The 141825-nt window shown below is 40.6% G+C and overlaps 13 protein-coding genes across 45 annotated transcripts; 5 read left to right on the plus strand and 8 right to left on the minus strand.

Annotated features, from left to right (window-relative positions):
- Positions 1–513: 513 nt before the first annotated feature.
- LOC103989926 (protein NRT1/ PTR FAMILY 6.3) lies at positions 514–4478 on the plus strand. Its single transcript, XM_009408885.3, has 4 exons — positions 514–746; positions 864–1081; positions 1169–1761; positions 3488–4478. Exons 1-4 carry the CDS (start codon positions 623–625, stop codon positions 4368–4370), a joined length of 1818 nt encoding a protein of 605 aa, XP_009407160.2. The 5' UTR covers positions 514–622; the 3' UTR covers positions 4371–4478.
- A 91-nt stretch (positions 4479–4569) lies between these two features.
- Positions 4570–9954, minus strand: LOC103989925 (vesicle-associated protein 1-3). The gene is made up of 8 exons (XM_009408884.3): positions 9649–9954; positions 9215–9285; positions 9040–9121; positions 8808–8923; positions 8545–8706; positions 8392–8433; positions 6035–6112; positions 4570–4922 (listed from the first exon to the last, which is right to left on the minus strand). The coding sequence occupies exons 1-8, from the start codon at positions 9698–9700 to the stop codon at positions 4812–4814; spliced, it is 714 nt and encodes a 237-aa protein (XP_009407159.1). The 5' UTR covers positions 9701–9954; the 3' UTR covers positions 4570–4811.
- A 660-nt stretch (positions 9955–10614) lies between these two features.
- On the minus strand, positions 10615–22249 carry LOC135581663 (oxysterol-binding protein-related protein 2A-like). 4 transcript variants are annotated; one of them, XM_065115173.1, is made up of 10 exons: positions 21740–22249; positions 17651–18013; positions 16936–17029; positions 13758–14206; positions 12930–13085; positions 12434–12601; positions 12198–12338; positions 11974–12121; positions 11672–11785; positions 10615–11323 (listed from the first exon to the last, which is right to left on the minus strand). In XM_065115173.1, exons 1-10 carry the CDS (start codon positions 22112–22114, stop codon positions 11268–11270), a joined length of 2064 nt encoding a protein of 687 aa, XP_064971245.1. In that variant the 5' UTR covers positions 22115–22249; the 3' UTR covers positions 10615–11267. The 4 variants fall into 4 exon arrangements, with proteins under 4 accessions (XP_064971245.1, XP_064971244.1, XP_064971246.1 ...); XM_065115172.1 differs by having other exon boundaries at positions 11894–12121; positions 21740–22247; XM_065115174.1 differs by lacking the exon at positions 21740–22249 and adding an exon at positions 21037–21267 and having other exon boundaries at positions 11155–11323; positions 11894–12121.
- Positions 22250–26935: 4686 nt separating this feature from the next.
- Positions 26936–35485, plus strand: LOC135616000 (uncharacterized). Its single transcript, XM_065115177.1, has 13 exons — positions 26936–27061; positions 27185–27296; positions 27398–27476; positions 27566–27641; positions 27743–27826; positions 27923–28027; positions 28871–28951; positions 29076–29140; positions 32977–33046; positions 33116–33193; positions 34075–34172; positions 34249–34384; positions 35159–35485. Exons 1-13 carry the CDS (start codon positions 26948–26950, stop codon positions 35303–35305), a joined length of 1245 nt encoding a protein of 414 aa, XP_064971249.1. The 5' UTR covers positions 26936–26947; the 3' UTR covers positions 35306–35485.
- Positions 35486–39017: 3532 nt separating this feature from the next.
- On the plus strand, positions 39018–45145 carry LOC103989921 (monocopper oxidase-like protein SKU5). The gene is made up of 9 exons (XM_009408876.3): positions 39018–39491; positions 39750–39859; positions 40254–40524; positions 40611–40749; positions 41578–41944; positions 42252–42617; positions 42713–42791; positions 44360–44562; positions 44666–45145. The coding sequence occupies exons 1-9, from the start codon at positions 39336–39338 to the stop codon at positions 44772–44774; spliced, it is 1800 nt and encodes a 599-aa protein (XP_009407151.2). The 5' UTR covers positions 39018–39335; the 3' UTR covers positions 44775–45145.
- A 6871-nt stretch (positions 45146–52016) lies between these two features.
- LOC135587044 (NAC domain-containing protein 7-like) lies at positions 52017–54669 on the minus strand. Of its 2 annotated transcripts, none has more exons than XM_065115180.1 (4): positions 54263–54669; positions 53909–54049; positions 52458–52634; positions 52017–52372 (listed from the first exon to the last, which is right to left on the minus strand). In XM_065115180.1, exons 1-4 carry the CDS (start codon positions 54417–54419, stop codon positions 52017–52019), a joined length of 831 nt encoding a protein of 276 aa, XP_064971252.1. In that variant the 5' UTR covers positions 54420–54669. The 2 variants fall into 2 exon arrangements, with proteins under 2 accessions (XP_064971252.1, XP_064971251.1); XM_065115179.1 differs by having other exon boundaries at positions 53909–54178.
- A 903-nt stretch (positions 54670–55572) lies between these two features.
- LOC135613764 (RING-H2 finger protein ATL79-like) lies at positions 55573–56357 on the minus strand. The gene has a single exon (XM_065110802.1). It carries the CDS (start codon positions 56219–56221, stop codon positions 55694–55696), a length of 528 nt encoding a protein of 175 aa, XP_064966874.1. The 5' UTR covers positions 56222–56357; the 3' UTR covers positions 55573–55693.
- Positions 56358–57954: 1597 nt separating this feature from the next.
- LOC135616001 (uncharacterized) lies at positions 57955–65362 on the plus strand. Of its 23 annotated transcripts, none has more exons than XM_065115185.1 (9): positions 57956–59064; positions 59160–59253; positions 60320–60408; positions 60486–60577; positions 61371–62185; positions 62360–62472; positions 62851–62903; positions 62990–63064; positions 63756–63895. In XM_065115185.1, coding segments are annotated over exons 5-9 (408 nt in total). In that variant the 5' UTR covers positions 57956–59064; positions 59160–59253; positions 60320–60408; positions 60486–60577; positions 61371–62019; the 3' UTR covers positions 63757–63895. The 23 variants fall into 23 exon arrangements, 5 of the variants coding, with proteins under 5 accessions (XP_064971257.1, XP_064971260.1, XP_064971256.1 ...); XM_065115188.1 differs by having other exon boundaries at positions 57957–59064; positions 61371–61988; XM_065115186.1 differs by lacking the exons at positions 62851–62903; positions 62990–63064 and adding an exon at positions 65054–65362 and having other exon boundaries at positions 57965–59064; positions 61371–61988; positions 62136–62185; positions 63756–63926.
- On the minus strand, positions 65267–91020 carry LOC103989917 (uncharacterized). Of its 6 annotated transcripts, XR_010488216.1 has the most exons (14): positions 90848–91020; positions 81875–82018; positions 74646–74903; positions 74133–74450; positions 73671–73940; positions 73244–73483; positions 72576–72637; positions 70700–71198; positions 70519–70592; positions 68524–69284; positions 68133–68451; positions 67507–68004; positions 67049–67175; positions 65267–65385 (listed from the first exon to the last, which is right to left on the minus strand). XR_010488216.1 is itself a non-coding variant. In XM_065115181.1 (9 exons), exons 1-8 carry the CDS (start codon positions 91002–91004, stop codon positions 70731–70733), a joined length of 1917 nt encoding a protein of 638 aa, XP_064971253.1. In that variant the 5' UTR covers positions 91005–91020; the 3' UTR covers positions 70351–70592; positions 70700–70730. The 6 variants fall into 6 exon arrangements, 2 of the variants coding, with proteins under 2 accessions (XP_064971253.1, XP_064971254.1); XR_010488214.1 differs by having other exon boundaries at positions 68133–69284; XR_010488215.1 differs by having other exon boundaries at positions 67507–68030; positions 68133–69284.
- Positions 91021–93207: 2187 nt separating this feature from the next.
- On the plus strand, positions 93208–95557 carry LOC103989914 (hexose carrier protein HEX6). 2 transcript variants are annotated; one of them, XM_009408864.3, is made up of 3 exons: positions 93209–93501; positions 93569–93891; positions 94299–95557. In XM_009408864.3, exons 1-3 carry the CDS (start codon positions 93369–93371, stop codon positions 95367–95369), a joined length of 1527 nt encoding a protein of 508 aa, XP_009407139.2. In that variant the 5' UTR covers positions 93209–93368; the 3' UTR covers positions 95370–95557. The 2 variants fall into 2 exon arrangements, with proteins under 2 accessions (XP_064971262.1, XP_009407139.2); XM_065115190.1 differs by having other exon boundaries at positions 93208–93891.
- Positions 95558–95621: 64 nt separating this feature from the next.
- On the minus strand, positions 95622–97357 carry LOC103989916 (transcription factor MYB14-like). Its single transcript, XM_009408865.3, has 3 exons — positions 97105–97357; positions 96888–97017; positions 95622–96752 (listed from the first exon to the last, which is right to left on the minus strand). The coding sequence occupies exons 1-3, from the start codon at positions 97235–97237 to the stop codon at positions 96080–96082; spliced, it is 936 nt and encodes a 311-aa protein (XP_009407140.2). The 5' UTR covers positions 97238–97357; the 3' UTR covers positions 95622–96079.
- Positions 97358–116932: 19575 nt separating this feature from the next.
- On the minus strand, positions 116933–118195 carry LOC103990227 (phospholipase A(1) DAD1, chloroplastic-like). The gene has a single exon (XM_018827378.2). It carries the CDS (start codon positions 118154–118156, stop codon positions 116933–116935), a length of 1224 nt encoding a protein of 407 aa, XP_018682923.1. The 5' UTR covers positions 118157–118195.
- A 16232-nt stretch (positions 118196–134427) lies between these two features.
- LOC135616002 (phospholipase A1-Ibeta2, chloroplastic-like) lies at positions 134428–136529 on the minus strand. The gene has a single exon (XM_065115191.1). It carries the CDS (start codon positions 136512–136514, stop codon positions 134619–134621), a length of 1896 nt encoding a protein of 631 aa, XP_064971263.1. The 5' UTR covers positions 136515–136529; the 3' UTR covers positions 134428–134618.
- Between the last annotated feature and the right edge of the window lie 5296 nt (positions 136530–141825).

Below are 141825 nucleotides of genomic sequence, written 5' to 3' on the forward strand. Positions count from 1 at the left end.
ATTCTTCGAGGCACGCAACTAAATGCTGCAAGTGGTATCCAAGATTGCTGAAGAAACATACGGTATCTACTGCTGTATAATTCTTCGATACATGAAACTGTATCAGCCAAGACAAGCATATTTAATGCGAATCTGCATGACCAGGGTGGAAATTTTATCATGGAAGATGGTGTCAACCCATCTATCTTGGTTGGGATAAGTTTGGCCATTAATTGTCTGCTGTGAGGTGGAAAGAAGATGGACATTTAGCTGCAGGGTATGTTACTGAACAAGCCCTTGTTATTGCAGATCATAATACAGCAATGGCTTCTGATATCTCTGCCAGAGAAGACCTCGAGATTTAGTTCAATGCAAATCATAATACAGATTTAAGAGAGAGAGAGAGAGAGAGAGAGAGAGAGAGATTCCCTGTAGACAGTGATCGATGATTAGGCCACCTCATTGTTTCATTAGATTCGCATGCAGGGAGACCTGAACCTGCCCTGCCTTTTGATCTATATATAGTCCCTAGGCTAACAGCGGCCTACACGCAACAAGAGAGAAGCTTCCTCTTCCTGGCCAACTCCTCCTCCGGCCTCCACATCGCGCAGTGTCTTTAGTTAGTTCTCTACTATTAGTGCGGATGAAGGCAAACATGGTGGGTTTGCCAGAGACCGATGATATCCTATCGGACGCCTGGGACTACAAGGGGCGCCCCGCCGTCCGCTCCCGGACCGGCGGCTGGAGCGGTGCTGCCATGATCCTAGGCATGTATCCCAATCTTAATCTGTGGCCTTTGGTAGTTAGTGTCAATCTACTGCAGGCGTTCGTCTTTCTAGCTCGTGTTTGACCTGAATTCATGGTTTTGGGGAAACCTTTTGAAGTGGTGGAGCTGAACGAGAGGTTGACGACGCTCGGCATCGCGGTTAACCTGGTGACGTACTTGACGGGCACCATGCACCTGGGCAATGCCGCCTCCGCCAACACCGTCACCAACTTCATGGGCACCTCCTTCATGCTCTGCCTCCTCGGTGGCTTCGTCGCCGACACCTTCCTCGGCCGCTACCTCACCATCGCCATCTTCGCGGCTGTGCAAGCTTCCGTAAGCACCACCGCCACCACCATCTCCACCCCCCTTTCCTCCTCAGCTACTGGCTTATCGAAAGTGTTCGATGGAATTGACATGCAGGGAGTGTCCATCCTGACCATCTCGACCGCCGTGCCGGGGCTGCGGCCGCCTGCATGCGCCGACCCGGCGTCCGGAGGCTGCGTCAAGGCCTCCGGGGCGCAGCTGGGGGTGCTCTACCTGGCGCTGTACCTGACGGCGCTCGGCACAGGGGGGCTCAAGTCGAGCGTGTCCGGTTTCGGGTCGGACCAGTTCGACGAGACCGACCGCGGGGAGAAGGCGCAGATGATGAAGTTCTTCAACTGGTTCTTCTTCTTCATCAGCCTGGGCTCGCTGCTCGCCGTGACGGTGCTGGTGTACATCCAGGACAACCTGGGGCGGCAGTGGGGGTACGGGGTGTGCGCCACGGCCATCGCCCTCGGCCTGGTGGTCTTCCTCTCCGGGACGCGGAGGTACAGGTTCAAGAAGCTGGTGGGGAGCCCTCTGACACAGATCGCGGCGGTGGTGGCGGCGGCGTGGAGGAAGCGAGGCCTCGAGCTGCCGTCGGACCCTTCGCTGCTGCATGACATCGACGAGAAGCAGGCGGACGCGGACGCGGAGAAGGGATCGAAGAGGAGCAAGGCAAAGCAAAGGGTGCCTCACACCAAGCAGTTCCGGTACGCACATCGTTCTTCTCTGCTCTCCTGTTGTCGTCGTTTAGATCCAACGTTTCCTCTCATCATGGTTTCTTACGATTAGAGTATATCGTCGTTAATTTAGAGAATATGTTTCTATAAAATTCAGAAACAAAAACAAGATAGGAAGAAACGCACAGAAGAGAGAAAAATAGTTCATAGAAGAAACCAGAAGAGAAACAATTCCCGGACATGTTGTTACCCTGCAAGCAAATACACGTAGCCATCCATGGCTGACACCGTTCTAAGAGTTCAATTATTGATGGGGTTGGGGTTCATGGAGGATTCAGCAAATCACCAAAGAAGGTAGATGAGTTCTCTGAAAGAAAAGATAATAATAATTATCCCAGAGCTGAGGTAGATGAAGTGAATTGAATTGAATTGAATTGAGTTCCATCATAGCGGATAGAAGAACATAAACTAATGTTGCTCCTGTGCACGCACTGCATGGCCCGACTCCCAACAGGAGGCCCGTGCTTTCCCCATGGCACACATATGACTAAATAATACCGCCATGAACTAATCATTCAGCAATCAAATGACGACGGCGTACCCAAAATAAGAATGAGATTCCGTGTGCTACTTATGCAACTCTGTGCTTCTCATTTGTTAAGCTTTGTAGCAGTGATGAATAATGATAGCATGTAGATTACTGTCGGACATTGTTTGATGACCGAGTGCCAAATAGTTGAGACCACCGACTGCAGGTTTCTCGTGTGGTCTCAGGGTATATACTGTCCTTGCTGTCCACATACACATTAGAATTATGATCCTTTCGCACTGCTACTCACATGAAGATAAACGTGGAGCAATGGATTCCGGGAACATCTCGCAAGATCCTGGCCATGGATCGACGCCGCTTTGTGTCGGTCGGTGCATTCCGCCGTCGTGCCTTTGGAAACCGTGCACCACGAACCGAGCTGGCTCGCGAGAAAGCTGCCGACACCAAGAAGAGGTTGATCGTCGATGGAAACCCCCGTTTACTACGGGCACTGCGTCGAACTCATCATGAAAGGACAAAGCTAGTCGACTTTTTAGAGTAGAAGCAATCTCTGAGCTAGGGAGGGAGAGTAGTCTTTGCAAGGATTCGGTGAGCCACTAAGGGCGCCATCGGCAGCGACATGCTTGTCGGGTGGTGCACGTCAAGGACCATGTGAAGGCACATTGTTCACCGTGTTTTCGGTGATTGATTGGCCGCCTGACCTGAGCCACAGACTGTGAGATGCTTTCGTTCGGATAAGGGTACTTGGTTGCCTGGTTTTGGTCTTCCTTCGTTAGCATCTCACATTATTCACCGTGTTTTCGGTGATTGATTTGGCCGCCTGACCTGAGGAGTCACAGACTGTGAGATGCAGTAGTTTTTTTTCGTCTTCCTTTCTTAGCTGTGCTCGGTTTTCTGCAGTAGTTTCTTCAAACTCACTTTTCTTTTTCCTATTTGCTGAACCCAAATATCCTTTTGTTCGATGTTAAGAATCACTAGGATTTCTTCATCTCTCCATGGATATAAAATATACTAAGAAAACTTCATAAAAAAAATTGTATGAATCAGCACCACCAAAATAAGTATTGTGCTCCCTCCATGTCTCTGAAATCATTCGATCTTTTGCCTCCACTTCGAGGATGTATGTTCTGATCTTTAATAAATACTTGTATGAATCTTCTCATCATCATCATCTTCATCATCGTGGTCTTCTGCTCTCGGGTGCAGTTTCTTGGACAGGGCTGCGATCGACGTCGACCCGGGCGCGAAGCAGGGGAAACGGCGGCTCCCAACGTTGACCGATGTGGAGGAGGTCAAAATCGTGATCCGGATGCTGCCCATATGGGCCACCACCATCATGTTCTGGACGGTGTACGCCCAGATGACCACCTTCTCGGTGTCGCAGGCCACCACCATGGACCGCCGCATCGGCCCCTCCTTCCGCATCCCACCCGGCTCACTCACCGTCTTCTTCGTCGGCTCCATCCTCCTCACCGTGCCCGTCTACGACCGCGTCGTCGTCCCCGTCTCCCGCCGCCTCACCGGCAACCCCCACGGCCTCACCCCGCTCCAGCGCATCGGCGCCGGCCTCGTGCTCTCCATCCTGGCCATGTCCGCCGCCGCCCTCACCGAGATCAAGCGCCTCGGGGTGGCCCGCTCCACCCCGGCCGCCCTCGAGAACGGCGCCACCGTGCCCATGAGTGTCTTCTGGCTGATCCCGCAGTTCTTCCTGGTGGGCGCCGGCGAGGCCTTCACCTACATCGGCCAGCTGGACTTCTTCCTCCGGGAGTGCCCCAAGGGGATGAAGACCATGAGCACGGGGCTGTTCCTGAGCACCCTGTCGCTGGGATTCTTCGTCAGCTCCGCCCTGGTGACGGTGGTGCACAAGGTCACGGGGGAGAGCGGCCACGGCGCGTGGCTGGCGGACAACCTCAACCGCGGCAAGCTCTACAACTTCTACTGGCTTCTGGCGGTGCTGTGCCTTGTGAACCTGGTGGCCTACCTGGTGGTGGCCAGGTGGTACGCGTACAAGGAGCAGCGCGCGGCGGTGGACGACGACAGCAATACCGGGGTAGAACTGACGGAGGAAGCGGCGTGTTGCCATGCATGACGACACGACGAAACTGCAGGTCTCGTGTTGCAGATCATCCAATGCCGCTCGCCCTTGTTGTTATTGTAGTCAAGTCAATATAAGTAATGAATGATACTAATCGATGCACTTCTTTGGGCTATCGGAAAAGGTGGTGGTTGGAACACTCAGGGTTTTAAGCCCCTCTAAAAGACGCTCGAAAGACACACACAGCATACGCTGCTGCAAAAAAACATTCATTACATGCCAGTAATCTAACAAGTCACAAGGTTACATGGATTTAGTGCCTCGAGGTCTTCAACCATCACTGGTACAGGAATTTGAATCCAAGAACAAAAACAGTCCGCATGGATTAGTGCCAGGTGACAAACACTGTGAATATTATAAGTCCATCGATGGAGAAAACGGAAAGAAACCATTTTGGTTGGTTGGATAGACTCTCTCATCATTTTGTGCTCACATCTATGACTTCTTGATGATGTACCCAATAAGAGCACCTAGGAGACCCACCAACACCACAAATGTGACGCTGAAGCCGCCGTGGTGCATGCCACGTTCTTTCCGCAGCAGATCCTGCAATTGAGATTAGGGCGAGGAATCAAATCAGCAGTATCATGACAAAAACCTACGAACCTCGAGCAGCAACATCCTTAAAATGTTAACCAAAGTAAAAAAAAAACTGTTACCAAAAGAGTCACATCCTGTTATCATCATGATTTTGGTCCAAGATAGGAGAAAGAAATGGAGGATTGAATGAACCATCCAAATTTGTTTTCCTTGTTCTTTTCATTTGACATACCCTTCTTCCCTATGGTGATTCACTTGTTCCCATTTGCTCACAGGCCAAACTTGTGACTGCACTTCCTAATTACTTTTGGGTTAAGGGTTCCCCCAACATAAGCCTACAAAACACCGGTTGCAGAGCCCTTTTCCTTGCAAAGCTGCTCTTTACTGACCATGATTATGGCTTATTAGACTTGTTCCAGTAAGAAATTATGGACTAAGTAATGAGAACAAAGAGTCCTCTCAATGTATAATATACTGAACGGAATCTTAGATACACTCCTTTTCGCATGCTGTGTTCTAATGGTTTTGTTGTTAGCACTCACAAAAAAGAAACAGAGCTCTTTGACAAAAGAAAGGGAACTAAAGTATTTACCTGGTTCATCCAACATCCATCTGATAATTATACAGATCCCAAACTTGAATAAACACCTTTGGATGACTACAGCTTTTGTTTCACGAGTGAAGATCTGCCCTAAAAGCTAAAAGAACACTGTTTCCTAGCTGCAAATGTTATCCTGGTAGTGTTATCAGTTTACCCTATATTTGGTCAGAGACAGGATTATGGCGTTCACACGCCCTTTATTTGTGAAACCCACAAAGACATGTTGGCCCTACACAAGGAATTGGCTACTTTCATTAAATGAAAGTATTATTTTCTTATACAAAAAGAATTGGGTAAACAGTTATTTTGAAATGAAAACATATAAATGAAGTAGACAAACAAAACATATTATAGAAATGAGGTGGCATTCACCATGACAAACTCCTATGCTTTTGTTACAACTTATTTACTGGCAAACATATGCTATGAATGGATAATTGCTCGCCAACTTACCAAAAAAAAATAATTGCTCGCCTTTAAGTGTACCATATATTTTTCATGAAAACAAAACACATACCAGTTCCTGTCGAAGCTTCTGGTTTAGCTGAATGGCAGAATTTTTCTCTTCAGTCAACTTTGAAATCATAGCCAATGCCTGCATATTATAAAAGATAATTGAACAATTGCCACTACAAAGCTTGTAGTGCATACAATCAAATTAAAGCTCATTCTTAAATTACATAATAAGAACAGCATGCCAGGTAAGAATGTCAGCTACAGTATAGCTGAATCTTACATAAGGGGGAAACTTATCAATATCATTTTGACAATAAACCAATTTACATATTGAGGTGCTTACTATTAATATACTGGAGCATTATAATTCATCCTAGCCCTTAGACACTCCACAAGAGGTAGAAAATCCAAGGAACAAAAAAAAAGCAAGCTAGGTCCGAAGATTTGCAATCTGCAACTGTTTTCCATTATCTGTTCTCATATCCATACTGCTTGTCAAGCTATCGGAATTCCTTGTCCGCAAAACCCAGCCAAGAACTCCTCTATAAAAACTTTCTAATGTATAGGAGTAGATTTTAAAAGAGTGTAAATGTCAGAAAACAACTAGACACAGCCAATGACAAATTCTCTTCTCTAGCTACAACAAGAATGCCCTCATGTTAGACTCTCAATCACCCTGATGATACAACGTTGGAAAATTAAACTTGCCCAAGTTTTAATGAACTTCTACAAACAGAAGAGTCAAAAGATAGCATGTACAAGAAACCAGAGTTCAAAGTTGCTGGTAAATGAAAGAGATCTATTTCAAGGCTTCGAATATCGGTAATGATATACCAACGCTGTATGCCTCAGTTAACAATGAAAGGAATACACAACATTTTGCTTGATACATAGTTGTATGGTTGCTACACTGATACAACAGTAGAGTATCAAATTATCATTCTACGATCAGTGTATACTGTGAAATTTGAGACCATGACATAATTAACTAAGAGGGCAACCATCATCCTAAAATCTTTAGGACTCCATGATCTTCATGGGTTGGTTTCCAAAATTCTTCTCATCTAATAACCTACAGCCTTCCAATTAGTTCTAAAAAATCTGAGAAGATTGCTCTGTCAGCATCTTTTTAAATCGGCTCTGGCAGATTGATACTGCCAAAATGACGACTAAAACAGATATCAAATTAATTTTATAAATTAAGGTGGAAGGGATTTTTTAATATACACAATACCTGGTCATAATATTATTTTGGTGTCAATAAAACATTAACACATATTGTACATGATCACATTTGACAATTTTGTTAGTATAAGGACCAACCATATCAAGTGTTCAATTTATTATCAAGATAACACATTTAAGTGCAAAAACTAGGGCGCTGTGTTAGAATTTTTTGAAACCCCGAAGGCCAAATTTCACGGGTCCGTCCCTTGAGCCCTCCAGTCATGGTCAAATACTATAATGAGTTCTCTTCTTCCTTTCTCATATCGTTTAGCAGACAACAAATTCAGAGATCAAAACAGTGAACATGGAAAGGAGCAATCTGATGAGATGTGGGGTATGGAAGGAATATCAAACTGGTCCTGATATTTAACTTACCGGGACAGAGTTGAGCAGATCAGTTAACCCAAATCAGATTTGGTCAAAATATATTAATTCAGATCTATCTTGGCCAAGATCAATTGCTTTTGGCTGATCAAGGCAAAGGCTGCATCAGATTGGCTTAAGTCAATTGAGAAACATTGGAGTAAATCTGGCTTAAACAACAAATTGACTAATTTTATTAGCTAACTAATATTGTCTATTTAATGGACCACAATGGTGCAATGATTCATCCGAGTCTAAGATGGCATAGGTTACATGACATCTAAGCAATTCAATGTGGTAGAATAAGATTGCCACCACCAGAGGAACAGAAGACTAGCCAAGTAAAGGAATATAAACAGATGGTTGTCTCATAAATGTTCAGAACTAGTTCTTTTAGTATTAAAGATTTCCATCTTTACAATTGCGAAAACATCAATGTGATGATTTCTGCAAAAGGAGAGAATTACAAACCAAGAAGATTGACATGGCTAGAGCAACTAATCGGCGTGCCATCCACAACTTTCAAGCCAATGGAACAAAATCAAAGAAAAATTTTGGTTGAGGAAACAAAAAAAAAAACTCATCCCATAGTGCTCTTTACGTGAAGTTCAACCTATGCACAGGATGCTTAAGATGAGAAGACCCAGGTTGCAGCTGACTGACTAAGATAATACTTCATCATTTAATATTTTTCCTTTCTGGATGATATCGTGCAGGTTCAATCTACGGGACTTCAAATGCCAAAAGCATATAAAATAGACTGCAAAAGCTTAAAAATATTTCTAAAATTTCTAGACCAATAATAGATAGAAAAGTTGAAGAAGGTACCTCTGGGGACTTCTCCTTCGAGGGTTCATTGGATCTTGATACCTAAATTTTTTATTGGGGTCAAATGACCCTTCATAAGATGACATAAATAAAAGAACAATAAAACATCAATTTTGGTTTACTAAGGGCTTTAGCCGATTGGAAACTACTTACAGAGTCAAGTGTTTGCAAACTTTGGGTCCCATTTTCAAACGTTGAGGACCTTGGTGAGGATCCTTCTTCTGATTCCTCATGAACAGGTGAGGGAGGACCAGCAGGCACATAAACAACCCGCAGCTTGAATTCATCAACAACCTTACCAGGTTCTTTATTGAACTGACAATTTAGCAGTAAGCTCGATATAAGTCAGAATCGTGCAAGAAAATCCAATAGAAGAGATATAAAGATATGCTAATGAAGCGAACACAGGTGGCAACCATTTCGGATGTTATGTCCTTGGTCGTCGCACCATGCTCCGCGATAACACTCTGAAGTAAGAATTTATCTTTGCATTGCATGTCGGGTGGAGCCTCCTTTTGTGCTTGCATTGTGACTAGAGAAGCAGAACGAGAGAACATATACATTAAGACAGAGAACTTACAGATAATTTGTTAACATCCCCAATCAAATCCAGGAAAAACCTTCAATGATTTGGAAAATGGGGCATACCAGTGACATCACAGGTCGACCTGGGCAAGACCATCCCAGTATTGGGGCGGACACAATATTTCTTTGGGTTGGTTGTTTTAACCTAAAATGTCAGAGACGTAAATTACTATAATTAAGACTATATATGAAGAAATGGCACCGAAGGAATAACCTGATAGAGAAGATAAAAATTTACCTTGAAGGCAACAAAATGATCTGTTTTGTTGATCAGCTGCATGGAACATGAGCTTTGCTTCTTCAACTCGACTTCTCACGCATGACCAATGGACAAAGCACATGTGTCGTCAGCAAATAATACTATTTGCGATCAAGGAGATGAAACCAGAGTCGGGAAAATAATCAAGGCTTAACGATGGAAACAACGAAGAACAGTTTACAAAAGGATAAGTAAATCACCCAGTCGCAAAAGTCTCGTCTTTGAGGAGATCGAAAGAACAATGCAAACCCATTTAAGGATAAAAACAGAAAGTGTGATCGAGTGAAAATATAAATCTTACTCAAATCTCGTACCAAAAAAGCCCGAAAAAGAAAACATTAATCGATCAAGAAAAAAAAAAGGAAAATGCAAAATCGGACAGACAAAGACCAAAAAGGTGAACGGGAGATTACAAGGGAATTTGAGCTCCGTAGGCTGGATTTCCAGAAAACCTCCGTCACTCATATCTCCTTACGCGTTCAGATCCACTCCTCCAAGAATTAATATACGAGAATGCGGGGAGAAAACAACGATCCAAGGTTTCTTTCACTCTTCGGCTTCCTTTCTTTTCTCCTCCCCCTCCACTTGGGATTTGGAAACGGGAGGCGCCAAAGATTGGAAGAGATCTCTTCTCTCGCGAGGGAGAACAGGGAGCGCGGCGAACGGGTAGGTTTGGGGGAGTGCAGATCTCTCTTCTCGGGTCCGTCTCCTGCTCTGTCGCATAGTTGGGTGTAATAACAATAGTATATTGTCGTTGTCCTCACAACTCTCATGGACGATAATACCCTTAGGGTTCGGATGCTTTCCCATTGAGTCGGATTCGTAGCCATAGTGTTGTCGAGAGACGGATCCGAAGTACTTAGGAGCAACCATGGCCCAAATGGGACCCATGCAACCTGGATTCGATCGTTGGGTCCCGGTCAACACGTGTACATTTTCTTGGGAACGATCAAACATTTTCTCCATAGATGATGAAACAGAGAATAAAGAGAAAAAACTTATTTCTTTTGATGTTTTGGAGCATCATAAAACGAACATACATGTGCTTGTTTTTATGAGATGAACGAAAACTCCCAAGGATAGATACTATATATACAACATACACACGATGATATATATATATATATATATATATATATATATATATATATATATATATATATATATATATATATATATATATATATATATATATATATATATATATATATATATAACAAAGAATAAATTGTGAAGACAAATTTCAATCCAAGCGATAAAGATTGGCAACTCATTGTAAGATCCTGAGCTTAAATCCCATCTTAACCAGCAAAAAAAAAAAAAAACAGATATATCTAAGCATCTATGTTTGTCAGATAAGATTGCGAACCGTTAGCAAATAAAATAATTTTCAAATCTCATTTGATGTTAAGCTTACATTTATTATAATGTCTTCCACTTCTGATTCTGATGTCAAGCTTACATTTATTGTATTGAACATAGAAGATATCAAACAACACAACATTTGGACAAAAGATGAATCAGGATGACCATCTTATTGTCATCATATTACATAGCTTAAATATCGCTCGTAATGCTCTCGCGGCAAAAATTACCGATTTTTGCTTCATCTATTGAAAAGATTACCTATTTTGACACTCATTTGTTGACTAAACTTCCCATAGGGGACTGAATCGGTATTGGCTACATAAACAAATTACTACTGTAACAAATGGATGGAAAAGAAGTATAAACCTATGAAGGAAAACTACTCTGATTCGAAGACAACTTTAGAGAGGCTTCCCTTCGTACTGCAAAATGCCACATAAGTGCTACATCAGACTGCCAGAATGCTGCCAATCTACAACCTGCTCAAGGATAACCTCCGGCAGCAGGGATGTCCGATGTTAAGCAGTACCCACCTGAAACAATGTTCAGCGTCGGGAGAGAAACCAGCATCATCTAAAATTCACCAAATATATCTGGACATCCATCCCACTTCTTCTGCTCTCTTGCTTCCCAATATCCACCAACGTAGTGATACGTGCCATCTTCACCCTCTTGTTGGAACCATCGCGGCTTCCAACCATTCTCTTGCAATTTCCTTGACTGTCAAAACAAGGCATGTGAATATCAGAGATGGAGATTAGTTTTGTAATATGGGTGTTTATATGCATGCATTTGATTTTGTCAGCACTAAAACAATCTTATGAAGCAAAAATAAATCTTGTTCAATAACAACGACAACGAAGAGAGTTGAAATAGAAGTGTATTTTGTCCAACTTCTATGTGCTTATTTCCCTGAACAACAAATCTTTTTTTGAAAATTACAACATTTAGCTACATTAGTGAATTAAGTGTGGCACTCGATTTTCTGTTGATAGTGTACACAGGTGGTAATCGCAGTAGGGATATGAAAAAAATACGAAAATTCAGTATGTCTAGAGGCATACATACCATTCGCTGCCTTTTCTCCAATCGCAACTTTTCTGCATTTGCCTTTTCGTATTCCCCATTTTCCAGATGCCTCTGGTCTGGACGAAGTCTTGAATCTGTAGGTGGAAGTTTCTCCTTGATTCACGATCAAATGTTTGGATCAGATGAGTAGAATACAACTGAAGTTGAATAGCAGTAAAATAAAAGCTATATGTTCATTACACTTTCATGTTTCATCTATACCTGCAGCTCGGAAGTTAGCTCATTTAGTGTAATGGCAAATGATGTTAAGTTGTATCGAGTTGGATTAGCAGGAGGCTTACTCCTTTCCCATAATAAACACATGTTTTGTGTTATATTACAAGTCTTGTTAGGAACATCATCTCCTTTGTTGCGGTACATGAGATCGTCCCATTTTCCCAGTAAGGAGGCAACTTTTGCCCCCGTGACATCCTCAACGTAGCCTTGAACCTGCAAAACAGTTAATACATATTTGGTACACTTTCAAAGTGTAAACTAAATGTAGAGTTAATATGTTGCTTCTTACTTGCCGAGGATTACGATCAAAAAGAGACTTTTCCTTGAACTTGAGTTGACATGAAAATTGCCTGTTGCCTCTTATGTTCATAGTTCCATGGTGTTCACAGTAAAGTCTGCCAAAGATGAGGTTGTATATAGTAGTAGTTACCTAAAATCGAGAAAGTTCTATTAGGCATGGCATAATGAAATCCAGTTAAAAACTTGAATTGGTAAACGTATCATGAGGATGTTAAGAAGACAAACCTTACTCCATTGGAATATCTCACCATCATCAAATTCCAGGGTCAAAACACCAACGGGATCAAGCTGGATGGATTGGCCCCAAAATTTAGAGGTGAGATTGCTGTCACCCCAAAACTTCCAACCTTTGCCTTCACAGTGGCAGGCAATGAGCATTGGGTGGTGGCTAACCTAGAAATTAAAATAATGAAGCTCATATGCAATTCAAAGTCCTCTCTTGTATCTGAATTATGAAAAGAATTTAATGTCTTTAGTTAAAAATAAAACTAGGCACTTATGTTAACTGATACTTCCAATAGTAATAGCCAGAAAAAGTCAGTTCATGTAAGTCACTGTCAACTACTAAATGAAAAGGTGTTTGGAGTCTCACTAGTGGAAATATAAACATCAGATTAATATTTCTAATTTAAAAAGGTAAGCACAAGATCTGAAAATGAATCATAAGCCAAAGATATGCGTATTGAACATGTTACTGGTTTTATTGGTTTTACAGAATTACCTTTTCTGAGATGAAGCGGATTCCCTTTTCGGGAAAGTCGGCTTCGTATGTCTCCCCTAACAAAGGATTGAATGGTTTGCAACTTCGACCAATGGAAGAAGCATAACCGGAGACTGCAAAGGCAGCTACTTTCAGAATTCTCATGAGACTGTTCCCCTACAACCAATAAAAAAAATTTCAAATACAGAGGAGTTTAACTAATATTCTTTTTCTCAAATCTCCTGAACAATAAATAACATCTTAGATAAAAAGTTCTAACAGTTATGAAGGCCTCAAATATCAGGCTTCATTGTGTCTAAATGGAGTTCTGCACCTTCTTGTAATGATTGTTTGTCCAGCTATTAGTATAAATCAAGTTTTCCAAGAAGTGATTGGAATCAGGATCAACACTAGTATAAGAGAAAAGACTGTTGAATCATCCAGATTAGTTATTTTAAAAAAATTATTGCTGGAAGTTACTGGTTATCGAACAAATGGGAGAGATTTAGTTGGAATCAGGATCAACACTAGAATATGCAATAGAATTGGGTCCGATCAACCATATTGGTTTCATAAGATGATAATTGCCAGATGTCAACTAGATTGGTCGTCAAAGAAACGGTCTGGATTCAGTGAAAGAAAATTATGTCTGGTCTGGGATGTTTCCATCCAAGTCCATGCCTTTTGCACCCGACTCCCTGATTTTACAGGGGTCTCAAGACCATCTGATGCAATGAATCATGGAATCATTAACAAAATATCATGCAGTCATTTGGTAATTATAGAAGAAGCAACGGTCGATAATGACATTGTATAAAGGATGTAATGCTAAATCAGAAAGTGAATCACCCTTTTGCCAAATTCATATGCTTGATCCAAGAGATACGAGTACTCAAGCTCCTCAAAGCACTTCTGAAGGGATGACAATGGTTCATTGAAGTAGACCGGTAGACAAACACGTGTCAAATCCTTTCCGACATTGTCTTTAATCAAAGACCAAAGGCTAATACTTTTCTCCTTCTCAAGTGGTGCTGGCAGATTCTTTCGCCTTTCAATATGGGGGAACATATGTTGACAATGAAGTTCTTCTTCGGTATACATTATCTCCACATCACCAGTCTTGCTCTCTCTTTTGGAAGTTGTAGTTTCATGATTTGCCACCCTTATATTAAAAGCACAGGAATCGGAAACATCATTAAAACTCTCTTTTGTATCGAAGAAATAAGACTCCTCTTCATCTGAAATATCATCAGTCTCTTGCTTCTCAACATCATCAGATGATTCTGTTGTGCTATATTCTAAACAAAAATAGAAGCTATGAGCAGCACAAAGAGAAAACACCATGAAAAGATCAGAAAAAAGTACTTAGAAATGATTGGCCAAGAGTGTAAAGTCAAGTGTGATATTTTTGTTGACCTACTTTGTGTAAATGGTTAATGAGAAAAGACTATGCCTTGAGGGGATATCAGAGGTGAAAAAATCAAGTGAAATATTATCATGTGCATGTACATGTCTGTTTTAAATAGCTTACATGTAATCAAATAATATATGTAACCCTCCAGCCTGAATTATAATGAATCTTAATGCTAAAAGAACAATAATAATGGTTACTAAACATTTGACAAGAGAAAAAATGTGAACTGCCACTGTGCCACATGAAACTCCCACCAATGCAAGGCCTAGGAAAGGACAATCTGTGCAGTCTTACCCCTGCAAGCAAATAGATTGTTTCCATGACTTTAATCTTAGTTACCCATGTTACAAAGGAGCAAACTTACCGTTATTGTTAAAGCTCATCCTCTAGGCATATCGATCAAAAAGCTGTTTAAACCTAAACCACAGTCAACTATGAAAATCTCTGTTTCGCATGATGTAGATTGATCTGATCACAGCAATCAGCAACCAGTGACTTCCATCAAATGTCAATTCGGGCATTTTCATTTCTTTTTTGTTTTTGAGAATGATGGTATAGCAACACCAGACATTGAAGAGAAACTATGGTGGAACAACTCATGACAAACATTCATGGATAACCGATATTTTTGTCACAGCACCTCTTCCAGGTGGAACAGGCATGCCAAATGCGAGGCAGTTCTTTTGCATAATTGATTGCTGATAAAATCAACTTTATAAGGCTGATAGTGTTAACTTCACACAGCTGAACTCAGTAAAATCTCTGACATCAATCCATAAAGTCATCAAGGAAATAACTATATTTAGCAGAAACCTTGGTACGAGTTCTACACATTTTCCATTATAATCAAGTCAGCAAGGCAAGCATCAACCAGATGAATTCAAGCCCAAGATGAACAAAATAATTCTATAATAGACAAAGAACAGATGATAAAGTAGACAAGACAATCAGTAAGCTATTGATACAATTGAATGATGAACCGCTCTACAATAAAAGGCCTAACATAAAACTGGATCACTGTAGTGGCATTTGAAGAGCAAATCCTATAAGCCTAAGAAACAACATCAAGTCAAAAATTACCAAAATGCTAAAATTACTTGGAAGCAACGATCTTGTCTTTCTCAAAAGATTTTAAGTTCAATTTGAGAACAACATAGGATAAGAATAGTGGAATACCAATAAAAGCTATGAGATCAGCGTTATGTAGAAGCAAATGGTTTGTCAAAACAGATATGCTAGAACAAGATAAACTTTGTCATACAAAGATGCAAGAAGCTAGAATCAATTTCTTTTCTTCTAAAATCAATTTAAATGAAAAGGTAATAACCAGAAAACAGCAACAAAGAGGTGATGTTATTCTTTTTTCAACAATAAAACAATAATTAGTTTCTTCAAAAACAAAGCAATTATTTGTGACCTATTTGCATAATATTAATAAGACAAGTCAGTTGTAATTTGTAACAATATAAAATGAGAGAAAAAGTAAACAATAAAAATTTAAAGCTGATTATTCTTAAAGAAAGGAGGACGTGCAAGGATAGGCTTTTCGATGGCTGTACTTTAGACAAAGAAAGATACTACTAAATAGCTTTCTGATGGAATATTAGAAGACAAGTGAAGAAAATAACTTCTGCACTGGGTTTAAATTATGAAAATTGGACACCTTCAATTAATTTGATATGCGAACAGCAAAATTGCATTATGTCACTTACCCATAGCTCAAAAGCACAATCGTATCTATGTTATTTTGGTCACATGAACCAAGTTCCAGTTACAAAAAGTCCAAGAATATCAGCAAATGAGTTCTCAGCCAATCTCTCTCTCTCTCTGAGTTGCTGTTAGATTGCAATAACAATACACCAAAACTAGAAGAAAACAAAGAGATGGAACACATAACACATAAATACCTAGATTATTTGTCATTTGGTTATACGTGGGGTTTGAAAGCTCTCCAAGTGAATCGATTTCACAGTTGCAAGATGCCACAAATATGTTTTACACATACAAGTATAATGACACTGCAGACAACTGTTTCACAAGTGGAGTGTTGGACCAATGAAAGGCATACAAAAAAAAATCAAGACTAAACGACAACAAGTGAACCAAATATCAAAGCTGGTTGGAGAATGCCAGGTAGTTTTTTTTCATTCCCTGAGCAGACACTGATTATACCATCTTGTAGCAGTGGATATACACAATGGCAGAGTTAGTAGAGACATGATGATATTAGCAAACATAAAAACAAAATGAAGATTCAGTAAGTGGACCAAATAAAAAACACTGGTAGGAGAATACTAGACTGTCTTTCTAGTTTCTTTGTTCAGATGCCAATTTATACCATCGTGGAGCATTACATATACACAATCGCAGAGAGTAAGCTGAGACATGCTAATATCAGCAGAAAACCAATAAATTAATCATTTTGATATTGACATTGTATATGAAGGAACTGAAATATATGGACAAGAACAAAGTGTCTATCACTTCACTCCACTATATTTAAATGGAATAAATGAGCAGTTTGTGCATAAAAGAATGCAAAATAGTATATGACAGCAGAATGAACACAATTCCTGACCCAAAAGGAAAAGAGAAAATGGAGATATGCTATACCACTGTACTTTCCATGTCCAGAACAAGAATATTCAGTTTTCATCAGCTGCAAGTGGCCTTCACAACTTGCTGCTTCATTTTTAATATTGACTTCCTGCACAAAGGCAAGCACAATGCCACATAGTACATATTCAATTCCAGTGAATACGATAACCGTCAACGAGAACTCATTTTTTCTTCGTAGGAAGTAATAACAAGACTCTAAAGCAGTTTTGGCCTTACATTTAGAATCATGGAGATCATTTAATTTATTAAATACTTTGATACTATTGATACTTGATACACATGAAATAATTTATCAGGTTAAGAGTCAGGAGACATTGAGGTTAGACAAGAAAGAAAATTTTGAAGGAATTATCTTCTTGATAGATATAAATGCTTAAAGAATGTTTTATGCAATAATAACAATAAAAATTCTTCTTGATAGATGGAAATGGTAAGTAAACTCTTAGAGAACATGTCAAAAACAGGTAATAGTAGATGAACACCTAGGAACAATAGCAAAAAGACATATTTATTAAATTTGAAAAGAAGTATGATAGTTGTTAAATTTCAACAAAATGGATTGTCAATATAAATCATCATTTCAAACTAACAATATTAGTGTAAAACCTCTCCAACTTTATTAAATTGTAAATTTATCACTAACTATCATTTACCAAAAAGAATAAGCCCATAGCAACAAGAGCATCAATGAGTGAAAAGTGCATGTTACCTCTAACTGTTGCTGAACTGTCCCAAGAAAGTTTAAACATTTTTCGTAGTGAATCTTTAGTCGTCTATGGTATTCTGAAAATTCTGATAACATAATCTGTTCACAGTCCTTTATTACATCCTCCCTAAGTCCCTCAACAAGCATGCGGTCTCTCAGTCTTTCAGTTGAGAAGGTTATATCATTTGGGATAAAGGAAATACGTTCACTCAATGTTCTTAAGGAATATACACTACTTGCCAAGACCAAAGCCTCGATCCATGCTACACGATCTTTCTTTGAATCAGTCCTCAGATGAAGTGTCTTTGTGCGAGAAAATATATAGAACCTTCTATCATCAGACCTGCTTTCCCGAAATGATGACACCTAGCAGTGCAGAGAAAAAACAAACACACAAGTCGGTCAGCTAATTGAGGCAATAAATTTCAAACAACTCATAATTTAATATAGATCAGTTCACATGAAGGCTGAAGATGTGGAGTAAAACATTGGACTATGTTCACAAAACATATTTGTATAATATGATCCAAGTATGTACCAAGATAAGGTAAGAACAGAATATGTGAGCCATGCTGTTTCCTGAGAACTATAAATTAAATGTTCAATAGCGAAGCCTATTATAATTCAAGGTTTTAAAGCTATGCTATAATAAGTATAAAGGATATCTTGAAACCATTATGACCTAATAGTCTAATACAACAATTGCAATGGATGATCTCCAGAACTTACCTATCACAAGCACATCCATTATAATGGGCAATCACAAGTTACAATCACTACAAGTATTTCTTGCTAACTTTCATGTATATAACATAATATGATAATAGTACCCCTCTAAAATCAATACAGCAGCCACTATAGCAGTTGTTGTGAACTTGTGATCATATTTTAAACATTGATCCTCACGTTGTGCCAGTACAGATCAAGTTTTGTACCTTTCTTGTAGAATATGCTGACATAATTCAGCATGGGAAACCTTAATTATAGGTATGACACACTAGTAAGTCACTGACATACACACATCTCATGCATCTTGGCCTGAACATCTCCATGTTCTTTTTTCTTGTTATTTACAGCGGATACAAGCAGCCAAAAGTAGAGAAAGCTTCATCTTTGATATGGTGAGCTCAATTGCTTCCATGCTCCTACCACAGGTTTCAGATTGTTTAAGCAATGTTTCAATGGGAATAAGCAGAGGTGGATGATATATTAATATATACTTGGAATGGAACATCTTTGGCGACAGCAAAATAACTTTTTCCTATGGAGACTAATTACATCAAGAAAATAGAGATTCATTAGACAAAAATCTTTTTTTCTTGTCGGTAAGTATTAGAGTGGCATGTTTGAACAATATTATCTAAATAATTTACTTTAGGTTCAAATACTAATGCCAGGATAAATAATGTGCCACGACCTGTAACATAACTAACCTTTTAACTTCAATGAATATAAACTACTAATCCAAAATATTATTGGATTGACAGTAGTATATCAAGCTCAAATACTATTGCCAAGAGAAATAATGTGCCATGACTTGTAACATAACTAGCCTATTAACTTCGTTGAACATAAACTACTAATCCAAAATATTGAAGTCAAAATTGACAATAGCATATCATCATATCCTTATAAACAAATCTATCTTTGCTCACTTCCGATGTGGCACTAATCAAGATGTTACAATATCTCCTACTTAAGGGCTAGACGTCATCCCCCTAGACCTAACCCTAGCATGGTGCATGTAAGGCATAACCCAATGGGTGCTCCAAGCTATGACGTGCCTTCTCTGACCCCTTCCACACTGCTCGAGCCTCTCACCATACCGCAATACAAATATGATATTATAAATTTGAATAATTTATTATAAATTAAATAATGATAGCCAATAATATACTCATCAAACTTTTATAAGCAAATTTATTTTTTTTCTTACTTCCGATATGGAATTAATCAGGGTGTTACATAACAGATATGCAATTATAAAAAAATATACATGCCAAACTTAAATAAGTTTGCAAACACAGACAATTGCAATCCCTGCAGTAGTTGATACCAGTCTAGTAAAGGACCCATCCTTAAATGCCAACAAACTGCACTATTAGCTATGTGGATAGCAGAGTGAAAAAGCAAAAGAAAAAATTATAAAATAATTTTTGATCGGAAAATTTGAAAGAAGAGTTAAAGTAACTATTACTTTTAGCCCAAGGCTCTATGTTAAAAGACAGCTACTATAGTTCCTCCTTTTCTTCTCCTCTTTTCTTTTCTTTTTTTTCTCTCACAGCAACATATTGAAGCTCGTGCCCTTGAAACTTTGAAGGTAAGCTGTTTTGCCACATGATTAAATCCAACCCAATGTGCTTTAGAGGGACTAAACACCTGAAACTTATTAAAATTTGGTGTGTTCCAATAACAATCATGTTGGAGCAAGATTCTCTGGTTTCGGCCTAAAATGAGTGGTTCATGTACCAATCTGAACTCGGATAGGTGTGTACTGCCCAATATGAGTAAAATTTGCGGAATTGATTTCCAAGAGCAGTTGAGCAAGCTTGTCATATATAGATTACTTTTACTTATTATTGATTATCGAATTAGTTAATGCAAACTGAAAATAACCTCATACTGACTTTCTTATCAGAATTGGCTTTTGCCAAAGATTTGACATAACTTGTTTAGGTGATGTCATGCTTCTAAGCCACTTATCACACAACCTGCTACATTTCACTTCTCTGTCAGTTATAACAAATCTGCATCTTAAGCAAATTGGTTTTTGCAGCATCCATTTGATAATTCTACAGTACCTAGGTGCTCTTATCTACAAATTAAACTTGAAAGTAAGAAATAATACTTGCACCATGTCATACAAGAGAGACTATCAACTAACACACAAGGCAACACCATGTCAAAATAGATGCTTTCCCATCTTCATGTTGGCAACCCACTGCTGGTCGAGTTGATAGATTACCCTGCTCAGCTTTCACCACCACACTTAAAAACTAATACTTGCACCATCAGATCAGAAGCATATGATAATTCTCCAGGCAGCTAAAGCAGAAGGATGATTAACAGCCGTTACTACTAAACCCTTCATATTAAAAACTATCGAGGACAATTAGACAAAATAGTGCAAAAGGCAATATTTTTTTTCTGTAAGCAAATTAAACGAATCTGAATGTCAAAAAGAAGAAACAGAACAGAATAAAAGCAAGCACAGAAAACGAAAAGAAGAAGCTATCTCAGTTTTGCAAGGAAAAACATCATAAAACACAAATCCCTACACAAATATTTTCTGGAGAAAAAGAAACAAAAAGAAAAGAAATTGTCCAGTAAAAGATGAAACGTCCAGCTGCTCTGTAACCCGAGGCAACTTTTTTCAATTCGTGACTTACTAGAACCGTGCACCTGTGCCCCAAATCCAGCTGTTCTCGGGAACGAGCATAAACAGTAGACTGACGCCAGCAATTCGTACAACCCGCTTCATCGAGCCACGAACTACAACCAACAATATTATGTCGAAGCAAGAGGAAACAGAGCTTTACTTCCGTGGTGCGGGGTCGAAGCAAAGCCGTGCTGCCCCCGCTACAACACCAAAAGCGGAATCCGCCGTGCCCACGGCTTAGATTAGGCTACAAAGCCCTGGGTGACCCACGCTCAAAAGTCATCTCTTTCACCGCGAGAAACTAAGGGTAAAAGGAAAAGAAGGCCAACAAAGGCCAATGTTTTATGTGAAATCGAATTGGAACTTGGGAAAGGTTACTCTTATAATTAAGAAGATGGAAGCGAAATAATGATAAAAGAGAGATTATTTTGGTTAGAGGGGAAGAAACAGAGAGATCTGGCGGTCTTATGCCTGAACCCCACGCGTTCCAGATGCCTAAGCGAGATAATCGATCAGAGGAGCGACGAAATCGGGGAAGGCTTTGGTGGAACACGTCAAATTCCAGTCAGCCCACATATCGCCCAAAAGAAGCTGCGGATCTGACGCAATGCCATTCGAGGCGATTTTTCTTTTGTCATGACAATTAATTAGGGAAAAGAGGTGTTTTTGTGCCGTTCCAAAAATGAGATTGATGGTTGGGATCTGCTGCTCACCTTGAGGTAAACGACATCGACGGGTTTGGCGGGCGCTTCCCTGAGGCCACCCGCCCGGGAAGAGATCCGCTCGGAGGCGTCGCCGATGACCCGGGTGCCGCCATTCTCCGGCGGGGAGAGGCCGTCCCGGGGGCGGATCTTGGAGTAGGAGAGCACGCCGTGGCGGAGGGAGAACCACCGGGACCGCCACCCCCGTCCATAATTGGTCCACTTGTAGAGGAACCCGGCGACGCCGACGTCATCGCCATTGGTCCGCGGCGGCCCACTGCCGCCCCCCGGGGCATTGGTCGGCAGGTCGGGGGACTGGTCGCCGGCGACGCCGGGTCGATCGAGAACGATGCAGCAGAGGGGGTGCATCGCCCTCTGCGCGCTCATTGTCGATCGCAATGCGATCCGATCACGATCCCGGTCGCATTGGATCAAGAGATCCCTAAACCTGCCGATTCTTGTGGTATAAGAGAAGGAAAGGGAGTGAGGTTGGCGTCAAGATAAAGAATTAAGGTTGAGAGATAGAGAGAGAGAGAGTGTGTGTGTGTGTGTGCGCGCTGCGTGCGCTGTATAGTCTAAAAATACATATAAATATTAATTAAACAATTGGAGAGGAGAAGAAGAGGAGTGACAGGAGGGAGAAGATGATTCGAAGAAGAGAAACGAGCCTGCGCTACTTGGTTTAAAGGGCTTTCTATGCATTTTATATTTTTATTTATATGTATGAATTCTTTGGGGCTGTTGATTTGATGGTGACATATTATTATTATTATTATTATTATTACTATCATATATATATATATATATATATATATATATATATATATATATATATATATATATATATATATATATATATATATATATAGATATAGTCGATTCTAGAATAGTCGACAACCATTCATGCAAATCTCATTAGTTTGAAGGCATTCGTTTAAATACACAAATATGGGTGAGTATTATTCTTCTATCTCCCTTGTTTTTCTTTTAAAGTAAATTTTACTTTGAAGACAGTGCATAAAAGGATTAATATTTTTATATTTATATTTAAAATAAAAAGAAAAAAAAAAGGAAGAAAACTGATGCAATGATCCACATGGAACCACCACATCCCAAGTCTGTCTATCTTCGATCTTTGGAGACTACACACACAATTTCGAACCTAATCCCTTTGTTATATATTTATGTTAAGATGCCTTGAGATTCAATCTCTTATCATCGCAGTATAAATTATTTTACGTGAAAAATATAAGATTTTGTTGAGTAAATTATAAGCACAACATTACTTCAAGTAAAATATGGAACCCATTTTCACCCATCAACTTACGAGTCAGTTAGATTGCTGGCAAGTTTTCTCCAATAAGTTATTTATGATTATCTAAAAAAATATCTTTTATATAAATTAATCCTTTCACGATTAAAGTTTCACAACTCACACTCCAAACTGAAAATAGAATTCGGATTATTCTTTTTCCTTCTCTTCTCGTTTATTGTCCTTTTTGCTTCTCCATCTTTTATTGCACGGTCGCATCCCTTTATCGATTCATGTCTTACATTTGAGTACAACGACAAATAGTAATTATATATGTATGCATTACCAGAAACTGCATCTACAGCCTTACCTTTCACAGATAATTCAACACCCCGTAATATCTATGTCAACGTAAGTTTTTGGATTGATTAGGTAAACATAGACACAACATTTTAGAAACTTTAATGGATACATATTATCGGTGAACTTTTATGCCGTGATCGAGGTGTTATAACGACTTGGTTCAATCCTGAATGAGCAGGGTTACTCACGCGGATGCTCGGATGGTGGAAGCAAGTATCGGGTCGGGTTTGGCTCGAGCATCGTCTTTCGAGTACGATCTTCTCTCTTGACAAATGGTTTACTTCTTTGTCATCGGACTATGCACATATGCTAAGGTCGGGAGGAGAATTTTTTGACTCACCTCTCCGAATGTTAAGTTATAACTAAGTGGAATAAAATATAGTTGAGTATTTGAAGTCTCCCTCCATTAGTCAAGGGGTTGGGCTTTTATACCTACAAAGGGGTGGTCAGTCGTACATGGTCCTTTAATGACTATTAACTCCTCGAGAGAGTGGCTTGTACCCTACGGACGAACATCGATCGACCTGTATGGGTCAGCACCATGCGACGTCGTCTCGAATTTTGTGAAATTGCTCCATGGTGTTTGGTGTCAACTTGTACTACATTGAACATCTCTGGTCGTCTCGTTTGAGTTCGAAATGTCACGTCATGTTAGCCTAACGATCCCTTATCGAGTTTATTGTGGTTCTCGTCTATGATCACATGAATGGTGTTGAAATATGCTATATCACATCAATCCCGATCACTTGGATGATTTAATTTGAGCATTAAAACTCCAATAACATCTAATAAAATTATTTTTTTTCTTGAAAGAAAAATTTTATTGCAAAGCATTACGTCCTAAGACTCGTAGCATCAAAGCACAAAAACTAGGTTAGCTAAGGGGATCACTCCCCGCTCACAAAAAAAAAAAATATCACAATTTTAAGGTTTCTTACGATCTCATTTTCCTCTCTATAAAAATGTAAGATCATGCAAATTATTATGTTGCTTGTTTAAGAGACTTATTTTTCAATGAACTTAAGATTAATAAATAAATTTAAGAGTAAGAAAATAAATGATTTTTTTAAAAAAATATTTTTCAAATATTCTGCAGAGCGCACCAGATTTTCTCTATTTACAAAATCACCTTTATATTGCTTCCCCTCATGTTCATAGTTTGAAGGATGTTTTGATATTAATAAAATAAAAAAAAGATTTGTTTTGTTGTTGTAAGAAATTTAATTAATGAGGATGGTTTGCAAAAATGTTTTTCTTTTTTTTTTCCTTAAGAATCTGTTTGTCCTATAAAATTACACGCGTATATTTATGTTGACGAACTGCAGAAATCAAGAGCTAGTAATAATTGTGATGGACAACATGAAAGCTGAGGAGCACCGAGCTAAGGCAGTGGAATCGACTTAATTTTTTACTTGGTCGACGCTACTGTATCCAAAAGAATTGAGTCGTACAAAAGGGGTTATGGGTGACGCTACTGTATCCTTTTGGTTACTTCATCTGTCTACGTTTTCTCATCTCTTCCTAAATATCCTCTCTTTTTTTTTTTTTTCTTCAGATCAACTTCATGAACGAATTATTGACATTAAAGCATACGTAATGTATCCACAGATTCAAAGGTAAACGACGAAGATAAAATTTCTATCGTGTAAAATTATCTGTACGAAATTTGAGAGCATCGATCTAATAAGTGGTATGTAGCATGAAAAATCACACCAACAACAACCATGGCTCATGATTTGATAGAGATCACACCAACAACCAACCGCACACACACACACGAGATGCAATGAACATTCATTAAACTAAACAAAACAGGACACCAAACAACCAACCAACCAACCAACCAACCAACGGGACGGGCCACCACGCCACGATTTCTCTTCTCCTCTTATTCCCCCTCTCTATATTTCTTCTCCCAGTTATTCCCCCTGCAGATAGATATCTTCTTCCGGGGGACCGCAGTGCTGATTGGTCGCAACATCGTATCGTGGGACCATTTTATTAGCAACGCGGACTGGGAGGTTAATCAAGTCAATAATAGATAGGTATTCTGATTTGGTTCAATAAATATCCCACCGGATTAAATTAGATGGGTGATCGAAAACGAACCGGCACCAACACCACGGGGATCATCAACACGCGTCGAGTGGAGACCGCTATCGATTGGACAGTTATGATTGGTCGATAATGCTACAAATACGATAAAAATGATGACCTCCTCTACCGCTCCATGATCGAATCGACCGACTTGCACGATTATCATCGAAGTTTTTGCATTAATTTATCATTTTCCCCTTATTTTGCTCAATTTTTTAATGAAAATTAAAAAAATACGAGTATATGTTCATTCAATGGAGATAAGTTTATTATTATTATTATTATTTTGCGTCAATTTTGGTTATTAGTCACAGACAAAAAAAAAAAGTCTTCCTGAAGAGTCTGTCATGATGATGGTTACAGTGATCCGAGGAGGTACACATAGAATAGTCGTTGTTGTGGACCAGCAGGATATGTCGACCGAGCTTAATCCTCTTGTAATCCATTTGGAGGAGGTACGTCTCCCATTCTATTCCAAATATTTTAGAGATTTTGTGACTACCACTAATCGTTTATTCGGTTTCGATGAGGTGGAACGAAACTCCAGACGAGCAACCTATGACCCACCAAAACGATCACCAGGCAACCGCTTCCATGGAGTGGCTCAAACCACTCCACGATTCATCGTCGCGCCAGACCCAAAACGGCATGGCCGTGTCAAATCATAAATCATGCCCTTCACGTGCTCACTGCCTGGCCATAATTAGACTCTCTAATCATTAATTTGATGTGCTAAGTGTACGGTCGAGTGGAACTTGTAGACGTGGCGCTCGGTAGACTCTACGTTAATTTCTAAACAGATATATTTCTACAAAATGTAATAATATTCGACTTGACTCTTTTTTTATTTCTGCAACCTCGCAGCATATGGTTGGTGGGTGCCTCTTAAAATGGGCTCGACTTGGTCGACCAATTTCCACTCAGACACGTGGGTCTATTCGAGAAAGGTATTAGGTGGCCTTTAATTATTATTTGGCGGGCTAAATGTTGGGTTGGGTTGGATTGGATTGGGTTGATGATTATTTGACGGATCCAACCTCTAATCATTTATTATTTACCGTATAATAATTAATTCTGCCAAGCTTACTGCTGATTAATATTTTAATTAATAATTACCTTATTAATTTTGTTTTTGGGAAAATAAAATAAATAAACTTGCCACGGTGAATTCGACCAGAAAACTCGGGCCCGCAGGATGAGTGAGGCCGCATGCTAACCTCGAGAGTATCGAATCCTTGGAAGCCTCTTTATTCAATTACATTACTGCCCTTCTTCTGTTCATCAAATGCCAGTCGCGCCCACCGTGGCAGAAAAATTATCATTTCAAATTTAAGAATTTATCGTTATTCAACTTGATGTGGACAAGGCGGCTAAAAGAAGTTAATCCCGTTATCATAATTGACGGTGCTCCTTATATTACACTTGTCATGCCCCGATACAACGCGTGGGGGCAAGTTCGTCATTGCCTTAATCTTCCGGTCCCTCGCACATCGGAACTGAGCAAATAAATGCCCGCTCAAACCAACTGCTCCGAAAGCTCCGTCCGCCGAGTCAGTTTTGAGGAAGAGAAAATGTCCATCTCGATCGCCTCCTCTCCGTCCTCCGTCGCTCTCTTAACCAAGGTTCCATCTCCCTCTTCTTACGCTTTGCATCTTTCGTTTCTTCGTCTGTTCTCTCTGCTATCGATTTCCCTTTCCTGTGCGCCTGGTTTGGCCCGTTCTTGACCCCTCCGTGTGATCGATTAGCGTGGCAGTTGGACCGGTTCCGCCCGACCGCCTCCGAGCCTCTTGATCCGGCTCCAGCGTTCGTTACCGAGAGTTCGTGTGTTCGCTGGCAACGCTTCTCCCGCAGACACCGGTAGGTCACCGATTTGCTGTTGCTGTTTCACTGGGCTTGTTTTTGTGATTATTGGCGTTTTGATTGAATCCAAATTGTTTTGTATTTTCTGGGGTTCCAAGATCTGAGCAATGAGCTGGATGCCGTCTTGAGCTTCAGCGAGATCGTCCCTGATACCGTTGTCTTCGATGATTTTGAAAGGCATGACGGAATTCATTATTTATTTCATTTTGCCCTCCCTTTGTAGGTCGAGATTTTCTTCGCTACTAGTCATTTTGAATCTCCTGCAGGTTCCCCCCTACCGCTGCCACGGTTAGCTCTTCATTCCTCTTGGGACTTTGTAGCCTTCCTGACACGAAGTTCAAGGTGAGAAATGCTGGACTTATACGTTATTGAAGTCTTGAATTGTTCCAAGACAAGGAGAAGATTGTGTTCTGCACAATAATGTGTGTACCTCTCGGTGGTAGAGTGCAATAGAGACAGCGCTGGCTGATAGTGAATGCAATGGGAAAGAGAATTCTAGTGATCGTTTGTCCTGCTTCTCTAACAAGGTTTATTGTTGCGTTACTGCTTTAGATAAATGGTGTTTTTCTTTTTTTCGAGTTTCTTGCTTGCTTCAATCAAATTGTTTACTTGTGAACGAGCAGGCCTTAGTGAATGTGGGAGCTGACTTGGCCAGATTTGTCCCTGGGAGGGTTTCAACCGAAGTCGACGCTCGCTTAGCGTATGATACACGAGGCATCATCCGAAAGGTATGGTGAAATATCTTGAATCTGTGGCACTGCCGAATTACTTCAAATTGGTGAGGCAAAATCCTTCCTGCTTTCTTCTGAGGCGCTTCGATACTTGAATTTTAAATTGCTTGGCACATCAGCAAATTTTGTCCCAATCACCCTAACATTTTGCAACTTGAACTATACTTGAATTGTCCCCTAAAATAATCTGATACAGACACTAGAATTTCAGGTTATCCCTGTCAAACCTGCATTGTCGGTAGCTGCTCTAATCAGATTTATTTTGGTGCTTGCTATTTTTTTTTCTTGCCATATGATACTGGTACAATATACTGTTCAACTTGAACCACCCATTGCATCGATGCTTATTCATTTTTAAAAACTTGACTTTTTAAATAAAAGAAAAAGCAGTAAAATCAGTCAGATGCTTTCGTCCAGTAATTAGTGTCACCTTCTGATGGAAGTTTTCAGATAATATGATGATAATTTTGATCTGCCTCCAAGATTTTGTAAGTCTGAATTAGGGACACTTTCTTTTCTTTTTCCTAGTACTCTATAAAGAGCATGTCTGTCAGAATGTATTAGCTTTCTATAATGTCTTTTGAGTAAAAAGATAAGATGGCTCTTTCTTCCTCTCATCTAGACCCTTATCAAGAATATTGGCCAGTTTTGCTTTGCAAAGGTTGCAGCAGATTTTCCCTTTCTAATTTGTAGCAATTAATATGTTTGTCTGTGTGTGCAGGGCATGACATCTCAGTTGTCACATTCAACTGAATTACTTTATATTTTTATCCATTTAAATTCTCTGGTTAATCATTTACTCTGATGTGATGTACTTATAATTTGTATTGGGAATTCCAGGTGCATGAGCTGTTAAAGTTATATAATGAAGTAGAGGTTTCTTCTCAACGTTTGCTTTTCAAAATTCCTTCAACTTGGCAAGTAAGTACTAAAATTGAATGCATTACTTTAATTTTCATATCTTGAAATTCTGAAGATGCAAATGTTGTTTAATTTCTTTGTTCAATACGTTTCCTCTTGGATTAAAGCCTTTTCCTTGATTCAGGGTATAGAAGCTTCCAGGTTACTGGAATCAGAAGGAATACAGACACATTTAACATTTGTATACAGGTATATGCAATTGGCTAATAAATCATTTTTTAGTAACATTACTGGAATTTGTTAAAGAAAACCGTTGTTGAGGCCTATATATAGAATGAATGCTTTTGCCATGTAAAGTAGTTGTTTGATTGACTAAGATGCATCTTAAGCATTCATTTTGCATGAATAGGGTATTGGCAGACATACTTGCAAGAAATTTACCATTTAGACCATCATACGTTATGTTTGTAATCATATTCATCATTGGTCGTCTGGCATGACGTATTTTTTACATAATTGATAATTTGTGACCATGGTTTAAGCCTAATCATTGAGGGGTACCTTGGCGTTAGTTTCAAGTTGCACTGTTGCAACTTGGGGGCCTAAGTTTCCTGTCACATTCTAGATTTATAAAAAGAATAATAAAATCAGTATTTTATTATCCATAATTTACATAATAAACTCTCTTTTTTTTTCCCATCATCCTTGAATTCAAATCTTTACCTTTACAATAGTAAATGTCTTATTAACTAGAAATAGGATTACATCTTTTTGGTAGGGTCACAAGTCTCTTCCATCCAAGCTTCAGATCTATTACAAAGTAGTAGATTACTCTAAAAATAAATATAAAATAAAAACATATCAGCAACCACACATGCTGATAAGAACCTCGAAAAAATCATAAAAATAATATTCAATATTCGTGTAATATAAATAAATATCAATAATTCAATAAGAAATGATAATATATCGATTCATCATAAAACTTATGCATCAGAAAAATGATAATAATTTCTTACATAATAAACAAAATCATGTATCAGCTACATGCAACACATACATAATAACTAGATAACAAAGGCGTACATCACACCCGATAGTGCACTCTTCCACCAACAGCGGATGGAGGTAATCCATATCGCACTCCCAGTAACGGATGGAGTGGTATCCCTCACCCGCCCAAGTGGGGACACATTCCTCCAAACAGTGGATAGAGAAACCATCTAACCATCACGTCTGACGGCCTGCTAATCCCGAAGGGAATCGCCATACCTACCATTGGCAATAATACATAAACATCCATGATCATTCATTTACAATCATCCATTTACTCACGCATGCATCAAGAAATCAATATGATTAAATATTATGAGAGACTGTACTCAATGTAAATCTACTAGACTATGTTCATTAGTGGCTCTGCACTGTGATGGGCTCGTTGCTCCTTTTACAGATTGCACTTCCAATGTGAACTATTAGCCTAGTCATATCTACTATATGATAATAATCATATCAATATCACAAACTTAAGAAAGTAGAAAACCAGTAATTATTTTCAAATAACATCTTCAGATAAAACCTTTAAATTCATCAAATCATAAATGTATGAAACATTAATATCTCAATAATCCTCAATCAACCAAAACCCTAATTGGAATAGCTCAATTGACTTAAACCAAACTCAATTCGATTATGATCTAATGGAATCAACCTCAAATCCTTATAGAACCGGTCTGGAATTATTCTAGATTGGTCTAATTTAGATTTGATTGATCTCGATTAGGTCAAATAGGTTTGAACTAGTCAAATTAGTATGGAATCACCCTAAACTGGCTTTAACCGATCAAACCTGTTTGATTTAGTTAATTAACGAGCTCAAACCAGTAGAGAGAGAGAGAGGAAATTTGGACTATGTCGTATAGTATTAACCCAAACCGAATCAACCCACCTGAGTCTTGGATGGGTCACATACGCTGCATATGCATGTTCCAAGTAATAAGTTGAGTTGAGGTACAACGAGCTATACAAAAGGAGTGACAATATGTCTAATATGAATCGCATAGTTGGGCAGGCTTAACTTCATGGACTAGACTAAGCCTTACTTATGAGTTGGGCGGAGCCTTACCATTGAACTGGGCCATGCTTGACTCGCGAGTTGGTCGTACCTAGACACATGAGTTGGAATCGTATCTGACCACATGGACTGGGTTGTACATAGCCACATGAGCTGGCCTATGCCTGGCCATATGGTTGTGTCGTACCTTACTATATGGGTTGGGTCATACATATCCACATGGACTAGATCATACTTAGCCACATAAGTTGGCCCATGCCTGGCCACATGGTTGGATCATACCTTACCACATGGGCTGGGTCATACATGGCCACATGGATTAGATCGTACCTAGCCACATGGGTTGGGTCGTACCTTGCCATATGGGCTGGCTCCTACCCAGCTATATATGTTGGGTTATGCCGAGTCATATGGGCTAGGTTATACTTGGTCACATGAGCTAGATCTGTGAACACATAGGCTGAGTTGATCCAGATTAACAGATCAACTGGACTCAAGTCAGACCCCAATTAAAATCCTCTTATCAAATTAGATTTCAATATCTAAAATTATTAAAGAATAATTCAAATCCATTAATTAAAATTTTTAATTCACGATCTTAAATTTAAAACTAATTACATTATAGAAATTTATACATAATTCTTGAAACATAGATATGTCTAATTAAATAAATTAGAACTATTATGCTAATTCAAAAATAAGAATTTTAATAATTAAATCAATATTAAAATTCACTTAAGCTTAAGAGATCAATATAAATCAAATAATCATTCTAACATCACAAACCAATTGTCATTATTTACTAATCATGAAATTTTAAAATTAAAACATCATTATGCATTATAAAATTATAACAGTCTCAATATTAAGATTTTAAAACATAAATCAAAGTTAATTAAATAAATAAAGGATCCTACTTCTCCTCGGCTATCATTTTCTCGATATTATCTCCTCGGAAAGTCCTCTCCTCAATCCTCCCATTGATAGGCTCGGTGAGAAATAAAAAAGGAGTAGTCCCCTATATATAGGAGAAGATAAGATCTCTTCGAAAGATAAGTAATAATTTAATTTAATTTTTAATTTAATTTTATTTTATTTTCATACACAAAAAAAGAAATATAATATTCATTTCTTATAGTTCACACATGAAAATAGAATGTAAACTATTTATTTCCTAAAAATCAAATCATTCATTAGGAAATAAATCAATTAATAATTTGATTAATTAGTAGAATTCCTAACTTTTTCACATGATTAAGGAAACCAATTTAATCATTTCCTTAACTATAGTGCACAAACATAGAAGTTAATAATAAAGCAAATACATCATTTATAGTAATTAATTTATGTTAAGGGAGAAATTATCGTGATTTCATTTCCGGTCATAAGAACATCCTCTACATATGCAAGGGGTAAGCTTGCGAGCATTGACCATCTTGAGACCTCACATTGGCAAGAGCTTTCCCCACAAGATCACCCTTTTATGATATAAGCCTAATAATACTTTCTTTTGATTCATGCATCTTTAAGGAGGTTTCATAGTGATAGTTTGCCGATTGATACAGAGCTTTTTAAATTCACTTGTGTCAAACAAATAAAATTTTTAACAGCATTATTTGGTAAAAAAATACACTTGCAAAACTCCACAAGAATATGATTAGAATATTGCTCCAACTTTTCTTCTGATAGTCCTTTTCTATTATTGGAGACTCTCACAGTGTAGCATTATTTAAGGCTCCACATATTTTAGAAATTAACCGCTACTTATTAGTCACTGACTTTATCAGGAACATATACATGATCTTTTATTCTCCTTGCTTCTTGTAAAGGAATGCACATAGGCTTGTGTTCCATATCTACGTATTTGGAGAGACTATTAAGTTTTGCACATCTTAGCATAATATTGGTCTTTGGGATATATCATTAACTAGCGATTTTGAGAACATACTTGATTAATGTTTTAGCTGTCACACCTTTCTGATTTTGTGATGATTTCATACCTTCCATGCAGCTTTTCTCAAGCAGCAGCTGCAGCTCAAGCTGGTGCATCAGTTATTCAGATATTTGTTGGTCGCATTAGGGTAATTTTTTTTCTGTTAGTTAATGTTTCTTCAAAGTTGTTATGATGGTCATGATGAAACACACTCCAGGACTGGGCTCGCAATCACTCTGGTGATCCAGAGATTGAAGCTGCTTGCAGAAATGGGGAAGATCCTGGATTGGCTTTGGTGAGTTTAATTGCAATTTTTTGGTTACTTCTTTTTTTGTTTCTCAAGTATATGATTGCACTAACATTTACATGAGAGTGAATATTAAGCAGTTAAAGAGAGAGTAATCCCACATGATAAGTCTTTGTGAGAGCTTTAAACATTTTTGACCACAGAAAGTAGAATTTCGTTTTTTTGTGGCTGCTGATTTTTTGCCTAAATCTCACTCGCATAAGTTCACGGTAGCTGTGGTACTAATTTCTTTTTTTTCTGGCATTTATTAGTATTTTAATATTAATAAGACTCGTTCAACAATAGATAGCTTCAGTCACTTAAAATGTCTTAAAACAATCCATTCTGACAGTGGATATTCAGTTTTGCCAGACCAGTTTCCAAGTGAAGTTCTGTCAAGATCTTCTAGACTGGGAGTTTTATGTGTTTGGAATTTGGGCATTCAACTTCTTTTTGTTCAGCTTTACCAATGAAAAGTCAAGACATGACATATATACATGCTTACTTCTTGTGAACCTTCAAGTTTCTTTTACCAAATGCTCAGTTATGGAGACATTTTAAGTAGCATAAAAATCAAAGCAGCTTAGTAATATAAAACTTGTATAATGGATTTGGATACCTATATCACCATCTTAGTAACCATATAATGAAACTTCTAGATAGAAATATCCTGCTCTAAAAGCCAGTCCCTTGCTGATAACGTGTTCATGTTCCTACTTAACTCTCTTTGTTTCTGGTCATAAACCTATGTTTACATATCATGTTCCCATTTTGTTTGTCCCTGTGATGGTGGAAAATATTCTTTATCAACAGGACAGGAGTTTGTTAATTTATTTCTCGAATCTTCCATAGAATAGGATTTTTAACTTTCTTCTTATACACAATTGCAGGTTAAGAAAACATACAATTATATTCACAAATACGGGCACAAGTCAAAACTTATGGCCGCTGCGGTTCGGAATAAGCAAGATATATTTAGCCTCCTTGGGTAGCCTTTTTCTTTTCTTTTGGCATTTTGTTAGTATCTAAGTTTCTCATGAACTAATCTTAAGACTATGTTGCAGGATTGATTACATAATTGCACCTCTAAAAATACTGCAGTCTCTGAAAGAATCTGTTACCTATCCTGATGAGAAGTATTCATATGTAAGGAGGTTATCTCCAGGTTCTGCAAGGATGTACAATTTCACTGAAGAAGAGGTAAATTCTTTTCTATGAGATGTTGTTCTTATCCTCTTATATATGTGTGTGTGTGTGTGTGTGTGGTACATATATGTATATGTATATGTGTATGTGTCTGCGTATATATGTATATATGCATATATATATATGTATATATATATATACATACATATATATATATATACATACATATATATATATATATATACATACATATATATATATATATACATACATATATATAATTTAGAAGTGTTTTCTTTCCCTATTCATTGTCTATACATGTCCCTTTTGAGGAACTTCAGAAGGGAACAAATATCTCTTAGTAAAGTGAGAGAAAAAATTTATAGATATCATATGCTTAATTTAGGATTATTCTACTGTAATGCAATACAAGACCAACAACATAGCTGGTTTGAATTTTACATGGATTCTTACATGAAGTTTCAAATTTTTTTCCTCTGCAAAACACGTTATGAAGTCATTTAAGTTCCATGGCAATGTTATTTTGTCTTGTTTTCTTGTCAATTTTACTTGCATCATGTGCTCTGCGAGAAGAAATGAAGTTCGTCTTATAAAAAAAATTGATCACACATATTCTCTGCATTACTTACCTGAGACTTGTTGGCTTACATTCACCAAGGAAATTTTTATCGACACCAATATATTACTGTGTCCTGTTCTTGTGAAATGCTAAGCTCAGAATCATTCACTTAAAAATTTCATCCATACGCAAAGACCCTTGTGGACATGGGAAACTGCTTCACACATTTCGTTTCTCTCATGCTACAGCTTGTGAAGTGGGATCAAAGGAGCTTTGCATCTGCAATGGGACCAGCTGCTGAAGAGCTTGTAGCTGCTGGGCTTGAAGGGTATGTGAACCAAACAAGGCGTGTGGAAGAACTTTTTGGGAAGATTTGGCCACCACCCAATGTTTAAGCTTATTTGACAGCAAGGGTGAGCTGTCTTTTTGGTAAGTGAATAATATAAGCCGGCCTATGGAATTTGAACGCCCAACTGTTTTTTTTTTTTTTTTTTTTTAAATGTCTTTTTCATAAATTTGCACACTGTTTTGGCTATCATCTTAATAACATAATCTTTGGTACCTTCTTTTCATGACATCCTGGGATGTTCATTTCCTTTTTCTCCAAGATCATGTTTCATAAATAAAATAAAAATATTTATATATAACTTGTGAATCAGATCAACATTGCATACATTTTCTTTATTTCAATACTTAATTAATCAGACATTTTATTAACTATTACTTCAATTAAATTCAAAAAATAGCGAACTGAAACGTGCCACGCACACACACACATATTTCCTCGAACTGAATGAAGCCAGCCTTTGATGCACTAATAAGTGTGCGTTAAATGTTTATTCACATAGAGGATGAAGTAGGAACTCCGATGGGTTGCTTCGCCCCAAGCGCTAGTGACATCGTGATCGATTGCATGCAAACCACTTGAACCGACAAATACATTGCATTACAGATGTGTGAAATGAAAGCATGCAGCATTTCCAACCCAACTCCATAAATCCGTTTGACTTCCCACCACCATATCACACTCCACATGCTGAGAGAGATTGTGGAACCTTCGCCCACGTGTCGGTGGCAGTCTGCCCATGTGATTGATCGCGTAAGGTGGGCGGTGTATATGTATGTGGTGAGTTCAAAGTCCAATATTCCATTCAGACTGTCTGTTTCGATTGGGAGGCGGTGCTGATCATCATCATCATCATCATCATCATCATCATAATCATATAGATATAGATAGATATACATACATCATATATAGCCTTGAGGGTTTTGACAGACTGTAAGCATTTCGTAAGTTGTCTTGAGGAGGAAAGAGATTCAATCATCGTTGACAATAAGAATCAAGTTTCGAAATAATACTATGACTGGTATTATATACACTCAGATTCCACAACTGCTGACTGGATCTTCTACCGGAGAAATTAATATTTTGCCCGTATCGTATTAGGTGCGGTGCACTAACTAATAGCCTCAACAGGAAGCCAAAACTGCACCCTTTTTTTTATCTATTATCACCTTTGTTGTTAAACCCTGGTCGAATCAATCTGTCGGTGCAACTCATTAATTATCGCAGGATAAATAAAACAAGCTGATTTGAGAAGGACCACATCCGAAGATGTCGTCGTTAACTTACTTTCAGGACTATTCCCGTATGTTCGGCAGCTACTCTCTGTGTGTATGTGTGTATACGAATGTGTGTTTTGTCAACGGACAGACGCAAGCATTGGTGGGACGACAACAACAACGACGGTGCAAACAAGACGTGGACGGTGGTGGGCCCATGCGCACCCATCCCATCCGCCCTATATTCCAGCCGGTAATTGTGGCAAGCTTGAGAGATGGCGCGAGCCCAAATATATTTAAAGACTGGGAAGATGGGGGACGGCTCACACTTTCACGTTCCTCATGAATCGATAACGAGGGACGCATCTTTGAGCTTTCTCTGTAGCACTTGTAGTCAGTCGCATGACCAAAAAAGTATGTGTGTGAGTTCAGCTTTCTTTTTGATTCATTCAACGACGTGCTCTTTTTGGTCAAAAAGAAAGCCGAGCTGTGCGCCAACCTTCTTTCCCCTTTGCCTATCGCCATTTACACAAATCCAAAAGAGAAGCCGATTAGGCACCCCAAGAAATCCAAACAGGTGCGAACGAACGAACGAACGAACGAATGGTGATTTCAAATTACATCATTCTCTCGGTTCATCAGCTCCATTCGACTCGATTATATCTGGTTTTACTTTATCCGACAATGAGATCGGCTCATGTACACGAACCCATCAGCATCAGCATCATATTCGTAATTAATAGTTCATATATATATATATATATATATATATATATATAACTCGTCGATGACGATACATGGATATGTCTCCTCTGCCCGAAAGTGCACGAAACGCAGACGCTTGCATTGCGATCTAAACAACGCAATCATCGTCGAGCAACAAAGAATGCCGACTCACAATTAATGTCATGATTTGCATATATTATCTAACGTCATTAACCACTTAGATATTTGAACTCATTTAAATCTTAATAAACATATTTTTTTTTTATCTATATTTATTTATATTAAGTCAATTTTTTATCATCCAAAGTGGATGCTGATTCAAAACCAATCGATACTTTCTTCAAAATCAGTTCAATCTTGGTCAATGGCTTGTTCATGCAATTTTGATAGTTTCATACTCTATAAAAACTGTATTCCCAATAAATATTCTTAAAATGCTTAAAGTAGTATATGGCTTTGTTAGTCATTACTCTAACGATCAATGCCGATTATCGGGTATAGTCGATTATTTCTCCCAAACTTGATCATCATTTGTTGCATCGAATCTAAAATATAATAATGATCTAATTGACTCGATCGTTTGTGGCACTGAGGTATAGACCACGTGTCAATTATGTGATACTAAGATATTAATCATCTATCCATTATATGGTGTTGAAATATCAATCATATATTGACCATATTGAAGATATCAGTTATATATCGATATGAAGCTGAGATATCGATTAAGTCGTTTTCTCGGTATCAATTCTAAAATCGATTAAATAATTAACGATAATGTGTGTTGTTTCTTATATATTTTTATTCCACGTAAAATATTTAAACTTATTGAAGATCAAATTGTGATATGCACGGACGAGCAATGGGAAGATGTTCTTTCGAATCAGTGATTCCCAGGACAAACGAATCGCGAATTTTGGCAATCCCTAGCTTTGTTCATGTTTTTAATCATCGTGATGATGGATCGACATCATTCCTATTGTCCTGCCAATTAAAAGGGACCGTCACGGGATCAAATCGAGGCAACCACGACGAGTGTTTCAAATTGCAACTTTGGATGCTTTTCGTAACGGTCCACTCCCTCGTCGCGTTTTTAATTTGGAGACGACAAGACTCGAGCGAAGGCCGCAGGAGCGCCGGCCCTGACCGACTGAGCTCGGCAAGATTTCTCGGGTGATGTGGGTCTGTCCCATGTTCTGACGCTACATCACCCGGGGAAATTCCCTTGGGTGATTCAGTCGTGACGCGTTCCAAAGCCCTCCTCCACTCGGGACCCGCGCGCTTTTTCGCTCCTCGTTCCATGTGCCCCTCTTTGAATGCAGACGGCAGCAGCTGCGGAGCTTCCGTCACCAAACAGGGCGATCTCAAGGTAACGATGAAATCCTGACGTCCAAAACCCAAGTGGCATGTAACCGGTGGCTTCTTACGCTTCCGCTGTTCGAGAAGAACAGCTGATCGGAGTACAACTCAGTTCCGCTCCACTAGCCTGCGTGCGTTGGCGATTCGCAGGCCCGCGCCTCCCGCTCTCGCCACACACACACACACAACACACTCTCCCTGTTTTCTTTAATCAATAAAAAATTACAAGAAGTACACGTCTTTCCAGGAATACCTAAACGTTTCAAAAGCCCAGCCAAGCCAAGCCAGCATTTAAATCCATCCATCCCCTTCCTTTTTTATTAGACCTCACATAAGTAAATAAATTAACACAATAATATTTCTTGTCCTTATTAATTTAGTAGAATAATAATAGCGCAACTCCCTTCTCTTTCAATCTCCTCCATACATAAGAATACCAGTCCTCGAGGAAAACCCTATTAATCTCTCTCTCTCTCTCTCCCCTAACCGCAACCAAAAGAAGACGCTCCCCATTTCACTAACGAGTCTTCGGAGGTGAGCATAAGACAGGCGGTGTTGGGAGTACAACCTGCCATTCCAACCGGCGAGCGAGGCAGAAAGAGAGAGTGATTAGCGAGAGGATACACTACCGCTGCTGTTGCTGATCTCCCTCGTCTGTCAACTGCTCTCCGATTCCCTGGCAAGCAACTTGGTTTGTCAACGGCGGAAGAAGAGTTCTCTGAGGCAGCTCTTGTACGAAAATAGACAAGAATCACTAGTCTAGGGGGACAGAAGGAAATGCTGGGCCGGTGGAGGTCGAGCGCCGGGTGGGTGGCGGTGGCGGTCGTGTGCGCCGCCACCTTGGTTGGCCCCTGCTCCGCCGGCGACCCCTTCGCTTACTTCGACTTCGATGTCTCCTACGTCACCGCTTCCCCTCTCGGCGTCCCCCAGCAGGTTACTTCTCCCGCTTGTGTTTGCACCTCTTTTCCCTTCACGTTTACTTTTTAGATCTAGAAATCTGCTTGATCTGAAGAAGAACATGAGGTGATGCTTCTTCATTACTTTAGTACGTGGAAACGATTAGCTTTTCTTCATCGGGTTTAGGTGAAGCGGCGCACGACTCGTAGGGTGATTCTTAGGGTTTTGTTGGGTTCTTTTTCCTTTCGGATTCTGTAGTCACCGTTGATTTGTGATGGCGGCGATTGATGGCAGGTGATCGCGATCTCGAAGCAATTTCCCGGCCCCGTTATGAACGTTACCACCAACTGGAATGTGGTCGTGAACGTGCTCAACAGCTTGGACGAGCCCTTACTACTCACATGGTATCTTTTCTTGACTCCTGTTCTTGATCCTCTTTTTTCGCTGTTTCTTTCGAGGGTTTAAAAGTAGGCTTTCAAGTTGTGTTTTTGATGCCATGGCTTCTTCTTTTTTTCCTTCTCCTTTTTCTTTCTTGATCCCTCCCCTTTCCCCTTCGACGGTTTGAAGGGGATCACAAGTTCGTCTTCTTGGTGTTGATTTGGTGCGACATGGTGTTTTTCTTTTTGTTCTTGTTCTTTTGGACTTGGTTGTTTTGAGGGTTTGGAGGGTGGTCTTTTGATGTCGATATGGTGTTCGTTTATATGCTGGCTCTGCTCGGGGACAAGGAACGAGGTTTGGAGTTTGGTTTCTTGCTGTTGATTGGTTTTTTGTCTGTGTGGTCGGTCTGCTTGGATCTAGGGACGGAATCCAGCACCGGAAGAACTGTTGGCAGGACGGGGTGCTGGGCACCAACTGCCCCATCCCCCAGGGCTGGAACTGGACCTACCAGTTCCAAGTGAAGGACCAGATCGGCAGCTTCTTCTACTTTCCCTCCCTTGGCCTCCAGCGTGCTGCCGGTGGCTATGGTGGGATCACCGTCAATAACCGTGAAGTCATTGCTGTGCCCTTTGGGAACCCGGATGGGGACATCACTCTCTTCGTCGGGGATTGGTACATCAAGAGCCACAAGGTCAGTGGATTCTCAACTGCTGTCCATCTCTCTACCCGTAAGCATGTAATCCGCATGACCTTAGCTTGGTGGGATCCTGTGTGCAGGACCTGAGGAAGGCCCTTGATGAGGGGAAGGACCTTGGTATGCCTGATGGTGTTCTGATGAATGGGAAGGGGCCATACCGTTACAATACCACACTTGTTCCTGATGGCATCGATTATGAAACCATCAACGTCGAACCTGGTAATTGTTAGTGATTACCAAACCATCAATTATGAATAAAAGAAATTTTAAGTCAGGTCCTTAGTTTTGATTTCCCTGAAGGAGGTTGCTCAGTTTGCATGCTTGAACTGCTCAGGAGTTTGGTCTTCTCGATAATAGCAGCAAAACTTAAAAAATCAAAAGCTGATATAGGATGAATTATTTCATGTAGAGGTGTTGATTTATATTTTTAGGTATTGATTTTGAACTTTAGGCAGTAAGTTTGGACCTGGTTGTAATTCATTCCAACATCGTGGTTAAATTCTCTGTAACACCAGGATCACTGTGAGCTAAAAGCTTATATTATTTATAAGAAAACATTGTTTGGTCATATGTTGTTTAATTCCATTGATGCACACTTATATGAGTTTTCTTTGTGATCGTGACAAATAATTTTAGATTTTAGTTGTAGTGGTAAGAAATTAGAGTTGGTGAAATCACACAAAGGTTTTATGTGCATGCCTCTGATGCACTTCCAGTTATGCAGCATCCAGCTTTAACCACCATACTTGGTTTGTTAGATTAAAAGCCATATCAGCTAATTCCGTACATATTTATGCAGGAAATGCTTTCTGATTGAGTCTTTTTTTTTTCCACAAAAAAGCCACATAGAATGCATCTAGTCTGGGAGCAACTGGAAACATTATTCTAGATCCAATTCGAGAGTTCTCTTGTTCTCTGTAGATGATCTTATTTCCCAAGTCTGTTGGACCATAGTTGATTTATATTTTCTTTATCTTCTCATTGATAGGTCCTTTTTTGTTGTATTAGTTTTATATGACATCTGAGAAATTTGTTTCCTTGAAACAGGCAAAACATATCGTTTTCGTGTTCACAACGTTGGCATCTCAACTAGCTTGAACTTTAGAATTCAAAATCACAACCTGCTTCTTGCGGAGACAGAAGGAACATATACCGTGCAACAGAATTATACCAACCTCGATATCCATGTGGGTCAATCATATTCCTTCTTGATTACCATGGATCAGAATGCAAGCAGTGACTACTATATTGTGGCAAGTGCTAGGTTTGTGAATGAGTCGCTATGGACCAGAGTTACTGGTGTTGCCATTTTACACTATTCAAATTCCAAGGGAAAAGCAGCTGGTCCTCTTCCTGATCCCCCTAATGATTTCTATGATAAAACCTTTTCGATGAATCAGGCCAGATCTATCAGGTTTGTGTACAATTTCATATCTAAAATATTCCAGCTTTCGTGATAATATGCTGTATTCCTTTTGTAATATGCTCTGCAATTGTATCTGGTTGTGCAAAAAGAGCCCATATATTCCTCGTTTTGGCTTTTTTGATGTTGGAATTTGTAATGTGAACTCTTTATTCTCTTGGGAATTTCTTGCTGGCTGCTTATTCATTGGTCTTCAGAAGGAATCTACAGTTGGTTTATGTAGTATACTCTAAAATCAAATCTGCAGTTGTTACTATCAACTTTTTTCATGCAGCTTATTGTTCTCATATCTTTTCAGGACAAATGTAAGTGCTGGTGCTGCACGTCCTAATCCTCAAGGATCATTCAGATATGGTTCGATCAATGTTACCCAGGTGTATGTTTTGAGAAATATGCCTCCTGTGATCATCAATGGAAAACGCAGGACTGTACTTAGTGGTATATCATATTCTCCTCCGGCTACACCTTTGAGGCTTGCTGACGAGTTTGACAGGCAGGGAGTTTATACACTTGATTTTCCCACTAGACCACTTGATAGACCACCTCGACTTGGAACATCTGTAATCAATGGCACATATAGGGGTTTCATGGAAATTATATTCCAAAACAATGACACCACAGTTCAGACATACCACATGGATGGATATGCATTCTTTGTGGTGGGGTATGGACAACATTTAGTGTTGCATACTAGCTATAGGAAACTGTATTTATGCTGTTTATCTTTCTATATGTGACATTGGTTTTTAATTAACACAGGATGGATTATGGAGAATGGACAGAGAACAGTAGGGGCACATACAATAAGTGGGATGGTGTTTCTCGCTGCACAACACAGGTCTTTGCTAGAGGATTTCCTTGTTTCTTTATACACCAATATACTCTCTTTTTTCCTCTTTTACTGCAAAAGTCTTTCAAATGAAAATTCATTTTGCTGAATTCAAAGTTAGTCTCAAAGTCTATTGGTTCTCCTAACTGATGAAAATATTTGAATATATTACCTGCCTTCACTTGTGTTTGTTGATTTTCTTGCATTGATGTGGCAAGAATTTGTTCACATATTATGTGATTATTTTTGCCTCCCAAGTAGTTGAGATGTGTGTTTTTGTTATACCTCGTCTGTGAGGTTACTTCAAATATGATATGATGATATGGGGGGCATATGGAAACCAAAATTTGGCGTACACTTAAGTGCATAAAATTCTGGATTTGCTCTTCAAACAATTTGATAAATTAATCAAATTGTATAATTTGAATCTGGATTTTTCCTGTTCTCCTCCAGGCTTCTAGTTTCAGATTAATGCTATCTACTTTATTGTAGAAAACTACTTATTGATATGCAATACTTCATCTTCTAATTTCTTGTCACTGATCTCTGATATTGATTTTTTTGGTTCATGAGTTTTCTTTTAGTTTCTCTGTTTGACATGTTCTGTTGTGTCTTTTTGGCTTCTTTTTTTTTTCTGTCAGTTTTGTGATGCTACAAAATGAATTGACTTTTATTCAGATCTAGTGGCCTATGGATTTACGTGCGTTACCGGAGATTAGATCTTCTGTGGCAACATTTGGCAGCCACATCTGCATCTTCAGATGGTGGTTGTCCACAGTCATTCGCTGCCTTGGGGTTCCAATCCTCTGATGCTGTGTTTCATACCCACTTATTATGTACTCCTATATGACCCCATTTATGCTGCCATAATAAGGTCAATCACCCTAGGGTCACAAAGTTGGCCCTACAGTTGTGGCCACAGGGTTATTGACACTCTATGATGGACCTTACAATTTACTTGATACACTTTTAGATATATAACTGTGGGGATAGGCTTTCCAATTGTTGTTGATATGTTTTTCAGCTTAGTTACTTATGGTCAGAAGTTTCATGGAGAAGCAAAAACACTTGCCACCTCCCCGCATCCATTTGAAAGCAAAGTTATCCAACAATCTACAATTTTTTTCCTAAAGCTGAAACTGTGGTCTAAGAAAGGCCAGAAAAATAAATTTTGGCGGAGGTCAAAATAGAAATTTAACTTTGTCTTGTCCTAAATTGTGATTAAGAAGGTGGAGTTTGTTTTGTCTAATTAGATAGCTTTCCAGCTTCCTGATTTTTGAGGTCTTCTGGCAGCTTTTGAATAAGCAATATGATCATGTTGTGTCATCCATAAATAAATATTCTTCCGTAATGTTCTCATCTGATCCTTTGACAACAATTTTTCTTGTAGTACTTGTTTCAACTGGATGGAAGTTCTTCAAAATAACAATTTTATCAACCAAAATATGTTCTTAGCTATCGCTTGTTCATCTCCTAATTTGGGGCTCCTCTTCTCAGTTACAAAATCATGCCATACCAGTTCGCTGCTCACAATGATCTCCTCTGATAACATTGTGCACCCTTTTTTTCTTTTTCAGGTTTTCCCAGGGGCATGGACTGCTGTACTAGTTTCATTGGACAGCGTAGGTTTTTGGAATGTGCGTGTGGAGAATCTTGATACGTGGTACCTTGGGCAGGAGGTGTATGTAAGAGTTGTCAATCCGGAAGATAATTCTAACAAGACAGAGTTGCCGATGCCAGATAATGTTCTCTATTGCGGACTCCTCAAAGATAAGCAGAAGTATGTTTAAATTATTCTTAACACCATCTGTTCCAGCCTAAATTTGGAATAATGTTCTTAAACTGCTTTATGCATCCAATTTCTTGTTGTTCAAATTTTGCAGGCAGCAGACTCCACATGGCTCTCAGGGTTCATCTTCTTTCACCACATATGTTGGGGCCATGCTGCTTACATGCATGATGATTTTTGCTTCAATTGTCATTTTCCCGTAATTAGTCCAGGTTAGATTGAAGTGTATTTGATGTGTCATTTTTAACCCTTTTAAGAAAACCTGACTTGTTTCAATTAGCTTTTCCATTCTAGGAGTTTAGGTTTGCAAATCTGTTATCGGTGCCTGAGTTTCTTTGTTGTGTGCCTTGTATCAAAATCACCTTCGCGGTTGGTGTGTGATCATTCGCTTATTTAGTGGCAAAGGATTACTGATCATCTAGCAATGTGACTTTTGAGTTATTGTCAAAGTATTTGGGGGTGAGACATGGTATGTCCACAAGGTTCTTTAGGTTTTTTTTTTTTTTTTGTACCATTGCTACTTGTAAAAACTTTTGCTCTGTAAACAAGATGCATTGTTGGTCATTTACCGCCAGGCTTGTTCTATGTTCTTTCTTTTTTTCTTTTTGCTTTTTGCTGAGAATTTAGGAGAAAGTTTCACAAGAAAGCTATCGACTCAAGTTGTTTAAGCTTGTGCCTTCTACAAACTCAAGAGAAAAGTTCTCGCTTAATGCGTATGCCCACTAGTTAGCGACACGCATGAATGCTGATCGGCATATGAAAAACATTAGGATCAGCAGCAATCCGGTCGGTGAAGGAGATGATGGACCATTTAATATTCTTTAAACATGTTTGCCATGAAGATGGAAGGAGTTCATTGGGGCAGAAGATCTGTTGCGATCACCCCACGGATAGAGCGTAGAGGCCAATCATAGATTTGAGTACATTATCTAGAAAAATCTCTTCCTCCCAACCTATATTTAATAATTGCTCTTAACAAGTTCTCCAATTCATCTTACCTCTTTTGAGAAGAGGGTATTCATCGTAGTACTCCCAAAATGATACAGGAAATTTAATAAAATATATTTGTCCTCTATTATCGTATTTATAGTTTCTTATCCATCTAATATCACATAGACTATATACCGGGCATAGTACTGTCAGACCTATATAGTTTTCACTTGAGTATCACTCTAATTGGATTTTCCTGAAGAACTTTTTCTCTCTCACTCCGAATGATCTTGACCAGTGATTTGCTTAAGCAAGAATATATAGGATATTCTTCTGATAATATCGAGAGTAGATGATCCTATATCGATACTCAATAACCTTTGTAAGGTTGGTTGCTACTCCCAATAACCAATTGTGCTAGATATGTAATTTTCAGATCTATAAGTCTGGTATTAAAGAGTGAAATACTAATACAAAATATTCTTAGTGTCTAAAGTCTAAGGACCAGATACATAATTAGGATGACGGAATCGTTGTCTAACAAATGAGGTATCATTAGCCATCCAACATTCTATGAGCGGATCAATCAGTGAACTCATTCTTTAATAAGTACCTACATTATATCCTCGGTATCCCCTCACGAGCAGCTTTAAGACCAACCACCTTTATCATATAGACGGGTATATAACACATCAGTCTGTCCGGTTATCTCGATGTTTCTCTTAAGTAACATATGATTGAGATTATTTAGGATCCATGTTTAAAGATGAATTGGTCTTATTATTGTGATCTCATCATGATCTGATTCTTATTGCACAGATCTACAAACTTCACAATATATGCAATGTAAAGTGAGAAAAATATTAATAAATAATAATAAATAAAAAAGTATGTAGCCTGTTACACGTGTCATCACTCATGTGATTGACTTATAGAGCACCTATGACTAGCATGAATATCGTAGAAATATCCTTCTACTACTACTCCCAATAAATGCTTTAGCAAGGAAGCGTTACTCGTGGTCCAAAACCCCTTGTAGAGGGGCACCAACCCTCGAACTCTATTGGTATTAGTTTGATGACTTGAGACTATCCCTCTTAGACACCTGCTCATCTCATTGGAGGCCCTCCTAGGCCTCACCTGCTAGCAACCCTTGGGGGCCTCCATGGCAACCCTGACGAGCTCTCTCCTAGTGTTGAGCCGGAGCATCAACAATGGCCCACAACAGCTCCTTGGCTACCTTACTATGGTGCATTGCCTTATCCCCGACAACACCCATTAGGCCTCCTTGAGCCTCTACTCGGCTTACTTTGCTCACAGGTGAGCCGGCTCTAGCGTAAGGGATAGCCTAGGGATCTAGGCCTCAGTGGCCCTGTGCCCTCGCCTCAGCCTTAACAGCGTTCTCTGGGCCTCCACGAGCCTTTGCTCAGCTTCCTTTGTTCACAGGTGAGCTAGCTCCAATGCCAAGGACAACCGAAGGACCCAACGCCAAAGGCAACCCTAGCTTCGCCCTAGGTTGGCCTAGGAGACACCCATTGTCGCTCCGATCTTACCCTCATCTCTACCTCGGAACGCCTATATGGATACCCTAGCATGATCAGGAACGCACCAAGTTATGGCAACTCTCATGCCATGGCATCAAGGACAATGACATTTTGATACTAGGAGACTTGAGTCGTGCACCTCGGTTGAGCAAACTTATTCCCAAGCTATGCACCTTGGTAAGAAGACCCGAAGCCTATACCTCAACTAAGCAAACCCGCTTCCGAGCTATGCACCTCAGTTGAGTAAACCTACTCCTGAGCTATGCACCTCGATAAGAAGGCCCAAGGCCTACACTTCAGTTGAGCAAACCCACTCCCAAGCCTTGCACCTTAGCAAGAAGACTCGAGGCCTATACATCGGCCAAGCAAACCCACTCTTGAATTGTGCACCTTAGCTAGAAAGACCCGCTACAGTAGACGAGCACCCAAGTCGTGCACCTCTGCCGAGCAGACCCACTCCCAAGTTGTGCACCTCAGCTAGAAGATCTACTACATCGCAGGAGCACTTGAGTTGTGCACCTCAGCTAAGCATACCCACTCTCAAGCCATGTATCTCGGTCAAAAGACATTCTACGACGATCAAGCCATACCCCATGATAGGTCCAACCTCTTGTTAAACACAGTAGAGCCAAGTCCCATAATGGATCTATCCTGCTCAAAAGTAGCCTAGCCAAACCCGTTAGTTCAACATTCATCACTCCTACAAATGTCCCGAGAGCACCGTCCACCTTAGTGGGCCTCACACCAACCACCAGTGCCTCACTAAAGAACTCATAGCAAAAACAATGCTCATGCAAGTGGGCAATAATATAAGCAAAATGATATGCTTTGAGACCCCCTCGTGAGGCCCCGAAACACACTTCCCGGAGGAGACGAGTGATAGGGATAATATTGACACCCTTTAGCTCTCTCCACTACGTACACTAACAAATAATAAAGGCATGAGAACCAGTGATCATGAATGACAGCACACCTTAACTTCCCTAAGCACCTCTTGGTTGACATCTCGAGCTATCCCTTTGCATTAATGATTGATAGTAAGCAGCCCTTATTAAGGCCTCCACCGTTTAGGGTAAAGAGGGCCTTGGCTAATGCATGACCAAATCGCTCGACGCCCAAGTATAAAGGCCATACCATAGGCTAAGCTAAGGGGGCAGGCAATAGCCTCTTTACTCTCTATTCTCTTGTTTACACAGCTTATACTATTGTCTTCTTCCCTCTTTGCCTCTCGTGGACTAGAGCATCGAAAAGGTCGAGCCGGGAAGCCCTTGGTGTAGACCTATTGTGCAGGACTATCGACGTCCAGGATATGACCCTGCCACTAGGAGATGATCACGTAGCAAAGGAGACCCCTGTTCGTCTACCCGACCTCTCTGTTCCAAGGCCAGATCACCCTCGATGAACCATCCCCCTAACGGACCTCTCGTACCAGTCCATCATGTCTACATTCCACATTAGTGAAGAGTCATTAGAAGGCACCTACACCTTCGGTAGTGAATCAACTGGATCGACTCATGGTATATTCACTGCATCGACTCATTAGCCGATGGTATTTGTGACTCTTATCACTTTTTTCCCCTCTTTTTCTCTTTTTTTTTTTTCCCTCCTCCATCCCTCCCATTAGCTTTTGTTAGAAAACTACAAATAGAACTAGTTACAAAAGCAAAAGGAAAATGAAAAGTTGTATGGTTAATAATATTATCACGTGGAATTTTAACATTCTGGGAGAAAAGACAGTATAAATCTGAGTTATTTGGTGTAGATACATAACGTCATAAAAAAAAAAGTATTTGATCACAAAAATAATTAAAAAAATCTATTTTGAGGCCAATTTCAAGTAAAAATCATCACGGAGCGAGACATTCAATTTTCTTAAAGAGATGCTGTGACATATGCAATATGTTCCAATACTATGTTTCTACTTACTCATATATAATAGATGTGATCACATGTGGTTGATTTAGGCATAGTCTCATCACAGTATCATGGCAACAGCGGTAGATGGATTTATAAAGTCAATATCATTTTTAAAGGAAAAGTGAAAAGTCTTCTTTACCCGAAAGTTCGTCTACCGAGTGTTTGTTTTCAACATAATATTTGAGAGGCCTAAAATAATTATTTGCATTTTAATTGTTATATAACAATTAACACTTCATTTCAAAAGCAAATATCATGATTTAGATATATGTGATTGGTATTGTACTGATCCAGAAGAACTACACAAACCACCATATTTACTGCATAAAATGACACCTTCCGATGCACAAGAGCAACAAGGAGAAAGGCATTTGCCTGGACAAGTCAATGGGGACAAAAGCTCAAACCTCAGAGTGACATGACACCAAAGTAAAGCTTGGGATAGGGCAGAAGGTGTTCGATCAAAAGCAATATCATGAGCTTTGCTTCCCGTGCTCTTTGGCTCATAACAAGCAAGCCTCAGTCACTGAAGTCAGAAGCATTGTCTCCATAGTGGGTTCCCTTTGTAACAGCTTTCATCTTTGGTGGCTGACAAGTGGATATATATATATATATATATATACCATAAGTGATGCAATTAAATAGGCAGAAAACCGTCTTAAAAGAGTCAGTGTGGATGATTACAGTGTTTGGATGCTCTAATTACGTTGTATGGATTGTCAGGTGGGCCACCACTTTGTCAGCCGATAAATCTATACTTAGACAGAGAGACGAAACGTGAAGGGGAGGAAGATGATTGATTAGAGACCCCCGAGAGCGGGCTTAAGGTGGGTCAGAACAAGGCGTGGAAGGAAAGAAGAGATGGGGTTTGGTTGCATGATGAGCCGTCACATGAGAGCTTTCACGCAGACATCATGTTATCTTCGTCTACAAACAACAACGCTTACTCCCATCAACTCTAATTATTCTCCCACGTCCCATGCTTTTATACTGCATGCATCTCATGTCCACTTTGAGATGTGTCTGTGCCTGTGTCTGTGTTTGTGTGATATATAGACAGAGATAGTTTATCGGCTTTAAAGGGCTGAGCGAGACGATTCTGCCGGATTCCTGTGGATTCGTCCAGTCCATGGAAACGAAACCCAAATGGTAAGTTGGAAGCAATATTGTTCTACCGATCTTTACATCGAATCCATCTTCTCGTGTTAGAGTGATCTCTTCGTTGTCGGACGGTCTCTGCTGCAAGGCTTTCAGCTTCTGATGCTTCGTTACTCTCGATTCTGGTGGTGGTTCCTACAGCAGCTTTCCAGAAGAAGTGCCAAAAGTCTGCATAGATGTTGCCAAGGCTGTGAACTCAAAACTTGTCTCACTGCTGTCGAGCTCGACTGGTAGGAGGAGGAGTTGTTGAAAACAGGTTAGATTTAGGATTCGTATAGTAGTCTTTATCTCATTACAAGCGAGAAGAGATTTTGTTTAGCGATGTGCGAATGGTGTGGATTCGAGTTATAGTCTCAGGTGATCATAGTTTAGGAGGGAAAGCTTTTGTGTTACGACGATCTGTAGGTACTGCTTATCTATCGGCCTGCTTAAAAGGACCATCGAATGCTAAGGATGTATATACCTGTGTTGGCCATGCCACCAGCTTTGCCTTGTGCACAACAGGTATCACATGCTACCATCATTATTTTGCTACGACAAACTCCTACTTTCCAGTAGTTCTTCAGCACATTGATACATGTAACATCGACCGAGTCTTGAAATCATTGTATATTAACTTATAATAACTAGTTCGCGGATGATATGATGATGCTCTTTTTGATCGTGCATGTTGTTGGATTCATTAAGGTCGTTCTATTTTTGTCGTTAATATGATCTGTAACACTCATGTATTGCTTTTGCGTGAGCTTTAGTTAGCATTCATGTTTTTGTTTGTATTTGTCACAGTGAAATAATGTTTACCTTATCATGATGAACTTTTGCAATGTTTTTTCATCGTTGCATGAAACGATTAATGGAGGTAATATTTTCGAGTTAGCTAGTGAATTTGGCCAGGCGCATTACGAGGAGCAGATAGATGAAGTCAGTCAGTGTTGTAATGGAGAGATTAGGTTCCATCCCAAACGATGAGCTGTAGAAATTCTTGGCCGGAGGCCTACCATGGTATTTATATTGCTAGATATATTTTTGTACCATTAACAACCAGCAATATCAAGAATAACACCGACATTGCAATCTTATGGTTGCTTATATACCATACAAAACCATGATCATGACACACATGATTTATAATACTGTTGTAGCAAAACAAGAGGACCTGCCTGCTACGTATATATTTCTAATTCCATTAATCATCTTCTCGTTTCATTTCCATGGATCAATTTGGCAGCTTGAAGCTGATGCCAGCGGAAGCTCCACTCCGACAACTTGTTGTTCAACAGGAGCTTGAAGAATATTAGCTTCATCCGAGTAAATAGGCTCTCTTGAAACATCATGGCTAAGCTGAGACGCGACGAACTTGTCGAGGACCCTCCAATCTGTCATTTGATCTGATGCTCGACTTGTATTTTCATTGTCGTTGCAGGTCGTGATTTCCCCGAATCGGTGGCCGGGTTGCAAAGCTTCATTCTCTGAGATGATGCATCGTTGCAGAGAGCTTTCATGATTTAGGTAGTTGAGGAACTTAGGGCTCTCCAATGGTGGGAGTTGGTGACAAGCTTCATGTGGTGAGTGGTGATGCAGCTTTATCTCTCTCTTGTGGGGGTAGAGTTGGTGGTGATATCCTATGTCTGCCTGCGGAATAGTCCTCTTTGGGGAGTAGATGTCTTGCATGAAGGAAGCTTGTTCATCGTACCATGGCAGCAATTCATCACTCGCTTTTCTTGCAGTAGGCACTCGTTTCTTGAACGCCCTACACACCACCCAACCCTCTTCCTGTAATATGAAGTCAGAGGATATGATATGATCATGAGCTTGTTGTTGCATTGTCTTTGTTGATTAAGATCCAAAGAGAGCAGCAAAAGTGGTGTTGGGCTTTCGGATAACGAGGAAGAAACATCACAAAGAAAATGCACGTAACGTATGCTGGAACTTAAAATCTTTGCCGTGAGAGATCGCGAAGCACAAAAAGGAAATGCTTGCCTGTGGAGTTCCATCTTCGTTCGTCTCCAGCCGGTATTCATGCATGATCCAATCCGACTTCTGCCCGTTCGGTGCTCGACCCTTGTAATAGACCAAGGTCTTTCTCATCCCGATCAAGCGACGCACGGAGTAGATCGGCTTGTCTCTTCCCGTAGCTTTCCAGAATCCAGCTGCTGTTGCTCGATTCGTTCGAGTTCCAGTCGGATACTTCTTGTCTTTGTGGCTAAAGAAGTGCCACTCAGTCTGCTCTTCTGCTCCGATCTTACATATCTCTATATGATCGCAAACATACACACTTTCAGCGGACGAAATTTGTACAAATCTTTTCGGTAGAAACGGATGTAGATACATACATACCTTCAAGATCCCAAGGTTCGATCTTGTATAAATCGACGTCTTTTATTACGTCCAAATCGATCTTTCTTGCAGCCACTTTCTTTCTCAGGTAGTAGCCTACCAGTTCTTCATCGGTGGGGTGGAACCGGAAACCCGGAGGAACACAGGAGATGTCGTCGTTCATAGTCGAAGTATCTCCTGCAAGCGATGTAATGAGAACCACAATTACTGTTGATGCAATAAATGTCTCACTTGGCCCAAGATTCCTCTGCGGAAATGTAGCTTAGGGTGCTTGTTCTTTAATACATGCAACTCTTGGATTAATGTCCTCAGTGAGGTGGAATGCTCGTTGTTATTGACGTAGATTGATGCACTGCCTGCTCGATCATCTGCAGTCGAGGCATCATATATATCCATCCAACTAAGTTGTTCGATCAGATATATTTCATCTGCAGTCGAGGCATCATATATATCCATCCAACTAATTTGTTCGATCAGATATATTTCATCTGCAGTCGAGGCATCATATATAAACCAAATCAAAGATGTAAGAACCAACCAACGGACGAATCCGTTGGGTATGTGTCTATGTGGGTTTTCCAACAAATCGAACTAGCAAAGATCATTAGATGCACCACCTATTCTCTAGTTTCCGACAATTATCTTCTTTTCCAACATATTTGTTACTTGCTTCACGCAAGTTAAAATCGATAGATGGTCGTTTGAGGTTATTGGACACCCGAGAGAAAGAAGGGGAAGAAAAGATCTTCAAAGGTGATCTATATCACTCACAATATGAATGAAATCAAGAATTGGTACTTTGGATGACTAGTGAGATTTTGTTTCTTGGCAATGTAGCCAGATATAATTGAATGGCAGGCAATATAAAGATGTTTATAACAAGTATAATAGATGAATTGCCGAAAGAAATTATACGCAAATATTCTAAAGAACAAATATCTGCAAGCTTTTTCAAGTACATATATCATCATCATCAACTAAATATAACTCGTTTCCGCTTATCTGTGGTTCACAAATTAATCCGCCACATAAAATATTATGTCCGGTTGAACTGATTCTTCTGACAATTCTTGGAAAGAAGGGGAAGAAATCTTTTCACCAACAATTTCTACTTCTCACTATAATCATTCATTCGTAAGGCGGAAAGAAGATAAATAGTTAAAGAATCAATCTGCTTTAAGGATCTCACTATGAGAGAGAGAGACTGCATGGGATTAATCATATGTTCGGTATGCCTATAAACGTTCATTAAAAGATCTCAAAGAGAAATAACGATAGAAGGAAAGGAAACTAAAGAGGAAAAACCATGGAGATCTTATATTCCACGGAGCTTATGCAGAAAACAAGAGAGAGAGAGAGAGAGAGAGAGGGATAACACGGTCTTACTTCCATTTTAAGGCAAAGGAAAGTGTATCCATGATCGGCGAGTTCTTCTGAATACAAAAGCTCACCTGTTGATATCACCTGAATCGGTTTCTCTTCTTGTTGTCGTCCGTAAGATCCCAGTATGCAAGATCTGGATCTTTTGTTCTCCTTCGCTTTTATGCTGGAGGGGATCACAAAAACAAACACAAAACCTACCTTGGCACCACCTGAAACACACCAAAACAATAAAGACAATTGCTGGTACGCCAAATGATCCGATCGCAAGGGGAGGAAAGATAGGAGGCAGCTGAGAGCAGTGGTCGAGGAATAGATAGCAGAGGATAGCTTTTCAAGTACTGGACATGGATAACATATATCTCAGGCTTTCTGCCATGAAAAGAGATGGTAGGAAGAAAGGAGAAAGGCTCTGCTGCACCCACCTCGCGTGCCCGCTACAGAGGGAGAGAGGCAGAGAACGGAAACGGAGGAGAGGCAGTCTAAAAGTAAATCTTCCTTGAGAGCTCTTGCACTTTCAACAACCTTCCCACCACTATATAAATCCCGAGGAATGTAAAGAATGAAAAGACATGTCCGCATATTTACGATCCTATTATCCTACAAAGACATCTTTTTGCACTTAATTCATGTCATAATAGAATGTCTAGATGGAGGTTACCGGCCTACTATATACATCCATGTCCAGATCATTTCATGTATACATGTCCCTTTTTTCCATCAGTTTCTTGAATCTAAGGATATAACGAGATTGATTTGTGAGGGCAACAAAGCGAAGAGGAGTGCTCTAATGTACCAAGTATATACACTTGAAAAGAAGAGGAGACGTAGCCGAGCAGCCACCTCCACTGTCCGCTCCACCGTGTATGGAACCACCCGCGCCATCGCCTTTTCCTTGTGTTTCTTCTTTCCATTGTCCCCACTGCACTCTCCACCTTCTTACATTATGCTTCTACTACAGCTTTCAGCCAATAAAATAGGAGCCCGTTGCACCATTAGACGTCTTTCTCTATTCGATCGCCTTCTTTATGGTTTCTTTTCGTTTGCATTCTTAACACAGCAGCTTTCTCAGGCAGCGAACACCCGAACTACAGCGACTCCTCTCCACAGCGAAGAGAGAGGCAGGGGGTCCCACCTGGGAAGGGCAAACTGTTGGGGGGGTGGGGAAGCGGGTCCCGGCGTGGATTGGCCCCGATCATTAGGCTCGCCATCTTGCGCGATGGTCGCTTGCTTCCACGTGGTAAACGCGTGCGCTCGCGAAGAGATAAATTTACGTTCGTTAAATTCTAATTGACCACACATGAATCGAGCTTATCTTATATCACATTTATCGTGACACGGATCTTATCCCCATTAGAAATCGTCATTTGATGATAGATAACGCTCAAAGACTATCCCAAAATATAACCCATTGACCTGTACCGCTTGGCTGTGACGCATTAGTAGCTCGCTTACCCGGCCGAGCTCATGGATCCAGTAACGAGGCCCGTTTACGAGCGACAGAAGACGCCACATAGGCTGTGAGACGGATGGGACCTTCTTGGTCTCACATGGACGGTCGACCGGTCGGTCCCGCTGGTTGCCGAACTACGAGTCACTCTTGCTAAAATTGATAGATCCTCCTCATACGCTACGATCAACTTCAGGATGGTATCACTTCTTGTGCAGTGCAGAGATGATGTATCTTTCATGATGTCGAGACCCTAATATTGAATTGTTTTGATTTTTAGTTACGTCCTTACCAAACGGCGATTCCGAAGAACAATTAATCGCAACCCGAAAACACATTCTCAGAACGCCATCATTGGCATCATGACACCAGGCAAACGGAAGCTGCTGCTGCTGCTGGGTTGACACTAAACCCTCTCCACCACAAACCGAGACTGAGTCTGCTCTGCTTTGTCTGAGTTGACGCCGCAGCACGCCCGGCAGGTCGGACAGGAGCTCCTCCTGGCCAGCCACCGGTCGATGCACCGGACGTGGAACCCGTGGCTGCACGCCGGTAGCACCCGGACGGCGTCGCCCTCCACGAACTCCGTCAGGCAGATGGCGCACTCCGCCTCCGCCCCGGCCAGCTTCGTCCCCGCCGCCGAGAACCACGTCGTCGGCGTGCCGGACGCTGCAGGCGGCGGCGCCCCAGGCTTCTCGGGCGTATCGGGGGGTCCGCGGCGGAGTCGGCGGAGGAGGAGGCGGACGGCGGCGCCGAGCGCGAGGGCGAGGAGGACGGTGGAAAAGAGCGAGGCGAGGACGATGGCCATGCCGGCACCGAAGTCGCCGGCGCCGGAGTAGGGGCCCCACTTGTTGCTGGTTGCGTTGAAGCTCCTGCCGACCCTGGTGGGCGGCGGAGGGTGGAAGAAAGCGTCGTCCCCAAGAGGGACCGGCATGGTCGTATTCTTCCTCGCTAACAGCGTCTCTTTAGACCCGCGAGAGGCGGCAATGGGAGGAGTGGGGAGGGGAAAGCTTGCTGCTTCTCCTTTCTTCTGTGTTTTGCTTCACTGCAGCGCCCGCATGGTTGCCTTATTATTTCTTTCATGCTTGGTTTAGCTGGCAAATAATATATAGAAGACGAAGCGGGCTCAAATAATAAATAAATATATAAAATATTTTTAAATAAATAAATAATGTATTTATATTCTTTTATCTACGTGTGTGTGTTTGTGTATATATATATATATATATATATATATATATATATATATATATATATATTTATTTATTTATTTATTTATTTATATATACATATAAATAAAACAGAGATGCACGATGAACATACAAATAAATGAGAGGCATGGGTCAGTCATTAGGGCGCTCCACAGCGTGACTCTGACAAGAAACAACCGAGAAGGCAAGTGTTGCCGTATGAAGTTGGGAAACCAAGCAACCAACCACTGGATCAGCAACAATAAATACAAAGCACACAATCGTGTCGTTGATTGGCTAAACAAATGGTGGTGTTCGTATCGAGTTCTCCCACAGGTTTAGTATGCTTCTGCTATTGATTACCCTATAAGATACAATTGCACTCGCTTGGGGTGAGCATTAGTTCACTGGACCATCTTATGCCGTGGAGAAAAACTGCTTGAGCTGATCTCTTAAGTTCACTGATCTAAGAGGAAGATAGATAGATGTGAGATCGGAAAAGATTTATCGTACTGATTTAATTAAATTAATATTATTAAAATATGCATTTCGGTCATCTGACGACTCGTTTCTCAAATGCGGTATGTCGAAACTATTTTGTTGATCTCCTCGAAGGTGACTGACTTTTAATTTGTATTATGTTGAGAGAGTATCCGATAAAATATCTCTTCGTTACTTAAATTATATAATTACTTTTAAAAAAATTATAACACACCACTTTGTGTGACATGACATCAAATCCAGCATATTATGTCTGTGGTATTGGCTTGCTAGTCTCATGGCGTGGGGTCTGGTCTATTAGAGACTGTAGAACGGTGTGGAGGAAACGTAATAATAATTATGGGCATTTCCAATTGCCGTGGATTGCTATCATTCCGGTTTGGCAAAAGGACGACAGATGGCCCTTCCATATTGATGATAATTAATGCCAGCCAGCAGGCCATACTGCTACTACTACTACTACTACTACTGCTACTAACGGGGCACTGATCTGTGTGCATTTTGGCACTGTACGTACATATGTTGGGGGGGGATTCGTGGCCTCTTGAGACAAAAATGACGAGTCTTAGCATTAAGCAGAAACACTGATAGACTACCTGATCACCATTTTTCAGATTCTAATCCGGTTTTAGACGACAGGTGTCGGTGTCCTGATTTCCTGATTCATGTGTCCCTTCAAATATTATAATTCTTTGTATGTATGTAGTTTTATTTTTTATTTTTATTTTAAAAAAATATATTTAAATACTTAAAACACTCTTTATATTTTATAATCATAATGAGTTTTTAAAGGATATTAATATCATTTATGGTTTCAGTTAATTTTGGTAAGAATATATGCTAAATTTATATTTAATTTGGAGGCATAAAATATTAATATATGTAATTTTCAAGCTTCATTTCCTGATGGGCCCAAATTGGGACTTAATGTCAAGCTCTTACGGATGCGGCCCGCAGCCCGACGCGTGTGCCATATACAAAGTCCAAATCGATGGTTCAAGAATCGCCATGGCCGACGGAAGTCCGGAGAGCGTCAACCAAACTCCGCACAAATTCTTCAACTTTTGCATCAGGAAAGAAGGAAGAAATCGTTCTCTCCCTAATCGCTTCGTGGTTGTCTTCCATCAGATACCTCTAATCTTGATTGATCTTTACTTCTTCTGAAATCGTTCCCATGGCGTTCTTTATTTGTCGCAGGGTTTTGATTTCTTTTCTTGTTTTGCTTCGAAATCTTTCACCCTTGTTGAACCGAAAAGCTCGTTTCTTTTTTGCTTTTCTTTCCATGTTTCGAGGCACAGGCGATTCCCATGCTTCGGTTTAGCTTACCGAGATTAAAGATCTCTTTGATCGGGCATTCTTGAGCCCTTGTATCCTAATTTTTCAAGCTTTGGGTATTCTCCTGGCGTCTGGTTGGCCGAGATTTTGTTATGCGCTCGTTCGCTTGAACATTCTTTAGGCGTTGGTTCAATGGAAATTGAGATCAATCACTTGTCATGGCTTCTGTTGACCTTTAGTTAGTGTTCCTATTTGTTGATGCTGGATGCTTCCTCGTAAATCTTGAAGTACTGCTTCGTGGCCTGTAGTCAGCCTTGAAATCCAAGTCAGAGATCGGCTATTTAGAACGAACCCTAGATATGGAGGCAAAGTGTCCTGAGTGATATAACATCCGATTGTTCTTTGTTCAGTTTGCAACTATACGAAATAATGTATTCTCTCTTTTTAAAGAAACTGATTATATTAAAACCAAAAGATTTTTTGGTTGACAGTTTTGTATCGGTTTCATGATTCCTTCCCAGATGGAACCTAGTCATCGACTTATTACTATGTATGAGATCATGCGGCAATGACTCTTAATGATTGTTGTAGTGATGAAATATATTATGAAGTTGTATGTTAAAAAACATTGTTTCCTGAGTCACCGCAACATTTGATGAATACCGAGTTTCTTTCATGGATTACATTTATTGTATTTAAAAGCATTGTTTTGATTTAGTTATATAGTTTTTTATGATCCAGGATCTCATAAAAAAATGCTCCCATCCTGCCCTTTTTGTCATATAAGCGTTCCTTCAGCAGAGTTGGAGAGGTAACGATCCAAAACCCCAGTTAATTCTCATCTAATATTTTCTTGTAGATGCACTCAGTGGGTATGTTCATTTGCTACATAACATGCTTTTATAGGCATGCAAACAATCATTTTGTGGAGGATGAACTTGAAAGCGACATGGAATTGGCTATACAAATTGCACTAGCACCCCCAAGTCCTGAATTAATGGTAGTAGTGGCTCTATTATTTCATGTGGCATTTCTAGGCATAAATATCTTTTGCGCAACATTATTCATATGTTTGACAATAATCTCTCTGTTTCCTTACTAGATAAATGAGTATTTCTGTGTTTAAAGATATATATACATCGGTTACGTTCTTGTTCATTTTCAGCTAACCTGATCGACGCACAAATTACAACCATTCTTTCTGACTTCTCTCTCCAATTCCTATGATGTGGTGCTCGTTTCCATTTGTATTTAAGTGCCAAGCAAACCCATCATACCATTACCATCAACTGAAACGTAAAATTTATGACTTGGATAAGAATTTTGACATGCCAAGGACGAAACTACTATAATTCTATGTGTATATGGGTTTACAGTTCTTTATAAATTGTTGCATGTTACTAAATGATTGGCAACATCTTAATTCACATACTGTGTTAACAGTCCTCAATCAGGTTTAGGAACTTTACCTAATTGAGTTGATGCATGAAACACATGATTTTCAGGTTGACCTGTTGGCCTTATCATGCAAGACTCACGTACATGTGTCAAATTGTGCTATTAATGGTTAGTAATTAATGCATCCAGCGCTGATGTAGCCTACACCAACTAGTTGGGCATATGGCTTGTCGAGAATAGTTAACAGTGGCATCCTTGATCCTCATCTAATTAGACCTGTTTAGTGTATGGATATTGCTGATGGAATCATCAACTGTATAACGGATGGACTGAATTTGGTAAAGAATTTTGACATGTTGTTAAATGGGTCACTTAAAGTATTAACCTAACTTCTGTCTAGCCCCAATGAACTGTTGACAGTTGATGGTTGACAGCAATAATATAGTTTTTTTTTAAATAAGATGGATCTTGTTATATAAATCAAAGATAACATGGTATTCAGATGACATTCAGTTTGTTCATTGACAATTATGTTGATATAATTGCATATGTGATAATTTATAAAAATTTTCTTCTTAAGCTCCTGTTTGACATTGAGTTTTTTAATTTGTTCCTGCTATTGTTGCGTCTCTAATTCATAATATCATATTGGTTCTTTCCGAGAACAGCTGCCTTGGAAAGGTCTCTTGCCGATAATAATGGCTGGCAGAAGCTGATCAAAAGAGGAACCCACACACTGAAAAAGCCCCAATATCAGGTTATCTCAATTCTCATAATCTTTCTACTTGACTTTTAGCCTATTTACATACAATCTCCTGACATACATTATGAAAGTTATGTTATGTTGATCCTGGGATTGCCCATGGAGTGGAGATGGAGCAGCTCAAGATTATCGACAGCATATTAGTTGAACTATAAGAAATCAGGTACAAAAGCTATTAATTTGCAAGTTCATTTTCTATAATTATTGAGACTAGTTTTCTTTTGTCATATAGGCGTGTTTTCATTTGTTTTACTTTATGGAAAAATGCAAGTTGGACCTTAATGAATTGATCCCTTGGGTCGAGCATCATTGCATAAACTCATCAAAGTTTGGTTCACCCATTTCTGTCCGAGTTGGGTAGAGTTGAGACAGATCTCATCAAATTCCTGCGTCTGAACTTAAAAAAGGCATGACACATCCATGGTTTTCATGTTCGGTTTATGTAATTAATGTAATTCTACATAGGCTGGCAGCATAGTTCATCATAACTCATCAAAGCCAAATATCACGTACTACTAGTGGAACCATGAGAGGGATAATTCTGTTGAATCTCATCAGACCATATTCTTTAATATTGTTTTTTTTTTTAAATCAACCAAGAAGATGGTGTGTTTACATGATACTGGATATGCATGGTCGGTCTTCCAAAAGCAAAATAAATAGCCTTGAAACTTGCCATTTGTTTTTTTTTTTGTTTTTAATACCTGAGCCACAAAAGGAAGGCCTATATAGATAGTTGTAATATCGCTTCTCATTCTGGTTCAGGAAAGCAAATTTGTCATTTAGCCATACCAAATCACCTTCGGAAATGATCTTCTTTTCCTTTTTGTTTTTTAATCCTATGGTAAAACATATCGGACACTACTAGAATTAGTTGCAACTGTCATGAGTTCCTGATTATATATAAAAAAAAGCATTTATTGGTGACTGGAATTTGATGTTGATTGAAATAGCAGGTATATATATTTCTGGTGATCCTCGAAGGAACTCACTTCTACTCTTTGTATATTGGTTTACAAAATAAATATGAACAGGGGGGGGGACATGCATCACATGAAGTAACAACTCCTTGAGCTTTACTGTAACGACTACTTTGTACCTAAATTCCATTTTTGTTTTTTAGTTTCCTTGGGAACCGTGACGTCAGGGCAACTATAGCATTAAACATCGTGCAAAGTTAATCATAACTTGTTGTTTTGATGGCTCAATAGCGAGCGGGTCAACTACATCCCGAGCCTATAAAATTCCCAATCAAATGAATTCTTCCGTTCGATTTGTTATAGCGGTGGACCCCGCTGTTCGTCCGCTCCCATTGCCTTATTATTACCTATTTCTTTAATTTACCACCACGAACGCCGCCCCTCTTGTTTTTGTGCCTTTGCGGCCGATAATAAGGGTTCGGCATCGGCGAACGGTTCTTTGCTCGCCCTTTCTTTGGTTGTAGCTTTTCTTTCCGCTCTCTCTCTCTCTCTCTCTCTCTCTCTCTCTCTCTCTTAGGTTTGAGCGCCTGTTCTCTCCCGGTGACGGCAAGATGCATCAACAATCCTTCACCGTCGACGGCTTCTTCTTGATCGGTATTAATTTAATCTACCCCCAGTCTCCTCCATGCCCCCCCTTTGCCCTTCTCTCTGTCCCTCTCCCACCGGCGATTCGGCTATTTCGTTCGTCCGTTCCTACTTCTTGAATGTTTCTTTTATTTTATTGATCGATTCTTCCGGCAGCGGCGAGATGCTTCATGGATTCGCCAGGCTCGGTGACTTCTTCTTGAACGGTATCGATTTAATTCGACCCCTAATCCCTGGGATGATATCTTTCTCCCTCCTTTCCCCTTTTCTTGCTTGCTCTCCCTCTCGATTCAGTTATGTCGTGATCTGTTCCATCTTCTTGGGTTTTATTGACCGACCGATCAATCGATTGATGCCATCTTCTTGTCGTTGGGAAGCAGTGAAGGAAGGGGTGGATGAGATGATCAAGTTGTTGGCCAACGAGCCCTCCGTGGGGCTTTTCTTTGTCGAACAGCACGCCCGAACCTCCATGCCCTACCTCCTCGGCCTCAAGGTATGTGTGTCTTCGTCTCCGCCACTAATTCCTCCAACCATAATCTGAAATTTTCTGGCATTAGCAAATTGGATTTCCTAGAAAACAATGTTGTTGAAGGACGGGGAATTGAGCCGGGTTATTCCTTTCTTGATGAGGTTTTCTTGATTCCTACACCTAAATGTTCAAAAAGGAGTTGTCATGATGTGGCTAGACAGAACGATTACCATAACATTATCGCAAGCTTTAGCTTGCATGGCGAGGATGTTTGGCAGTTGAATCTTTTCGTTTTCATTGTTCATCTATTGCATTATATTTTTTCTCCAAGGTTTGGTGTGTGGTGCAGCTACCTATCTTGCACTGAATTCATCATTCTTTGATCTTTGTGTTACTTCCTAGAACACTTTCTACGAGCAACAAAGTCATAACATCCTAGCCCAAAATGATTTCAGGTTTGTCCCTCGTGGGATTGCTTAGAAGTTACTCTTTGGAGATCTATGTTGTGGAAGACAATAATTTGTTAGTGTTTTTTTTTTAGAGAAAGGAAATTTATGGAGGAAGACCTTCCATCATTGGAATGGAACAGTATATTTAATGATGGTTTTTTGGCATAGTAAGTGTCGTTCTCGTCTTCTTCTTTCTTTCTCTTCCTTATATGCTGTATTGTTTTTTATATGTCATTTATTTCTTTCACCTTTAGTTGAAAAGTTTTGGGGACTGAAAAATGTACACAGTTGTACTACTTAAAGCTCTTCTAGAGGAGAAAAAGATAGAACCTATTCTGCAGAACAGGATAGATAACCAAGTGGCAAAATCTGTCTTTGTTAACTTCATGGCTTGTCAGTCATGTGATGTTACTTTTGAAAAAGCAGCAAGGTGGCAGAACCACTTGTTTGCTCATATTCAAATTTTTTATCCCGAATCGGCCAAATGTTGCATCTTGTATTCAATTTGTTTGTAATGAGTAGTTGATTACTTGTAGGGAGGAGTCCATCTATAAGCAGGCAAACCATATTATAAGATTGTTTTTACTGTAATGACTCTGGACAAGGAATCATTACATGCTTTATTTAAGGTCTAACCTTCCTGCTTTAAAGTAGGACAAGTCTTCCTACAGGCTTATTCATTTTTGTTGTTATCTGTAACAAATTAAATAACCATTTATTTGTCATCTTATAGAATTTATTCTGTTTTTCACGTTCTCAGAGATGAATATTTATCTACATTAACTTTGTTATATTTTGGATATTGAGAAATCTCAACCACTAACCTTTTGGGTATTGAATATAACTTTCTTATTTTAGGACAGGGTTGGGGAAAAGATTCATGAAGTAACCCTGCATACGGAGGACATAGAGGATTCTATCTGTTCAGTGAGGTCAATGACAGAATACGGCACTCCTATTGTTGAGGAGATGGTTAAGGACCTTAATAAATCTCTACTTGTCATGTCAGCATCTCAACCTAAGAGAAAGGTGGGGCTCTTTAACTACCTTTTTAGACAATCGAAATTTTGGTCATCCTTGTCAACTTCTTCATTTCTTATTGTTACAATATGGACTTGTATTTGCTGTTTTATGTGAATGGGTAAATAAATAGGAAGTTTTTATTATATTACATGCTATTGATTTAGAGTGATCTAACATTCATGAAGGATTTTTATTCAGCCAACTTAGGATATTAGGCCCTCGCCTTTTTCATTCCCCATCACAACCATCACCTACTCACCCACCACCAAACTAAACAAATTTCTTGGATGAGGATTGCATCAGCAACTACGAGAAACACGAACCATTTGATGCTGATGATTGCCATGCCTAGGTCACTATTTCTTTCTGAAGTAGTACTTGCTAGTCTATTAAAATTCATCTCTTGTTGCTTTACCTAGAAACAGAAGATATTTCTATTCAGGAAATATTAGGTTTCATGATTAATTTCCTTTCTAAAGTTGTGTTAGGTTTCATGACTAGTTCCCTTTCTAAAGTTGCTTAACAAGGATTGATCATCATTGTTTAATAACTGTCTTAGATTCAGTTGTGGAGTCTAAGTTGACATGACATAGTCTTATTTTGTTGTCCACGGCACTCTTTTTGGCACCGAGCTATCTTGTTTTCAGTATAACCTAATTTCTTAACCAACAACCAATGAGCTCATTGTCCATGACAATAATTTGCAGTTGAATTTATTAGTGAAGTTTTCAGGTGAATTTATTAGGGCATGTCATACTACAAATACATGCAGATAATCTAATTCATGACTGGTTCAATCTGTAACAGTTAGACAGTATCCTGCCTGATACAGGGATACCATGAGACTTAACCCCCAACTTACTACATTAATCCGGTGTATTTGTGGGCCTTGTGCCTTGAAGCGTTTAAGCAGATGTTTATATTGGGTTAATGATGGGCAACTTTTTTTATTTATAGATATTATGAATGCCCTGGAACTTAGTGTGTATTGCTGCTATCAATCACATCCCTCGTAGATAGATTTGTATTACGATGTATTTACAATATAAATTTTTTAAAAAAAACATAACTTGGAAGATGTTACAATACAATTTTTGAGTTTACTTAACGCATCTCCTATTCCTCTGTAATAGTTACTCAAGTACACAGGACTCTTTCAGTTGTAGCATTGGAAGTGATCGTCAGCATGGAGGAAGTAGTCGCATATTGCTCTCAACTCCGCAAAGCAGAAAGCAGCTGGACTCGGATGGTCCCAACCTGTTGCAACAGCAAAATGCCCGAAGAATTAATGATGCAGCTTCATGTGTTACTCCACAAGCATATTTAAGAAGATCACACTAACATGATATTTGATGTCAATCATGCTTCCCCCCCCCCCCAAAAAAAAAAGTTGACCTGATTACTTTTGAATTGAGATAAGGATATTGATCTTGAAACGTACATGTTGAAGCGTCAGCACCAGCTGCTGTTGACACAACCAACCAATAGGAAATGCATGGCAAGTTAAAGATGTCAAGATAATAAGATTTTTTTACAATGTCATCAACAGATATGAATACCTTCTGAATCACAATAAAAAAAGATGCAAGATTGCCCTTAACAGATTGAATTATTTGTAAAACACAAATATTCATATTTTATAAGATTCTACCATATTATTCAGTGAAGGCTCAGCTACTCTATGACTGACGACAAGAATTTATGGTTGCAGTTAATAATCTAAGCCTATTGTTTGACTCATAAGCCTCTTTGGACTGCATCGATTACTGCAGTGGCAATTTCATTACTGTCAAGCTTTCTTCCTGGTACCATTGTACCAATGTTCTGTTCATTTATCTGGAAATCAGTAGCCATTTCTTGTCCACCAACAAAATATGAATCCCCATTCAAAATAACTATATCAAATATTGAAGATTACAAACAATATTTGAACATCTCTTGTGTAAAGCATCATTGGACTTGTTCTATATATTTCCATGTATTCGTATGTACGAATTTGTAATATACAAGACCTGAATGATTATATTCTGGGAGAGTTGCACTTGTACCAAGTTCTGCACCTCCTGGCTCTCTGATTTGTTTTCCTTCTATGATTGACGGGCTTCCTGTATATACAAAGCAATGATTTGTTTTCCTTCTATGATTTGTTTTCCTTCTATGATACTCGTTGGACACTTCCTACTAAAGCTATATAAATTGATGTTTTCTAAACCCCAAATAAAGCTGCATATAAAATCAATAGTAACAACTATAGAGCAACCTAGTTATATTCTAATTGTTTCTTTTCGAAGAGCACTATAGAAAGCCTGTCATCATTCTTCTGAGAAATGCTTTGAGACTCTCAAAACCTTAGAGAACCATGCAGACTTATGGGAGGTGATTGTTTCTTTTCTTTTGTATCAAGTCAAAAACTCTTCTAGTGAAGGTATAATAGTCACTTGGCTTTCAAGTTCCTAACAATTTTAAGATGGTATAAGATGCACTCCGGCTTTCATCAATGAGGTGGGTATGATGAGCAATATCAACATCCCTAAATGTGTTTCTTTATCAACAAATTTACACTAAAAGAAAACATATGATGAAAAAACATCAAATCCTAGGTTCATAACAATTATGACTAAAGAACAGTAACCAACTAATACAAGAAAAGAATATCACTTTAAAGAGACAAAATTATGAAAGCTATCCACAAAGTCAGATCAATTGGCCAAAAGAGAATTACGAAAATAGAACTCACGAGAAAAATAAATAAATCTTGGGAACATCGGAAGTATTTGAAGGTAATTAGCCATACCATATCCATATTCAGAACTAATCAGTAGACCTAAACCAAACCCAAAAATTCATCACCAATATGTAGCCAGAATAGAAGCTTGTCCATTTAAGTACATGACCAAATTAAATGGCATATCTCAATTTCCATCTAACGCATGACACAGAAAGTAAATCTATGTAGTATTAGGAAACCAAGCAAGTCATCACAAGATCTTGATCATTTTTGAGGCTAGTAATTCACTTGTCTTACCAGTGCAACAAGTCAATTTCTTAGCATAGTGGATCTAAGTTATCAGGATAACAGAACTTATCCATATGAATTAAAATCATAAAAAGATGCAATAGAAACATACCTGGTTCACTTTCTTTCGTTTTGCTTTTATCCACTTTAAAAATAGACGAAATCCAATTGAATTTCTTTCCTTTTCACATGAGATTCCTTTCCTTTCTCAAATATCCGGAATATGTTAAAACCACCCTCTGTTCAAAATATGAAGAGAGCAACCATTATATCTATTCTCTGTCGATTCAAGGTCAAAGTTAATTAGTTAAACGCACACATAGTACTTAAAATCATGATTTTTCTTGCTGCATCGTGCCCCTTGCCAGTGGAAAACTGGCTTAATATGAGCCACAACATGGGGATTGTACCTGAAACATATATGTAAGAACATCCTAGAATATCTATATATGATAGGAGAGGTAAACTATCGTTGCCACAAAGAAGAATGGCCACCATGGGCTTCCTATTCTAGAAACATCTGTTTTTTATATGCTTTACTACATAAATACAGAGGCCAAATTAACATACCTGTTGGAATGAAAAAGCTGAAACATGATAAACATCTGAATACATCTGGTTCTGGTGCATCAGCAAGATTTGTCATTTCACCTGAAACAGATGCAGTATCCAACCTCTCAGCATCATATTGTTCTTCATGCACTTTCTTTGATGGCACATCATGCTGAATTTCTCTAACTGACCATTTCCTTTTTTGTAAAATCACTCTTTTTGTGATGCATGAGTTACAATTAGGACAGCACAAATCATGTGTATCCTGTTCCTCTAATATCCTCTCAAGATCAAACTCTATCACCTTCAATAGACTCTTTTTTGGTACCATACTCTGTTCATGTACTGCTCTTTTGTCTTCACTTTCAGTAATTTCACTGCCATGTTTTGTCAATTGAGGTTTAAATTCTGATCTTCCATTTGCAGCTTCTTGACAAGTAGCAATCTGATCGTCCTTTTTGGGCTTCATTTCACCAATTTCATCTGTCGATAGGAGATTATTGCATCACTGTGAATCTAAGAAAAGCAACTTCCTATTAGTCCTGTCGCATGCACAAGAAAGTAACCTAATTATCACATCAAGGGCTGAGAACAAATTATCACACAATTAATGTAAAGACCATGAAGACAAAGTCAAACCAAACCTCATTATGAAAGAATTGCATTCGTCCTCTTGTAGGAACTCATCAGATGAGGAAACAAACAAGTAAAGCTCACGAGGGATCCAAGTGGACCAACTCGCCCTTCCCCCAGACGCTAAGCACAGAACCATTCCGAAGAGATTCGCGATCTAAGAACTGAATTCCTAACAACGAAATGAAAGGCCGACCAAACTCTGACGCGTCAACCTGAATCCGACGCCACAGCATCAAGAACAAAGGGTTCAAGAAGAGAGAAGCAAAAAAGGCATCTGGTTGACGCGAGGAAGCGAAACCCATATACAATTCGTTCGTCCATGGAGATCTAAAAGACCAAGGAACTCAATAAACCCTGCCGCCAATATCAAGATCAGAGGGTTCAAGAAGAGATAATAACCTAGGCATCTTGCTGACATGATGAAGCAAAAACGATACACAAACCATTCTTCCATGTCGATCTAAGAGAGCAAGAAACAGACCTACCGCCAAGATTCAGTGTTCTTTACCCATCACAACAAGAAATCCGATCCAAGAAATGAAGTAAGATGATAGACGGAAAGCTTCGGCAACAGAGCAGAAAACCACGCGATCGCTTGTATCTTCTAATTCCCGTTCCCGTAAACGATCCCAGATTCTTTCTGGGAAAACAAACGGATCCTTTCTGTTCTCAGACGTCGTAAAGGGCACCAGCAAAGACACGAATGGCGCCGGGGGGTAGGAAATGCTCCTCGTACAAATCAACAAAAGCACACGAGCATCATCGTCATTTCACAATGTTTCTTGTTTCTTGGTTTAAGGTGGCGACAGAAACGAATGGGACGGCCCCCAAGAAGAAACCACACAAACCTTGGTCCGCGTCGTAATAGACGCTCCTCTGCTCCGCTTCCTCGCCGCTGCCTTCTTCCTCCGTCTCCGGCGATGCTCCACCGGGAGTTTCCACTGCGCTGTCGCTCCTCCTCGGGCGCCGCCTTGCTTCCACCAGCCCACCGCTCTCCTCCAACACCTCCCCCTCACCATCTCCATGTCTCTTCTCCAACCTCCTCTGACTCCAACAAAGAAACCAAACCCACACCTCTCTCTCTCTCTCTCACATTTTGAAAGCTCGCCTGCTGCCTTTTAATTCCCGCCATTCCATCCGTCGGTCAAAGAATCACCGACCTGTTTTTTGTGACTTCAGGTAAGTATAATAAAAGCGCTACTAAGTTCTAAATTATGATATCTGACTTGATTCAAATTGTAGTTTCTTTTTGTTATTTATTACAGCAATGAAATGATCAACAACAAATTCATATATATATATATATATATATATATATATATCAAATCTTAGATCCTCGGCACATGCGCAAACGTTATTGTCATATATCTAAGAAAATCTTGACAATCATGTCAATCCATCTTGCTTTCAAAATTAATAATTCAAATTGCAATATTATCCCAGGTGATTCTCTCTTATTATTTTGCTCCGGTCCGAATATCCATCCTCATATGATAATTGGCAATGGAAGATAAATACTTGAAAACATATTATTTACAACCTCATATTAAGACTTTTAAATATTTTTAAATTATTTCTTTATAAATATATATATATATATATATATATATATATATATACCATTAATTTATAACTTATTTTCAATAAAATCTTTTTATTCTTTATCTATAACATTTTTTTCTTCATATATATATATATATATATATATATATATATATATATATTTTCTCCTCCTCTTCTTTGCCAGAAGTGATATAAAATTACAAAAAAAAAGATGATTAAATCAAACAAACCAAATAACGAAAGGAAGGAAATAAAAATAATAATTTTTATATTTATTACAATGATAAATATTTTTAAGATCGTACATTCTAAAATAGTCAAGTAAATACTATCTTCTAGGCCAATTTTATTAACCTAGAAGAGGTTATGTTTCAAACCTTTACAAAATAAGTGCATGAGCGATGAAGAGAGTCAACAGTAATATGATAGGATCCACAGGCAAAAATTATGAGGAAAAAAGAAGTAAAAATAGAACTACAATGATTGTGAATAGTATAATAATATTTTATTAATTTTTTATAAAGATTATAAAGAGTAAGAGGATTAGAATAATAAGATGGGGAATCTAAATAGTATTTATAGCTCCTTGACAATGTTGGGAACAGTACGAAGAATTCAGCGTCCGTGATCGGTTGACCCTCACACAAACGTTAGCAAACCCAAACTTTGGCCCATTATACTCGTATCCGATTCGTTTGCACTATTCATTCGTCCCAACCAAATATGTAATTATAGCGATAGAAAAGACCAATTATGTAGTTACTGTCAATTGCATCATCACTCAAGACTATGAAATCATAGTAAAGCTAAAACAAAGAAAAAAAATCTCACTTGGACAGCTGCAGCGAGTGCACAGCGATTTTGAACGACCAGATCGGCATCGTCCCAAGTCCTTCGATGCACCCCTGGCGCACCAAAAAGAGTAATTTTTTAGGACAACATCCCCGAAATCCAACTGGATAAGAATAAAGCATATATTATCATCTGGAACAGGTGTACTGAATGATCATACCTTCACGTCTATCAGTAGCAGGGTTCCATCATCAATAAGATGTCCATGATGGTTCTCTTAAGTCTTGACACATAAGAGTGGGAGGTGACTGAAGAGTTGTCCCATGATCAAACAATCCAAGCTTCTCAAGTAACTTGTCGATCATCATCCCAGCCAGATAGGAAGGACCACATGCTGATACACCAAGAACTAGGTAGTAGACCATGGTTTTTACGTAGCCTTTTTGTGGCTTAACATGGGCCTTACATAAGGCCAGCAAAGCTGTGCATAGAAGAGATGATGCAGCAACAGCCATGAGCTTGAATTCCTTCTCGTCGCTCCTCCTAAATGAGAAACCATAAACAACAGGAGGGACTAAGCCAAATAAAATGTATGATATTGTAGCAACAGGAAAGTGCCGGCGGAAATTTGCTCTCCACCCAAGCAGTTCCCAGTAACGTCCACCTTGTTCATCTTTCTGTTCAGTAGCTTCATCTTGTGCAGTTCTAAGCTCAAAAAGCTGTGACGAAAAAATGCCCATAGTAAGAATTGAGAATGCTTGCTTGAACTATATTAGCTGCTATCCAAAAGCCACACAGAGAGGTTCATCATTGAAGTTTCATGCAATAAACTTTTAACCTAAAATTTGTGCTTATGTGCAAAAGAGACTTAAAAGACACACTGGCTAGACAAAATAAATCATTTAAAATTAGTGGTGTGAGTACTGATGGAGGAAGACGTAAAAGACTTTATTCATGATACTTTTTGCCAAGGTCTGTCGTACCGAAGCGTACCATCCGTACCGGACGGTATGTACCGGTCCGACAGGTTATTGGTACGCGGACCGCCCGGTACCACTACAGTGCAATAGTACTATACTGTAGCACTGTTACAATGCAAAAAATAAAAAAATATTTGGTACACCAGGGCGTACTGCTCGGTACGCCCTGATGTACCACCTGGTACACTGGTACTGTACCGTACCGAGCCCGGGTCGAAACGCCAATATGGTACGGTACAGGGAACCTTGCTTTTTGCTTCTCTTGCTTTGACCGGTGATATTGGCCTCACTAATACTTGGGACATTATAGCCTCTTACTAGTTGTTATATTTGCTGTCCTACATGAATTTATATTGTTTATCGATCCAAAGAGCCCATGCTAGGAGATTACAAGGGAAATTGCAAGTATAGAAGATACACTCATAATTTATCAATAGGATGGGAGCAATCTATCTGCTTTACTTGCAAAACACTCGGATAAAACATGTCAGAAATCCCTCTAGCACCCATCCCTTTGGAAAATTACGAGTCTATCAAGAATAAAATCTGAGTTTTATACTATTTCAGGGAAATGTATGTTAATATTGGAAACATAATGAAAACTTGACTTTGACTAAAGCACAATGTTGTTCAAGTAATAATGCCATACAAAGAAGCAAAATGTGTGCCATTGAAGCCATTGGCTTATATTTCCAATATTAACATACATTGAAGCCATTGAAGCCATTGGCCATTGAAGCAAAATGTGTGCCATTGAAGCCATTGGCCATTAGCCGGAAAAAAAAAGATGCCTAACAAAAAATAGCCATACTTGGAACTCTCCACATATTTATATGATTCTTGCAACTACTCCATGAGAACACCAGGACAACTCTCATTTTATGGCTTTTTGATTATCAATTGATCATAGTTCCTGAGATTAAATTCTCCTTCATATATCGGCATTCTAACTGTTGTTGTCAGGCTAAAAACAACTTGGATAGATCTTTTCCATCACATAAATTCACGAACAGTAGAAGCCTTAAACAGGTCAGTTTCCTTGAAATATGAAACATACTTTTATCTTTGAAAGAAGAGGCAAAGACAAAAAAAGTATCATCTAAGAAATCAACTTACTTCATGAGTAATTAAAAGAAATCCGCCAATCAATTTTGCCAACCCTAATGCAACAATTTTCACTGCAAAAGAAAGTAATAATTACAATAAAGTGTAGAGAATAATGAACCTTTGCCTCCGGGAAAATAAAGGTAAGGAAAAGAAAACCAAGAGTGTCATCAACATAATGCTAGTGTTTTTCCAAAATTGAGTAGAAAATTATAACGAATGGTCGGTTAGCAATTTCATTTATCTACCTAATTCTTTCCAGACTAAGGAGACCTACATTCTTTATCATGGAAGTAAAAACAATTATTTTAGCAGTGTATGAATTTAGTTAACACTACAATGTGGGATGAATGTGCAACATAACATAGCAAAACTATGCAATGTATTACTAAATAAAATTTTCTAAAATTACCAATCTAATTACTTAATTGAACAACACAATAATAGATAGTTGTGAACTTACCACCAAGATCTCATCCCACCAGAGTTAACTCATTTTTAAGTACACCTATGTGTACCAAAGAATTAATGATGTGCATCCTATGTTACTCCATAAGCATATTTAAGAATATGACACTTGATGTCAATCATGCTCCCCCCAACCCCCCCCCCCCCCAAAAAAAAAAGGTCGACCTAATTACTCTTGAAACTGAGATAAGGATATTGATCTTGAAACTTACATGTTGAAACGTCAGCACCAGCTGCTGATGACACAACAGCCAGGCTAGTAATTGATTCATTCAGACCTCCATATACAATGCTTTTTAGTATATCCCAGTCATTGCTTATTTCAGTATCTCTGGCAGTTTGCTCTGCTACATTAATCCGAACATCTGAATGTGCCAACACTTCCGTAGTACTTGTTTCTGAACCTTGAATTATTTGGTCACTTTGAGAAGTTATTTTATTAGCATCAACTCCTGCACGAACAAAAACAAAAGCATAGAGATGCTGTCACTTCGAACAACTTCAGATAAAGTTCAAAGCAAATAAGGACATAGTCGGTCATCATAAGTGTTGTATATGCGCTTAAGCTACACTCAGATAATTGTTTTCACAATTTAGCATTTTACTCTTCATAATTTTCAGGTTATCAAAGAAATTTACCTGAGTCATCTTTCATTCTGACATCATTATCATTAACTCCATCGTCAATTAACTCTTTGATCTGTATCATAGCTTCCGAAGTGGATATGGTCTGAGTGGAAGGATCCTGTAGTTCTGGCTGATCCTCCGTCTGTTCTTTGTAACTAACTCTGGCAGTTTGCTCTGCTACATTAATCGCAATATCAGAATGCGTCAACACTTCAGTAGCATTTGTTTCTGAATCTTGAATTATCTGTTCATTTTGGAAAGTTATTTTAGAAGCATCAACTCCTGCATGAACACAGACAAATGCATAGAGAGCTGTCACTTCAGACAATTTCAGATAGATAAAAATACAAAGCAAATAATGACATAGTAGGCCTCGTAAGTGTTGTATATGCTAGCTTAAGGTGCACTCAGATAATTGTTTTCACAATTTAGCCTTCTACAACTCATAAATTTCAGGTCACTAAAGAAATTTACCAGATTCGTCCATCATTCTGAGTCTGACATCATTTTCTTTAACTCCAGCATCAATTGACTCTTTGATCTGAAACATAGCTCCTAAAGTGGTTATGGTCTGAGTGGCAGGATCATGTAGTTCGGACTGATCCTCCATGTGTCCTTTGAAACTAACGCTAGAAGGTCCACTAAGCCTGTCATTGCTTATTTCAGTATCTCTGGCAATTTGCTCTAATACATTAATTCGAACATCCGAATGTGCCAAAACTTCAGTAGTAGTTGCTTCTGAACTTTGAATTATCTGGTCACTTTGAGAAGTTATTTTAGTAGCATCAACTCCTGCATGAACAGACGAAAGCATAGCAAAGATGTCACTTCAGACAATTTCAGAGATATATAGTTCAAAGCAAGTAAGGACATAGTATGTCATCTGTCATCATAAGTGTATATGCTGAGCTTCAGCTACACTCAGATAATTGTTTTCACAATTTAGCCTTCTAGCATTCATAATTTTCAGGTCATAAAGAAATTTACCTGAATCATCTCTCATTCTACCATCATTATCTTTAACTCCAGCATAAATTAACTCTTTGGTCTGAATCATAGCTTCTGAAGTGGATATGGTCTGAGTGACAGAATCATGTAGTTCAGGTTGATCATCCATCTGTTCTTCAAAGCTAACACCAGGTGGTCCACTAAACCTGTCATCGCTTATTTCAGCATCTCTGGTAGTTTGCTCTGTCGCATTAATCCGAACATCTGAATGTGCCAAAGCTTCAGTAGCACTTGCTTCTGAACCTCGAATTATCCGGTCAATTTGAGAAGTTATTTCAGTAGTAGCAACAACTCATGAATGAACAAAGACAAAAGCATAGAGAAGCTGTCACATCGGACAATTTCAGATAGATAAAGTCCAAAGAAAATAAATGAAATAGTATGTCATCATAAGTGTTGTATATGCTAGCTTAAGCTACACTTGTCTAATTGTTTTCACAATTTATCCTTTTACCATTCATAATTTTATGGTCATTAAAGAAATTTACCTGGATCGTCCCTTACAGTGATTTAAAAAGGCGCTCGGGCGAGGTGAGGCGAGGCCCGAGCGCCTCGCTTCATTTCCAGGCGACGCCCTTCAAAGAGATGTCGCCTGGGCGCTTGCCCGAGCCCAGGCGCCGGGCGCTTTGGGCGAGTGCCTGGGTTAAACCAGGTGACCGAACCAACGTTTGAGGTCTGGTGACTTCCCTAATATCAGCGTGACTTCCCCAACCCTAACCCTGCTCGCCGTTGCTGCTGTTGCCGCTCTCGATGCCGCTGCTCGCTGCTACCGTTGCCGCTGCTTAGCTGCTACCGTTGCCGCTGCTAGCTGCTATCGTTGCCGCTCCCACTGTCGCCGCTCACGCTCCCACTGCCATTGCTACTGTTGCCACGGTCTTCGCTTGCCCCTCCCACTGCTGCTACCGTTGCCACTGTCTCCACTCGCCGCTTCCGCTGCTCGCTGCTGCCGGTGCCACTGTCACTGTTTGCCGCTCTCGCTATCGCTGCTGCCGCTGCCACTATCATCGCTCGCAGCTGCCACTCCCGCTCTTCTCAGTCAACATCCTCGGTCTTCCGACTCTTCCCTTACACTCTTCTCCTCTTTCGATAGTATACTGTTAACGGTATACTGTATACTAGCAATAGTATTTGTATTTATTAGATTAATTTAATAGTATATTTTTATTTATAAAATTAAATAATTATATTTATTAATTATATTATATATATTTTTATTTTAGTGCCTCACTTCGCTCAGGCGAGCGCCTAGCGCCTCGGGCGTTTTTGGACCTTAGCACCTTTTGGCGCCTAGAGCTTTTTAAATCACTGGTCCCTTATTTTGACATTTTTTACTCCAACATAAATTAACTTTTTGGTCTGAACCATAGCTCCTGAAGTGGATGTGATCTGAGTGGCAGGATCATGTAGTTTGGATCGATCCTCCATCTGTTCTTTGAAACTAACACTAGACGGTCCACTAAACATCTTATCTAGAATCATTCAAAATATTAGCATTTTGGATAACAAATTTGCATCATATACAAATTAAATATGATTGTGGTCAAATAAGTTATCCAGCTGAAGAAAAGTACACGGACAAGTTCAGATACTTGGATGAAATCATCATATGCACATAAGTGACAAAATATTTCTACAACTGCTGAAGAAGCAAGCAAAGGTTATGCATAGGAAGATTAAATTTTATTGCTAATTACTTAAGTTGACATAAATGTCAATTATTTGCTGGTCATGAGAAAATATAAGGTAATGCATAGCACAAAGATGAACAGGTAAAAAGAATATTAAGAAGAAATACACTGTGTTACTAACTACATTTTAAGTTACTGAGAAATCTACCAAAACAAACAGAAAACAAAGATGTGAGTATTGACCATGACTAGCTCGGCAAATTTCCATCAATTACAACAAATTTGAGAAACTCCAAACATTTTTCAATGATGAGCTCCTAAATTTACAATTCCACATGTTTCAATATAGTCATAGAACTCAATTATAATAGACAAGAAAATATTATTATGGACTAAAGAATAGGTGCAGAAGCAAAGAGCCAAAGAGATGCATCACAGTCTTCTAACTAACAAAAAATGGACTTAAGGCATTTTAATCACATCATCCATCCGTGTTTAGATATTTCACATCCTTATATAAGTGCACGTGTAAAACCCTAAAAAACAATTAGAATTACAAATGCAGAATTAGGATCCTTTCCAGTTGGTATGGTGCAGTTCATCCCCAACACAGCTGTCCATTCACCCTTCAGCCATTCATGGGTATGCCCCACATGGCAGGATGGGCTCCATCCATCCTGTCACATCTAAGGGCTAATAGAAATGAATCGTTAAGATGAGATAATGGCTGGAAAATTGGAAAAATAGTCTATACAAATTGGATCCATAAAAAATTAGAGAGGACAACTCTACAAGTCCCTGACAATTAAGTTGAGTTTAGGACTTCACTTTTATTTAAAAAATGAATAAAAAATCATAAATGTGACATATAGACAAACAAATGTTAACCAGATGAGATATCGCCTTAAACATCAATCAGGAGAACAGGAAATGCATGCTAAGTTAAAGATGGCAAGATAAAAAGCTTTTCTTTTTACAATGTCATCAAGAGATATGAATCGTCAGGCATTAATTTGTGAATCTCAATAACTGAAGATGCAAGATGTAGTTTATAGATTGAATTATTTGCAAAGCTCAAATATTCATATTTTATAATATTCTACCATATATATTTTTTTACCATTCTACCATATTACTCAGAGAAGGCTCAGCTTTTATGACTGACTACAAAAATTGAAGGTTGCAGTTACACGATTACAAGAATTGAAGCCGCAGTTATACTCTAAGCTTGTTGCTTGATATCATATAAATAAAATGTCTTGAAGCATGTCAACAGCTATAAGTCCATGTACCCCTTCTTTTATGCCTAAATCTCTTTGGAGTACAATATCATATCTGCATCAATTACTGCAGTGGCAATTCCATGATTGTCAAGTTTTCTTCCTGGTACAGTTGTACCAATGTTTTGCTTGTTTATCTGGAAATCATTATTTTATGAATTCCCACTCAAAATAACTATTGTAAGCATGGTTTGCAGTACCGGTCCATACCGCCCAGTACGGGCGGTACGTACCGGTCCGATAGACTTTCGGTACGCGAACCATATGTTACCGTTCCGACACTGTAGCAGTACTGTAGAACTGTAGCACTGCTACAGTTCTTGGCACGCCTGAATATACCGCTCGGTACACCTGGGTGTACCGAGCGGTATACCATACCGTACCGGTACCGAGAACCTTGATTGTAAGTAATCAGGATCAATAAGATATTGAAGATTACAAAGTACAAACAATGTTTTTACACACTTAAAGATAGATATAATATTTTCTATATTTTCATATGTGAAGCATCACTGGATTTGTTTTATAATATTTTCCATATATTCATACCAAGCAGCACTGAATTTGTTTATATACAAGATCTGAATGGTTATTTTTCTAGGAGAGTTGCACTAGTCTCAAGTTTCTGCACTTCCCAGTGAGGATGATGTTTCCCTGATTTGTTTTCCTTCTACAGTGGTTGGGCCTCCTGTGTATACAAAGAAATGCATATAGACACTTACTTGTCATAATCTTTCACATTTAACTGATTATAGAGCCATTTAGGAAGATATATAATATTGGCAGGGATATGGAAGAAGCTGCAAACTGTTGGTTGCCACTAGTGAAAGATTGTTGTGATGTAATAACATGCAAGACACACTAGCAGGCAACTAGTGAAATTGTCTTTTTTTCTAATATTATTCAGTGCATATATAAGTGATGACATTAGTGCTGATTATAAGTATTCAAAAAATTAATTACTTGTAGGCATCATTTTCTCCTTTTATGAGTTGATTTAATACAAACAGAATAAGTGGTTCTCTATTTAACAAAGGCAACATGAATTGATAATGTCCATGGAAGTTTCTGGGTGAATTCTTAGCTCGCTGGAAACCATGCAGGTGCAACATAATTCAAAACATATAAATTCAACAGTAATTTCATACGAAAAAGTACTAGGAAACATAAAAACTAAAAGATTCTTGATTCTTGTTGTATCCATGACATATCCATGTAAGATATTGATATTCATTGGACACTTCCTAGCACAATGATAGGCATTTAAGACATTACAAAACATGTATTAAAAAAACATATCTACACTAGAAACTATATATATATATATATATATATATATATATATATATATATATATATATATATATATATATATATATGTATATGTATATGTATATATGTATATATATGTATATATAAATATATATGTGTAGGGTTCTCAATTTCGATGTGTACTGCCTAGTACGGGTAGTACATACCGGTTCAAGAGATATTGGTACCAAGGCGTATAGACCGGTACCACCCTGGATTTCGACCGTTACTGAGGTGTACCGATCAATATGCCTTGGCATGATAGATGAAAATATTTTTAAGATTTTAAGGTGTACCGTTGGTACAAACCGGTATCCAAAACTTTGTTTTCTAGGGAAATCGCTCTTGTCTATTCACTATACTTTTTTTTTACCTGGACATTTGTTCTGCCTTCCCTGCTTATTGTAAAATGTTATAGCAACTATTATTAATTATATGGGTCATTTTTTGGGTCCTAAACATAGAGAATCATCATATTTATGGAAATGTGTGGAAACAATTGAGGCTGGTTTATAATTTCAGTAAAGTTCCTTCTTGCAGTTACCTAATGCACGCAAGTTACGCAAGTTAGGCTGCTTATGAGCTTTTTTATAGAAATATCATGATTTCATGTATAATATGCAATCTATGTCTTTTCTATTTACTCAAACTGTACAGACAGCATACTCATTTAAGTGGATCTGCCTTTGTATTGGTTTATATGTTTTTCTTATGCTGCATTGTAAAGGTTTCAATACTATAAGTTATCAATTTTGTAAGGAATGATATGGTACTTCCTGCCTTTTCTAGGAATGGTCCTTCGGCATTGAGATCCAAATTTCCTTTAGCTCAAATTCTCATCTTAGAAATTGGAATGAGTCATGAATTAAATACTATCTTACCTATTATCCAAGATATGGTTTTAACATTGCAATTTGATCATTATTAATAATTGTAATTTGAGAAGTACCAAATCTTCATTTTTTTTGGTACAATGGCAGCTGGTCATGTTCTTTTCTGTCCCCTTGGTGATCTTGATATTTATCGTTGACAGTGTTCTGTTAGGGTGTGTGTACTACTATATCAGCTATCTTCATTCGTTTTCTATGATGAACCTACTTATGTTGATGATGTATTCATAGATAAATTAAAATTTTGAAATGTTCTTTCTGCTATATCGACCAAGATGTTGTGATCAGTAATTTAGATTGTTGCCTAGAGTTGTACAAATTACTGCAATAATCATCAATATGCAGCTAGACTTGCTAGTGAAACAATTAAACGTTTCAGATTTACCAAGTCTAAAAGAATATACAGTTTTTATTAACAAATAAATAAATAAATACTTATCGGTATTGATCTATAAGGTCCAGAATTGGTCCTTAGTCAGACTGGTAATACTGGAGGTCTGTAAATCCATCTATGATAGTATTATGGACCTTTAAAATTAATTTGTTATTCAACCTCTAATTCAAAAACTCATGTAAAAAGAACTATAAATGGGTATAGATAAATTAATAAGCTTTATTGTGAGTAAAGTTTGATGTACCGAAGCATACCGCTTGATACGGGTGGTACATACTGGTCCAATAGAGGACCGGCATAGGCGGTATATTAGTACACCCTAGTATACCATGTGTCGATATGCTCGATATGTACCATACCAACAACTGATCAGTATACCGATACAAACCGGTAATGCGAACCATGTTTATATGTATGTATATATACATATATATATACATATGTATATGTATATACATATATGTGAACTGAGTATTGATAATAAGAATATTATCCTTAATGTTTCATATAAGTGATTGAAGTGTTTCTATGAATATTGTTCAGGGAAAGCATTTTTTTTAATACTGTTAGTATGTTGCTCGTGCAAATGATTATTATGCATCTCATGAATTGCACATATGATGATCATATATTGTATAAATTGTTCAAATTTTATCTCCATATATGTAATACTAGAAAAAATGACACATATTTATTTAATTTCCATATCCATGTTATGCTTTTGTTTTATTAAATTAGTTATCCCTACAGCCCCACTACTTAAGGAGATAAGGCCACATAAGTTGATCTTTCCCAATTCCCATACAAGGCTGCATATAAAATTAATAGTAATGACTATAGACCAACCTAGTTATATTCCAATATTAATTTCTTAGTTCACTTTAGAATAACAAACCTATCATTCTTTTGAGAAATGATTTGAGACTTTAAAAACTTCAAAGCACTATGCAGAGTTATGGGAGGTGATTCTTTCTTCTCCTTTGTATGAAGTCATCGACTCTTCTAGCAGTGGTATAAGATTCACTGGGCTTTAAAGCTCCTAACAACCTTAGAATGGCATAAGATTCACTCCAGCTTTCATCAATAATGGGTATGATGAGCAATGTCCACATCCCCAGTTGTGTTTTTTTATCAACAAATTTACAGTAAACGAATATATGATGAAAGAACATCAAATCCTAGCTTCATAACAATTGACTAAAGAACAGTAACTAACTAATATAGGAAAATAATATAGTCTTAAAGAGACAAAACTGTGAAAGCTATCCACAGAGTCAGATCAATTGACCAAAAGGGAATTACAAAAATAGAATTTGCAAGAACAAGAAATATTTTTTGGGACCATCAGAAGTAGTTGAAGGTAATTAGGCAAACCATATCCATGTTTCAGAACTAATGAGAGATCCAAACCCAACTCAGAAATTCATCAAGAATATGTAGCTAGAATGAAAGAAGTTTGTTCATTTAATAACATGACCAAATTAAATGGCATCTCAATTTCCATCTGACACATAACACAAAAGGTAAATTTAAATGGAGGCAACAAGTTAATTTCTTTTATTTTGTGGGATTTACACTAATTGCCAGTCACATGTTTTACCAATGCAACAAGTTAATTTCTTAGCATGATAGATCTAAGTTATTTGGATGAATTTAGACCAAGTGTTCGCTTCATAAATCATAAAAAGATGCAATAGAAACACACCTGGTTCGCTTTCTTTCGTTTTGCTTCTATCCACTTTAAAAATAGAAGAAATCCAATTTATCTTCTTCTCGGGCACTTGCTCTGAACTTTGCACATGAGTATCCTTTCCTTTCTCAAATATGTGAAATATGTTAAAACCACCCTCTGTTCAGAATACAAAGAGAGCAACCATTATATCCATTTCCCATCAATTCAAGGTTGAAGCTAATAAGTTAAAAGCATGCATAGTACTTAAAAGTTAAAACTTAAAACCATGATTTTCCTTGCTGCATCATGACCCTTGCCAGTGCAAAACTGACTTAGTATGAGCCACAATGTGAGGATTGTGCCCAAAACCTATATGTAAGAACATCGTAGAATATCTGTATATTACAGGAGTGGTAATTTATCACCATCACAAAGCAAAAGGCCACTACAGGCTATCTATCCTAAGAACATCTGATTTTTATACACTTTGTTAGATACATACAGAGGCAGAATTAACAGGTACAAACCTGTTGGACTGAAAAAGCTGACACGTGATAAACACATGAATACATCTGGTTCTGGTGGATCAGTTAAATGTGTCAACCTGAAACAAATTCAGTATCCAAAGCGCCATATAGTTGTTAATGCACTTTCTTTGATAGCACATCATGTTGAATTCCTCTAACTGACCATTTCCTTTTGTGATGCATGAGTTACACCTAGGACAGTACAAATCATGGTTTGCAGTACCGGTCCATACCGCCCGGTACGGGCGGTATGTACCGGTCCGACAGGCTTCCGGTACATGGACCGCCTGTTACCGGTCCGGTACTGTAGCAGTACTGTAGCACTGTAGTGCTGCTACAGTACTCGGCACGTCTGAATATACCGCTCGGTACATCCAGGTGTACCGAGCGGTATACCGTACCGTACCGGTACCGAGCCCAGGTCAAAACTCCGGTATGGTACGGTATTACAAACCTTGGTACAAATCATGTGTATCTTGTTCCTCTAATATCCTCTCATGATCAAACTCTGTCACTTTCAGTTTACTAATTTTTGTACCATAATATGTTCATGCACTGCTATTTCATCTTTGCTTTCAGTCATTCGCCATGTTTTCATAATAACATTGTGAATTTGACCCATATTCCATCTTTGTATCTATTAAGACATAATTTGCTTTTTCAAGGTCCTTTTGATCATTTATCAAATGAGATTTAAAATCTGATCTTCCATTGGCAACTTCTTGAGAATTAGCAATCTGATCATCCTGTTTGGGGCTTCATTCCACCAATTTCAACTGTGACTGCAGCATGGGCTGCCATATATTGTACACTAAATTTGTTAATATTGATGTTACAGGTAACAGTAGCTATAAGATCATAAATCAAGGACTGCAGTTTTGGCTGGTTCAGCTCGCACCTACCGATATATACCAGTTGGAGCCCATACAGACACGGACCACCCCTATTTTGGGCAATCCATTTCGGTCTATTAATGAAGAAAAAAAGAACTTCAAACTTGAATTAGAGCTTGCATTCTCTTCTCCATACGTGCGGAGCTCCATGAGCCACCATCGTCATCCTCCTGCCATCCGCTGCCACTCCCTCCCAGCCAGCCACCAACATCAACCTTGGATATGCTTCCTCCTCTTCCTCCATCACCTCTTCTTCTTTCTCTTCTACCTCCTTCATCTTCTTCTTGTTCCTCCATCACCCTCTTCTTCATCTTCGTTCATCGCCTCCACTTCCTCCTCTTTCTTCCTCTTCCTCTTTCCTCTTCCTCTTGTTTCTCCACTGCCTCCTCTTCCTCCACCACCTCCTCTTCTTCCTTCCTTTTCCTCCTCCTACCTCTTCCTTCTTCCTCCTCTTCCTCCACAGCCATCTCTTCCTTCCTCTTCTTCTTCTTATTCCTCTTTGAGTCTCTAATACATGCCGGTGTACCATATATCAGCACCCAATACTGGTTGGTATGTGGTATGTATTGGTCCAACCTTCAAATAAACAACAATATAAAGATTCACAAGATGAAAATTCTGGTTTCTAGTAAGTAGGAAAAAACAATGATGAGAAGTTTCTTTTGGCATTAATGAGCATCAAAATGATGAATATTCAACTTTTTGTCTTATGATATTCAACATTGTGCCTTATGATAGACACAGACTGCCTTTATCTGCTTCTCTTAGACTTAAGAAGATCATGGACATCGTATTATCTCCTTGCACTAAATTCATATAATAGAAAATTAATGTATCTTTATTCAATGAGACAAAATGATTCAAGCAGTCTTAGTGATTTGACATCCATCATCACTTGATAGCTACCTTCATGATTCCAAATATGATGTCTATCAGGACCAACTAATGGGAAGGTCCAAGTGCAGTGAGACACTTCCATACTCCTTCAGCCAAAGAAATAGAAAAGTACCCATATGCAACGTTTGTTGTACCGATGCGTATCGCCCGATACGGGCGATATCTACCGGTCCGATAAGATACTGATACGCAGATTGTCGTCTACTGGACGGTACTGGTCACTTCACCTAATATCAAGCGATATAGGATCTGTACCAGGCAGTAACGATTGAAATCCGACCATTACCAAACTATACCGGTCGATACACTCAGATTTCGACCGTTAACGATTAAGGGCTGAGACTACCCTATTTAAAATGGTCAATTTAACTGTTTAAAGCTTAGAATAGATATTTTAAACCCTTTCCTCCGTCCTCTTTCAACTCATTTCACTCTCTCAATCTCTTAAATTCTCATAAACTCTTTTTCACTCGCATCTCTCTCTTATTCTCACATTTTCACTCTCCTAAACTCAACAAAGCATACGTTATATCAATACATTGTCGTGGGATCAATTTTAGGATTGGGTCCGACAAACATATCATATTGATATAGAGATACATAGGATCGAGGACCCCGATCCACTGCCCGTGGAGTCTCGCCATTCTTTTTTGTGGTAGAACTAGGTATATTCATCGATTAATTACTTAATTCATTTGAATTTTAAAATTTAAGTTATATAAAAAATAAATTATAAAATTTAAATAATTTTCTCGTAGATAACTCAATATTAACATAAAAATGATCTGGAACGAACCATAAAGGTACTCCTCAAAGCTCAAAAAGATATATGACACTATTCTTCCCTAATTTATATTAGTTTTGCTAAAATGATACTAAATTTATATTTATTTCTAACTTAAAAACCCTAATCTAACTATTTTCTATTTTTAGATATTTTTAGAGGTTTTTTTATGATTTTGGGCGTATCGTTGGTATGCCCCAGCATTCCGTCAGTACGCCTCGGTATATACCATATCGAGTAGGGCTCGGCACGTCGGTGACTTAAGAGAACTACTCTAGAATGAAAAAGAGAAAAGCGAGCAATTGTATGTTTCACACAGTGATTTAAAAAGGCGCTCGGGCGAGGCGAGGCGAGGCCCGAGCGCCTCGCTAAACTTCCATGTGGCGCGCTTCAAAGAGGCACCGCCTAGGCGCTCGCCCGAGCCCAGGTGCTGGGCGCTTCGAGCGAGCGCCTGGGTTAAACCAGGCGACCGAACCAGGATTTTAGGTCTGGTTTGGTCTCCGGTGATTAGTTGGTTCAATCGAACCAACTAAAACCGATATCTGCTGTCGCTGCCCAACCCTAAAACTGCTCGTTGCCGCTGCTGCTGTTGCCGCTCCTGCTCCCACTGCCGCTATCGCTACTCGCCGCTGCCGCTGCCTCCTTACACTCCCGCTGCCGCTGTCTCCTTACACTCCCGCTCCCGTTGCCGCTGCCTCTTTTCTCAATCAGTAGACTCAGCACCCCCTTTATACTCTTCCTTCTTCTCCTTCTGTATACTGTTAATATTGTTAGGTTTATTTGAAATTATTAATTTTCAATACTGTTAATAGATTAATAATATATTATTTTGATTTTAATACTGTTAATTTTTATTTATTTGAAATTATTGTTAGGTTTTAAGATAAATGACAAGTGTATATAGCAACTCAATAGAGTCTCCAATGGCATCAAAAAAAGATCCTGCATGGAAGCATAATTATCTGAAGGATCCGAAAGATCCTAATGCAGTGACTTGCATATTCTGCGATAAGACTACTAAAGGTGGTATTTTTCGTGCAAAACAACATCTAGTAGGAAATTTCAAGAATGCAGCAGCTTGCAAAAAGTGTCCACCTGATGTAAAAGAAGAGTTGCTAAATTATATAAATGAAAAGAAGATACAAAAGAATGAATCTTACGGAAATTTACCAGAAGATAATGTTGAACATCTCAGGGATAAAGAAGAAGATTATTCTATGAGTATTAACCCAAGTGGGAAAAAAGTATACAACAAAAAAGGAAAAGAAATTATGAGTACTAAGAAGGGTAAAAAAAGACCGATGGATCTATATATATTTCAAGGATCCTAGAAACAACAAGGGCAAGCAGGAGGCTCAAAATTTAGACAAACAAATATAAGTGATGCTTGTGATAAAGAAATAAGAGGAAGAACAATTCAGCAATTGCTCGCTTCTTCTATCAGGCTGATCTTCCCCTTAGTACAACTCATTTAGACAGTTTTAAGGATATGATTGAAGCTATTGGAAGATACGGTGCAGGATTAAAACCTCCAAGTTATTATGAGATGCGAGTTCCATTATTGCAAAATGAGTTGAATTATACAAATGACTTACTAAAGGGTCATAAAGAATTACGAGCAACACATGGTTGCTTTATTATGTCAGATGTTTGGACTGACAGGAGACGCAGGAGTATAATTAATTTTATGGTTAATTGTTCTTTAGGGACTATGCTTGTAAAGTCAATAGATACTTCATCTTTTATAAAATCTAGAGACAAGATATATGATTTACTTGACAACTTCATGGAAGAAATTGAAAAACAAAATATCGTTCAAATCATAACCGACAATGAAAGCAACTATGTATTAGTTGGTAATATTCATCTTTTGAATTTGTTGATTATTTTATCTTCAATTAAATGTGTTAAACTCTTAAGTCTTATCATTTTTGTTATCCTTTATCTCAGGTAAATTGTTTGAAACAAAAAGACAACACTTGTATTGGACTCCATGTGCAGCACATTTTATTAATTTAATGTTATTAGAAAGATCTTAGACATCAAGAAAACCTTAGAAAGGGTAATTTTTATTGTTGGATTTCTTTATAATCATATTGGGGCTTTGAATATGATGAGAGAATTTATAGGGAACAAAGAATTAGTGAGATATGGTATTACCCGATTTGCTACTTCATTCTTGACATTATAGAGCATGCATCGTCAAAAACATAATCTAAGAAACATGTTTAACTCTAAGAAATGGGTGACAAGCAAATGGGCAAAAGAAGCAAAAGGCAAGAGGGTTGTTGATATCATCTTAATGTCATCCTTTTGGAATCATGTAGTTTATATATTAAAGGTAATGGGCCCTCTTGTTCAAATCCTTCGGTTGATGGATAATGAAAATAAGCCTGCAATGGGATATATTTATGAGGCTATGGATAGAACAAAAGAGATGATTAAAATATCTTTTAATGAAAATAAAAAAAAATATGAGAAAATTTTTACATTCATTGGCGAAAGATGGAATTGTCAACTTCATCGTCCCTTACATGCAGCAGGATATTATTTGAACCCTGAATTCTTTTATAAGATTAAATATGTTGGGTTTGATGCAGAAGTTTTGGATGGGTTATATCAGTGCGTTGAAAGATTAATTCCCAGCCTTGAGGTTCAAGATAAGATTATTCATGAATTATCTTTATATAAAAATGCCGAAGGTCTTTTTGGAATTCCAATTGTCGTTCGATCCAAGACAACTATGTCTCCAGGTATTAATAATTTGATATAATTAATTTCATATATATTATGTTACTATGTTATTGCTAATAATAACATAAATTTTGCAGTTGAATGGTGGAGTCTATTTGGAAATTCCACCCCGAACTTACAGCAATTTGCTATCAAAGTACTTAGTTTGACATGTAGTGCTTCGGGTTGTGAGCGAAACTGAAGTGTCTTTGAGCATGTAAGGATCACTAAATATTTTTGTTTTAATTTATTTATTTATTTAGATAGATGTATTAATATATTTTTAAATTATATGACATGACAGATTCACTCGAAGAGAAGAAATCGATTGGAACATCAACGATTGCACGATCTTGTTTACATAAAGTATAATCAAGCTTTGAAAGCTCGTTATGATTTGCAAAATAGATTTGATTCAATCTCATTACAAGATATTGATGATTCAAATGAGTGGTTAGTAGGAGAAATGGGTACTAACTTGCAAGATGCCGAAGACGGGCTTGTATTTGAAGATGATAGATTGACATGGAGAGATGTGGCAAGAGCTTCAGGTGCTGAAGAATTACAAACATATACAAGACAAATGACAAACAGAAAAATGAGTGCAAAAGCATCAAGCTCGGCTCCTGCTATTGTTGAAGACATAGAGAATGAAACATATCTTGATGAAGAGGAAAGAGTCGAAGGACAAGAGGAAGAAGACGAATTCAATGAAGATGATTTGTGTGAAAATGACGATAATATTGATTATGATGAATGACTTTGATGTAAAATTTTATTGTTTTGAATTTTAAAACTTTTTGTTAATGTGACATTATGATTTTCTTAATTTAATAGCATATTTTTATTTAAAAATTTAAATAATTATATTTATTAATTATATTATATATTTTTATATTTTAGCGCCTCGCTTCGCTCGGGCGAGCGCCTAGCGCCTCGAGCGTTTTTGGACCTTGGCGCCTAGCGCTTTTTAAATCACTGGTTTCACACTCTATTTCTTATATTTTAAGCCTAGTGGTTGTTTGTAAAATTGATCACAATACTACATGTAGTTATGCATTTTTTTTTTAATGAAAGCAAAATTCTAAATGATTTCTTCTGACTCCCATAACTTACGAACATCTCATTCTTTGCAAATAAGGTTCTCTACAATGATATTATATGTAAGGTTTGTAATTTCGTATCATACCGGAGTATCAAGATCAGCTTGATACGGTATGGTACGAGTATACCGAGCAGTACGCTCTGGCGTGTTTATGTGTGTGTGTGTATATATATATATATATATATATATATTATAATAATAATAATAAGGGCCACGTCGCCTCGTTTCTTCTCCCAGCGAAGCCTCGGTGACGTCGTTGCCGAGGCTTCTTCTCCCCGCGCGGATGAGAAGTCGCGGACGATGCCGAGGCCTCGTCACCTCAGACGAGAAGTAGACGACGTCTCATCTACGACGTCCGACAAGAGAGGGCAGCGACGGATCGGGATCGTTGACGGAGAGCGACCCCGGATCTCCAAGTTCTCCCTTTTCTTCTCCCTCTTCTTCCTTCTCCCTCGGCTAATACCGCCCTGTAGCGGGCGACGACAATCAAAATCGACTGTCACCGATCGATTTAGCATGGAGACGGGGCGGAAACAACCCCAATCGACGGTACCGCCCGGTAGCGAACGATCCGTGTACTGCCGACAGTATCATTCGAAATTGAAAATCTTGATTATATGGTACCGTGAACAACAAATTCAACACCAAGTCATTCAATCTCAATTTCATTTAATTTCAGTACCTTGATTTTATTGAAGGATATCTAATTTCAACATCTTAAAGAGGTTAGTTGATTGTGCAATCAGGACTTTTTGCACAAACCACCCGATTGATATTGTTAGACTAGACACGACAAAACAAAGGCAAAGAACCTAATGCCATAATGAAATAGTTGGTAATGTCTGAACTAAGAAATTCCGTACTTTAATTTGTTCAAAGTAGAGCTCAGATGCATTTATAAACTGCATGCTAAAATGTGAATGAAGTTGTATAAAAGAAATATACATACTTGAAAAACCATGGCATAACTGATTGGTGGTTAATTAGACACTAATTGTAGATGGTAGAATGCATATATCTCCATAAGAGATTATCAAGCAAAGCAACTTCCTATTAGTCATGTCGGATGCACAAGAAAATAACCTAATAGTCACATCAATGGCTGAGAACAATTATCACACAATTAATGTAAAGACCATTAAGATAAAGCAAAAGAAGTTAAATAAGATGGCAAGATTTATAATAAATATTCATATCTCCTCTTCGGGATCAGATCGCAATCTAGCAAACCTCTCTATAAAAAAATTGCATTCATCGGCTCGTGTGCGTCAGAGGATCTCATCAGATGAGGAAACAAAGAAACAGAGATTATTAGGGATCCAAGGGAACCAACTCGCCCTTCCCCGGATACTGATCACAGAACCATTCCGAAAAGGATTTCTGACGAAGAGATTCACGATGTGACGACTGACATCCGAACATTGAAATGGAAGACTGCCGAATCCCTGACGCGTCAACATGAATCCGACGCCGCAGCATCGAGGACAAAAGATTCAAGAAGAGAGAAGCAAGACGATATCTGGTTGACATGATGGAATGATACCCATACACAAACCACTCTTGCATGGAGATCTAAAGGACCAAAAACACTCGTTAAACCCTGCCGCCAGAATCAAAATCAGAGGGTTCAAGAAGAGAGAAGCAACAACAATATACAAGCCATTCTTCCATGTAGAGTCATGTCTCAAAGATCAAGAAACTAACCTACCGCCAAGATCCAGTGGCGTTCTCCCATCACAACAAGAAATCCGATCTAGGTGATAAAAGCAAGATGATAGACTGCATGCAGCAGCAAGAGAGAAGAAAACCCCATGATCGCTCGAATCTCACCATTCCCATTCCCAGGGAAGAATGAGGACAAGGAGAGGATCAAGAACGGGAACGAGCGAGCGACAAATAACAACAGAAGAGGGTTTCGAGGAAATCGATGCTTTCTGTCTTGGCATTCTATACTCACTGCGCCAGGGCATCATCGTCATTTCATAATTGCCCATTTTTCTTGGTTTCGAGAACCAAAAATAGAAAACGGAATAAAGACGCGAAGAGAGACGGCGAGGCTATACAAACCTTGGTCCTCGTCGTAATAGACGCTCCTCTGCTCCGCTTCCCCGCCGCCGCCTTCCTCCGTCTCCGGAGCAGCTCCACGGGGCGTGTCCAGCCCACCGTTCATCTCCTCCAACTCTTCCTCCACGTCCTCGCTCTCCATCTCCATGCCTCTTCTCATTCCTCCTCCAACTCCAAAAAATAGTCCACGCACACCTCTCTCTCTCTCTCTCTCTCTCCTTCGGAAAGCTTGCTGCTGCCTTTTAATTGCTGCTCCATCTATCGGTCAAAGAAGCATCAACGTTGTTAGATCTTGTAGAGTTCACCTACAACATTAATACTTGGGTGTTATTGATGTGCGTATATATGTCTTGGGAAATTAATGCAAGATATGTTAGTCTATATCATGACCACAGAGATGGGTAGTCCATTTCACAGCCAGGCTTATTTAAGAAGCCAATCAACGGTCCATGTGATTTGAATGTCTTTGGAGACTGGGAGTTGACACAAGCTTCGACTTAAGTGTGTGTGTGTTTTTTTTTTTTGCTGTTGTTTATTGCAGTGATAATATGGTCAACAATTTTTATTTTATTTTTGTAAGAAAGCGAACATGAGAATGGTAGTTTAGAGCATATAATTTGCACAGCTCCATACGTCAGCAATTATATATGTTCTGTGATTGAATCTTGTACTCATCATTTTACAAGAAACATATAAATTATAAATATTAATTATATATATATATATATATATATATATATATATATATATTCTATTTGGATCCTCCAAATGTGCCAATATCGTTGGCATATATCTAAGATCTCCAGAATATCATTTCTAATTATGACTGAAATTAAAATATAAATTATCTAAATATATTTGCACTATTCGTAGAGAGTTTCTAAAAGATATTACTGGAAATTATAGTCTTAACCAACAATTAATTTGTTTATGATGTTTAGTAGAGATTAAATAATAGTGACAAGTATAATTTTGGGGTAAACAAACCAAATACAAAAAATTTTCTGTTTGGAGGGATGCATTTATGCCTAAGAAAATAATAATGTCTCGGCCGAACGGTCTCGACCCGAGCCAATGTTAGCCAACTCAAAATTTTGGCCCATATATTTCATTTATCCAACGTATGTAATCATGATGATTAAAGATCCATTCATCTGTTGAGTTGGAACCCATTAATTCAAAATATTTTAGTACCCAAATCATATAATAATAGAATAATCAAAATATTCATTTGTTCAATTTGAATAATTGACTTAAAAAATATTTTAATACAAATTAATGATAGAATATCAATTCAAATCTCCTTCCATCTTGCGACTAAACTTAGATATTTCTTAAAAAGTTACAATTTTTAGCTGATTTAGATCATAATATTTTTTGCATATGAATTGAGTCTATATCAATTCAATTAAAAAGTTTAAATTTATTTTATGGATCAAATATTGATAAGTCATTTATGTGTATTTGATAGAAATCATAAAAATGATATGATATTATATATATATATATTTTTTTTCTAAATTGATTATAAAAGTATATTTATAAAATATTTATCTATAAGCATTTATAGTCGTTTTTACTGGTATATGAGTTAGTTATGATGTTTACTAGAAGACTATTATTATTTATCTATCGTTTGCTAATGTTTATTCTTAAAAATCGTTTCGTCAGAGGAGCAGAGTAGCGTAGGCTTAAGAGAAATATTATTATTTAAAAATGTCTCCTATTTTAGACTTGTATAATATTAATATGAAATATTATTTATTTTGGTAATAATATGATGATATTGTAATTATGTAAATAAATTGGTATTGGTATTGACTGTGATATGATAAAGAGTTTTGATAGTTATATGATGATATATAACTCTCTAGATTGTATAAGGATAATGTCACTTATTTATGTTTTGATCATGAAATTTCTTATGGATCTGAATTGTCAAAATTATTAACAATATCCTATGATTAAATTGTTTATGATTATAGAATACGATGAATATTTATCCAAGTTTTATTCTTGCATTCCTATATTGCAAAATCTACAGAATTTTTAATTCGGCAAGTATTGATTATTCTATTATAATTTCTAATTATAGTATAAATTATTGAATCCTGGTATAGCAATATAATGTTTCATGATAATTTATTGAATCATGAAATTTTTTTTCAAACATGATGGAAAAGCAAAAGAGTAAATTCTGATAGAAATAATGGAGGAAATCATATCAATGATTCAATTGGTAAGCAATATTTTCATATAAATTAAGGTAATCAAGGATTCTTTCAATTGTTTTCTTTTCATGGCCCAATCAATAAAAGATTACTTCCTTTTTATGAGAGTGGATAGAAGGTAGAAATTTTCCCTGCGCCCGTTTCATCGCGACGTGAGAGAAAAAGGGAGACCCAACAAGTCAATCACGACTGCTATTCTTCTTTGTTCCGTTCTGTAAGTGTTCTTCGACACTGCGAAGATCTATAAAATACAGTCCTTTATCGCGACGCCTCCCCTCCTCCCATCCACCTCCATGGCCGTCCATATCTCGGCTGCTACCGGAACGGCAGCCACCTACAATGGCAGGGTCACAACCTTTGTGGTCATCTCCTGCGTCATGGCTGGCATGGGAGGCGTCATCTTCGGCTACGACATCGGGATCTCAGGTAAGTAATCCCTTCGTCGGCCAGCCACGGGTGAGCTTCTCTTCGTTCAACTCGGTTCTACTTGTAGGTGGAGTGACCTCCATGGAGTCGTTTCTGGAGAAGTTCTTCCCGGACGTGTACGCCAAGATGAGAGGGGACTCCGCCGTAAGCAACTACTGCAAATTCAACAGCCAGTTGCTGACGACCTTCACGTCGTCGCTGTACGTCGCCGGGCTCTTCGCCACCTTCATCGCCTCGTGGGTGACGCGGCGGTTCGGCCGCAGGCGGACGATGCTGGCGGGGGGTTTCGCTTTCATGGCCGGGGCAGCGCTCGGTGGAGCTGCGGCTGACATCTACATGGTCATCTTCGGCCGCGTCTTGCTGGGTATAGGCGTCGGATTAGCCAACCAGGTAAGAATTCCAAACCTTTTGTTCTCTGAAGCGCCATGTTTGATCTGAAACGAGGTCCACTCAAAGCGTACCCTAAAGATAAGTATCTGTTGCGGCGCTTCAATGATTTGCTTGAAGCGGTCCCAAATGGCGGCTTGCAAGATTGCAAAAAAGGTGTTTGGCTTCGATTAAATATACGTCAAACAGCGACATCACACCATCTATAGGACGCATCGTCGTATACGTGTTCCGTCGTGATGACAGCAAACGGAAAAGTCAAGTCGATGAATGACTTCATTTCGTAGAAACATAAGGTCTACAGGTTGCAACGAAGAGAGAGAGAGAGAGAGAGAGAGCGCGCGTGTGTCTTTTGTGTTACAGCGTCGAACACTGCGCTGGCGGTATCTGACTTGTTGATCATGATGCAGTCCGTTCCGTTGTACCTCTCGGAGATGGCTCCGCCTCAGTATCGAGGGGCGTTCAACAATGGCTTCCAGTTCAGCATTGGAATCGGAGCTCTCATTGCGAACATCATCAACTATGGCACCGCGAACATTAAGGGCGGGTGGGGCTGGCGAGTCTCCCTGGCTTTAGCAGCAGTTCCAGCTTTGTTGCTGACACTCGGAACCTTCTTCCTTCCCGAGACTCCGAACAGCCTCATTCAACAGGGCGGCGACGTCCACGACGCCAAGCAGCTGCTCCAAAAGATTCGAGGCACCACCGACGTCGACCAGGAGTTGGAGGATCTCGTCGCGGCCAGCAACGCGTCCCGGATCGTTCGCCGGCCGCTCCGAACCATCGTTCGACGAAATTACCGTCCCCAGCTGGTGATGGCCATCGCCATCCCCTTCTTCCAACAGGTGACCGGCATCAACGCCATCGCGTTCTACCAGCCGGTGCTGTTCCGGACCATCGGCCTGGGCCAGAACGCGTCCTTGATCTCGGCCGTCGTCGGGGGAGCGGTCGGCATCTCCTCCACGCTCATATCGATGATCGTGGTGGACAGACTCGGCCGGCGTCGACTGTTCCTGATCGGGGGGATCCAAATGTTGATTTCGCAGGTGATAATTGCGGGAATACTGGCGACCCAGCTCGGCGACCACGGTGGGGTGAGCAGAGGATACGCCTACCTCGTCCTGCTGTTGATATGTGTATACGTCGCTGGTTTTGGGTGGTCATGGGGGCCGCTGGGCTGGTTGGTCCCCAGTGAGATCTTCCCACTGGAGATACGGTCTGCAGGGCAGAGCATTACAGTGGCCGTCAGTTTCATCTTCACCTTCATCATAGCTCAGACCTTCCTGGCCATGCTGTGCCACATGAAGTCCGGGATCTTCTTCTTCTTTGCGGGATGGCTGGTCATCATGACCATGTTCATACACATGCTGTTGCCAGAGACCAGGAACATACCCATGGAGCAGATGGGCAAAGTGTGGAGGGAACATCCGTTTTGGAGGAGGATCGTTGTGGATGAAGGAGAGGAGTCCAAAATGGATGGATGATCTGTTCTAACATATATTAACAGGATCAAGCTCTTGTTGATCGCAATCCGTCGATTGCACTTGGTGTATTCACAAGTGATGCAGAAGCATTTCAGAATTGCATGTATCGATCCTCTCTCTCAAACATTAGATAGAATAATCGACAAGTACGGGGCTCTACTTATGCTTAACAAAATCGTATGCGGATATGTGTGTGATTTCTGTAAAATAATGGATGCTTGCGATGTCAATTGTCAAAGATGTTTGATGAAATTGCAGAGAACAAAGGAGGCATCGTCGAAGAACATAAGGTTGGGCATCCACGAGGACAGTCGAAACAGAGCAAAGCTGGCGGAAGGCCAAAAGGGATATCTGTTGCTTCACTTGTAACGCGGGAAAGAATATATGGATTTATGGATGCAGTATGAGGTGGCCGGCAGTCGACAAAATGCTTCTTCTGTTCACGCCTGCAGTCGACACGACGCCATCGCTCCGTCAGGAAAGAAGTACACGAAGGTGTGAAGTTAGCATCACAATCTCACAACCACAACACCCGAGAATTGAGGTCACCACCCCGTTTCATTTCTTCCATTCCTTCCTTCCAAATGTTCTCCATATTGCGTGATCATCGCTCGTTATTACTGTTATCCACAATGTCAAGCAAACAAAACAAATCAAAGGATCATCCAATTCCAAACCACAAAATGTTCCCTCGTGTGTGTGACGTGTGTTTATTGCCATGGGAAAGGGAACGTTGTATCCATGGTGGCCATACTAGAGGAAGTTGTGATGATAGCTTCATCTCCAATGGGACTCTGGACATCGTCCCAAGAAAGCAAGCAAGAGTATTGCTGTGGCACCAGCCACTCACCCAGCCCTTTCTTCTCAAAGCTTTCCCCGCTTACCTCCCCATTGTCTCCCAGACAACACGGCTGTGCCTCCTCCTCAGTGACAGTGTTCTCCATGTCGTCAACCAAAGGCGGCAAATTGTTGTAGGTCATGCTGCTGTTCACCAAGTCGAAGAGGGAAGGCATATCTGCTTCGTCTTGCTTGTGGTTAGGGACGTTGTACATGTCGGAACATGTCGCTTCCTGAAGAGGTTCCTCCCTCGTGCAGCTGCTGGCTGAGTGTCTGCCACTGACGCCTCCATCGTCAAACATGAAAAGAGGCCAAGGAGAAGGAAATATGGGATCCGGCGATGACTTGGACGTTAAATCTCGATGGAGATCAGTAGAATCGAGTTGATTCATGGAGTTGAGAGATGGGTGGACCAGCTCAACTCTCGGGGACGCGGTAGGCTGGGGTGTCGTAGGCTTGCGGATCTTCTTCTTGATCCAAGAGTTCCAGTAGTTCTTGATCTCGTTGTCTGTTCGACCAGGCAAATGGCTTGCTATGTGAGCCCATCTGCGGTAGATTTGCCAGCGAGAAGAAGAAATGAGACCAGAAAATGTAATCATATTCGTGATAAAAATGATGGCAGTGCAAGCATTCAAGAAGTTTAACGCGGATGATGATTTCGGAAGGTGGGCAGATGAGAACCTGTTCCCAACAATCCCGTGGAGGCTGATGATTAACTTCTCCTCCTCCGGCGTTATCCTTCCGCGCCTTATGCCGGGTCTCAAGTAATTGATCCATCTTAAGCGGCAACTCTTGCCACACCTTTGAAGCCCTGTACAACGATCCAAGCATAAGAATCTCAAATGACAAGCACAGACATACTTTAGAGAGAGAGAGAGAGAGAGAAAAGAAACAAGACCTGCTTTCATGGGGACCTCACTCCAGCAGCAATAGCCATGGGCTGTGATATATCTGATGAGCTTCTCGTCTTCCTCAGGAGACCATAGCCCTCTCCTCACCTTCTGTTGGTTGCAACAGGAGTGATGCCCCATTCCCTCTTCTCTATGTTGATTCGCTGTTCTTCTTATTCTTATACCCTTCTCTCTCTCCAACTTTGAGCAGTCTTTGGTAGGAGAGCTCTCCCCTTTTATGTGAGGCACGACGGTAGATCTTTTCTCTCCCTCTCTCTCTTCTCTTCCCGTCTCATATCTTTCTCTCTCACTTTCTCTCTCTCTCTCTCTCTCTCTTCTCTAATTGCACGGGACGAGCCTTCCTAGCTCCTTCTCCTTCTCATCTAACATAAAAAGGACCCGGCAACGAATTCTCTCTTTGCTACATAATGATGTTATTCCAACAATATAACAGGAACCTTTTCTTCTGGCTTCTGGTGGGAGATAAGTGTTCTATCTACTGCTCCGGGTTGGTGATACTTCTGAGACAACAATGCCATGGACACAGTTCGTAAATCCTACCAAGTGGTTATGCACAGATTCGTTTGCCTTCGTTTTCTGTCGTACTAACAGCACGCGGCTACAGTGATGCCTCATGCAATACACACACGTACAAAAGCCTTTTTGTAGGTACACATGCATTATTGTGGCCTTTTTCGTAGAATCCGAGCCATTATTCCCCAAGCAAATTAGGTCCCTTGTTACTCCGAGCTTTGAGCCTGAATCATGTCCCACATACTTGAAGCCGTGTAGCTTTCAGATCCTTATCTCCTCCACAGCTAATGTGCTCCTATGCATGCTTAGCTGCTTTCTACGAACGTGCACATAACGTTGCTGGTTGCGGTAAGTTTGATCGATGCATTTGCAAGGTACATATATGGTCCAAATCAAAGTGCTCATGTTACGGAATTTTGTATTGTTCTTGGGGTCTGTGTCAAGAGAGATAGCTATGGAGGCCAACTCCTCACCATGTCAGACGTGATGGGGGAATGCCAACACCATAAGAGATGAAGGTGTGGGGTTTTTTATTAGGGGAGAGGAAATGATTAGGACGTAGCTTTGAGAAGGAGCAACAGGGAATTGGCGCCTACCGATGCAAAGAGGAACACCAAAGAAGCCATTGTTTGCTCTTGGTGCCAAAAGCAGCCTATTAATTGTTGAGGTTAATGAAAAGGTCTTTTCCCTCTACATTTTACTTCTTTTTTTGTCTTGGAAATTTTCATTTTACTTCTTCTGTGTTTGCAAATTTATTCTATTAGAGTTTGATGGAAAATGTTCATCCTTTTGGTAATTACAATTGAATTTATTCTCTTTTGCAAACATTTATATTATTTGATCTCCCAATCTTGCTTCTGCCAACGTACCATCTCTTTCCTTTCTTGGAATTAAGGTCGCTCTAGTGTCTTCCTCCTAATCCTCTCCTCCGGCTTCCTCTGCTATCATTTGCATTGACGGTTACTCTTACCTAATGATGTGAGACCTTCCTATTTGTGTTTCGTAATGGATAAATGTAATACCATGCACTTTAAACAAATAACTAAAATAGTGAATATGTACATAAATGTATTCTATTTTTTGTGCATATTTTAGTCCATTGCCTTTAATGTAAATACATGCACTTTGAATAGATGCAATACCTTCGATTTCTTGTATTCAAGGTTTATATATCAGCAGGTAAAAAAATTATACCGAAAAGAAATCGAGGTTGAAACACTATCATTGGGAAAGGAGTTTAAACGGTAATCTCATGAAAAGCTAGGCTGAGTAACTTTCCAAAATTTTGCATGTAGTGTTCATCTTTCACTTTGTCTTCAACTGTTCTTTGTCCCAATTTTGTCCTCAAATGGTCTTCCTATTGCTAAAATCCTAGTCAGGAATACCATTCTTTCTGCGAGGCATGCTCGGAGACATACAAAATCATGTTTATATCAAACCAATTAGCATTGAGTTTAATCTTTGGTAGTAGGTGGTGGCAAGGTGGTCAGCATTGAGTCACCCGTTGGTTTCTCATGTGAAGTTCTTTTTTAGTCCTCTTGCTTCTATCATCCACAGAGTACCCGATGCGCTGGAATGAGATATTATCAACATAGACTCCCAGCTCTCCAGGAAACACCATTCTTTGATCGGCCTCCTTGTTGTTATTGGTCTGAAATGGCACAAGCAGATCAAATAAATATGTGAATGATCCTAGGGATAGAAAACACAGGTCATGATTAAACAACTGATTTTTGAGATGGGAGAAGAAAAATATTATGGTAAATAATAGATGAAACAACAATCAGTTTTGTGTCAAAAGAATTGCAACATAAAAATGAAAATACTCTCGCAGCATATGTCAGCACTTGTTGACTATATTCCAAGCAACATGATCGATAACTGCAGGAATGTTAGCTTGATCATCATTTGTGCATGATGAGATATAATTATCAAAAATTTAGATTATTATCATCAGCATTTAAGGAAGCAGAAGCCCAAGGTCTGGGAAGATGCAGGAGACATAGCCAGTTCAAAGTGGCCTTCTAATTAACAAGTTGCCCACCGATTTGCATCCTAGGAGGCTTCAAGCCTTCAACTGTTCATGGCATACAGCCTTGCCATCCCGTAAGTACAGATATATTATGAAATGGATAGGAACATGTCATCATCTGATGGACAATCAACTAGGGGAAAGCAAAAGCACAAGAATTTGAGCAGTACTTAGATTATACATTGAATCTCATTTGACCTTTCAGACCATCTGTGTAAATGGATGATGAGAGGACAAAATGGATTTGCAAGAAAGAAATTTTCATGCTGCTTTGCAAGTCCACAACATGATAATAGAGCCTGTATTCTGTAAATATTTTGGTTAGCTAGATCATAACAATAGTTCATATCTGCGTGCTTTATTCTGTTCAAGGAAAGATGGTTACTTTAACTAGCTCTCACAAGAGAAAATCACCTTGGCTGTCTCAGATGACAACTTCATTTGTCCTAATGTCACGAACGGTCATCGCACCCGTAATAATTCCATTTAATGAACTGTTCGTCACTCTCATCTACATGTACAGTTGCTTGGCAGCATGTTGTGGCTTGGTTTTAAGTCATTTTGCTTGTAAAAATATAAGTTCGAATAAGTTATAGCACTATAGTATGATCGTTCACCGAACCGAGCAAAAACAGCCCCAAAACAACCTAAAATGGCTCTATTTTCACGTGCCACTGGCTGCTTTCTATAGCCCACTGCTACATGCGAAATGTCAGTCATCTCAGCACCCTAGAACCACCCGGGTGGTACCATGGGGGATGGGACTTCGGTATAGTGTCGGGCGTTAAATAATTTTTCGTAAGTTCACACGTTACCTTAACGGGAACTTGTTGTCACGCCCGGCACCCGGTGAGCAGCTATTTGTGGACTTGCAGCTATTCGTTCAACCTTCTAAAATCCTTATTTTCCTCCTCTCCCTCTTTTCTCTTGTGCACGTAAGGTGTTCGCTGAATTACTTGTAAAGCTTTCCCTTTTCGCAAGATGTCGAGACTTGTCCATCGCTCGTTCTTCGAACTAATCAACTTTCTCTTTGTCGCAAGAGTGCCTCGTGACTTAGGCAATGCAAGCTAAGTTCGCATCTTTACCGCAAGGGTGCCTCACGACTTAGGTAATTCCAGCTAAGTCCGTGAAATTATGGTATCAGAGTGGGCAAGCACTTCGAGCGAGTAGCAAAGGAACTTCGCAACTTCGCCATGGTAAAACATCGTGGCAAATCAAGCAAGACGGGGCAAGCCAGACCATTTCCCCAAGCAACCGTAGGTGGGCTGCAAGTGCACACTCGCTCTCATGCTGTTGGAGCCGCTTAAGAGGAGCACGACAATGAACATGATGAGTGAGAAGTTGGCTGCTCTCCGCGAGCGGAAGAGGCGCAATCTGGTGCACCAACCGGGAAAAAGAGTCATAAGAAGAGACTCACAACGGCGGAAACCCGCTTGGATATTCTTGAAATGAGCATGGAGGAACTCTACCATGGCCAACGAAGGCTTATTGGGATAGAAAGCTCACAAAAAGAAGCAGAGTCCAGGATCGACAAGGTTGAGGCCCTAGTCGACCGATTGTCAGATGACACCAAAGACTCCGTGCAACACCTGCAGGAAATTATGGCGGAACTCACTTCAAGGGTGACCATGCTCACAAGAGCACTAAATGCAGGAGGAAGCAACACCCGCGTTGAGCCGCCACAAAACTTAGGGCACCCGCATTGCCAAAGAGCTCGAGAATTTCTTGTTCGACATGGAACAATACTTTCGAGCTACGAGGCCTGATTCTGAAGAAACCAAAGTTTCTATAGCAACAATGTATCTGAATGGAGATGCGAAACTTTGGTGGCGAACCCGTTGGGAGGAGATCCAATAAGGTTGGTGTCGAGTTGATACATGGGAGGACTTGAAGCGGGAGTTAAGAACTTAGTTCCTACCGGAGAACATAGAGTTCATCGCAAGAAGAAAGTTGAGACAACTCCACCAAAATACTTCTATTCGAGACTACATGAAACAATTTTCTATGCTAATATTGGACATATAGAATAAATCCAAGAAAGACAAGCTGTTCAGCTTCCTCGATGGTTTGAAGCTATGGGCTCAATAAGAACTACATCGAAGGAATGTCACCGACGTGATCGATGCAATTGCTGCCGCAGAAAGGCTCACCGACTTTGTTTCCTTCGAAGGAACTAGGAAAAAGGAAACAATCTTCAAGCAATCGCCCTCCAAAATATTCTCGAGGGAAGGAGCTCGAGGGCAGACAAAGGAAGAAGAGTTCCCACAAAGGGCCAATCCCGAAAGGCAAGGCCCTGAAACCTAGCTGATACTTCTTGTGCGGAGGGCCACACATGGTGAGGGAGTGCCCACAAAAACAGGCACTCAATGCTTTAATAACTTTCATCCATCCCCCCAAATCGGACAAGGGCAAGGCTATCGCTCTTAGTTCGAGTAGTTCCGAATCCAGCAGTGACGATGAGGAGTCGCAAGGACCCCAAATGGGAGTAATGCGTTTGTTGAACACCATGCGGGGTTAAGTGGGGGAGAACGCAAAGACAAGGCTATAAAAAGTAATAAGTGGCGAGTCGATGTATGTAGATATTAAGCTCAATGGCCAAACGACCCACGTAATGGTGGACATGGGCGCTACCCACAATTTTATTGCCGATCGGGAAGCAAAGCGACTTGGGCTGATCTTGGAGACGAGCCCAAGTCGAATGAAGGCAGTGAACTCGAAGGTCAAGCAAATCTTCGGCTTGGCAAAAGGAGTTCCCATCAAGATCGGAACATGGAGCGGGAGCACAAATATGATGGCGGTGCCACTAGATGACTTCCAAGTGATTCTTAGAATGAAATTTATGCCGCGATGAAGTTGGTGCCAATATCGTTCTTTAACTCCCTATGTGTGATGGAAGGTGACAACCCCTGTGTGGTTCCCATCTCTCGGAGAGGAGCTAGGGAACCCCAACATATATCGACATTACAACTGAAGAAAGGGGTGCGAAAAGGTGAATTAACATTCGTGGCTGCTATGAAGCTAGAGCCACTCGATGAGAAGGTCATTCATGAACCTGCTATGGTGGCGAACATCTTGAAAGAGTTCATTGACATTATGTCATCCGAGTTGCCGAAGACTCTTCCGCCACGCAGAGGCGTGGATCATAACATCGAGCTAGAGCCGGAAGTGAAGCCTCTAGTGAGACCACCCTACCGCATGTCCCCGCCAGAGTTGGCAGAACTCAGAAAGTAGTTAGGTGAACTGCTAAGTGGTGGTCTCATTCACAGTTCTAAAGCACCATTCAGAGCTCCCGTTCTCTTCCAGAAGAAACAAGATGGGAGCCTCCGACTATACATCAATTACCGAGCCCTCAACAAAGTGACGGTAAAGAACAAGTATCCCATCCCGCTCATCGCGAACTTGTTAGACCAGTTGGGCAAAGCCAAGTATTTCTCAAAACTCGACCTTCGGTCGGGGTATTGGCAGGTGCGCATTGCTGAAGGCGACAAAGCGAAGACTACCTGCATGACCAAGTATGGAGTATTTGAGGAGCATGCTCATAAACCAACTATTCAAGAAGTATTTGGATAAGTTCATGGTCGTCTACTTGGACGATATCGTCGTCTATAGTCAAACGCTCGAGGAGCATGTCAAGTATCTTCGGACAATCTTCAAGGTTCTCAAGGACAATCTTCAATGTTACTTTGCACAAATGGAGATCTTATTCTTGGGGCATCAAATCGGTGATGGCTCCATTCGGATAGACAAATCGAAGGTGCAAGCGGTTGCGGAATGGCGAACTCCAAAGAAGGTGCGAGAGTTAAGATCCTTCCTTGGCTTCGTCAACTACTATCGACGCTTCATAGCAGGGTATTCAAAGTGTGCAACTCCACTGACAGAGTTGCTAAAGAAAGAGCAGCCTTGGAGGTGGTATGATAAATGTGAAATTGCATTCTAAGATCTGAAGACTGCTGTATTGGAAGAACCAATGCTCAAATTGCCAAACTATGGGGAGCCCTTCGAAGTCCATACAGATGCTTTAGACTTCGCTATTGGGGGAGTACTCATGCAGGAGGGTCATCCGGTAGCCTACGAGAGCCGCAAACTCAACAAGACCGAACGGCGGTATCCAATGCATGAGAAGGAGATGACAGCGATGATCCACTGTCTACGAGTTTGGCGACACTACCTTCTTGGATCGTGATTTGTACTAAGGACAGACAACATCGCTTTGAGCTATTTCCAAACTCAAAAGAAACTCTCCCCAAAGCAGGCATGATGATAAGACTTCATAGCAGTTTGATATGGTAATGGAGTATAAGCCCAAAAAGGCGAATGTCGTGGCCGATGCATTGAATCGGAAAGTGGAGCGTGTGAATACCGTATAATTGGAGGGCAGAAGCCAAGCAAGTCAGTTGCACTCTAACTTCCTTTCTAGGATCAGGGATGGAGTATACAGCGATCCTCAGGCAGAAGCCCTGATACAGCTCATTAAAGAAGGTAAGGCATGACGGTTTTAGGTTTAGGAGAGACTCATTTACACCAAAGGGAATAGGGTTTATGTTCCTTGAGTGGATAATCTAAGACGTGAACTCTTAAGAGAGTATCACGATTCCCTTTGGCTGGACACCCAGGCATTCATAGAACCTTGGCTCTCATGGAGAGGGCCTTCTATTGGCCGAAGATAGGGACTGATATGGAGGAATATGTTCGAACGTGCTTTACTTGCCAACAAGACAAGATGAAGCAATGGAAGCCCGTGGGACTTTTGAAGCCGTTACCCGTACTAGAAAGGCCATGGGAGAGCATTTCCTTATACTTCATATCAAGCTTGCCTACAGTAGGGAGACTCAGATCGATACTCGTGGTGGTTGATTGATTTTCTAAGTATGCAACTTTTATTGCTGCTCCCCTACACTGTTTAGCAGAAGAGGCAGCTAAGCTGATGATGAAAGATGTGGTGAAGTATTGGGAGTCCCGCACAATATCATCAGTAGTCGAGACGCTCGGTTCTTGGGATGATTCTGGACCGAGCTATTCAAATTGTTGGGGTCGAAGTTATACTTCTCCATAAGCCTCCACCCCCAGACGGATGGCTAGACTGAAAGGATAAACTCGCTCCTAGAGCAATATCTTCAGCACTACGTGAGTGCCAACCAACAAGATTGGGTGAAGTTGTTGGACATTGCCCAATTCTCCTACAACTTGTAGCGGAGCTCTATGTCCAACAAGAGCCCCTTCGAGATCATTATAGGGCAACAATCGTCAATTCCTCACACCATGGTAATTAGGTATATTAGGAGTAGTCCATCAGCCTACCACTTTACAAGGGAGTGGCACCGAAATGCAGATATTGCGTGGGCTTACTTGGAGAAGGCAACAAAAGTAGGCAGACTTGGGAAGGCGACCGCAAGAGTTCAAGATTGGTGATTTGGTGTTGGTCAAGCTCCAACCAGCATCACTCCAATTCTTTAGGAATAAAGTCTATAAAGGATTGGTGTGTAAGTATGAAGGGCCATTTTCAATTATCATCAGGGTGGGCAACGTCTCCTACAAGTTGCAGTTGCCGACGTGGTTCAAAATTCACAATGTTCTTCACGCTAGCAACTTGAAAACCTACCACTTAGATCCGCAAGATGCTTCCCAGAGTATTCCAACTCAGCTACCCCCCACCACAGCCTCCTACGAGAAGCGAGTTGAAACCATTTTAGTGGACCGCAAGATAAAGCTACCCATTGGAGCTGAGCAGACCGAGTACTTGGTGAAATGGTGAAAGCTTCCCCGAACTGAAGTCAGTTGGGAGCCTGAAGACGCCCTACGATATGAAAAAGCAATTATCAACGACTATCAACAAGTGTCGACGAGGGCATCGACATTTTCTGTGGGGGGGAATGTCACGAACGCTCATCGTGCACCTGCAATAACTCCGTTCAATGAACCGTTCGTCGCTCTCATCCATATATACAGTTGCTTAGCAGCATGTTTGGCTTAGTTTTAAGTCATTTTGCTTGTAAAAATATAAGTTCAAACAAGTTGCAGCATTATAATGTGACCGCTCACCGAACCGAGCAAAAACAGCCCCAAAATAGCTTCGTTTTCACGTGCCATAGGCTGTTTTCTGTAGCCCATTGCTGCACGCGAAATGTCAGCCATCTCAGCACCTTGAAACCACCCGGGTGGTACCATGGGGGATGGGGTTTTAGTATAGTGTCGGGCGTTGAACAATCTTTCACAAGTTCGCACGTTACCTTGATGGGAACTTATTGTCGGGCCCGGCACCCGGTGAGTAGCTGTTTGTGGACTTGCAGCTGTTCATTCAATCCTCTAAAGTCCTTGTTTTCCTCATCTCCCTTTTTTCTCTTGTACACGCAAGGTGCTCGCTGAATTACTTATAAAACTTTCCCTTTTCGTGAGACATTAGGACTTGTCCGTCGCTCGTTCTTCAAACTAATCAACTTTCTTTTTTACAGGTCCTTCAGAACTTACGAGAGGTTACAAGTGGGCTGATCTTTGTGGATGCAAATCGCAAGGGCGAAGCGCGACTTAGGCAACGCAAGCTAACTTCGTGTATTTGCCGCAAGAGTGCATCGCGACTTAGGCAACCCAAGCTAAGTTCGCGTCTTTACCACAAGGATAATGACTTAGACAATTTCAACTAACTCTGATAGTAATATCATGTTTATTGCCAAACATCCGCTTGTTGACATTTTCACTTGCACAACTATCAATCACATTCAGTAACTGGTTGACATTCTTAAAGATCTCCTTGCATGTGATAATGGGAACTACCTATTATCAAGTGAAGATATCTATTTTTCAGCAAAAAAGTTTCTTTATTTTTCTTGTGTGACTTCCAAAGGGCGCATGGATTTAAACAAACTCTCAATTATTAGGACCTCAACTGGTGGTAATTGTTCTGAAGCATTATTGATCAATAGTATCTCACCGTGAAAAGAAAATGAGGTGGTTTATCATGGATAAAACAGAAATTTCACTACAAAATGCAAAGCAAAGCACCGATATTTAGACTTAGAACTTCTAATGTCAACAAATATTGAAAAACAGAGAAGGTACAGGGCTAATAACTATGTAAATCTAGCTATCCAAATGGAAGTTCAGGCATGTGCGATGGCAGGAAGCTATGGTTGATCAATAAGTGAAGTTCTCACTTGCTACATACAGGGGAGTGAAATTCAAGGAGTTACATCGATCTTACTTCTTATTTAGACTTTACAGTTACATCATATTTCAAATTGGTTGCAGCTAAAAGTTCATCTCATTGTAATTTCTTTTTTTTTTTTCTGTTCATATGTTATATTCTAGTGATCCTCGTACAATCTAAATTAAGCTCCCAAAATAAGACCCAGATCAGCTTTTAACAATGGCTCTCCAGGTGGGTGCTACCCTATAAAGGAGGTGTAGAATCTGCATCAACAGAAATTTACCTTCGTGATGGTATTGGCACCATCATTAGACTATAAGTGACCAGGAAACCAGAGAAGGAATAGAGAGAAATCCAGAGAAGAATGTTAGAGAAGGAGATAAAACTCAGCATAAAAACAACAATAAAATTAACAATAACAACAAGCCATAAGACCCCATATTTGGTGTTGACTACATATATTTCCCAATCAATGAGCTCTGTACAGGACAATATCTGATAGCTACAAATAATTAAGAACAACCAGCAATAAACCTGATTTTATTATGAAAAATCAAACAAGAACTTCAAGGAAATCATACTATCAAGAATTGACATAAACCACTTAGTCTCCGATTAAAATAATTTAAATCTGTCCAGAACCCATTAAATTAGGCAACAAGTGTTTGCTAAATTAGATGTAATAACAGCAAGAACAACTAAATTTGGTCTCTTTTTTTGACCTAATGTGCATTACTGTGACTCGCTCTCTCTTCGTCAATTTGTTGATTTTGGAGACTTTATAGGAGAAACTCCAAAAAATTCACAAGATACGTACAAAACCTCCAGATACAGTCTCGATATGCGATTGCGTCTTTCCAAAGTTGGACAAAATGACACCCACCGACAATGCTGACCTAAGAAGAGAACGACCACTCACAGCCTACATGTTTGGATAAGCTGAATTGCTATCTTCTGTGCTCAAGATCTCACCTTTTATGAAATCTTTAGTTCGTAAAAATATCTTCCATTTAATCTACAGGAATTAATTACGTCCATTCGCAAAGAAAGCGATGACAAATGGGTTTACCAACGACAACCAGGTAACCAACAGAACTGCTGAAAGCATCAGATCTAGCGCACATTGTCGATCAGAGGAGATGGCGCCTCAAGACCCCTATCAAGGAACACCTAGGTGCGTCCAAGGAGCGGGATATGCCCATTGACTCCCAAGATAAGATCCGACGAGGTCAATCCAGGGGCACCACAAGACGAGAATCCATCGAAATCTAATAGCTCTCTCGAACAGGATCATCATTAAAAAGAAAGAAACAAGAAATGGGGACGAAACTGACTTACTACTCGGGATTGAAATGCGGCAAATTGCTGCGGCAGAGAGGAATTGGGTGAAGGGAGTTGGAGGAATCGCGATTGCGGATGAACGAAGGATGGATCCTTTCCCTTCCCTCCACCGTTTTCTTCGGCTGTGCTCTCTCGAGAGCCTCTATTTGAGAGGGAAAGGCAAGGATTCTTCCTATAACAGTAATTAATAACGATAATAATAATATGTACTAGTGTGTGACCTAAACAATTTCGGACTTCGGATGAAGGTCCGGGTTGGACATAATCAATCGGATCTCGAATTTAATTTGGATCCGAAATATGTACTAGTGTGTGACCTAAACCATTTTGTGATATATATTTTTATTAATTATGGTATATCGTTATACAAATATCCAAATGAAGGTCTGTAAACGGTCGATGTCTGACGAAAATTATAACGATTACTATTTAAATAAACAAAACGATATATATATATATATATATATATATATATATATATATATCACGTTTTTTACCTCAAAGAAAAGTCACAGAAACCCTTCCATATCCATCAATCCACCTACGCTGAAAGGATTGAATGAAAAATAAGCATGTGTTATTCCCAGAAACAATCCACCGCTAGTCATCGTCTCAGGAATCATGCTTTCTCTTTTTACTCTGTTGGGCTGATGGCCTATATTCAGCCCATGTGAGCTTTATCAGCTCACAGTCCATACCCCCTTTTAACCTAACCCTAATTAAGATTATGGGGGTGTGGTGGCTACGTTTTAGAGACAGAAAAAGGTTATAAAAAGGGCAGCAACGTGGTGATCTATATAGCCATGAGATTCCAAAGAGAAGAAGGAGAACAAGGCAGAAAAGGAAGAGAAAGAAAGGGAAGAAGACAAGAATAACGCAGATAGACTGTTCACAATCATCTAGCAGTGTTCTCATCTCAGATTAGATCAAATCTACAGTAGGCTCTTGCTGTGATTACTTGGGAGGTTTTAGATATTGTGGACAGTGACGTGATCCTTGTATCCCAGTTATTCTCTTGTGGTTGTTGCTAGGGTTTTGGGCAAGAGATTGAGATTTGTATATTCATTATTCTCATAGTGGATTATCTCTAGTTTGCCCCGTGGTTTTTACCCTTCACATTGAAGGGGTTTTCCACGTATATCTTGGTGTTCTGTTTGATTGTGTTTCCATTTTATTCCGCTGCGTATTATGGTCTTCTAGTATTTGTTCCTATACAAAGGTTATTCCTCTTTATATCTCCATCAACTGGTATCAGAGCGGGGTTTTGGTGATTTAATTTTTGTATTTGAACATGGAGGCCAGTAATATTTCTCGCATAATTAGTTTGAATGGAAATAATTGGATGATATGGAAACCAAGAATGGAAGATCTCTTGTATTGCAAAGATTTGTATGGACCTTTGCAAGGGGATAGTGCAAAACCTACAACTATGACAGATGATGAGTGGAAGAGGTTAGATCGAAAAACAATTGGGTTTATTAGACAGTGGCTTGATGATAGTGTCTTTCACCATGTTTCTACTGAAATTTCTGCATATTCTCTTTGGAAAAAATTTGAAAGTCTCTATGAAAGAAAAACAGCTGGCAACAAAGCTTTTTTGATCAGAAAACTTGTGAACCTAAAATATAGAGAGGGTGCTTCTATTGCTGAGCATTTGAATGAAATGCAGAGTATTACTAACCAGTTATCCTCTATGAGAATATCTCTTGATGATGAGTTGCAGGCATTGTTACTTCTCAGTTCATTACCAGAAAGTTGGGAGACACTGGTGGTTTCCCTTAGTAATTCTGCGCCAGATGGTATTGTCACTATGAGTCAAGTAACAAGCAGTTTGTTGAATGAGGAGTTGAGAAGAAAGAGTTCAGCAACATCTCAGAATGATTCACAAGCACTTATCTCAGAGAACAGAGGAAGGTCAAAGTCTAGAAGCAGTTCACGTATGGGTAGGAGCAAGTCAAGATCAAGAAAAGATATTGTTTGCTATAACTGTGGTGAGAAAGGACATTATAAGAACCAATGTAAGCAACCTAAGAAGAACAGGAAAAAGGGAAAAGAAGTGGAGTCTACAGAGTCAAAGGATAATACTACAGCTACAATGCAGGGTGGTGATTATTTGATTTTGTCTCCTTCTGATGATATTTTTTCTTGTGTGTGTCAGGATCTTGAGTGGGTGATTGACACAGGTGGTTCTTATCATGCTACACCACGGAGGGAGTTTTTTGTTACATACAGGTCTGGAAACTTTGGTGTTGTCAAGATGGGCAACTATGGCACAGCAGACATCATTGGCATGGGTGATATCCATTTAAAGACTAACCTTAGCTGCAAGTTGGTACTTAAGGATGTGAGGCATGTGGTTGACTTGAGGCTGAATTTAATTTCAGTTGGAAGACTAGATGATGAAGAGTATAAAAGCAGATTTCACAGAGGGCAATGAAAGCTCAGTAAGGGTTCTCTTGTTATAGCTAATGGAAAGAAATGTCATACTTTGTATAGGTTGCAGGCTAAAGCTTATGGTGAGCAGTTAAATGCTACAGAGAAAGACTTCAGTATGGAGTTGTGGCATAGGCGATTGGGACACATGAGCGAGAAGGGGCTGCAAGCTCTTTCCAAGAGAGAGGTATTACCATATCTCAGAGGTATACATCTGAACCCTTGTATTGATTGTTTGGCTGGTAAACAACATAGAGTTTCATTTGCTAGTGCTGCTTTGTCTAGAAAAATGCATGCCTTAGACCGTGTTTATACAGATGTATGTGGTCCTTTGAGGACAAAAACTCCTAGTGGATCTGTTGATGTTCTTGGTATAAGTAGTGCACTTTATTTTGTCACTTTTATAGATGATTTTTCCAGGAAAGTTTGGGCTTATGCTTTGAAGACCAAAGATCAGGTTATTAATGTCTTCAAAGAGTTTCATGCCAGGGTTGAAAGGGAGATAGAAAGGAAATTGAAATGCATAAGATCAGATAATGGTGGTGAGTATACGGGATTGTTTAATGACTATTGCAGGTCACATGGGATCCAACATGAGATGACAGTTCCTGGTACACCTCAGCATAATGCAATTGCAGAGAGGATGAACCGCACCATCATGGAAAAGATCAGATGTATGCTTTCACAGGCCAAGCTACCCAAAAGGTTTTGGGATGAGGCTTTGAGGACTGCAGTTGATGTGATCAACTTATCACCATGTACAGCCCTAGATGGTGATGTTGCAGAGCATGTATGGTCAGGGAAAGATGTTTCCTACAGGCATTTGAGAGTGTTTGGTTGTCGTGCATTTGCACATGTTCCAGATAATGAGAGGTCCAAGCTGGATAGTAAGTCTAAAGAATGTATTTTTCTTGGTTACTCACATGATCAGTTTGGTTACAGGCTTTGGGATCCAGAAAAGCAGAAGGTATTCAGGAGCAGAGATGTGGTCTTCTTTGAGGATCAAACCTTTGAGGATTTGAAGAAGAAGGCACCAGCCAAGACTTCTGCAGAAGGATTAGCAGATTGTGACCCAGTTATTCCTCCAGTATATCAGGGTGATGGGGGAGATGTGTAGGAAAATAGTGTAGAGCCTGATGTTGATTTACCTGCAGGACATGTTGAGCAAGAAGAAGTAGGAGAGCAAGTTCCCGTAGAACCTCAGTTGAGAAGATCTTCTAGACAATGTCAACCTTCCAGAAGATACTCTACAGATGAGTATGTGATGCTTACTGATGCAGGTGAACCAGAGAGTTACCAGGAAGCAATTGAGAGTGAGCAGAAAGAGAAGTGGTTAATTGCTATGCAGGAAGGGATGGATGCTCTTCAGAAGAACCACACTTATGATTTGGTGCTGCTACCAAATGGAATGAAGGCCTTGAAGAACAAGTGAGTTTTTAGGTTGAAGACTCAAGAATATTGTTCTCAACCAAAGTACAAAGCTAGATTGGTTGTGAAAGGCTTTGGTCAAAAGAAAGGTATTGACTTTGAAGAGATATTTTCTCCTGTTGTTAAAATGTCTTCTATTCGTGTTGCTCTTGGTATTGCTGCTAGCCAGGACTTGGAGGTTGAGCAGTTAGATGTGAAGACAGCTTTCCTTCATGGTGATTTGGAGGAGGAAATTTATATGGAGCAACCAGAAGGCTTCAAAGTCAAAGGTAAAGATAATTTTGTCTGCAAGTTGAAGAAGAGCTTGTATGGGCTAAAGCAAGCTCCAAGACAGTGGTACAGAAAGTTTGATTCATTTATGACAGAAAATGGATACAAAAGAACGGCTTCAGATCATTGTGTATACATCAAATGGTTTGGTGAGGATTTTATTATTCTTTTACTTTATGTTGATGACATGCTTATTCTTGGGAAAGATATGTCTAAAATTGACAGGTTGAAGAAGGAACTGAGTGAGTCTTTTGCAATGAAGGACATGGGGCCAGCAAAGCAAATACTAGGCTTGCAGATTTCTCGTGATAGGAAAAACAAGAAGATTTGGTTGTCACAGGAGAAATACATCGAGAAGGTATTGGAAAGATTCAGTATGAGCAATGCTAAGCCAGTTGGTTCTCCTCTTGCAGGTCACTTCAAGTTGTGCTCAGAACAGAGTTCGTTAAGTGACGAGGAGAAGGAGAAAATGCAAAAGGTTCCTTATGCTTCAGCAGTTGGAAGTTTAATGTATGCAATGGTATGTACGAGGCCAGACATCGCATATGCAGTGGGTGTTACTAGCAGATTTCTTGCAAATCCAGGCAAAGAGCACTGGGCAGCAGTGAAGTGGATTTTTAGATATCTCAGAAGGAGCTCTAAGGTTTGTTTAAGCTTTGGAGGTGGACCACCTGTGTTAACAGGTTACACAGATGTAGATATGGCAAGAGATATAGATACGAGGAAGTCTACTTCAAGTTATGTACTTACTTTTGCAGGGGGAGCTGTGTCATGGCAATCCAGGTTACAAAGGTGTATTGCTCTCTCCACCACAGAAGCAGAATATATTGCTGCTACAGAGGTATGCAAAGAAATGTTATGGATGAAAGAATTCTTACAAGAATTGGGGCTGAAACAGGAAAATTATGTGATGCATTGTGACAGCCAGAGTGCCATCCATTTGTGTAAGAACCCAATGTTTCATTCCAAGTCAAAGCATATAGATGTCAGATACCACTGGATTCGAAATGTATTTGAAGAGAAGCAGTTGCAGCTTCAGAAAATTCATATAGATGACAACGGAGTAGACATGTTGACGAAGACCTTACCAAAAGAAAGACAGGAGATATGCCGACAATTGGTCGGTATGGCTTCACATTGAGGAGTCATGAGACAGCCTCCCTTATGGGCTGAAGGGGGAGGTTGTTGGGCTGATGGCCCATATTCAACCCATGTGGGCTTTATCAGCCCACAGCCCACACCCCCTCTTAACCTAACCCTAATTAAGATTAGGGGGGTGTGGTGGCTGCGTTTTAGAGGCAGAAAAAGGCTATAAAAAGGGCAGATATAGCCACGAGATTCCAAAGAGAAGAAGGAGAACAAGGCAGAAAAGGAAGAGAAAGAAAGGGAAGAAGATAAGGACAACGCAGATAGACTGTTCATAATCATCTAGCAGTGTTCTCATCTCAGGTTAGATCAAATCTACAGTAGGCTCTTGCTGTGATTACTTGGGAGGTTTTAGATATTGTGGACAGTGACGTGATCCTTGTATCCCAGTTATTCTCTTGTGGTTGTTGCTAGGGTTTTGGGCAAGAGATTGAGATTTGTATATTCATTATTCTCATAGTGGATTATCTCTAGTTTGCCCCGTGGTTTTTACCCTTCACATTGAAGGGGTTTTCCACGTATATCTTGGTGTTCTGTTTGATTGTGTTTCCATTTTATTCCGCTACATATTATGGTCTTCTAGTATTTGTTCCTATACAAAAGTTATTCCTCTTTATATCCCCATCACTCCCGTCGTTCCGCAGTTGAGGCGTTCACAAGGGAGGGCGGCTTGTCCTTGGCTAACTAAATAAAAGCTTGTGCTCTTTTCCCCAGATTTTGCATGCGAAAGTAATGGACGCTGAAGACGTCGCTGGCTCTGGGCGGTGACGCATCTTTCCGAGCTCCCCATCCGCATCGGAATAGGATCGCATCGACCCAATCATTGGAACGCGTGCGTTGACTTCCATCCTCTAGGATCTGGCGTCAACCGAAGCTGGACGAACGGTGCAGTTCACGTCGCTCCGTCCCTTCCCGGAAGCTCGTGGAGGTGCGATGGGAGGCTCACCTGTTCGACCTTTGTTCGCTGAGAGAAATGGCGGCGACGAAACAAATCTCCTGAGCCAGTGGGAAGTGGGAAGCTATGGGACGTCGCCGCATACACCACCAACTGGTGATGAGGACGTGCGTTACGACACCATCCATGCTAATCCCAGTGCACTACTGTCGCCTGCTTGCCGACGCCACGGCCGAAATGACAACCGGCCGGGCGTCCACTGAATTATGGACCGCCAACACGCGTCGGGAAAGCAAGCATGCAAGCAATGAGATTGTGCTTGGACAGTTACGTTCATAATATTACAAGTAATAACAGCCATTGAAGAAGAAAGAGAAATAATTGACAGATTAAAATACCATTTCCTAATTTACCTTTGGAAGAATATATTGAAAATACGAGATACGTATTTTCGTTTAGTTTTTTATTGACAACATTTGAATGAGAAAAACTATCAAAAATCTATAACCGGTCTGCGTTATTTCTCCAACTCTGCGTGTCAAAAGTCAAGTTCTCTAGACTTCTCTGATCTATTTGTGGCATGGGCTCATTGTTTAGTTTGTAGTGGTTGTAGAGCTTGGACAAGGTAATGGCCCAAGCAACACAATGATATGGATTTCCTGAGACGTTCGAGTTTATCAATCTGGGCTGACAAACGATGTAAGGGAATGAGGTTAAACTGTAGGTGAATTACAATCCAACCAACATGTCATTTCAAGATCTCTGAGTTGACCAAATTAGACTGTTCTTGGTCAATCCTGACACTAATTAATCACTATTATGTATCAAACTGATTAAACTGTAGGTGAAATAGAATCCAACCAACATGTCATTTCAAGATCTCTGGGTTGACCAAATTAGAGTGTTCTTGGTCAATCCTGACACTAATTAATTATTATTATTTATCAAACTGATTAAACTGTAGGTGAATTAGAATCCAACCAACATGTCAAATCAAGATCTCTGGGTTGTCCAAATTAGAGTGTTCTTGGTCAATCCTGACACTAATTAATTACTATTGTGTATCAAACTAGCTAGTGATGGATGTCTCTGGATGGAGCTTGCCCATCTCCATCAAGCCAAAGGATTGCAAGATGACTAGTTCCACACCATGTATATAAAACTGTTGATATTACGGGATCTGTGTAGCTATTTATACGTGCATGAAATGAAATGGCTCGAGGGTCACCATCTTTGTGAGAGTTCTCCCTTGTCTCGGCTAAAATAGATTTGCCACGCACCTCATCACATAACTAAAAATGTAGATATCAGTCACCATCGAACTCCACCGATTGATTGACCTTAAACGCCGATTCATTCATGGTGATAGAAACTTCTAAGCTATCTACGGGGCCTTTGATTGAGAAGAGAGAGAGAGAGAGAGAGAGAGAGAGAGAGAGAGAGAGAGAGAGAGAGAGAGAGAGAGAGAGAGAGAGAGAGAGAGAGTTGTATGAACCCCAATTCATTAGAGTCAGGCCGCTATATATCCTGTGGTCCATTTTTATGGCAATCTCCGACCAAGTCATATAGTGTACTTGCTACCTCATTCTCCTGATTCCCGGCAATTAGAGACATAATTACAACCAGTTATATTGGCGATAAAATATCTCAAAACTGTTCATATAAAAAAATCTCATACCTTACCTTGATATCTCCAGGAAATGTGCAATGGCTCATTTATATCATCATCCCTTTAAGTAGGCTTTTTATTATATGTCGTTCCTTTCATGCTGTTTAAGCTTAGTTCATATCTGGTGAGATCAACATGCACGTTTCATTCCATCGTATCAAGATCTACTGCACCAAAACAATGCAAGTCTTTTCCAATTTTTGTTTATTTTGTTGCGTCTACGTACTAATTTACTACTGCGTCAATGCTTGACGATATGACACACGCAGTGCATGGGCCTTGTGATTTGTAAGTCGTTGGCATCGTAACTAATGAAAGAATGAAGTCTACGTGCATATATCCAACTTTTAATTCGGCACACGTAGAGCAGATACGTTCATCGGGTTGGGATCCGATCAACAAGTCGGGCAACTTAGGTGAAGGTATATACTGTGACTGTGGCCTATCGCAAAGTGTATGGTCTGAGAAGATGCATCCACGGTCAAGAGTGTTCACGTCAATGACGACGGCCGTCACTTCAGGCGTGCGTGGCCATGAATGAGACTGCACCAGGAAAAGGGCTACGGTTCGTGAACCACACACCGGGAGAAGCATGGCCGGTGGGCAACGTGGCTCGTTCCCACCGCAACGTACAATACTTAAAATGACCGCTATTTATATACACGTAGAAGTCCCTATCTATCGACACGAGGTTAGGTAAATGTGAAAAGGCTTCGAGCAGCAACACCATCGACGATGGCTTCCTTGCATTGATTGCCTTCGGTCATGCCGTCTGTTTCTATCGATCTTCGTCGCGAATTCTACGAGATGCGAAGGCACGGATGCATGTCAACTCAATGTAGCTGACTTCACAAAACGTGCATGGCAAAACACCAGGGACTGCCTTTACGCCAACTTCAACGGTTTTGTTCTCCTTTTGCTTTAATATATGTACAATGGCTGTGATTTTATCCAAGAATCGGTCCCTGGTTTTGACTGGTTGCTGCTCGCATGGCTAACGATCTCAAGGGGCAATTGGCGCTTAGCTGGTTCACTAGGTTGAGGTAGACGCCAAGGTCATGGCAGGCCACCACATTGGCCGTGCGCCGCCCGTTGAGCCGAAGCTCTCTGCCGATGTCGGCGTACACCCACCCGGACTTCGACAGAAGCCAGCTCGGTAGCCAGCCGTTGTCGTCGTCCGCGGCCACTCTGCGGTCCTCCTCTACCACGAAGCCGGGAACCTTGGTTATGATGTCCTGAGTGTTAACTATCCGGAGCACCTTGGTTCCCCGCTCCTCCAGGCGACGGCGGAAGCTAGCGTTGCCGACGCGAGGGCCGCCGAACGACACGACCGTGACCATCGGTACGTCTTGGAACGCCGTGGTGATGTCGTGTGCAGTGAGGACGGCGAGGGCGGCCCCGAGGCTGTGGCCTGTCACCGTAAGGCTGAGAGGCTTCCCACGGGCGTCGTACTTGTTGATGAGCCTTCTTATCTCCTGGCGCACTTGGTCACGGAGGCTGCGCCGGGTTGAACTGGAAGAGGTGAAGAGACTCCAGAAGCCACGCTCGACCATGGGCTCGGCCGCGTCGGAGCCCAATGCGGCTGGCACGACGACGGAGGGGAGATGCGTGAGCGTAGCCCGGAGGTTCTCCATCCACTCGAGGAGGGTGGCGGTGCCGCGGAACGAGATGACGATGTCCCGCCGGCCCAGCCGCTCGATCTCGTCTTCGTCTTGGCACACGGCGACGTACCCGATCCAGCTGGTGCCGCGGGAGAGCCAGGCGGGGGCGCCGGGTTCTGCCCATCCGGGAAGGCGCGCGCCTGAGGTCGCAGTGAGGTTCCGGCTGATGCAGTAGCCGGTGTCGGGGATGCCGGAGCGGCGAAGGAGGGACCGCTTGGGGAAGCGGCAGGTGCCGTAGGTGGGGGATGACGGGTCGAAGTCGAAGCAGGTGTAAGCGGCCCGAGCGAACTCGCCATACCGGAGGATCTCGGAACGGAGTGCGTCGTCGAGCGGGTCGAGCAGGCCGTCCCAGTTGTTGGCGCCCTGGTACTCCCTCCACCGTTTTCCGATCTTCACGGTGGTCGGGCGGCCCGATGGGAAAGCCGTAGAGGTGGAAGCGAAGAAATCGGTGGAGCGCCGCGGCTCCCTCGTCGGAAAGGACGACCGAGAGATACCAAATGCGAGCCTCATTCTAGTTTATCTTACCACAGCCAACGCCTAAGCTGCTGGTGCGGCTGCTCGTGCCGCCGCTGGCGTGGAGTGGCTAATGCAATTGTTGCGATGATCAGAATAAGGAAGGAAGAGGCTGTTCCTGTGCAAGATTTATACGGCGAGGGTGTGTTCGATTTGATGGGCGGTGACGACGTCATTGAAAGCGGCGGTTAATTTGGACTTGGAGGAATTGACGGCGGACACCTGCTCTTCTTTTCCTTCTCCTTCTCTTTCCTCCTTTCGTGGAGGGAAGCGTGGGGCACGAGGGCGCACGTTGTGATCGGCTTTCCTTGTTCGGGCGGCTACCCGACCCCAGCGTACGGCTCTGATTCGACGTCCGCCAGTGCCGATTTGACGGGGGACTGATCGCGTTTGGTATGAAACGTTGAAGCGAGATGGCGCCGACGATGGAACAGTCACGTGAGGTGTCACGTGAGCCACAAGCGGCATGAAACTTCTTGGCCTCGCGATCCTGTGGTGGACCGCGAGGCCGTTCGGGCTCGGGTAAGGTATCGGTTGGCTCATTTAAGGAACCCGTTTCTTATCCCGGTATTGGTTGGCTTAGGAGGCGTGGGTTCCATTAAAAGTTGTATAGGATGAGCGGAGACATCGTCACATCCTAAAACTTAGGGGGGGTGAGATCGACGGTCTTTCTAAATATCCATGAATTTTGCTTCCCCAATTGACCTCTTCAATAGGAATGGAAATGACATTTAGCATCGAAAAGGATTTACGTTTGGTAGTACATACCAAATGACAAGTTCCTCTCTGATATAAAACTCAATTAAGCTCAAATCGTCAATAGCATTTATGTCACTTATGAACTGTTTGTACTATTGCCTTACTGAAATGCCATCCAAATTGGCAGCCGCAATCTCAAGCACAAAGGAGCAGCAACAGTATGAAGGACTGCATGACTGATATAAAATGATTCGAGGAAGTACAGCCACTCAAGCATGCTTTCTATCCATTTCAAGTTTTACTTACATCCATGTCAATCTGCACGCAGGATGAGTTCTGCTTGCTCCATGCAAACGCCTCGTTTCTGATCTACATGGGGTCACACTTGCTGCTTAACCTAGAATGTGGAAGATCACCGTCATGTAAGGCTTCAGGTACTCCCAGTGAGACGTGAGATTTCCTCTTCGAGCTGCGGAGTTTGATGTACCTTCTCCTCATTTTGCACGCCAAATGCCTTTGAAATGAGTTCGATAGCTTCGGGGAGTTCAGTGCAGGCAGTGAGAGCCCTTCTTTTGTTGTTCCACTCCGTGTATGTAGCATATATAGTTGTAGTAGAGTCCAAAGGCGATATTTTCCTCTGTCGTTCTCATTGGCTCTATCCTTTTGCAACTTCATCGCCACTGCTCCAGTAATGGAAACAAGTCATGCATGGCGTTGCACTATGGTAATATAAATGGCGGATAAGTTTCCGATTTAGCCACCCAAAGCATGATTGGCCTCAAAAGATGATTGCATGCAGGTGTCGATAGGTTATACTTCCATGCAAGATGTGGTCTATTGGATATAAGCAATCAGCGAGGGTGTACGTGAGAGAGGAGGGCAAGATTGCATGCACGTCCAAGGAAATGTCCCTACTGCATGCATGCCCTGTCAATGTCAGTATTCTCGGGCCAATAGGAAGGAGCAAAATTATCTTCTCCTGGTCTTCTTTGCACCCACCACATGCGGGATTTGGATGCCGCAGAGATACTTGTTATGTCAAGAACACGTTCGTTAATATCTCGTACCATTTTTTTTCCTTTATCGAGATATCTGACTCACATCCAAACTTACTGAGGATGCGACACTTCATGCCATCATAAGGTTAGGCAGGACACATCTCCCCTCCTTTTCTTTTTCACCTATTTTCTAACCACACAAATAGTTTCATAGGCTGATGCATAGCTAGACAAATTACAAGCACACAAAGCACATGCGTGTTCGTACCCCCATGTGGATTTCATAAGTCTGATATGCTATAATTCGATCCAGTGAAACCCAAGTTAATATAATAAATTTATAATTAAATTTATTAAATCTTATAATTAAGTCTATTTAAATAATTTCTTATTTTGAAAGAGTTATGCTAAGTACTGAGTTTTCATGGAAGCCACGTCACCTCGTAAAATTTCCAAAGTGATTCGATCCACCGTAATAATGTTTTTTAAAAAAGATTTTCAACATTTGCTTAGGGAAAAAGTCATTGACATCTGATGTAGTTCGGACCTATGTAGTATTATTTGAGGTGAAAATATCAAGCTCCCGAGGTACCACCTGCATAAAGAACAAGGTTGAGAGAGGTTTCCCGACTCGATTCCTTCGACGTCCAAGTTAGTAACCCAAGTTGTATGAGTGCTGATGTGAGTGATTAAACAAAGATAAGCCTCTACTCATCGTGTTAAAGAGCTTTTACACTTACTCACAAAGGAGCAGTATATTTCATGAAATATTTTATAAGGATGCAGCCTCTAACTACCCTCAACGGCCCCCTCTTAGCCTCTTGTCCATGTGGGCAACCAGGGGGCACAATCCCGAACTGCCTACCTTAAACCTGTTTTGGACTCTTGTCCACTTGAGTAGACGGGTGAAAGGTGACTTGGATATTTTCCTCCTATCTAGGACTCCATGTGACAACTATAGGTCAGATGATGATTAGTTGATAGTATGCTCCCTATTATTTATCCCCATCCCAAAGCATGCTTCGAGGCTCTTGTGAGAGGGGTTCAAGTTGCAAGGTTTAGTTCATCCGAAATGAGTGTGCTTGGGATCGTCCCATAGCATTGCTAGTGGTGATCCATTACCGACCTAACCATTGTGCATCAAAGGGCACGTGTTGGTCGGGCAGGGTTGGGTTTTCCAACCTCCCTGTCTCTTCGCAGCTTTTACACCTCAAATGGAGGTGAGGGTCAGTCTTCTTGATTTCCACACCTCAAACGGAGGCGAGTTAGTCTTCTTGATCTCTTAATGTAGATCCAATTTTCTAAACTCATGTGTTTCAGGCACATTTTGCCTTGTGCCTTTATCATGACAAATTTCTCCTCATGCGAATGAGGTTTTTCTAATTCATGCACCTCGGGCGTATTTTACCTCGTGCCTTCGGCGTGACAAATTTCTCTTCACGCAAGTTAGGTTTTTTTGACTTATGCATCGTAGGTATATTTTGCTTTGTGCCTCCACTATGGTAGATTTCATGTCACGGGTAAAATTATAAATAAGGTGTTTGATGTAATACTTATATATGTCCATGTCTTTCAGTTTTGTTTATGCTTTGCATAGCATGTAAAAGATTGATAGTAGGCTTAGTAGCCCTATTTTCTTTGGTTTTGGTAGTCGTCTTAGGCTTGCAAACAAAGGTTATGTTATATGGGCACTTGTGAGAATTTTGGTCTGTAGTAGACCATTTTGGACCCTTTGTTGTTCGATCGTTCATAACTTATGAAGTATATTTATAATTTGCATTAGCTATGAAGTATTTGCTGAAATGATTGCTTGTGGATCCTGAGTAAACCTATTTCTCTAACTCATTTTCTCTTTTGTATGTCCTAAGGGACTATATGAGGTTTTAGGAAAGCTGATCTTTGCGGATAGACATGTAAGAGTGTCATACGACTTAGGCAAAACTAGCTAAGTTCATGACATATGGTATTAGAGTGGGACAAACACACATATAAACACTTGACAAGCAAATGTGGGAGACCTAGTGGTGCTGTGTTGAGGGCAGCTTGCATGCGCGATTGTTTGGGGGAGACAAGCATGGAAATATAGGCAAAAGGAGTCACTTAGAGGAGCAGATATTTGAGACTGACATTCAGAGCAATGACCAACCCTTCGTGCAAGAGGCATCACGAGGACAAGTAAGCTAGGAAGAATACATAGTGCACAAAGGTTGGGATGGCTGAGTTCGAGCTATGGCTCGACTTTGGCAACCATACTTGATAGTGCTTAAGGTAAGCAAGACACTTAGTAAATGATGAGACCATACAAAGTGGAATGAGTTGCTCAGTGATCGAAAAAGTTATGCAAAGCTCACAAAGGTGAGGGGAATTACTAACTTGAAGAATTTGATACTCATGCAAGGGCTTGTATGCGGACGATGAAATGTTCGTGGCCATCCCAAGGTGACAAAAACTTGGCGCCATGGAGCATTGAAACTTTTTTTTTGGCATGAGAAGGATACGTCAGTAGGAGGCTGAAGTGTGTAATGAGTTTAGTATGTTGCTAGGCCTTAAGCGGTGCAACAAGGGTTACATTAGCGAGGAGTCTCAATTTAGTAAATGTATTTCTAGGGGTATAACAATGCACAGTTTGTTAAGCAAGACAGAGTAGTTCAAGGGGATGGTGGTCTCCGAAACTTTCAGAGGGAAGGATACAAAGAGAGAAGTTACTCAAATAGGATAAATACCTTAGAAAGATAAATCTCGATTCTTTAGAGGGAAAATCATGTATAATGAACTGCACATATTGAGGAGGAGTACCTCAAGATAATAACTCTAAAATGTTCAATGGCTCGAGCGAGTGGCGAGGAGTTATCGTATGATCTCACATGAGGTAATGCTTTAGTAGATGCATTGTGAGATCAAGTGGAGGAGCGACCTAAGACAACACAAAATAAAGGCACACTTGGAGTTGATATGAAGATTAAACTCAATGGAGAGTTGACCCTTGGAATGGTGGGTATGAGGGCCATCATCAACTTAATGCAAATTGAGGAGCATAGCAACTTATGTGTAACTTGGTGAAGGACCTAAGCCGACTGAAGGGAGTTGACATAGAAGATGAAACATAGACTGAAGGCATGAAGCTTTCCTTGGATAGAGGTTAAGAATATGAATATTTGTAGAGATAAGAGTAGGATCATGTCATTCTATGGGTCCTTCATTTTGATGGAGCAAACTCATCCTACATAATGCCAAAGATAAAGGGAGCTTCAATGCACACGCATCTTATCTCATAGAAGCATTTGACGAAGGAATCAAGGCGACTCAACTTGCAAAGGCGAAGTTGGCTTTAGAAGGCATTGACATGGGGCAAGAGGATGTGAAGGTAGCTACTCTTGAAGAATATACCACATTGATACTATTCGAGTTGCCATGAAGAAAGCAGTGTGTATAGGAGATTGTGCTGGTGGGGGCAAAGGCCTAGGATCCCAACAATGGTGCACCAATTTTAGCAAAGTTAGTGGACTTCGGGAGCTGCTAAGTGATGGACTATCATAAAGTTATGCTTTGTCTGTGTATGACCTGAGAGTGGGCGGACGAAGGTTGATTATCATAGGAGTGAATATAATCGAATGTGGAAGAGGCCCTGTGATGTATTGGCAGAAGCTCCACGTGGAAAGATCACAATTTAAGTTCATTCTATAATAATCATAATGAAATAGAGATATCACCAAGAGGTGATATGGTGCAGTAGATCATGGTAGAACAATTTGTGACAATACACACAAAACTAGTCGCACGAGATACTAGATCATACAGAGGTATGATCTGGAGCTATTGGGTGCTCCACTTTAGTGAATAACATGACGATAAGAAAGACTATAAATTTAAAAAGTGGATGTCATGGTATCGTAGAGGTGGGTCTTCCATGCATGCATTAAATTTTATATCGGATAAAAGTTTTGGTTATCAACATATGAGAGCTATGTACTATCGAGAGAGAATATCGAATGAAAGTACCAGTAAGCCCCATGGGGTGGACTTGATCATGCAGAGGTATGATCGGAGCGGCTGATGAGTTATACTACTCTAGAGCTCATATTCGCTTACGAAAGCTCGACAAATTAGAGGACAATGCCGAGTAAGTAAACGTTGCTACTAAAGTGAATGTTGCATATATTATGATGTTCGTGGATCTATGCAATGAAAATCAGATTGTGATGAGATCATGATAATGAGATCAATTTACCTTTAAACACAGTTCATAAATAATCCCGGTCATATATCACTCAAGAGGGATTCGAGATAACTGGATAGATTGGTGTGCTATACACATGTCCATATGATGGAGGTAGCTGGTCTCATAGCTGCTCATGTGGAGACACTATGGATACCGTGCAGGTACTTATTAGAGAATAAGTTCACTGATTGATCCGCTCACGGAATGTTTGATGGTTGATGACACCTCATTATCAAATAATGATTCCGTCATCATAGTGGTGTATCTGATCCTAAGACTTGAGACACCAAAGATATCCTGTATAAGTACTCCACTCTTTGATACCATACTTATAGGTCTAGAAGTTCCATATCTAGCACATCCGGCCATCGAGAGTGGTAGTCAACTTTATAAGGGCTATTGAGTATCGATAGAGAATCATCCACTCTCAGTGTCATGAGAGAAATATTTCATGTGTTCTTACTCAAATAAATCCCTAGCCAGGGTCATTCGGATTGAGAGAGAAAAAGTTATTTGAGAGAATCTGATTAAAACGAGACTCGAGTAGAAATTGTATGAGTCTGATAGCACCATACCCGGTATACGACCTTTGAGATATTAAGTGGATGAGAGACTATAAATATATGGTAACTAAGGACAGATAGATCTAATGGATTGGATTCTCTTATATCGTGTGGGGACTTCGGCGTATTGGCCTAGTACGTCCACAATCGATGAGTCGAGTGAATTATTATTAAGGTAATAATTCACTGAGCCAGAACAAGTCCTGATAAATAAGACTCATTGTCAGCTCGATATTGGGTTTAAAGGGTCACACACATCTGGTAGGTGTTATGATGAGTAGAGGTTCGGATATGAGATATCCGTTGGAGCCCTTAGCTTATTGGATATCCAATAAGCCATTGAATTATTGGATTCTATGTATGAGATCCAATAAGAGCCAATGAGAGATTATTGTGTAGAGACCCACTAATCTAAGAGGTTTTTGGTACTTGGATGAAGATCAAGTACCAAATAGGGTAGGATCTACTAGGTTTAAGTTTATCGGTGACCTCTATAAATAAGAGAGAACTAATAGGCCATAAGCTAAGCCTTTATAGTTGGCATCTCCTATTCTCCTCTCCCCACTCCTCTTTAACTTGCAGCCTCTATTTGGAGCATTTGGACAACAAGAAGAGCCACTCTTTCTTGATTGCGTGGTGCGCGCAACGAGGAGTGTGCAGCGATTTGAGGAGTGTCTTTGCAGCCACTGTCATATGGATCACCACTAGAGAGGAGGACAGTTGATCTCCTTTATCCTCTCTCATAAATCTATAGGAATTCAGGGATATACGATCTCCCTAGGTAACACGATATTCTTATATGTATAGTTTTTTGGTTTCACATGTTTTTTGCGCATCAATCTTTGCACGACGATAAGAGACTAATTTTTTTATGGAAATATGATATTCTATCCCTAGTATCTCTATATAAGTAATTATGAGATTAGCTGCCTTCATCATATGGATGAGTATATAGCACATCAGTTTCTTTGGTTATCTTGATGTCTCTTTCGAGTAACCTATGACTAGGAATATTCAGGGTTTGTGTTTATATGCGAATTGGTCTTATTATCATGATATCATCATAATCAAATTCTCATTGCACAGATCCAAGAACATCACAATATATTCATCATCCAATATAAAGTGAGAAAATAGCATAATAAATATTAACAAAAAAGATTATGTAACATATCACATATGTTATCACTAATGTAATTAGCTTACAAGACACCAGTAACTAACATACACAAACCTCGAGAAGGTACGAGCTAATATTAGAGATGCTTCTACCTTATTCGGTAAGGGAAGTCTAATAGTTAACAAGGAGAATAGCAACAATCGGTTGATTCCTATCTCAATCAAGTGATAGGTGCCTATATATCTTTCGGGCATTAAACAACTCATAGAGCTTCCTATGGATCGATGAGTATTAAGAGGCTTTTGAAAGGCTAAAAGACCACCTCATATAGTTGTCACAACTCTCCTCTATCTTAGGCAAAACTCTAAGTCACTATCTCGCTACTACTGACCTTACTATCAACTCAGTGCATAGTGAACTATGCAACGAAGTCTAAAAGTATTTCCTCCTCTTGCCTAAGTTCGAGAAGTGTTATCATCAATGGCCTCAAGTGCATGTTATCAAGAAAGTGAAGCTCAAACTCCCTTATGAGCTGAACAAAAGAACTGATAAAGAGAGGCTTCAAACATGCATATCATTCTTGTGTCGGGCCTCTATTCATGGTTGGGAAGGTGTGGCACATAAGGGTGTTCAAAGTATCGTACAACGATATTTAGGTGGGAAAATAGCAATATGCTCCATCGGGTTGGTATTACTATTAAATGCCTCCAATGTTGGGAGGCGAAAGTTTGTTGGAATTGATTTGTTTTAGATTTTCTAGGTGAATGACGATCGACCCAAGGGGGGGTTGACCAACGCTTCCTCTTTCGACTGTTGGAACTCTTGTTGTATCTCCTCTAAATGTCGATCTATCTACTATAGTTGGATCCGTGGGGAATCCTCTATCAAATTTGTCGATTAGGTCTCAAATTCAAGTAAGATAGAGTGGTGGTGTGGTCCACTAAATTCCATGGTTGGGGAGTAAAGTGCCCCCTCAACCAACGATTCGATAGGCCTTGGGCACTCTTGGGATATCAGTACCACGTCAAGTGGGGGAACCTCGATAGACATCGATGCCGATGGCGATTGAGCTATTCATCATTGTTGAGCTAGTGGCATCGCTTGTTTGGCTAGTTGGGGCAAAAGTGAAATGACAGATTATATCATGCTCATTAGTATTTGCATTTATTGGGTGAGGTTTAAGAACACCTCGGCAAGGATGAGCCGGTGGGTCGAGGTTGCCTCTGAGGTCCATGGACCCGACTTATTGAATATATGTTAGTATCATATTGACGTTTACTTAGAGGTAAATGCATCCACATGCATAAAAGGGTAGTTGCTGTCCCCTTTGAGTGAAAGTACTATGGGTTGGTGACAAAGTCTCCTCGCTTGAGCGTTTGTTGTGAGAGTTGGTGGGCAGACATTCCTACTACATCGAACCCTCTTTTGAGCACAAAAAATGTTAAGAAAAAAGTCATTGATGTCTTGGTCAGTCCGACGTGGTCCAGACTCGTATACGCAAGGTTATCCGATGTGGAAACATCGAGCTCCTAAAGTACCTCATACATGAAGACTGAGGTCGAGAGAGGTTTCTCGACCAGGTTTCTCCGACAACTAAGTTAGTAATCCGAGGTATATGAGTATGAATATGTGTAGTAAGAAAAGGTAAGCCCTTACTCATCATGTTGAAGATAAGCCTTTATACCTAGTCACAAAAGGACAGTATATTCCATGAAATATTATGTATGGAGGCAGCCTCTAATCACCCTCAACGTTCCCCTCTTGACCTCTTGTTAACGTAGGTGACTAAGGGAGATAATTTTGAATTGCTTGTCTTGGATTTGCTTCCCACTTAGGCAAACCGATGGAATGTGATCTAGATCTTTTCTTCCCACTTAGGACTCTACATGATAACTAGATTTTAGATGATGATTAGTTGATAGCATACTCTTATGATCCCTAAAAAAAAAAAAAATTTCTTCCTTTTTAGAGCATTTTTGTCATTTCAAGTCTCAATTTTCATCAACCTTATTTTTGCTAAATATGGCAAGGGGTTTTAGTTATAATCAATCACATGATTTCTTATGTTATTTATTAAAATTTGACATTATATTATATTATATTATATTATATTATATATATATTAATTTAGAATTCATTTTTTTTAAAAAAAATATTTAAATATTTCTAATAATTGTTGATTTATTAAAATAATGGTACCATGAACCAGCCCGTCTCAGCCCCTTTGTACTTTGTTGGTAGGTCGGCTTGATTTGGTTTAAATAAATATTAGGATTGCTTTCTGGAGTGGAAGAAACCGAACCCATTATGGCTTGGCCCGGTTTATGACTGGCCCACATATAAGTAAAGGGTAAAGGGCAACCTGTTGACATCTTCAGATTCCAAAGTCAAAGCAAGCCGTTATCTCCCTCCTCCATCAACCAGAGAAAACAGATTGTTGCAAGGAACTAATTGGTAATGGAGATACTCTAAATCCAAGGTCCAGAATGAGAATGAGAATGAGTTGGTGTGGGTGTGCTCGACTTGATAAGCAATTGAAGGATTTAGGAATAAGAGGAATTGTGTACTCAAGTTTTTCAAGAGAGTATTGTTGGGTCCAGCCCATATGTGGGCTTGGACAAATTTGGGCCATCAGCCCAAATCAAAGAAATCAAGAGAGAAAGGGCAAAATTGGGAGTGTGCAGCGTGCAGTCTGGAGCGTGCAGCTTGCGGCGTCCAGAGAAAAAAGGAGAGAGAAAGATTAGGTTTCTGAGTTTTCTGCTTGACGATCGGTAGTCAAACGTTGTCAGTTTCGGCCCAAATTTTATGTGGAGAATCCTTGCAGCAAACTCTACAATCCTAACGGTGTTGATCTACAGTTTACCCTCTCTAAGGTACTTTCCTATGATATCCACTCTGTGAGACCTAGAATTCTCTTTTGAGGAGATACATCCTATGTGATGAAGATATGCTATTCTTGAGCCAAAATCTATGATCTTGATGTTATTCTGATCCTCTAGTTATTCTAGAGAAGACATACTGTAAACCTGTTATCATTATTATTGATAGTGGAAGTTTGAGGTGGACTACGGTCCCGTGATTTTTCCCACATTGGGTTTTTCACGTTAAAAAGATTTGGTCTCACTGTGTGATTGATTTATTGCTCTATTGTCTATGCTGTGCTGATTGATTTAGCATTTTGATATCAAGTTGGTATTTTGATGAGGAACCTATTTTGATACACAAAGAGGGAAAAGAATTATTCCGCATTAACAGGTTTCTTCCCAACAAGTGGTATCAGAGCAACAGGTTGTTTGGTGCTAGTTTTCTTGTGTGATTGAAATGGAGTCAGATGGTATGATTAAATTGAACTCATCAAATTATTCCACTTGGAGGCGTCTGATGGAAGATTTGCTCTATTGCAAAGATTTATATAAGCCTATCAAGGTTAAAGATAAACCTTCTACTATGGACGATGAAGAATGGGAAGTTCAACATAGAAAAGCTATTGCCTATATTAGAAGATGGATGGATATAAACTTGCATGAGCATATTTCAGATGAAATCAGAGCTGATGTTGTTTGGCAAAGGTTAGAAAATCTCTTTGCGAAAAAGACAGTGGGAAATAGAATTTCTCTCCTCAGAAGGCTTGTAAATTTGAAGTATAAAGATGGTGGTGGTAACATTGTTGAGCACATAAGCCTATTTCAGAGTCTTGCAAACAAGTTGGTTGCTATGAAAATGAATATAGATGATGAGATGCAGGGATTATTACTTCTCAGCTCTTTACCAGAAAGTTGGGAAACGTATGTGGTGACTATTTGTAACTCCACGCCAGAAGGGACTCTAACCATAGATATGGTTAAAGACAGTTTGCTAAATGAAGATGCCGGAAGGAAAGAACAGGGTGAATCTTCTTCTGGGGCATTTGTTACTGAAAAACAAGAAAGACGTGGAAGAAGTCATAGCAGAAATCCATATGGTTATAGAGGAAGATCCAAGTCTAGAAGAGATATCAAATGTTTTCACTGTAATAGGCCAGGTCACATGAAGAAAGAGTGTAGGTTTTGAAAGCGAGAACAGAATGAAATGAAGAAAAATGAGAAAGAGATCAATACAGTTGCTGCTGAAGGTAATATCACTATTGTCTGTGATGAAGGTTGTGTTAGCCTTGTAGCTCAGGACAGTAATTGGGTAATTGACTCTGGTGCTTCATTTCATGTTACTTCTCATGGTGATTTCTTTAGATCTTACAATGCTGGTGATTTTGGTAATGTCAGAATGGGAAACAATGGTACATCTAAGATTGTGGGTATTGGAGATATTTGCTTGGAGACTAGTATTGGGAGCAAATTAATACTCAAAGATGTAAGGCATGTTCCAGATATTCGTCTTAACTTGATATCTACAGGTAGACTTGATGATGAGGGCTTTGCACATTATTTTGGTGAAAGTAAATGGAAACTCACTAAAGGTTCTCTAATTGTGGCAAAAGGAAAGAAGATTAACTCTTTTTATATCATGGAAGCTAAGCTACACAAAGGAGAGATTAATGCAATTCGAAAAGGTGAAAGTATAGATCTTTGGCATAAGAGGCTTGGACATATCAGCGAGAAGGGACTTCAAACTCTTGCTAGAAAGCAGTTCTTACCAGAGTTGCAAGGTACATCTCTTAAATCTTGTGATCATTGCTTAGCTGGAAAAACACATAGAGTTGCATTTCAGACATATCCATCATCTAGAAGATCTGATGTTATTGATTTAGTTCATACTGATGTTTGTACTATGCAAACTAGAACTCTTGGAGGTGCTCTTTATTTTGTTACTTTTATTGATGACCATTCTAGAAAAGTTTGGGCTTTTGCTTTGAAATCTAAAGACCAAGTACTCGATGCTTTCAAGGAGTTTCATGTCAGTGTTGAAAGAGAAACTGGCAGAAAGCTAAAGTGTGTTCGATCAGATAATGGTGGCGAGTACAGGGGTCCTTTTGAGAATTATTGCAGATTCCATGGTATCAGGCTTGAGAAAACAGTTCCTAAAACTCCTCAGCAGAACGGTGTGGCAGAAAGGATGAACAGAACCATTGAAGAAAGGATTAGGTGTATGCTTTCCCACGCCAAGTTACCAAAGTCATTTTGGGGGGAGGCTATGAGAACTACAGTTGACCTGATAAATCTTTCTCCATCAGTTCCTCTGCAAGGTGATGTTCCAGAGAGAGTATGGAGAGGAAAAGATATATCTTATAATCATTTGAGAGTCTTTGGGTGTAAAGCATTTGTGCATATTCCTAAAGATGAGAGGTCCAAGCTTGATAATAAGGCAAAAGCATGTATCTTCTTGGGATATGGTCATGAAGAGTTTGGGTACAGATTATGGGATCCAGTGAATAAGAAGATTATTAGAAGCAGAGATGTTGTATTTCTTGAAGACCAATTGTTTGATGATGGTAATAATGTTGAGAAGCCAGAAACCTCTATTTATATTCCTTGGAGTTTGGGTCCAGTTCCTTCACCTGTAGTTCATGATGATCATGGGGGAGATGAACAAGAAGATCATGGTGAGAATGTAAGTGATGATACACCTACAGTTGATGATGCTGAACCAACTGAACAAGCACCTCCACCACCAGTTGAGATTCCATTGAGAAGATCCACTAGAGAGCGACAACCCTCTACCAGATATCCTCCACATGAGTATGTTATGCTTACTGACGGGGGAGAGCCAGAAACTTACCAAGAAGCTATTCTACATGAGAATAAGAGTGAGTGGGTTAAAGCCATGCAAGAAGAGATGAGATCCTTGCTTGAGAACCATACCTATGACTTGGTAAAGTTGCCCAAAGAGAAGAAAGCTCTCAAGAATAAGTGGGTTTATAAATTGAAGACTGAAAATAATAGCTCACAACAGAGATACAAGGCACGACTAGTTGTGAAAGGATTCAATCAGAAGAAAGGTATTGACTTTGAAGAAATATTTTCTCCGGTTGTGAAAATGTCCTCTATCCGAGTTGTTCTTGGTTTGGCTGCCCGCTTGAATTTAGAAGTTGAGCAACTTGATGTAAAAACAGCATTTCTTCATGGTGATTTAGAAGAAGAAATTTACATGGAGCAACCAGAAGGTTTCAAAGTCAAGGGAAAAGAAAATCTGGTATGTAAGCTTAAGAAAAGCTTATATGGACTCAAACAGGCACCTAGACAGTGGTACAAGAAGTTTGATTCCTTTATGATGAGCTAAGGGTATGATAGAACCACATCTGATCATTGTGTGTTTATGAAGAAATTTTCAGATGATGATTTTATTATTTTACTGCTATATGTTGATGATATGTTGATTGTTGGCCATGATGTTGGAAAAATTGGAAAGCTTAAAAGAGAGCTAAGTAAGTCTTTTGCCATGAAAGACTTAGGATCGGTGAAACAAATACTCGGCATGAAGATTCTTCGTGATAGGAAGAAAATGAAGATTTGGCTATCTCAGGAGATCTACATTGAAAAGGTTCTTGAAATATTCAATATGAGTAAAGCCAAAGCAGTTTGTTCTCCACTTGCAGGTCATTTCAAACTGAGTTCGAAACAATGTCCTACAAGTGAGAAAGAAAAAGAAGAAATGTCCAGAGTGCCTTACTCATCTACAGTAGGCAGTTTGATGTATGCTATGGTTTGTACTAGGCCAGATATAGCTCATGCAGTTGGAGTTGTTAGCCGATTTCTCTCAAATCCTGGAAAGGAACATTGGGCAGCAGTGAAATGGATATTAAGATATCTAAGAGGTACTTCCAGGTTGTGTTTATGTTTTGGCAGTGATGAACCTGTGTTAGAAGGCTACACAGATGCAGACATGGCAGGTGATACTGATTCCAGGAAGTCCACTTCAGGATTCTTGATGACATTTGCAGGAGGAGCAGTCTCTTGGCAGTCTAAGTTACAGAAGTGTATTGCTCTATCAACCACAGAAGCAGAATATATAGCAGTTACTGAAGCCTGTAAGGAAACTTTATGGATGAAAAAGTTTCTACAGGAATTGGGCTTGAAACAGGAAGTATATACTGTTTACTGTGACAGTCAGAGCGCCATTCACCTCTCCAAGAATTCAACATATCATTCTAGATCCAAGCATATTGATGTGAGATATCATTGGATTCGTGATGTGCTTGAGATGAAAGAATTACAGTTGGAAAAGGTGTATACCAATGAGAATGGTTCAGATATGTTGACAAAGTCTTTGCCTAAGGAGAAGCTTGAAGCATGTAGGCGAAGAGCGGGCTTGGTACAGCCCACCATATGAGCTGGAGGGGGAGAATTGTTGGGTCCAGCCCATATGTGGGCTTGGACAAATTTGGGCCATCAGCCCAAATCAAAGAAATCAAGAGAGAAAGGGCAAAATTGGGAGTGTGCAGCGTGCAGTCTGCAGCGTGCAGCTTGCGACGTCCAGAGAAAAGAGGAGAGAGAAATAGAGAGAGAAAGATTAGGTTTCTGAGTTTTCTGCTTGACGATCGGTGGCCAAACGTTGTCAGTTTCGGCTCAAATTTTATGTGGAGAATCCTTGCAGCAAACTCTACAATCCTAACGGTGTTGATCTACAGTTTACCCTCTCTAAGGTACTTTCCTATGATATCCACTCTGTGAGACCTAGAATTCTCTTTTGAGGAGATCCATCCTATGTGATGAAGATATGCTATTCTTGAGCCAAGATCTATGATCTTGATGTTATTCTGATCCTTTAGTTATTCTAGAGAAGACATACTGTAAACCTGTTATCATTATTATTGATAGTGGAAGTTTGAGGTGGACTACGGTCCTGTGGTTTTTCCTACATTGGGTTTTCCACGTTAAAAAGATTTGGTCTCACTGTGTGATTGATTTATTGCTCTATTGTCTATGCTGTGCTGATTGATTTAGCATTTTGATATCAAGTTGGTATTTTGATGAGGAACCTATTTTGATACACAAAGAGGGAAAAGAATTATTCCGCATTAACAGGTTTCTTCCCAACAAATATTGCAAACATGCTTGGAAAAAGAGAGTTCCGATAACTACTGAAATTAAGTGAGAAGTTAATCTATATGACAACTATGTGGAATCATCGATCATTGTTAGTTAGGTGTGTCATGACTACCCCCATAGAGGTTTTATATAAATGAATGAGACGAAGGGACAGGACCCATCGTGTATGTGATCGCGATGATTGGGTGCCCCTTATCACCTTGTGTTTGATGGGATACTCAGATAGATGTTTGATTTCTATATATCAAACCCCCTTATCGATTAAAGTCAAAAAAGTTTTTATGCTGAAGGTTTTCAATTCAAAATATCTGTGTGTGATACTGGAGCCATAATTTCATTGTGTGCGTGTGAATTAATCGTTGAAAGTAGGACTTTGCTTTCTCTTGTTGCCGAGTAAAACCCAAGTATCTTGGGATCAACGAATACCGACCTTGGTTGCACCTTGAAATCGAATTTGTTGACCCTGATTGATATTTTGATGAAAGCCTCCACCGATTTGTTCTTTCTTAACCACGCATAAGAACGTTCTTTGGTTCTTACGGAGGTCAAATTTCTACATATTTTGAGGGGGTGTGCGAATTGGTTGGCTCTTTGACACTAGGAATAGACCATCTTATTTTGGATGAAGGATTGGGGCCAGTCAATTTTGACGTTTTGGTTTGCTCTTGACACGAACGATGATGATCGTTGTAGCTTTAATATCATCTCTTTTCTTGAAAAGATCTTAATCAGATTACAGAACTAAGAATTCTTATATCAAATCAAAGAATCGGAATCTTTTCTTAAGTAGAATGACCCTAGTGTTGGTCAGTAGTCGGATCCTCCCAAGTTCTTGAAGCTTGTCGAGATCCAAGGTGCGCATGATTTCCTCTGTGGACTTAGCAGGTGGACGAAGGACTGGGGAGTTGACCGGAGTTGCAGCGGGCGAAGCTGCCGGCCGGCCGGAGCCGGAGGTCCCGCGCCTTGCTCACGTAGAGCTCCTTGACGTTGGTGCCCTGCTGGCTGAGCAAGCGAGCGAGGCTGCGCTTGGCGTCCGAGCGGAAGGGGCAATTGGTGGCCATGAAGCCGTCCACCAGGTGGAGGTACGCCTCCAGGTCGTGGCAGCAGGCTGCGTCGGCGTCTGGCCGCAGGTAGGGGGACATCCGGTTGTCCACCCGCAGCTCCCGCCCGACGTGCGCGTAGCCGTCGGCGCGCGCGGGGAGCACCCATGGCACGCGCGTGACCAGGTCGTGCGCGTTCACCACCCGCAGCACCTTGACCGCCCGCCGCTCGACCCGGTCCGCGAACGCCTGGTTCCCCACCCGCGGGCCGCCAAAGGAGAACACCGCTGTCGGCACGTGCGGCGACACGCTCGCCGCCAGCTCGTCCGCCACCAGCACCGCCAGTGCCGCCCCCAGGCTGTGCCCCACCACCGTGATGCTCAGCTCCTCCCCTGCGTACTGTTCCATCAGCCTCCGCACCTCCTCCGCCACCATCGACGACAGGCTCGGCGCGTCTGGCCCCGCCGTCTTGAACAGGCTGCGAAACCCGCATTCCACCTTCGGCACAGTTCCTCGGGGCTTCTCTGTCTGCTCCCCCTCCGAGGATTCCTCCTCCTCGGCCTCCTGCTCCTCCTCGTCAATTGGTACGAGCCAGGTGCGGAAGTTCTCGGCCCACTCCAGGCAGGTGGAGGTGCCGCGGAGCGCGATGACGATGTCGCGGCGCCCCATCCGCTGTATCTCCCGCTCGTTATCGCAGACAGCAACGTACCCGACCCAACTGGTCGGCGTGGCGGTCATCATCCACGGGGCGACGGTGTCGACCCACGGGGGCAGCTCCACCGAGGCGGTCGCGAACAGGTTGCGGGTGACGCGGTAGGAGCGGTCCGGAAGGACGACGGCGCGGGGGCGATCGGGCGGGGCGGCGGTGGGGTTCGAGTGGAAGGCGTGGTAGGTGGCCTGGGCGAACTCGCCATAGCGGATGAGCTCGCGGCGGAGATCATGGTCGAGTGGGTCGAGGAGGCCGTCCCAGTCGGCGGCACCGTGGTACTGATGCCATCTGGGGGCGATGATGCCGCGGGGAGATTGGCGGTTGGAGTTAGAGAGCAGGCGGCGGAGATGGGTGAGGCTGCGGGGAGAAATTTCTTCGGCCTGCTGGGTAGAGGAGGAAGGAAGAAAGAGAGCGGAAGGGAGGTTAAGGGCGTTCAGTAGGCAGCTGCCGGTACGGTGGAGCACGGAAAAGGAGAAAGGCGAATCACGGGGATCGCGATCATCTTCGACGACGGGGTCAGGCGCGGGCTGCGGTGGCGGTGGTGGAGCAACCGGTTGCTTCTTTTGGAGGAGGCGGTCGAGGTTGGAGAGGTGTGTTCTGGTGGACACGACAGTGGTAATAGCAGTAGCAGTAGTGGCGTGGATGTGGGCGGCTGAGTGGAGGCGGGCGGCGAGGGGATTGAGCGGAGAGCTGGGCCGGTGGCGGAGGGGGTTACGAACGGGCGAGACGTGGCGGGGTGCAGTCACCATAGCGGAGCCGATTGGCATGAACGAACGAATCAACGAGGACGGATGGAACGAGGGAGAGGGGGAGGGAGAAGAGGCGAGATGGCAAAGGTAAGGGAAAGGGAGAGACTCGAGAACCGGGGCTTTGGGATGGAGGGGGGTTGCTCGGTATACATATACCTGTATTATAACTCCAAACACGGTTGCTTGGGAGAGGACGGTCAAAGAGCTCCGTGGACTCAGTGAGTTCAAAATATGAATTGAGAGCCCTCTCTGCTTCCTCACCGGCAGCATCAACATCGACTGCGACAGTGCAAGACCAAGTTGGCAGCTTGAATAGTGTTATCTCGGATCAACGCGGAAACTCGGATCAACTAGCCATTTGTATGAGGAAAAGTCTGCTACAAACAGACTGTCATCTATCTTATCTGTTCACAAATAAGTTTGACCTTGTCTTTACCCACCTCACCAATTAGATTCAAAGATTATATAATCTCATATAGCAAAGAATTTAGTTTTTTTTCATTAAACGTATCATATTCAACATATGTTTTAGTCATAACTTTGACCCTAAGCATGTACTTTGACTTTTACCCTTTGCAATTGTCTGCTAAACAATTAATACTCTCAGCCGTAACTTACCAAGCAAGTCAAAGAATTTTACAAGCATATAAATCTGAGGTCAATCCATCTGTTGACGATTTCCAGTTCGATCCGAACACATGCATTCATTTCCTTGGTTGACAAGCCTCTCACTCTTTCATTTCCTTGGTTGACGAGCCTCTCTCTCTCTCTCTCTCTCTCTCCATACATCAGATCTGACGACAGCGTATTTTAATCACCCTCCGACCCCTCAACGAGAGACAACATCCCGTACTATCGCAGAATAGTCTTTACCTTTAGCTTTAGGTCCATGCATCCTGAAGAATCATCAAGCACCATAGCTGTGTAACCTCCAAGCACCGTTTCGGTTACACCATTGACTGTGTAGCCTCCAAGCACCAAGAAACATCCTCCGGTTTGCTGACACCAAGAAACACACCAATGAGAATTTGACATATTATCGAGAAAGATCTCCTCAGGGTCCCGGATTTCTTGTCAGGCAATGGGAACAACCGGACATAACTACATAATTTAGCTGTGAATTATTTTGTTTGTTAGCAGGGACTTTGACATGTCCTTGATTGACCCTTCACAATTTTTTGGTGACTTCAAAGACCTGTGACGGCTGTGAGACATCTGAAAGCAAGAAATGCAGGTATTGACTATCCCGAGTTTTGCATGCTTTAAAATATGTCGTCGAGAACGAAAACAACGACTTCAACAGCCATACTTGTTAATCCAAATAAAAAGCTCATCCTGGTTGGTTCTTCGCCATCGTCAGAATGCGTGGAAGTCTGACGAGATCCAAAGTCTTTTGAGTACTCAAAAGCATACCAAGGAGCTCGTCCAACATTGAAGTGCTTCAAGTAGCACAAGAAGATGAGAGAAAGGCGTCGGAACGCACACTCGATCACATGATCTACCTCCCTTTTGGTGTTCGACTGGATCAACCTTTTGACCTGGCGAAGTGAAACCGCTGGTAAAAGATGATGAATGTAAGCTGAAAGGAAAGGCCGGTCAAGAAAGAGCGTCAGCATATTTCCCGCTTGGTGGAAGTGAAGATGAAACGCCGCTTTACTCCGTCAACATCAATGCGAACAACTTCAACAGATGGGAGTACTTCAATGGGCTCGTACTCAGAAATTTATCTGTAGATGCAGATATGTTCTAGGATTATATAAAATAAAAGATAAAATTTAAATTTAAATAAATAGATTAGGATGAAAAGATATATCAGGATATAATTATTTTTTTATTTTCTTTTTAAACTTATATTTTATCTTTTAATTAATATAAATAAATGATTTTGGATAAATATAAAAGTATTATAGATTGAAAATACTCATATTTTTTTTTATTAATTTTCTTGTCCTTCTCCCTAAAGTTGTATAGAAAAGTTAATGGTTTAAAGAAGATCAAAAGGAGTATATCAATTAAAAAAAGAGAGAAAGACCGGTAGATTAAAAAAAAAAAAAGATGACTGAAGTGTTCTTAATTTACTTCTTTCCATTTTCGAAGATGATAATTATTAATTTTAGATTTTTAAGAAGAAGACTATATTTATTTGATATGGATTGTAAAATTTGATAGAAGATGGTCGAAAGATGCAACGACCTTCTATACACAATAGATGAATCCCTATTTCCTCAATGACATATGATATGACATGTTTTGGAACCTTGGACACTTCACCGTTGATGTCACACACTAAATCAGAATCGTATCGAGAAGCTATTCCATTTGTCCCGTCCTGAGAGCTCAGAAGGTGTCGTCCGACATTGCTCCGCACGTCCCAGACATGGCGACCGGTCAGAAGTCTCGTCCCGTCCCTCGAGAGTCAGCGATCACTTGCTACCGACCCTCGTGCAATAGTATAAAACCTATGGCTGACCTCTGGCCAAGGGAGGACAGACACAAAAAAATAATCCACCCCACATTGACTTGCTCGTCGGAGGGGCCACAACAAGGGATCACCCGGCGATGGCCATTTTTTTGTAGGCAGACGACCACCCACGAGCAGCGAGCATCTCAACCTGGGAATCGTCATCCAGTGTATAAGGACGAGCTGCCAACCATCCCGGAGACGAAAAGACGTGGCTTATCATAAATAGCGCCCGAATCGGTAAACCGAGGAACGCTGATCAACACCCCATCGCGAGGGCCCGATCAGCCTCGACGTCCAGCTCAGCCAACAGAAGGCTCCCAACATTGACCCATGAACCAAGCCGTGCTGACTCATCAGCCATGGTATATTTGTTCATTAACATTTTGGCGCTAGAATGAGGGCCATGTCGCAGGAGCATTTGGCAAGAGCTCTCCCCGAGGGAGAACCATCGACCGGTCTCCCTTCCGTTGAACCTGAAAGTCAGGCCATCGCTACCCCCGGAGATGGGAGGGACCCGGCCTCGATGCCAGATCGCTACTGGTGCTTGCTCAATGACCCGGAGCTATTGCCCCTCGGACTCATTACGAGACCCTCGGCTATGACACCTGAGGCATTCCTCGGCCTGACCAAGCAAGTGGAAACCATGGTAGGCATGATGCAGACGCTCGCTCCGCTCATTCCTCATATCATGCGACTAGCGGCTCCCCCGGCTGACCCTACCCGGTAGAGGCCGAGCAGGAAGCATGTCAGGACCAGAGAAGCCCGAGAGCAAGCAACGGACCCGAGAGGTCCGCTCGGGCAAAACATACCCACACCCTGCCGAGCCACACTACCCCACTTTGAACCTGACACTATATCATCCGACTCGGCCAACGACTCGCTTAGGACCCAACTGTCCTGGGTCAACCAACGCCTAGACGAGTTCCAGCGCGAGTTCCGAAAATCATGGGGCAAGTCCAGTGAAGGTGGCTCAAGCGGGTCCCCTTTCACTCAAGAAATACAGGACAAGCTAGTACCCCTCAACTTCAAGTTGTCGGCATTGGAAACATACGACGGCGGCTCCAATCCTGCGGAGTATGTCTCTGCATTTTGAGCTCAAATGGCCCTCTACGACACCTCCGATGCATTGATGTGCCAAGCATTTTCAACCACCCTGAGGGGACCGGCACGAGCGTGGTTCAGCTGGCTACACCAATCCTCGGTCTCATCCTTCGACCAACTCACCAGGGAGTTCGAGCAGAACTTCCTTGCCAGCGTGCGACCTAGGCCTTCAATGGCCACCTTGTTCGCGTTATCTCAGCGCGAAGACGAGCCGCTCTCCCAGTTCGTGGCACGTTTTGCCACTGAGATCTAGGGATTCCCGGATGCTCACCCCTCTTTAATCATGCAGGCATTCCTAATGGGTTTGAAGCCTTCGAAGTTCTTCTAGTCGCTGATCGAGAAACCGCTAGTGACTATCTCCGAAATGCTCCAGTGCACCAACCATACATCGCCGCCGAAGCGTTGGTGACGGGGAGGCGCATGGACGGCAAGATGCCAAGGGCAGAATAGTCCTGGGGAATGACCTTAGCAGCCCCGATGCAACCCTGCTGGAGGCCCAACCGACAAGAGCTATTGCTCTCAAGGCCCCCGCCTCTCCCCCTGAATACATCTCGCATCGAGATCTTTCTCTAAATTAGGGAAAAGGGTCTCTTGCAACAACCTCGTCCCATGAAGGCCACTCACAAAGATCGGTCTAAATATTGCAGGTTCCACCAAGACTATGGCCATGACACGGAGGACTGCCACGACCTCCAGAATCAAATAGAGGGACTGATCCGGAGAGGCCACCTCGGACGCTGTCTCAGGGAACCCCGGGAAGCGACTTCGCCCCCCAAAGGACCCATTGAAAGATAGATCGACATCATTTCTGAGGGACCAGTAGTCGATGGTAACAACTCTGCGGCGAGGAAAGCCTATGCCCGTAGCACGATCGAGAAGCATCCTAGGCCTGAGCTCGAGCCTGAAATCACCTTCGGGGCTAGAGAAGTCGAGCGCGCCCATCATGACGACGCCCTGATGATCTCCATCTAGGTTGCCAACGCTTGAGTCAAAAGGGTGATGGTCGACACCGGGAGTTCTGCCGACGTCCTTTACTTCGATGCCTTCAAGAGGTTCAGCTTGACCGAGAGAGACCTCACCCCCATGTCGTCAGCGCTCACAGGATTCACTGGGGATTCCATCTCCCCGCTTGGGACCATGGTCCTCCCTATCATCATTGGGGAAGAGCCGAGAGCGAAGACAATATTAGTCACCTTCATGGTAGTCGATCTTCCCTCGGCCTATAACGTCATCTTTGACAGACCGATACTCAATAAGTTAAAGGCGGTGGTTTCCACCTACCATAGGGCCATCAAGTTTCCGACCTCGGCGGGGATCGGGGAGGCCCAGAGCGACCCGGGGGAGTCAAGGCAATGCTATCTCACCGTGATTACTCTCCTTAGGAAATCGCAACCAACTCAAACCCCCGACCCCCGTGAAGGACCCATGGCACCGACGCCGCTGGAGCTTCCCGAGCGACTCATCGAGGTGCCCTTGAAAAGGAGCTGACCCGATCTGACCGTCAAGGTCGGAACCACACTTCCCGTAGCGAATCAGCTCCACCTCATTGATTTCCTGAGGAGAAACGCTGACATGTTCGCATGGTCTCCCAACGAGATGCTCGACATCGACCCGGAAGTGGCCCAACACTGGCTCAATATTGACCCCGAGGCTCAGACGGTGAGACAGAGACCAAGGAAGTTCACCCCCGACCAATAGAAGGCAATCGGTGATGAGGTCAACCACCTTAAAAGGGCCAGATTCATCACTGAGGTTCAATACCTTCAATGGCTGTCGAATGTAGTCCTCGTTAAGAAATATATTGGAAGTTGGAGAATGTGTGTTGATTACACCGATCTCAACTGAGCATGCCCCAAGGATTGCTATCCACTCCCTATGATAGACCAATTAGTCGACGCCATCGCAGGCCACGAACTCCTCACGTTCATGGACGCATTCTCGGGCTATAACTAAATCCGGATGGCGGCGCAGGATCAAGAGAACACTGCCTTCATCACCACTAGTGGGGCGTATTGTTACAAA

Source organism: Musa acuminata, chromosome BXJ2-6, assembly GCF_036884655.1.
Source record: "Musa acuminata AAA Group cultivar baxijiao chromosome BXJ2-6, Cavendish_Baxijiao_AAA, whole genome shotgun sequence".
Lineage (NCBI taxonomy): Eukaryota > Viridiplantae > Streptophyta > Magnoliopsida > Zingiberales > Musaceae > Musa > Musa acuminata.

Excerpts from the sequence above, each read along its gene's own strand:
- LOC135581663 (XM_065115172.1), bottom strand. The coding sequence starts at position 22,114 with ATGAGCGCGCAGAGGGCGATGCACCCCCTCTGCTGCATCGTTCTCGAT. Across the intron at positions 13,086-13,757 it reads CATATGAATTTGGCAAAAGG|GGGAACAGTCTCATGAGAAT; the intron begins GTGATTCACTTT and ends TATTGGTTGTAG. Across the intron at positions 12,122-12,197 it reads TTGATCGTAATCCTCGGCAA|GTTCAAGGCTACGTTGAGGA; the intron begins GTAAGAAGCAAC and ends ACTGTTTTGCAG.
- LOC135616001 (XM_065115184.1), top strand. The coding sequence starts at position 62,020 with ATGCCCCCCCTTTGCCCTTCTCTCTGTCCCTCTCCCACCGGCGATTCG. Across the intron at positions 62,186-62,359 it reads CGGTGACTTCTTCTTGAACG|TGAAGGAAGGGGTGGATGAG; the intron begins GTATCGATTTAA and ends GTTGGGAAGCAG. Across the intron at positions 62,473-63,755 it reads CCTACCTCCTCGGCCTCAAG|GACAGGGTTGGGGAAAAGAT; the intron begins GTATGTGTGTCT and ends TTCTTATTTTAG.
- LOC135587044 (XM_065115179.1), bottom strand. The coding sequence starts at position 54,419 with ATGCGGACATGTCTTTTCATTCTTTACATTCCTCGGGATTTATATAGT. Across the intron at positions 52,635-53,908 it reads GATTCAGGTGATATCAACAG|GAGATACTTCGACTATGAAC; the intron begins GTGAGCTTTTGT and ends CATCGCTTGCAG. Across the intron at positions 52,373-52,457 it reads CGAACCTTGGGATCTTGAAG|AGATATGTAAGATCGGAGCA; the intron begins GTATGTATGTAT and ends GCGATCATATAG.
- LOC103989921 (XM_009408876.3), top strand. The coding sequence starts at position 39,336 with ATGCTGGGCCGGTGGAGGTCGAGCGCCGGGTGGGTGGCGGTGGCGGTC. Across the intron at positions 39,860-40,253 it reads GAGCCCTTACTACTCACATG|GGACGGAATCCAGCACCGGA; the intron begins GTATCTTTTCTT and ends GCTTGGATCTAG. Across the intron at positions 42,792-44,359 it reads TTTCTCGCTGCACAACACAG|GTTTTCCCAGGGGCATGGAC; the intron begins GTCTTTGCTAGA and ends TTTCTTTTTCAG.
- LOC135616002 (XM_065115191.1), bottom strand. The coding sequence starts at position 136,514 with ATGTTGATGCTGCCGGTGAGGAAGCAGAGAGGGCTCTCAATTCATATT.
- LOC103989925 (XM_009408884.3), bottom strand. The coding sequence starts at position 9,700 with ATGAGTGACGGAGGTTTTCTGGAAATCCAGCCTACGGAGCTCAAATTC. Across the intron at positions 8,434-8,544 it reads GTTTGCAAACACTTGACTCT|GTATCAAGATCCAATGAACC; the intron begins GTAAGTAGTTTC and ends TAAAAAATTTAG. Across the intron at positions 6,113-8,391 it reads CGAAGGAGAAGTCCCCAGAG|GCATTGGCTATGATTTCAAA; the intron begins GTACCTTCTTCA and ends TATAATATGCAG.
- LOC103989914 (XM_065115190.1), top strand. The coding sequence starts at position 93,415 with ATGGCAGGGTCACAACCTTTGTGGTCATCTCCTGCGTCATGGCTGGCA. Across the intron at positions 93,892-94,298 it reads GCGTCGGATTAGCCAACCAG|TCCGTTCCGTTGTACCTCTC; the intron begins GTAAGAATTCCA and ends ATCATGATGCAG.
- LOC103989916 (XM_009408865.3), bottom strand. The coding sequence starts at position 97,237 with ATGGGGCATCACTCCTGTTGCAACCAACAGAAGGTGAGGAGAGGGCTA. Across the intron at positions 97,018-97,104 it reads TGAGGTCCCCATGAAAGCAG|GGCTTCAAAGGTGTGGCAAG; the intron begins GTCTTGTTTCTT and ends ATCGTTGTACAG. Across the intron at positions 96,753-96,887 it reads CACGGGATTGTTGGGAACAG|ATGGGCTCACATAGCAAGCC; the intron begins GTTCTCATCTGC and ends AATCTACCGCAG.
- LOC135613764 (XM_065110802.1), bottom strand. The coding sequence starts at position 56,221 with ATGCCGGTCCCTCTTGGGGACGACGCTTTCTTCCACCCTCCGCCGCCC.
- LOC103989926 (XM_009408885.3), top strand. The coding sequence starts at position 623 with ATGAAGGCAAACATGGTGGGTTTGCCAGAGACCGATGATATCCTATCG. Across the intron at positions 1,082-1,168 it reads TCGCGGCTGTGCAAGCTTCC|GGAGTGTCCATCCTGACCAT; the intron begins GTAAGCACCACC and ends ATTGACATGCAG. Across the intron at positions 1,762-3,487 it reads CCTCACACCAAGCAGTTCCG|TTTCTTGGACAGGGCTGCGA; the intron begins GTACGCACATCG and ends TCTCGGGTGCAG.
- LOC103990227 (XM_018827378.2), bottom strand. The coding sequence starts at position 118,156 with ATGAGGCTCGCATTTGGTATCTCTCGGTCGTCCTTTCCGACGAGGGAG.
- LOC135616000 (XM_065115177.1), top strand. The coding sequence starts at position 26,948 with ATGCCCGCTCAAACCAACTGCTCCGAAAGCTCCGTCCGCCGAGTCAGT. Across the intron at positions 28,028-28,870 it reads CACGAGGCATCATCCGAAAG|GTGCATGAGCTGTTAAAGTT; the intron begins GTATGGTGAAAT and ends TGGGAATTCCAG. Across the intron at positions 34,385-35,158 it reads ACAATTTCACTGAAGAAGAG|CTTGTGAAGTGGGATCAAAG; the intron begins GTAAATTCTTTT and ends CTCATGCTACAG.
- LOC103989917 (XM_065115181.1), bottom strand. The coding sequence starts at position 91,004 with ATGAGAAGAGGCATGGAGATGGAGAGCGAGGACGTGGAGGAAGAGTTG. Across the intron at positions 73,941-74,132 it reads CAGAATGATGGACGAATCTG|GAGTTGATGCTTCTAAAATA; the intron begins GTAAATTTCTTT and ends GTGTTCATGCAG. Across the intron at positions 71,199-72,575 it reads TTCTTTTAATTACTCATGAA|CTTTTTGAGCTTAGAACTGC; the intron begins GTAAGTTGATTT and ends TTTTCGTCACAG.